The 144179-nt window shown below is 33.8% G+C and overlaps 10 protein-coding genes, 2 long non-coding RNA genes and 1 pseudogene across 14 annotated transcripts; 6 read left to right on the top strand and 7 right to left on the bottom strand.

Moving 5' to 3' along the window:
• Positions 1–362: 362 nt before the first annotated feature.
• LOC105778191 (monothiol glutaredoxin-S15, mitochondrial) lies at positions 363–3227 on the bottom strand. 2 transcript variants are annotated; one of them, XM_012601843.2, is made up of 7 exons: positions 3064–3227; positions 2895–2982; positions 2498–2632; positions 2266–2365; positions 1862–1928; positions 855–933; positions 363–595 (listed from the first exon to the last, which is right to left on the bottom strand). In XM_012601843.2, exons 2-7 carry the CDS (start codon positions 2967–2969, stop codon positions 539–541), a joined length of 513 nt encoding a protein of 170 aa, XP_012457297.1. In that variant the 5' UTR covers positions 2970–2982; positions 3064–3227; the 3' UTR covers positions 363–538. The 2 variants fall into 2 exon arrangements, with proteins under 2 accessions (XP_012457297.1, XP_052477669.1); XM_052621709.1 differs by having other exon boundaries at positions 2895–2999; positions 3064–3170.
• A 5108-nt stretch (positions 3228–8335) lies between these two features.
• On the top strand, positions 8336–13542 carry LOC128033802 (uncharacterized). Its single transcript, XR_008189880.1, has 4 exons — positions 8336–8901; positions 9054–9112; positions 9195–9556; positions 13045–13542. It is a non-coding gene; the product is annotated as an uncharacterized LOC128033802 (long non-coding RNA).
• Positions 13543–24259: 10717 nt separating this feature from the next.
• LOC105777063 (probable aspartic proteinase GIP2) lies at positions 24260–25795 on the top strand. Its single transcript, XM_012600117.2, has one exon. It carries the CDS (start codon positions 24311–24313, stop codon positions 25613–25615), a length of 1305 nt encoding a protein of 434 aa, XP_012455571.1. The 5' UTR covers positions 24260–24310; the 3' UTR covers positions 25616–25795.
• A 10141-nt stretch (positions 25796–35936) lies between these two features.
• LOC105775234 (uncharacterized) lies at positions 35937–36620 on the bottom strand. The gene has a single exon (XM_012597765.1). The coding sequence runs from the start codon at positions 36618–36620 to the stop codon at positions 35937–35939; it is 684 nt and encodes a 227-aa protein (XP_012453219.1).
• A 5808-nt stretch (positions 36621–42428) lies between these two features.
• On the bottom strand, positions 42429–44030 carry LOC128033871 (uncharacterized). Its single transcript, XM_052622359.1, has 4 exons — positions 43839–44030; positions 43084–43781; positions 42636–42972; positions 42429–42602 (listed from the first exon to the last, which is right to left on the bottom strand). The coding sequence occupies exons 1-4, from the start codon at positions 44028–44030 to the stop codon at positions 42429–42431; spliced, it is 1401 nt and encodes a 466-aa protein (XP_052478319.1).
• A 10600-nt stretch (positions 44031–54630) lies between these two features.
• Positions 54631–57638, top strand: LOC105776691 (uncharacterized). Its single transcript, XM_012599536.2, is given in 8 exon segments — positions 54631–55831; positions 56157–56216; positions 56362–56424; positions 56426–56596; positions 56666–56728; positions 56977–57045; positions 57220–57265; positions 57369–57638. Coding segments are annotated over 8 exon segments (585 nt in total). The 5' UTR covers positions 54631–55789; the 3' UTR covers positions 57440–57638.
• Positions 57639–61142: 3504 nt separating this feature from the next.
• LOC105776692 (uncharacterized) lies at positions 61143–63731 on the top strand. Its single transcript, XR_008189810.1, has 4 exons — positions 61143–61373; positions 61654–61809; positions 63180–63286; positions 63385–63731. It is a non-coding gene; the product is annotated as an uncharacterized LOC105776692 (long non-coding RNA).
• A 21784-nt stretch (positions 63732–85515) lies between these two features.
• On the bottom strand, positions 85516–86681 carry LOC105775840 (abscisic acid receptor PYL3). Its single transcript, XM_012598354.2, has one exon. It carries the CDS (start codon positions 86477–86479, stop codon positions 85901–85903), a length of 579 nt encoding a protein of 192 aa, XP_012453808.1. The 5' UTR covers positions 86480–86681; the 3' UTR covers positions 85516–85900.
• Positions 86682–89510: 2829 nt separating this feature from the next.
• On the top strand, positions 89511–93145 carry LOC128033931 (disease resistance protein SUMM2-like; annotated as a pseudogene).
• On the bottom strand, positions 91680–95380 carry LOC105777540 (uncharacterized). The gene is made up of 3 exons (XM_012600877.2): positions 94029–95380; positions 93152–93428; positions 91680–92100 (listed from the first exon to the last, which is right to left on the bottom strand). The coding sequence occupies exons 1-3, from the start codon at positions 94737–94739 to the stop codon at positions 92075–92077; spliced, it is 1014 nt and encodes a 337-aa protein (XP_012456331.2). The 5' UTR covers positions 94740–95380; the 3' UTR covers positions 91680–92074.
• Positions 95381–95950: 570 nt separating this feature from the next.
• LOC105775081 (uncharacterized) lies at positions 95951–97697 on the bottom strand. Its single transcript, XM_012597620.2, has 3 exons — positions 97514–97697; positions 96719–96950; positions 95951–96618 (listed from the first exon to the last, which is right to left on the bottom strand). The coding sequence occupies exons 1-3, from the start codon at positions 97603–97605 to the stop codon at positions 96352–96354; spliced, it is 591 nt and encodes a 196-aa protein (XP_012453074.1). The 5' UTR covers positions 97606–97697; the 3' UTR covers positions 95951–96351.
• An 838-nt stretch (positions 97698–98535) lies between these two features.
• On the bottom strand, positions 98536–101588 carry LOC105778665 (uncharacterized). Of its 2 annotated transcripts, XM_012602417.2 has the most exons (8): positions 101433–101588; positions 101137–101231; positions 100423–100490; positions 99762–99875; positions 99506–99674; positions 99035–99184; positions 98902–98939; positions 98536–98777 (listed from the first exon to the last, which is right to left on the bottom strand). In XM_012602417.2, exons 2-7 carry the CDS (start codon positions 101209–101211, stop codon positions 98913–98915), a joined length of 603 nt encoding a protein of 200 aa, XP_012457871.1. In that variant the 5' UTR covers positions 101212–101231; positions 101433–101588; the 3' UTR covers positions 98536–98777; positions 98902–98912. The 2 variants fall into 2 exon arrangements, with proteins under 2 accessions (XP_012457871.1, XP_012457870.1); XM_012602416.2 differs by lacking the exon at positions 101433–101588 and having other exon boundaries at positions 101137–101402.
• A 31627-nt stretch (positions 101589–133215) lies between these two features.
• LOC105778245 (uncharacterized protein At1g15400) lies at positions 133216–133983 on the top strand. Its single transcript, XM_012601905.2, has one exon. The coding sequence runs from the start codon at positions 133379–133381 to the stop codon at positions 133766–133768; it is 390 nt and encodes a 129-aa protein (XP_012457359.1). The 5' UTR covers positions 133216–133378; the 3' UTR covers positions 133769–133983.
• The last annotated feature ends 10196 nt before the right edge of the window (positions 133984–144179 follow it).

Below are 144179 nucleotides of genomic sequence, written 5' to 3' on the forward strand. Positions count from 1 at the left end.
ACTTTTGGCAGTCACATAGTTGGTATTCCTTGTGGTGTAACGTCAACCATTGGAAAGTGTAGGAACCTCGTCTTCCATCCAGAGAGGTTACATAACATCCATGTAAACAACTGATTTGCTTGTTGCAGGAGATGGGTTAGTTTTAACGCAATTGCAGCCTCATCATATTACCATTTCATTCATTGCAGGTATCAATCAACTTTGTATCAATAGGAATTTAGGAGGAAAACTGGATGTTTATACTTCCAATTTGAAGCTTAAGGGGTGATGCAATTGCAAACTGACAATGGTAATGGAGTGATAACTCAGATACAATCTATTTTCACGAAGCAGAGGTTTTAATATGGCACACAGACAATAAATAAATAAAGTAGAACAAATATGATTATTATTTGAAAGTTTTTAACAAGTCAAGGTCATCATACATTAGTAACATGGAACCTTTTTATCTTTATCATCTTCCGGAGAAGAAAAGGGGCAAACAAAAATACTCCAAATAAAGCAAAAACCTACTACAATCTTGAGATTCAACAGTGATTTATTCGAGCTTCGGACTGCCTACAATATCCTTCAGCTTTTCTTTCAGTTCTCCATTCTACACAAGTACATATCAAATGCATCAGCTATGAGCTATGTTATCAAGGGTTGAGTGTCCTATACAGATGTGTTTAATTTTTTAAAAGGTTATTTCATTTATTTGGAGGATCATATTCTTCATGTTCATGTCTAAATCTATGTTAAAACACAATTGTCAGACACAAATGCCTTAATTAAAATGAACCGTTCAGGTAACATAGTTGATAAATGGTCCTGTATAACTTGTGCAAAGGGAGACAAAAGAAACAAGACTTAACCTGGTGCATGTTGAGAATTATATCTGAACCCCCAATGAACTCTCCCTTAATAAATATCTGCGGAAATGTGGGCCAATGGCTGCAAGAAAGAAAATGTGATGAGCGGAAATAAGCACATTATAAAAAAATCATCTATGGCTGTTAATTAACCATTTCTGAGGTGAAAAATCTATCAACTTCATCACAATAATAAAATCTATTGACCTGTATAAAACTAACATCATGTAACTACTCTGAGCTAAAAATAAATAAGAAATCAATTAGAAAAGAAAGATTAGGCATAAAGCTGAAACACTGAATGCGAGTAAGCCTAACCCTCAATGTGGAATTTGACCTTTTAATTATAACCACCTCTAATAAGAACACCTGAATGTAGCTATTCAGCTGTAGAACTACGGAGTGACATATCTGTGTCCTTTTCAGTTATAGGAAAACTTATTTGGATCTACCTAAGAAGAAGTCATATAACATGCTCATGTTTAAATAAGAGGATGTAGAAGAAAAAAAAGAAGCATTTCAGTTGTTTCTGTGAATCGAATACCATATAAAATAGTTTCCTTTTTATATTTACGACCTTCTGCTTCAACCAAACACAAACTAAGTCATAGAATAGAACCATCATAAGAAATAGTTCTCAAAATCAACAGAAAGATTAGGTTTAAGAAAAAAAGGAAAATCTTGGCATAGCATCAATTTGTTCAGTGAAACCCATCGGAAATCTATAGGTCTAAAGAGATACTTGACTTTTCCACAAGATCCATTAGACATTGATGGAACAAATATTGACAGCCCACCCAAGCCCCAGGACAAAGGCTTCATTGACTGACAAGTGTCAGCTCTCGGCAAGTTATTTTATTATGAAAACATAAATAAAAAGGAATATCATGTTCAAACCATGAAAAAGAGAGAACCCTAGACTAAAAAAGAGAGTTTGAATGTCCACTTTCTTTTACCAAAACTATAATTAGGTTAGCCTTTGGAGTAAATACTAGAAAGAGTCAACTTACCTGAAGGCTTTAACAGCACTTTTCAGCTCAGCATCTTCCAGAATATTTCTTGCACTTAAAGGAACATCTGCATCAGCCAGAAAGTTGATAAGAATACAAAGCTACTAATGCATTAGCTATAACAACCCAAAAAAATTACACCAAGATAAAACAAACATGCATAGAGCAATCGGCAAACACAACAGGCATAAATCCTTTTGGTCGTGCAGCTCATAAGTTAACACTTGTACTAATTTTCTTCTAAAGGAGCATAACTCAAAAAGACATTAGTATATGATTCGTACACAGAGAGACACACAAACAATGTATAGCAGAAGCAGACTTACCCATAGACAGATTAATTACCAAACAAAAGCTGAATAAAGAAGTGGGTGAAATATTCATGTCATTCTATTAATACTTACTGTAGTGTTTCAACACTCTTACTGCCAATGAACTGAATCCACATTGAGGAAAATCAGGTACCCCTTTCATGTAAATCATCACAGGATTTTCCTTGACATCCTAGAATAGCAGTTAATCACAATCAATAATACCATAGCCTACGTGATAAAGAACATTTCTGAGCTACAAAGGAGACAAAAGTTCCAATCAACTTGTCTATACAACATGTAACATATCAAAGGGCATACCTACCTGTTCAACAACATCCTTCAAAGAAACATCAGAACTCTGAATCTTATTTGTTGGTCTAAAATCTTCATGTGTATCAGGGTCACCGGGAACAGATGTTGAGTATTTCAACCCACTCGGGTAGAAGGATCCAATTACCTAGTAACACAAGAACAAAACTAAGACCTTTTGAAATTAAAACAAGATAATTCACGAGGGGCACCATCGAATCAAAACACTAAACTTCAGTCACAGATTTAGCAAAGGAACCACATTTTGAAGCAGTGAACTCCGCGAATATTTAAAAAGGCTAGAGCTGAACTATCTAAAACCCTAAACCCTAAAACCAAAACTAACATGAATTGATATCACTACATCATGAAAGCAATGAATAATAATAGTAATAATAACTAGTACATACGTTTCTACTAGAAAGAGCAGCTGGGAGAGTAGCGATAGCCTTCAACACCGCGTTTGACGATAATAATCTAGCCATGACCTCCCAAATTCTGATTATTCAAAATAACTAAAAATTTCAATAGATAAAATCAATCAACTGCAACTAAAAGTTGAACATGAAATTTGTTTACCTTCGTAAAAAGAAAATAAAAAACCAGATGGGGAACGCTTAGGGCTCTGCAAAGAAAGGAGGGGGAGCGAGCAAAGTGTTTATTCCGGAATAGTCTGAAGAAAAGAGAGATTTGCAATCAAGTCCAAAAGTTTAAGTTAATGTTGTTTTGATCTAAATCTTTTGCAGTATATTAATCTAGATCTTATAATTTTCAACTCATAATTTATATCCTTCCCTTTATAAATAGTATGAATACATGGATGTAATTGTAATTTGACAACTATGCAAACAGAGTCGTCAGTCGAGGGTCGGGATAAAAAGTATTAATTATCAATTGCATTTTCTTTAATATAACTCTTTCTTTTTTAGTCAAATGAAAATTTCAATTAACACATTAATTTTTTAACGATAATGATATAACAACTTGCATGACTGCCTATTACAAGTGTCCATGGGCTAGGCTGGGTTCGGTCTGAGCCCAACAAAAATCTTAGGCCCGAGTTCGACCCGGCTAAAAATAGATTTAAATTTTTGTCTAAACTCGACCCGAATTATATATACTAAACTTGGGCCCAACCCGATCCTTTTTTATACAATATTTAGAATTAATACATGCTATTTATTATTTTTTTAAAATATAGAAATTTTTTAAACAAATTTTACAAATAAATTTAATATTTTGAAGAGCAAACTACTAAAATAGTCACTTTTATTTTCCTTAGGTTACATTTTAGTCACTTATGTTTGAAATGTTACGTTTTAATCACTTACGTAATCGTGTTGTAACATTTTAATCACTGAGTCATTAATTGTCGTCAATAATGTAACGACAAGTTGACGTGACAAGTTAAATCATAATTTCAAACAAAAATTTTAAGTTAATTTGTACAATCGTTCCCTATATTTTTTTCATTTTGAGCAATTAATTTTTTTTTCTTTTATGTTCTTTTCACTTTCCTTTTTTCTTTATTTCTTTTAACAAAGTTTTTCTATATTTTCCATTTGTTAAAATTAGTCCCTATACTTTTATTTTTTGAACAATTTATTTTTTTTCGAGTGAGGTGAGCTTGTGGATTAGTTTTAACAAATGGAAAACAAAGAAAAACTACGTTAAAGGAAATGAAGAAGGGAGAAAAACAGAGGGACAAGCAGAAGAGAATGGAAAAAAAAGTTAAAAGAATAAAAAAGTTAAATTGCTCAAAATAAAAAAAATATAAGGACTAATTGTAGAATTTAACCTAAAATTTTCATTTGAAATGATAATTTAACGTGCTACATTAGTTTACCGTTGCACCGTTGACAATAATTAACGGCTCAATGACTAAAATGTTATAACACTATAACGTAAGTGACTAAAACGTAACATTTCAGACATAAGGTGACTAAAATGTTACATGAGGCAAACAAAAATAACTATTTTAATTGTTTACCCTATATTGAAATTAATACATACAACTAATTGAATTGAAATAGAAATGTACTGGAAGAAGAAAAAATTTAAACAAACTTCTGAGGATCTTTGCTGTTTAATTAACTGGCGGTCCTTATGTGTACAGAGTTTAATATATTAAATTTTGTCTTGTTATTATTATTACTTATAAGTTTGGTATTAAATTTCAGCCTAATTTAATCTTGATATAACAAATAAGGCTTTTATTATGGAACAGGATATTAAAATGTAAAAAAAAAAATCAATTCTATGAAGAAGTTATTATAAGCGAAATCTCAAAACAATAATACATACCACCAACTATGGGTTTGCCTACGAGAATAAAGACCACGTTACCTGAGGGAATAACGATAGAGGAAGTAGGAAGCAGCAGTGGCGATAGAAGAAGCAGGAAGATGGATGTCATGTGCTCATTTACACTATTGACATGTTGTTGTTATTTCTTTATGTTTTAAGAATAATACAGTGAGTTTTGGGAAGTCAAAGCATATGGTTTTGGTGGCTCCGATCTTACTGGCTGTAAATGCTTAGGCAGTTCCGATTATCTGGGTTGTAACGACACCAAGACTCCGTTAAATAGACAGAGATGGGGTGTTGGTGGAATATCTGCTTGAAAATAAACAAGTATCTCTTTTCTTAATTGTCATTTTTATTTCTTCTCTTGTCTGCTTCTTCTTTCTTTTCTTTCTTGTGATATTGTTTCTTTGTTGTTAGTGTGCTGTAATTCTCAAGCAAAACTCGACCCGAGCTCAGCACGCAACAAGGTATTAGAGCTGATGATCTACAATGTCCCGCGACGGCGTTTCTACTCGACTTCAAAAGGATGTGGGCTGTCTGCAGCAAGCGGTGGCAAAGTTGCATGAGGACGTTTCACAGTGGAGTTCAAAATTGAATGATGGGTTGAAGGAATTAAAGATGGAGTTCAAAAGGGAACTTAAGCTGGAGTTGAGGGACTTGAAAGATTGGTTATGGGGAGAGATCAAGTCCGAAATGCTGAGTTTGTTGGAACTGTATTTGGGCCGACCATCTGCTTCCGTTGCGGGTGGACAATCATCTGTTCCTTTTCCTGCTGGACAGTCGAGTGATAAAGGGAAGGGGATTTTAGGCGTGCTACCAACCGAGTTCTTATAACAGCTCATTTTTTAGTGAGATCTGAAATAGTGGTTTCAGGATTACAATTCTGACGTGTTAATTTATAAATATTAAATCATTAATATTTACGAAGTTATCGTGTTGTATTAATTTTTGGTTAAAAAATTTTAACATTTAGATAGTTAATTAAACAAAAAGGATTAAATCGTAAAAAGTTAAATGTTAGTTTCTAATAGATAAAAGAAATTGGATTGATAAATAATAATGAAGGGATGAAATATTTTAGTAAATGGACTATTTTAGTTATAGTGGTTGGTGTTGACTTGGTTATTTTTGAAATTGTTATTATTTTAAAGTTTATTTTAGGAATTAGCTAATAAACTAAATAAAACAAAAGATGAAAATCTATCATCTTTTTCATCTTTTTCTTTGTTTCGTCGAATGCCATTGTTGGGGAACTCCAAGTTTTGCTTTGGGTTTAAGTCTTTGTATGTAAGCTATTTCTTACCCGTTTTTTTTTTTTTTTTTTTTTATGTTTTTGTGATCGTTGTATTGATATCTAGTTAGTTTAGGTACTAATTTGTGAAGTTTTTAAAGTTTAGAAAAATTACCATTGATATTCTTAAAGTATTATTGATGTTTGTTCTTGAGCATGAAGCTTGATGATAATTTTGATCTAATTTGTAAAGTGATTTTAGTAAATCTCATGATTAGGGATTAAATTGAAAATAAATTAAAATGGATAGTTTCTCTTGATAAATTCATAATTATAGGTGTAATATCCCGAAAATTATTACAATAAGAAAGTAAGATAATATCCTTGGTATAGTAAAATAAGGAAATAAAGTAACAAGAAGGAAATTTTGAGTTATGGCAACATTGGGAAGTATATTAAGACATATTAATGCAAGAAATGATTAAATTGTAAAAGTGAGAAAAATTTTGTTGCCCAAGGGTAAATACTCAAAATTTGAGGGGTTAAAGTGTAAATATGAAAAAGCTGAATGGCCAATAGTGCAAATATTTTAAGTGTGGGATAATCTAGAAACTAAGGAAAATGGATGAATTAGGACCAAATTCAATAGATGAAGAATTATGAGGGACTAAATTGTAATTTTACCAAATTAAGTAATGACTCAAGGATGAAATTTTAAAAAGTTATAAAGGGAAAATGGTCATTTAGAAGAGAGAGAAATCTAGAAGATAACGATGATGTTGGAGATATTTTAGATTAATTAAATAAATAAATATTAGTTTATTAATATTTTAATTTGATTTTTAAATGATATTTTATTATTTTATTATTTTATTATTTAGTATATATATGTGGAAAGAAAGATAAAAAATCATCATCCCACCATTTTTTCCCATGCACCAACGTGAGAAGAAGAGAGAAAGAAAGAAAGTTTTACTTTCTTTACAATTTGGTCCTTCCACAAAAAATTTATCATTTTCACCTAGAAATCAAAAGAATTTCTCCATCAAGAGAGAAAGATAACAAGGAGACAATGGAGAGCTAGAATATCAAGTTAGATTCAAGAAAGAGAAGTTCGAGGAGAGAGAAAATCAAGTTAAAGGTTGAAACTAATAGGACAAGGTAAGAACATCAAGATTTCAATATATTTTTAAGTCTGATATTATTGAAAAAGCATAGAAATGATGTTATAGTAGAGTTTTCTTATATAAGATCTTATGTTCTTGATATATTAGTGAAGGGAAATAAGTGAAAGTGATGAGAAATATTATAGAGAAAGGGAATAAGAGAGTTATAAACTTAGTAATCAACATCTTGCACTAAAACAGCTTTTGGACAAAGCAGAGAGAGGTTAAATTTGAAAAATCACCATAAATTTTGGATATCTAATTAGATAATTAAAAAATATGGAATTAAATCTTATTGAGTCTAGTTTTTCATAGAAGAAACGGTTTAAGTAATGAAATTGTAAATCATGAGATATAATAAATTTTGTGAGACAAGGTCAGAATGATTTCGAGTTCCCTTGTTCTGACTTTGGAAAATCATAAAAAATTGAATAAAAATAATTAGGAGCTTAAATTTATATTTTTAAAATACTGAATGAGTCCATTTTCAATAGAAGAAAATGGTAACATCATCTGAATCCCGTACGAGGAGATAATTAATTTTTAGTGAAGAAACGTCGGAATTGTCAGACAGCAGAATAGAGGTGAATTTAAAGAATAAACTGTACTTATTGGCTAAACCAAAAATTCTTAAAATTTTATGGTAAGAATATTTATGAGTCTAGTTTCATATAAAATTTTCATATCTCAATTCGTAGTTCTATAGCTTAAAATATAATTAATTTAGTGACTATGACTCAAGTGAACAGCTTGTTATGAGTAAACAAGTAAATAATGGTATTATATATATCAAGGATGTGGAATGGAGTGGAGGAGGAGGAAAAATATATGTAAATATTCAGCTAATATTAGTTTTTTTTTTGAGACTTTCTCGATTGGGCTTTAATTAATAGAATAGAATAATAAAACACAGCAGTCCATAAAACCTAAGAGCAAAGAAACGACCCAAAACCATAAAACCCGAAATAAAACTAAACAATAATTGGCCTCAACAGATGGCCATATTCAAGTAAAAAAATATCTAGATATTTAAGTAGAACACTCTAGAAACAGCACTAAATGCGCCGCTTCAACGCCCAATCAGAGTTGCTGAAATCTGTCATCCTTACTATCTGTCAATTCATTAACTTTTGACGATTTCATTTTCAAAAAGCAAACCATATGCATCTTTTCATTTTCTTAATGGTCTGAAAAAACTTCCTCTCTTACCTTTTCATCATCTGAAACTTCTAGTTTGGCTCTCTCATCCTGTCTTGCCTTTCCTGATCTTCAGCATATTCAGGGACTCCCATCTCCAGGTAACCTTCCTCTCCACTTCTTAGCGTTGCCGTTGCTAAAATATGAGCAAGGTTGTTCGCAGATCTTAATGTATGTTGAAAACTGATATTTTTAAGCCGAAAATTTTCTTCTGAATATCATAGATGTATGTTCCTACCATTGATCGATCTTGTTCTTTTGTGTTGCATCTTTTGATGATTGCGAGGGAATCGCCTTCAAAAATGAGTGATTGCCAGCCCTTGTCAATACCTATTTTGACTGCTGTCCAGCATGCTATGGCTTCAGCAGCAAAAGGAGACGAAACACCATCGTGAATTTTTGAGTAAGATAAAAGAACATGTCCTTCGAATCTCGAACCACAATGCCTGAAGCTGACCGATTCTGGGTTTCTTTATATGCACCGTCAAAGTTTATCTTGACAAACTCTCTCTGTGGGTACATCTATTTTCTGATTTCTTTTCCTTTTTTCAGATCTCTGTTTTCAAAGCCAGTTAACTCTTTGATGTAGCTATATATGAAACTTACAGTATATTTTCCATTGCTAACTTTCCCTTCGTGTACTCTTTTGTTCCTGTCTCCCCATACAGCCCAAAGAGTGCAGTAGAAGATCTGACCTTGACGAGAGTTGAGCTGCTCTACCGCCCATGTAAGCCACTGTATAAAGTCCTCGCATTGATTCGTCAAAATATTCTGAAATGATAATGCTCTCCATATATCAACTGTGACAGGACATTCCCGAAAGACATGATTCATTGTTTCAGCTCGTTGGCCACATCGAGGACAACTTGTATTGGCAGTTAGTTTCCTGTGTTGTAAATTTACCTTTGTAGGCAGATAGTTCCATGACAGTCTCCATATAGTAACCTTCACTTTAGATGGTAGATTTAGGCTCCATAGTTGCTTATAAAAATTTTTGTAGATGGTTTGTAAAGCATAAGCTCTAGGATTTTCATCCATTCTCTGTAATAGTTTATAAGCACTTCGGACTGTGAAATCACCCGACGGCTCGCCTCCCCAAATAATAAAATCTTCATGAGGTGTCCGTGCTAGAGGAATTCGGAGAATTCGTGCTGCATCAACTTCTGCGAAGGTATTCATAATCAGCTCTTTTTTCCATCGTCTTTCATTACTGTCGATTAGCTTACTTACTTTTGACACGCTCATAGAAGTTAACTCTGATGAAATTTTAAAATCAACTGAATCTGGAATCCAAGCATCGTTAATGGATATACTGTTACCTGTACCCACCCTCCAACATTGACCTTTACTCAATAAGGCTTTAGCTGCCCAGATACTTTTCCATGCATAAGAACAAGAGTTTTTTAACTGGGAATTTAAAAAATGACCATCTGGGAAATATTTGGCTTTAAAAACTTGAGTAACAAGAGCATTTTGATTATTAATGATCCTCCATCCTTGCTTAGCAAGTAGAGAAATGTTAAATTGCGCCATATTCCTGAAGCCCATGCCTCCCTCCTCTTTAGGACTACACATATCACTCCATTTGCACCAGTGAATGCCTTTCCTGCCTTTACCTTTTTGCCACCAGAATCTAGCAAACAGATTTTCAAGCTCCCCACAAAACGATCTTGGTAGCAAAAAACATGTCATAGCGTAGCTTGGGATTGATTGAAGTACTGCCTTTATGAACACCTCTTTTCCCCCTTGAGATAAAAAACGTGTACTCAAATTCTCAATCCTCTGTTTAATTCTATCCTTAATATTCTGAAAAGAATCCTTCTTTTCCTTCCTATCATATTAGGTAGTCCCAAATATTTCTCTATATTTGTCGATTGCCTTATTCCCATTTCAGCTGAGATGCTCTCTTTTTCCACTTTCTCTGTATTAGTACTGAAAAAAATCGTGGATTTATCAAAATTTACACATTGGCCAGAGCAACTCTCATATTCCTTCAATATATCTTTTAAAATCCCAGTTTTACTCTTTATCGCTTCTCCAAACAAAATGCAGTCATCCGCGAATAGTAGGTGTGAAGTTGTCGGTCCCCTTCTACTAGCTTTTACCCCTTTAATCAGACCCTCCCTTGTAGCAATCCTGAGTAAGGCCGAGAGTCCTTCGCTACAAATGAGAAAAAGAAATGGGCTAAGTGGATCACCTTGTCGAAGTCCTCTGGTAGGTTGAAAATCACTGCCTCTTCTCCCATTAGTAGTTACTGCATACGAGACCGTAGAAATACACCTCATGATTAATGACACCCATTCTCTGTAAAGCCTATTCGGATCATAACTTCCTTTAAGAATGCCCATTCAACTCTGTCGTAAGCTTTACTCAAGTCCAATTTTATTGCCATGAGTCCTTTTTTCCCTGTTCTTTTTTGGCGAAGAGTATGTAGAAGTTCATAGGCTATCAATACATTATCTGATATTAATCTCCCTGGGACGAAAGCACTCTGGGCATTATCAATACATCTGCCAATAAACTCTTGAAGACGATTCGCAATTGTTTTGGCTATAATTTTGTATATAACTGTGCATAGGCTGATAGGTCTGAAATTACCAAGATTTGTAGGTTTGGACGTCTTCGGTATAAGTATGATCTCAGTTAGATTTAAACCTTCAAAATCCTTTCCATTATTCAAAACTCCCAAACAAAAGTCGCCAATATCTTTACCAACTATATGCCAATATTTCTGAAAGAATAATGCCGGAAAACCATCAAATCCTGGTGCTTTAGTAGATCCCATTCCTTTAAGTGCTGCAAAAATTTCTTCTGACGTATATTATGACAGTAGAGCTAGGTTGATTTCAAGATATACTGTTATTGATACCTGTTAAAAGATGAGATAGATCTCCTACTCCATGCGTCGAAAAAAGGTTCTGGAAATAGCTCGTTGCAGTCTTATTAATTTCTGATTCCTCGTGAATTCCAATTCCATCATCTGTGTCCAACCTGCTTATTGTATTAATTCTTTTCCGCATTGAGGCATATTTATGAAAAAATACTGTATTCTTATCCCCTAACTTAAGCCAATTAGCCCGTGCTCTCTGTTCCCAATACCTTTCCTCTTTATCAATCTCCATATTCAAGTGAATTTTCGTATCAATTATTTTTGCCAGTATATCATCATCTCGTTCTTCCTCCATTAAGTCCTCAAGCTCCTTTGAAAGCTTAGCCGTCAATACCTTCCGTTTCTTCTTTATTGATTTCGCCCATTTTGAAAGACTGATCTGTAGTGTTTCCATCTTTTCAAGAATTGATCCATTTGAAGACTCCCATGACTTCTTAATTTCCTCCTCAAGTGATTCTTCTGTGGTCCACCATGCTTCGAATTTGAAAATTGAAGTTCCTTTGAATCTACTTTCGTTAGATGTGCTTATTAAAAGGGGACAGTGATCCGAAAGTGTAGACGTCAAATGATGTATAATGCCTTCAGGAAAGAGCTCCAACCATTTCTCATTCGCAACACCCCTGTCAATTCTCTCTTTGATATTCGTTTCCATTAAATTTCCTCTCTCCCATGTGTACCATGCTCCGAGTATCCCACATCTATAAGTTGGCATTCATTTAAAACCTTACGAAACTCTGCCATTCTTTTTTCCTCCCTTAGCAGACCTCCCTTTTTTTCAAAAGAATATGTTATTTCATTAAAGTCTCCACTAACAAGCCAAGGGTAATTTTGTTCTGTCCCAACAGTCTTAATAGATCCCATGAGGCAATTTTATTTTGTGGATAAGGTGATCCATAAAACCCTGTGAATCTCCATTCTTCATTAACACCTTCTTCTTTAATCAGCACGTCCATATGACTCGTTGAGAGAGTTTTGAGTTTTACCTGAACCTCTTTACGCCATGCTAGGCAAATTCCCCCACGTGAACCTGTTGCTCCTACCTCCAGCCCATTCATAAAGCCACACCTCCTCCTAATTTCCTCCATTCGCTTCTCACTAACTTTAGTCTCCATAAGGAAGACCAGCTGAGGATTATTTTACTTCAGTAAAAACCGAAGTTTTCTTACTGCCCGTGGACTCCCCAATCCACGGACATTCCAGCATATGATTTTCATTGTGTCCGGTCGGCTTGCCTTTTGGTAGCCGCCGATATATTCTGTTCGGGAACTTCTGTCAACAAACTGGTTTCATCCTCATTAAGCAGAGTTTGGCAATCATATTTCATACTTTTAGTTGTATCTTCATAATCATCATCTACGATTTCTACCAATTTCCTCTTCTGCAGTTTACTTCCTTCCTCATATTGTCTCATTCCTTCTACTGGTTCTAATCTTCTCTAAGTGGCTTTCCGATCGTTCTTATTCCTTCTCCATATGCTTTACTGCTCACGATTTCTTTCTCATTAATTTCTCCTTCCTTTTGAATCTCTATCTCTTCTCCTGGTAATTTTTCCAAAGAGTCTGCTTGTGTTACTTTCATCATATTACTTCTCTTTTCATTATAAAAGTGCTCCCTCTGGTTTTCTTCAGTATTTTCTATATATGAGCATTGTGATTGTAATTTTTTTGATAGAGCATTCAATTTTAGACTCTCCCTGCCAACCAAATTTGACTCTGCTTTTAAAGCTAAGGAGAAAGGTGGACTCTCTCTAATTCTGTCTTTTTTTTCAGGAATAATATCTGTGCATTCATGGAGACCATGTCCCACTCTGCCACACCCGAAGCAAAAAGTCGGTAACTTCTCGTACTTGAATGGGATCCAACATTTATGACCTGTACCAGTTGAAACAAATATACCCCTGCGGAGGGGTTTCTGCACATTTAATTTTATCCTAAGGCGACAGAATTCACCCATAATTTCAGATCTAAGTACTCCTATAGCATGCAACAGATCTTTTTTATCAAACTCTGGTAAACATGGCCCAATTCTAACCCAAAACGGGGATGAGACAAGTCTGATTTGATCTCTTTCCATTGGTTTTATCAATCTTTCAAAAAGAACTAAATGTTTTCTAAACAACCATGGTTGGCCTTCCAGAACAGCTTCTAAGTCTTCCTCTAATTCAAAACTTATTAGAAAGAGATTTTGCCCTGCTGATTGAATCTCAAATTTTTCCTTTGTTTTCCATATGCTTTTCATCTGTGCTTTAAAACTGTCTTGATTATAAGGTTTCTTTGTCCAAACAGAACAAATCAGAGATGTTTACCTTTTGGTTCCACCATCGAGCTTTTGACCGATAACTGAATGAGTTCCTCTGCTAACAGGGAGATCTCGTCTCCCCCAAACCCATCGTTGCCACCACTTTCCTTCATCCCAAGCCGCAGCAGCCACTGTTTTCGCTAGGATACCAAGGATAACACTCTTGGCTTCTAGGGTTTTTTTAATATGAGTTTATTTTAAAATAGCTAATTTACATGTTATAAGTTCAGAGACTAAATTGAATAAAGGTAAATTTTTAGGGTAATTTTGTAAAAATGCCAAAAATGACTAAATTACATGAAATGAACTGTTTAATTATTTCAATTAATAAATTGAATGAAATATTAATTTAGATCAAGATTGGGTAGAAAATCAAGGGAAATGGAAAATTACCAAAATGTCATTGTATCTTGGTATTTCTGCAAATTAGCCTGGTAAGTTCGTATGAACTATATTCTGTACAATTTTGATTAAAGTGAATGTTATTTGGTGATGAATAATTGTACTAAAAAGTGAATTAAATACCCTATTAACTAGTCGGATATAGTTGGCATGCCATAGGATATGGAAGAGTACTGATTACTGATCAGGTACTATGTACCGTTTAGGCACAATGTACCGTATTGATGTGTTTGGTTGGATCCGTGTATTTGCCAAAGCCCGAGTCTGTTAATAGGGGTAATTAAATGAAAAGTTAAATCAAACGAAATGAAACAGTTGAGCCATAGAAAAGGAAACGTGATTGTAGAATATAATTTGAAAATATGAATTGAATATGAAAATGTGAATAGAAAGCATGAACTAATTGTTCATGAGATAAATAAAGGCTCAATGTAATAGTATATGATGTTAACAAATGAAAACCAAATTGAATTATAAATATTGAAAAATGAATTATTATTGGAAATATATTATCTAATTTAATACTCAATTTGGCTTGAACGCGGGATTGAATACAATCGTTCTGTGGCAGAGGATGAATTGACGGATAAGACCATAACTGGGTTATGGCACTATGAACGTAAGACCATGGTCGGACCATGGCAGTGTTTGTATGTACAAGACCATAGTTGGACTATGGCACAAAGAATGATGTACTCATATTCGTAAGTCGTTCTTCGATTCAGAAAGAAACGGTAAAAGACTTATGTAATTGAATTGAAAGATTTATAGATTATTATTGGTATTGATCTGAAATAAATATAACCATTGATATTTAAATGATATAACGGGTAAAGGTCTGAAGTGAAATAACATGAGTTTGAAATGAACTATTACCAGTATGTACGCGAAATTCATGAAAATGATGGTACATGTAATATCGAAATAATGAAATAAATGATATATGCCTATGAAGAAACAATAAGAGAATGATATGTATCATGACATGTAAATGTATGATTATCTTTAATATGTTGATACAAGAAAATTATGCATGATGAGTTTATATGTAATGTGTGCAAGTACACTAACCAGTGTTGTTGCTTGATGCTTAGGCTAGTGCCAAAGCTATTGGTTGAATAGTAATATGATTATTTAATCGAAGCATTGAATTGATAAGTATTTGAGGGAAAATATGCTAGTGCTCATGAAAAAGTGGTATGGTTTAAATTGTACAATTTTTTATGAAATGACTTATCATGTGATCAATTTGGAAAAGGCTTTAGTTAAATGCACTAGCTTGTGACTATGGTTAAATGATATGTTTATGACCTGTTTGTCACGCATATGGAATAAGTATGGAAAGTAAAGAAATGCAAATGAAAATAAAGAAATTAGGAAGAGTTAAATTTATATAAAATCCTACTAAGCTTGGGATAATATGTAAGTGATACTGTAAATTTATTCACCTTGTGAGTCGATGAATATAGCTTCATGAGTACTATGGTATTAATATTGGATTATTCTTGATATGTATAGATTTCATATTTTAAATGAACTAATATGATTAAAGACTATACGAGCTTACTAAGCATTCATTGCTTACGTATTTGTTTTTTTTATTTACCCTACAGATTATCGGAAGCTCGATTGGGTTGGAAGCTTGTCAGAGATATATCACACTATCCATTGGATCTATCGGTAATTTTGGATGATTTGATTCTGGTTATAATGCATGTATAAGTTAATTTGGCCAACGTTGGCTCATTAATGTTTTAATTTTGATTGGTTTCAAATATGAATGCTAAATGAAATGAAATGTCTGATAATTAATTTGTAAACTCCGGTAATGCTCCGTAACCCTGTTCCGGTGACGAATTCAGGTTAGGGTGTTACAATAGGGATTTTTTAGAATGGTTAAAAATTGGGTTCAATGGGTTTAAAATTTAATTATGTGAAATAAGCTTGTTTTGGTCTTAAGGACCAAATTGAATAAAATGTAAATGTTTGGGGTGGTAAATAGGAAGTTATATGTATTAAGTTGAATAGTATATGAAATTGAGGCTAATAACTGAAATAAATTATATCATAGATCAAGAACAAGTAGATAACCGAGGAAAATGGAAAGTAGCTGAATAGTCTCTAAATCTTTATTGTTACTGCAGTTTAGCCCTGGTAAGTTAATTCGGTTTGTTTTGATATATTTTACAATATGGATTGAGTGAGAATTTATTTGTTAATTGTTAAATTAAATATTTCGATGTTAAATTAGTATGAATGGAAATAATAAACTGTTGGACCTTGATTTAGTAATAATATCTCCTGAGCCGATGAACATAAGATAGAGTATGATTGGCATGCCGATAGGTTTTAGTGTGTGCGGTATGGGATTAATTTGAGATGAAACGATGATTCCTGACCTTTGATTTTACACTTAATATACCGAAGTCCAGCATTTGTTGCAGATGATCACAATATATTACAGTAATTCTGGCGTGTTACCAGGGGCGGATGTAAAGCCTTCGGGCTTGGCACTTAGTGCTGAGGCATATTTTCGGAGGAATGTTAGCCTACGGGCTAGGCACTTGGTGCCGAGGTGTATTATCAGTGGGATTGGCTCGTTTGAGCGTTTGACGTGTTTCAGATGGATAATTGTGTCCTCATATCCATATATCGTTTATCGGGCAATGTTTCTTGTGTTAAATGCCTTGTTATTGAATTGTTGAAAGATTATTCATGAATCTTCTGATAGCATTGTGGCTTGATAGTGAATGATCTCGTACTTGTTTATGTATAAACTCACATGTTGTGGATTGTAGTTGATAGGAGACCCTGACTTTTAATCTTGTTATTAAAATTGTTATATTTAATTCAGTAAGCTTTATCGTTTTAACCGTTGAACTTACTAAGCTCTAGTGAAGCTTACTCGTGTTATTTTTTGCTTCTTATAGATAACGTTTTGTGGAGTTGGACAATTGGATCAACTTGAAGATCACACGATCTAGATATATTTTGGTAGATTTTGATATGTTTATTTTAGGTTATATGGCATGCAATAGGTGTTTTTGTATATGTTTATATACTTATTACAAATGTTATGTTTTAAACTTGGTATAAGCTTACTTGTGTATGTGTCTTTAATCTTGGTTTGAATATGTTCATATAAAGTTGTTTTGGTCATGTGATATAAACCTTATTTAAGTGTTTAAATCATTGTATGAATGAATGTGAATGATTAAGAAGAAATGATAAGTTTGGCATGAGTTTTATATATGAACTTATGAATTTGAATACAAATTTGCTGATATGTCATGTGAATTGAGGTTGATAATTGAATTTTGGTGTTAATGAGAAAACATTGGTTAGACACTTAGGTCGATTTTTTTGACATGCTTTAGGCTTGTTTAAATTTGTTTTTGAAGTATGGAAATGGTTGATTTTGATTTGGCTTGGAACCTAAATGTTGGATGAAAGTTTTGCCTTGTTTTGAAAGCTTTTTAAGATGCACACGACCATGTGTCTTATTAATTTTTAGGTGCAGGATTTTTCCCACGGTCATAGTTAGTTACACGGCCTAAGCTATTCCACACAGTTGTGTGACCCATGTTTCTAAAATTTTTAAATTTTTGCATGTTTTTCTGTTTTGATTCAAATTAGTCCTTGATTGTTCCCAAACCATTTTTAAGGCCTCGTAAGCTCAATTTAAGTCTCGTAAGTGTATTTTTACCCTGATTTTTATAAGTTGTTGAATGTTATCATTTATTTTATATTTTTGTTTCTATTTGATGATATATGTCCTAATATATATTGTAATGCTCCATAACGCCAATTCGATGATGGAGACGGGTTAAGGGTGTTACAGTTTTCGCCTAGGGAATGCCCACGTTTGGGGTCTTATGTCAATTAACATTTCCCTAAGTCACACAAGTTAGAATGTCTACGTTTTGGCAGGTTCGATTTCAGGGGTTGGTGGGCTAAACTCGAACAATATTTTGAGGCTGAGGGGATCCCTTCCAATGCTAGAGCCCAAACAGTAATGCTACACTTGGAGGAAAAGGCTCTTGATTGACACCATTTTTATACAGAGAGGCAAGGAGGCTTCCGCATGTTGGTTTGAGAGACGTGTGCTCAGAGCCTGTGGGAACGCTTTACGTCGAGTTATTTTCAGGATTCCATGTCCGACTTGGTGTCATTGAAGCAGCATGGGTCAATGGACTAATATCATTACATTTTTGTTAGTTTGTTGAATCAATTGCAGCTACCCGAATCATATGCCTTGAACATATTTACCAACAACTTGAAAACTGAAATCGGGCAATACCTACAATTGTTCAAGCCAAAAACTTTGGTGGAAGGATTTTGAATGGCACGTTAAGTGGTATATTACAACAATCTCTTAGGAGGTCGTTCTTGACATCGGGTCCCACAACTGTAAAATCCTCGAATCATACATCTATCGTTTCTCAGACTTTAAAGCTACAAACTACCCCAAATGGGGAACTCATAGTAGTAGTAACTCTACGAGCGCAACTCATAAATCAATCATGGCTACAGGTTCATCAAGAGGTTTAATAGAACTTTAAGAGCCACAGATATTGATTATAAGAGTAAGAAAAGGGATGTGTTTTTAGTGTTGTTCCAAATATATTGTGGACCATAAGTGTGTTAGGTCTCAGCTATATTAGTTACTATTGGAATCAGAATTGGATGGGGAAGAGGAGGAGTTCCAGATGATTTAGATCAATCGGAGGGTTCTCTAATCGAAACGATAGTCCAGTATCTTATACGTTCGCTCCATGCTATCCAAGGAACCCATACGATGAAGGTGGCAACATCTTTGGGAACTGCTCACATTATTATTCTGGTTGACTCAGGAAGTACGCACAATTTCATAAGTGCAAGGCTGGCGAGAAATCTTGCCACATCCTTTAGTCAATAACATAAATTGAAGGTCATGGTGGCTAATTGGGGTAGTGTGTTCACCCAATGGCTGTGCCGGGAAGTGCATTAGGAGGCCTAAGGATTGAGTTTCTTAACAGATTTTTTTGTTCTACCAGTTAAGGGGTGTGATATAGTTTTGGGAGCACATTAGCTCCTATCATTGAGAAGCATTACTTAGAACTTCAAGGCTTTGACCATGTGATTTAACTATAACGGGAACATATACTTGTTACGAGGCATTCAGTTGGAGGCTGTACAAGTTTTGCGTGATCGTGAGACTGCAATGAGTTTTTCCATCATGGAGAATCCTTAGGGCTCCTATACACTCCTAATGGCTACTGCTGATCAGGCATCACTACAATTATCACCTGAATCAATCTCTAAAAATTTGATTAATCTCTTAGATGTATTCCATGACGTGTTTCAAACACCAACTGGGTTACCTCTATCACGCTTACAAGATCATCACATTCCACTCAATGATGAATTCATGATAGTCAAGATGAAACCTTACTACTACCCAGCCATCTAAATGAACGAGATGGAACGATTGGTTCAAGGGATGCTACACAATGGAATTATCAGAGACAGTAACAATGCGTTCACTTTTCCAATTGTAATGGTAAAAAAAGGGTGAAAGTTGGCGTGTATGTATGGATTATCGACAGTTAAATCAGCTAACTATCAGAGAAAACTTCTTGATTCCAGTAATAAAAGAACTATTAGACGAGCTTGGTCAGGCAATGGTTTTCTCTAAACTTGACTTTCGATCAAGTTATCATCAAATTCGCATACATGAAGAGGACATCCACAAGACAACTTTCCGGGCACATGAAGGCCATTACGAGTTTTTAGTAATGCCTTTCGGACTCACTAATGCTCAATCCACCTTCCAAGCTCTAATGAATTCAATTTTTAAGCCATTGTTGAGTAAATTAGTGCTTATCTTTTTTAACGACATATTGGTATATTTTAGCTCATGAACTAAGCATTTGTTACAACTAAAAAGGGTGTTAAACTTGTTGCGATTCCACTAACTGTTTGCCAATAAAGATAAATGACGGTTTGAGGCCACCAGCATCGAGTACCTAGACCATTTTATCTCTTGTGGCATCGTGGCTATGGATCAGTCGAATGTCAATAACGTGTTAAATTGGCCTAAATCACGATCAGTCAAGGAGCTTAGATCAATTCTGAGATTATCGGGGTACTATAGGTGGTTTATAAAGGGGTATGATACCATTGCTAAACCACTTACCAAACTTTTGAAAAAGAATGAATGGGCATGAACATTGTCAACCAATGAAGCTTTCTGAGCATTAAAAATGGCCATCAGTTCAACCCTTATTATTGTGCTACCCGATTTTAATAAGGAATTTTGTGTTGACACAAATGCCAACGATATTGGAGTCGGGGCCGTCCTTCATTAGTAGGGTCATTTGGTGGTGTTTTTCAGCAATACCTTAGGGTTGAGATATAAGGCACTATCTATTTACTAAAAAGAGATGCTAGCAACATTATTAGCTGTTAAGAAATAACATCACTATTTGGTAGGTCGACATTTCAATATTTGAATTGACCATTAGAGTCTCTGATTCCTTTCCAACCAGTAGGCCATCACGCCATTCCAACAAAGATGGGTCACCAAAATACTAGGATATAGTTTTGATATTACGTACAAGAAAGAGAGTAAGAATATGGTGGTCGATGCTCTTTCTCGAGAACCCGATTGTTTCTTGGAACAACTTTTCCAAATGGTGAAAAGTTTCATTGTTTCGGAGTTGTGGCCCCACATGCAGCAATCATGGAAACACGACCCAAAGCTAAGTAAGTTGTGTGTTGAATTGCAACATAATTCAAATTCACATCCAAATTACTTGTGGGATGGTACATGTCTCAAGAGAAAAGAGATGTTGGTAATTGAATCTGATCTGGAAATACAAATGGAGCTTTTTAACTTTTTTCCATAACAGTGCCATAGGGGGCCACTCGGGCACTACGACCACACGTCATCGAATGACAGGTTGAGTCTATTAGAAAAGGATGTCCAAAGAGATTAATAGATGGGTGAGGGGATGTGATATTTGTCAAAAGAATAAATATGATTTATCGGCTTCACCGGGATTCTTGCAATCATTGTCAGTACCTATTAGAGCATGGGCAGATATAAGCATAGATTTTATAGACGGGCTGCCAGTTTCGAAAGGGAAGGAAACCATATGGGTTGTGGTAGACCGTTTGATGAAATATGGCCACTTCGTAGCTTTGGCTCATTCTTACTCGGCTTTAATAGTAGCTTAGGCTTGTTTATATAATATTTTCAAACTTCATGGCTTATTTGACAATATTGTTTCTGACAAAGACAATGTCTATGTCAGTATTTTTTGGCAAGAGTTTTTCACAAAGCTTGGGACAAAACTTCACCGTTTGACTGTTTACTACTCGCAAATGGATAGACAAATAGAAGCCTTAAACAAGTGCCTCAAAAATTACTTGCGATGCATGACGGGGGAATGATTAAATGAATGGAACTGCTGGTTACCACTAACCAAATGGTGGTATAATACCACCGTCTATTTTGCTATCAAGGAGACGCCTTATGAAGGTTTGATACGAGCAGCTCAGTTTAATTCAAATGCCATAATAGAGTTGAAATTAGTTTTAACTCTGGGAGTTTGTTTCTTGTGCAAGATTTCTTTCTTGTGATTTTTAGAAGTAGCTTTCTTCTTGAGTCGTGAGAATTTATTTTTCACCCTTCAATTTACCAATGATTATTTCTTGAAGGGTTGATTAGAGCCATTAATTGAGTTTGTTGGAATTTATATCTTAAATGGTTCAATTGGACATTTGTCCTTCTATTCATCATATCCATCGGTTTTATTCAATCCATCTTCCACTTTTAAATTTTGTCTATTTTTTATTTTTATATTATTATTATTTGTTATTTGTTCTCAAATTTCTTCTTTTACTGTTTTCGACTTCTTTATTACTAAATTTGATTATTTCTTTTTTTCAGATTAGACCCAAATCTTTCCTTCCTGGTCAAACAACCTGAATTTGATCCTTGATCTGCTTCCTCCGCCTCATTTCGTATCAAGATTTATATGGGTAGGCACTTCCATAATATTTTCCATATTTAACTGGATCGTTGAGTGTAGCCTGTGCAGACCGAAGCCTCTAATAGAGAGAGGTTGCTAGGAAAATGCTGCAGTTCCACCTCTAACACGCGTAGGAGAGAATGAAATACTTTGCAGATAAGAAAAGGAGCGATCGACATTTTCAAGTGAGAGACTAGGTCTATCTGAAACTCCAACATTACCGAAAACATACCATTCAAAGGGCCTTCAGTCAGAAGTTAGCTCCTCGATATTTTGGGTCGTTTAAAGTGGAAGCCAAAATAGGGGAAGTAGCCTATCGCCTCCAACTACCACTGGACTTACGAGTGCATCGAACTTTTCATGTATCACAGCTTAAGCGTCATATTGGCCAGCAACAAGTACATCCTGTACTACCGGTAATAGTCTTGGATGGGACCTTTCCGAAAGAACCAGTTTGGGTTATAGACAGATGAATGGTAAAGAGGGGAAACCAAGCAGTGATCGAGGTGTTGATTGAATGGACAAATGCATTTCCAAAAGATGCTACTTGGGAGAAATTGGCTGACCTGCGGCATCATTTTCCAACCTTCGATCCTTGATGTCAAAGATCATGTCTACAAGGGGAGTAGTTGTCACGTGCTCATTTACACTATTGACATGTTGTTGTTACTTCTTTATGTTTTAAGAATAATACGATGAGTTTTGGGAAGTCAAAGTATATGGCTTTGGTGGCTCCGATCTTACTAGTTGTAAATACTTAGGTAGTTCCGATTATTTGGGTTGTAACGTCACCAAGACTCCGTTAAATAGGTAGAGATCTTGAAAATAAACAAGTGTCGCTTTTCTTAATTGTCATTTTTGTTTATTCTCTTGTCTACTTCTTCTTTATTTTCTTTCTTGTGATGTTGTTTCTCTACTGTTAGTGTGATGTAATTCTCAAGCAAAACTCGACCAAAGCTTAGCACGCAACAATGGATGATGCAAAAAGCAACGCTGACAGGCAAACGGATGCCCGGACATTGGTGGAAGTGGTGAGTGACACTTCGATAGGAAGCAACAATTTTCTTTTTTACAAACTGATAGGGAAGGGGAATTAGGGATTGGGTCTGCTGGGAATAGGGGTAAAAAAATTAAGTTAATAAAATCGGGTAGGGTTCGAGCTGAAAAAATCCTATTCGAAACTCGACCCGTTTTTTAAACTGATATTATTTTTAAGCTCAAACCTATTTTTCGAACTTATATTTTTATCTAAATTCTCTCATATTTTATTAATAGTTTATGTGTATGTATTAATATAATATAACTATTTAAATATATAATAATTATATCAACATGATACAATTATGTCATCTTTCTTTGCTTTTATTTTCACATAGCTTTCTCTTTTCTTTTCTTTTTTACTTTAACTTTCTTCTCTCTTTATTTCTTTCCCTTTTTAAACTCTTCACTCAATTAAAGAATAAAAATGATAAAAATATTTGCTACAAATGAAAAGCAATTGGCCAATGAGTTGGCCATTGTATACCACTTGCCTCTGCTTGGAGACAACTTTCCTTACTTTAATGGCATAATCAATTTTTTTTCCTACAGTTCAAAAAAGAGAGAGTATATTTTAATTTTTTATATTTTTAGTCTTTAAATTTAATTTATATTTTTATCAAATAATTTCAAAATCAATAATAAAAAGTTAGGTGGATGAAATGTTAACATTTAATTAATTTTTTAAATTTAAAATTATTAATAAATATTTTTAACAATTTTTAAAACTTTATTTTAATTTTTTTAAAAATTAATTAAATACTAACATCTTATCCACATAATAAGTTAGTAAAGTTAAAAAAAAATTAACCTTTTCATTGAAATAAGAAACAAAAATGAGAAGCTCCTTTTGAAAGAAAGGCGGGAAAGGAAAATGGTCATATGGGATTTGTTTAAAGGAGAATTGTATGGATTTTGCTCAGCCTTCTGATGCAGTCCTTATCTTTTCTATATTTAAATATCTTTAATTTGCAACATGCATGGGTACATATAAAAACACTACAACTAGATTTGAATTTCAATGTAGTGATTAATTTATTTTGAGCTGTGAAAAAAAAATACACGCTGCAATTTCTTTTACTTGGGATCTCATCTTACTAGTTTGAGAAATAATAGGGAGTTAAAAATTAAATAAATGAAATAAGACCAGAGTCCATGGTCAAAATTGGCATCTGGATAAACCTAGCTAGATTTGCCACCCACCATTTACAGCTATAAATAGACCTCTTCTTTCACTAGCTCTTCACACCTATCTCTACTTCTCTACCCAAAGACAACAATGGTTGCCTCAAGTAACTTCCTCCTTTTTTCAGCTTCTCTTTTCTTCTTCATAGTCTCTCCTTCAATTCAAGCTTCTTTTAGGCCTAAAGCACTACTCCTTCCAGTCTCAAAAGATGCTTCAACTCTCCAATATCTCACTCAAATCAAGCAAAGAACCCCTTTAGTGCCTATCAAGTTGACCCTTGATCTTGGTGGTGAATATCTCTGGGTCGATTGTGACCAAGGCTATGTCTCATCTTCCTACAAGCCTGCCCGTTGTAACTCGGCTCAATGCAACCTGGCTAGGTCTAAGGCTTGCGGAAGTTGCTTCGATGGTCCCAAGCCAGGCTGCAACAATAATACTTGTAGTCTCCTCCCATCCAACAGCGTCAAAAACAGTGGCACCATTGGCGAGGTTGCCCAAGATGTTGTATCCATCCAATCTACCAATGGAAAGAATCCTGGGAAAGAAGTTACAGTGTCTAAGTTTCTCTTCACTTGCGGTTCTTCTTTTCTCTTGGACGGTCTTGCCGGTGGTGTTAAAGGCATGGCTGGTCTAGGTAGAACAAAGATTTCAATGCCTTCCCAATTCGCTGCTGCTTTTAGTTTCCCTAGAAAATTTGCAGTTTGTTTGAGTTCATCTTCAGGCTCCAATGGTGTCGTCATCTTTGGCGATGGGCCTTACAATCTCCTTCCCGATATCGACGTCTCAAAGTCTCTCATGTACACCCCACTCATTCTCAATCGCGTCAGCACCTCAAGTGCTTCCTTTCAAGGTGATCCATCTGCAGACTACTTCATTGGAGTCAATGGCATCACCATTAATACTAAACCAGTGTCATTCAACAAAACTTTGCTTTCCATCAACAAAGAAGGCCAAGGCGGAACCAAGATCAGCACTGTCACTCCCTACACTGTGATGCAAACATCAATCTACAGAGCAGTAGTTAATGCTTTTATCAAGCAAACTTCCAAGGTTGCCAGGGTTCCAGCAGTGGCTCCTTTCAGTGCATGTTACAATGCTAAAAGCCTTGGCAGCACTCGCGTTGGGCCAGCAGTGCCACAAATCGATCTCTTGCTACCAAACAAAGTGGTGTGGAGAATATTTGGAGCAAACTCAATGGTGCAAGTCAACAAGGACGTATTGTGTTTAGGGTTTGTAGATGGAGGACTGGAACCCACAACGTCGATAGTGATCGGAGGGCATCAAATAGAGGACAACCTTCTGCAGATCGATCTAGCTGCATCCAAGCTTGGGTTCAGTTCTTCCCTCCTCTTCCGTCGAACAACATGTTCCAACTTCAACTTTACATCAACTGCTTAAGGGGGTCCCACCAGTTCCAGAATTCCTTTCCCATTATTATTATCGGTGTGTTAATTAGATCGTGTGTGAGAATATTGCACATGGCCTTGTATTAAAACCCGTGCTTTTTGCTTGCCAATGGGTTCGTCTTATGTACTTTGGAGTTCAAGTTGCAATAAACTAATGACATATTTATCAAAACCTGATTAAAAAATAGCAGTGCACAACTGGTTCTGTCTTGATAAGATTCAAAGTTTTAGATTAAAATATTTGGATTTCCGCATGCTTGAATAAGATTATATATCCAGGGGTCCGATTGTTTCCCAGCTAGCATCGACTGAGTTGGGAGAGTTAGTAAATACGAAAACGACAACCAAGGGTAGGGGGTTTAGGGATAATTGAGTATGCATGAAGGACTCAGGGTTTTAAGTTTCGGCTGTCTCTATCTAATTATAGCTTTACCAAGCATACTGCCTATTATTTCTTAGCGAAGAAAAGAGAATGCTATGTTATTTTATATGTTCTTATCATTTTGGGAAGATGGGAGACTTGACTTTTGGATTTCAGTAAAGGACGTCGATGTTATTGGATTTGATTCGAAACTTCGTTGCTGCTGGAATCACCGATCGTAGTCACGATTAATCTTTTCGTTATCATATACAACAGTAATACATAATATAAATGAGGAATAAAACATTATACCATTATCTGAAAAAAAAATTCTATATTTAAACATAAAAAATTATAGTAACAGTAACATGAAAAATTTAAAAACTTATAATTCATCTTTGGTCAATTTAGTCTTTATTTTTTTAATTATATTTGACCATCAACCTCTTAAAAAGAATTGAATAAACGTTAAATTTTTAAACATGGTAGCTCTCATGGAATCCACATGTGCTTTATGCTCTTTTTTTTGAATTTTGAGTCTTTTTTAATATTATATAATTATTAAATTATTTGTTATGTGACATGTAGGACAAATATTGTCATGTCAACATGAAGCACACATTGATTGCCACATCAGTAGCCACACCAACATAGTCAAAAAAATTAATGTTTTAACGTTTTCGTTAAAAAAAGCGATTTGACTACTTTTTAAAAGTTTAATGGCCAAATTTAGTTTAAAAAAATGAGGGTCAAACTGACAAAAGATGTAAACAATGGGGGCTAAATTTATTATTACTAACAAAAAATACATCATTTTGACCAATCGTGTTATTAATTGCATCCTAACCCACATTGTCAAATTAATCCAACGGCAAACTCTGATCAATCAAAAAAATTTGGGATCAAAATAAATCTAGTTGTTAAGTTCAAGTGCCAAAGTGAACCAAAAAAGGTGTAGATACCAAAGTGAACCTAGTTGTCAAGTTCAAGAGTCAATGTGGACCTACTTGCCAAGTTTAGGGGCCAAAAGTTACATTATCCCCCTTTTTTTCACGGTCATTAACACTACGTTTGGTTCGCTGTAATGGAATAGAATTGTAATGTAATAGAGTTGTAGTCAGTAATTCAAATGTTTGGTTAAATGAAATAAAATAGAACTGTAATAATATTCTTGTGTTTGGTTGAATGGAATGAAGTTGTAATAGCATAAGGAAAAAAACTGAAATGATCAGAGTACCCTTAGCAGAATTTTTTTTAAGTAAATGATTATTGTTATTGTTATTAAATTTTAATAGAATGATTATTAAAATAATTTAATAATAAATAATAAATAATTTAATCATATTTTTATATAATTTAACAATATTTTTAATATAATTATTTTTATATTATATTATGTTAAAATATTTTATTTTAAATTATATTAAAGTATTCAAATATTTTATTTTTATATTTTCTAGGTCTAAGTTTTAAAGGACTAATATGGAAAAAAATTTGTTATTCGATGTTACATGGAATAGTCATTCTTTGGTATCACCAAAGAATAGCTATTACGGGAAGACAAGTATCGGGAAGTAATATTCATTCTATTAAATGAATATTATGTTCAACCAAACAAAAGAATGATTTACCATTCAATGAATAACATTCCCCTCAACTAAACATGATGTAAGAGAATGGACTTAAAAGAATAATGATTTTCAAGGGTCAAAATGGATCAATAAAAATTGAGCCCAAAAGCTACATTATTTTAAAATTATAAAACTATAAAACTTAAAATAATAAAATAATATTAAAATTATAACAAAAATAAAGGAGAGAATATTTTTACAAACAACAATTACTCATAATACATTAGTTAGAGTAAACTATTATGTTTCATATGATCTGAAAAGACATCTGACAATGCAAAAATAGTCAAACATATTGATAAAAAGGAGGCGTCATGGACCTCTCTATTGCTATGACATTCGTTGAGTCAAATTATTTTTCTTCACTGATTTTCTAGGTTATATTTTAGTTTATAATAGTTCGTAGTGTAATACTAATTATTCCTTTCGAGAGTAGGCAATATGATAAAATTAATATATATTTTTTATCATTTTGTTTCTAAGAAAGTTTACTAATATGGATTTTTTTCTTTTTAAGGTATTCACTGGATTGAACTCAGAATTAATTTTTTGCGTTTTGTAGACCTATTGAGGATAAACATTAATCATAAATTTTAAAGCTACTCCATACCAGGTAAAAATTAAACCTTTGAGCATTTGTTAATATAGAAAACTCTTATCATCTCATTTTACTAATTACTGGCACGGGTTGCTTTTAAGCTTATAAAGATTGCATGAAATTATTTAATATTTTTGCATACCATTTTACAACTATAATCCCAAAACAATAAACATAACTTTTGGTTCGTCGAATATAATATTACATTTCGAAATAAGATTATGGTGTTTGGATTGTCAATTTTCTAGTCATCCCGTAATTTCACATTCCAAAATAGTGTCAAGATGTCATAATATAGTGTATAATCCCGTTATGACCCATCCCTTAGATTATCTTAGATTACTAACGTAATCTTAAATTTTAGATCAATTTGCCATTTGTTTTAATATTTAATCAATTTAATCTTTTTTCTTAAATAAAATTTAAGACTAATTAAAAATAAAAAATATTTTTTAATAGTAAACCTATAGATATCATGACAATTATAATTATTTTATTTTATTTATTAATATATTAATTATGGTTATAATTATAATTATGGCCGTTGTTGTAATTACTTTTCATAAATTATTATGATTATGATTTATAAATCTATTTCAACATCATATATTCATCACAATTTTATTTCAAAATGTCACACTTATAAATTTAACAAAAAAAGAATTTAAACAGTGTTAAGAATTAAACTTAAATTTTGAAATTTGAAAGGTAGAGAAATTAAATTCCTAGAAATAAGAGTACATGGATTAGATTCCAAATTTGTGAAGAGTGCAATAGTTACGCATATTTTAACCTTAAACTTAATGCATCTTTCAGGACATGTGGGTTTGGAGTTATAAGTGATGTGAATAAAGCTAATAAAGCATAACTACAAAACAAGAAAGGCCTCCACACTTTATTACTAGATTTTACTATTTCCAAATTATCAATGTTGGAATGATGGCCGAGAACAAATGATAGGGAACTTTTTGAAGCTTTGGAACCACCTCCTTGCTTGGAAAAGCTAGAGATCATGGTGCTACGGTAGCCGCTCCATTTCCCCCAACTGGATGATAGGCTTGACCAGGTTAAGCCATTTTTCTTTAGGTTATTGCTTGCACTTGAAATCTTTGCCTCCCTTGGGGAAATTGTCGTTCCTTGAATCACTATTGTGTAGAAAGACGAGAGGTATTAGCACTATCATCAGCTGTTATTGCCTTCCCTAGTTTAAACCATCCCGATTTCTTTGATTTCAAAGTGGGATTATTGGATGCCATTAACAAGCAGAAGAGTAGAGCATAGTAGTATCATGCCAAGAGTTTGCTCCCTAATTATTAAATCTTGCCCAAAGTTAAGGGCACTGCCCTGCTACATTCTTTAGAATACAAGTCTAAAGCAATTGGACACCAGTCAAAGTACTATTCTTTCCTAACATTGCGGAGAGGAGAGAGGAGAGGATTGGGTCAACATTTCTCACATCCCTAGTGTTATGAGTATTAAACAACTAAAGTTAGTTGGTTAAGGTAGTTATCTAGTTGTTAGACTAGATTGTTATTTCTGGTATTTTTGGTATGTAAGCATGGCTACATAAATAGCCAATGAGTGTTCATTTGTTTAGTGTGTTTTTGAATCAGAAATCAAGTCTTTCTTCTTCATTTGTTGCTATTCTAACATGGTATCAAGAGCCAACATTTTCTTGGTGTAATGAAGGTCTACACTTGTGGGTTTATGGCTACGGAGGAGGTTCCAGGGATTGATACTCCACATCATTCCTCTAACACAGGGGAGTAGGTTCATTCACAAGATAATGGTGGTATGGTTTTGCAGTAGATTCAATATTTTCCAAAACATGGCACGATAAAACTTGGTGAAAATAATTTTCTTTTATGGAAACATTAAGTTCTTTTGATTCTTGAAGGGTATGACCTTGAGGGATCTGTTTTAGGCACAGTTAATATTCCTTCACAATTTGTAGTTGGCAATGAGGGTCAGTTAGTTGAAAATCCAACGTTTCTTCTTCATAAAAATTAGGATAAATTTTTAGCTTCTTGGCTATTATCTACAGCCACATATGATGTTTTCGTGTATCTCACAAAGGCTAGTACTAGTTTTGAAGTTTGGATGACTATCCAAAGAAGGTTTGGTGCAAAGCCAAGCATCAAGATTTTCATTATGTGTCATTCATTATATTCTTTAAAGAAAGGCGCTCTTATTTTTAAATAATACTTGTCTAAGGTGAGAAGTATGTCTGATAGTTTGATTGCAGTTGGTAGTATGGTGACAGATCAAGAGCAAGTAAGCATAATTTTGGCAGGACTTTCAATGGATTACGAATCTGTCGAAACCGTTTTTTTGAAAACAAAAATTTTAGTTGTCGACTTAAAAAACAAAAACTGGAGTCGCCATCGATCCTTTATTAAGGTGTGATCGGCCCACCATAAAAATAATTTTGGTCTGCGAAATTTGAGAAAACAGTTCGGAGTCGATTCATACGAGGAAGGATTAGCACCCTCGTAACGCCCAAAATTGGTACCAAATTGATTTTTTTAATGCCTTGGTGTCGAAAATTTGAAAAGATTTTAAAAGGAAACTTTTATTTCATGAATGGATTAAAGTAAAAAGACATTCGTATTTCAAAGAAATAAAACACCAGACCTAGTGAGTTAGGGCACAATGTTTTTAAATCTTCAAAATACCCGAATATTGCCTTTTGCTTTTGAAAATTCTTATTTCGAGAAGAAAATGTCATGACCAGTAAGTTAGGACCCAACATTCTGAATTCCCGAGAATAAGCTTTTATTAAAAATTTGTGAATTTGTTGCAAAACAAATACTTGGCTTCCTAAATTCATCGAAAAATAATCGCGATCCAGTAAGTTAGGACACAATCTTTCCCGAGAATCATGAATGCCAAATATTTTGGAAATTTATAAAAATATGATGATTTTAATGCTTCGATAAAACCAAAATATATTTCCGAAAGGTATGTTAAAAGTTAATATATAATATGAATCACAACTTTAATTTCAAACATATATGAATAAATATTTACAAATATATGTACAAGTATAATATACAAGGAATTCACAAATACGTGCATGCATATATTTGACACACATACAAGGGTACATATAAAAGATAGAATAGAATATATCAATAAAAAACTAAAACAATGCATGTATATGTATTTGAAAATCGTGGAAAAAGGATAAAATACAAAGATAAGAATATGTGTATATATTTACAAAAGTAAAAAGTTTGAAATTTAAATATAACAAGATATATATATAGAAGTTTTTAAAAAAGGAAAAAAGAAAAAAATATATGTATAAAGTATAGGTAGATGTGTAACCTAAAACATGCACATATATATTATATAAGAAAATATTATGTGTATACTATAAATATATATTTTACATATTAAAAACCATGCAAGTATACTAAAAATGTGCATATGTATATGTATTATATAAAACAATGCATGAATGTTATAAAATAATAATAATAATAATAATAAACAGTTAAAAAAAGGGTTAAATTGAGCTAAAATGAAAAAAAAGGTAAATTCAAGTAAATTTTAAAAATAGGATCACATTGAAGCAGCATGGACCTGGAGGACCAAAGGAGCAATTTACCCAGCCTCCAAACGCGCTGCAGAAGGGGACTGAATTGAAACGTGAATTAAATATGTGGCCCAATTTTAAAACAAATAAAAAGGATTTAATTGATATGCGCTGCAAAAGGAGGGCCGTTATGTAAATTCCCCTCGGCGTCGAGCAGCGGATCCTCCTCCTCCGGTCAGTCCGCATGGTCAAGACTTGGACAAAACGATGCCGCTTTTGCCTTATTATTTTAAACCATTTCCTTCCTCTGAAAACATTTGAGAACCGAGTGAAAAGAGAAAAAAATAAAAAAAGAATCAAAGGCCTCTGCTAGGGTTTTGCCCGATCGCCAACGCCGCCGTTCTCGGCATTCGGCCAGTTCAAATCCCAGCCCGACTAGCTCCAATTCAAGCGGAGTAGGCTTGGGTTTCGACGACGAGGCCGCAGGTAAGCAACCCCCCTTTTATATTATTTATTTAAAAAAAACCAAAATAAAAGAAAAGAGAGAAAAAAAAAGTAGAAAGAAAAACAGAAATCTAATTTCACCTTTTAAAATCTTTGAATACTCAGTGTTTCCTTTCAATTTCTTGTGTATTTTTTCCTCTCCCTTTACAGGTTACAAAAGGGCCTTTTATAGGCCGAAAAGAAACGAAAAAAAGAACAAATGTTAATTATTTTTGCTATTTCTTCTCTGTTGGACTCTGTTTTGCAGGTGTGTGGCGAGAAACGTGTGCGTGGAGGGGAGATCGGCCCCGAGACATGCGCCGGTCGAAGTCTTACTAGCGGCGCTGGAGGTAGTGGCTGGTGGGGCGTTTGAAGAGCGGCTAGGGTTTTGTTCTTTTTGTTTTTTGTTTTGCTGTATTGGCTATTGGGTTTGGGCCAATTGACTGGGCCTGAACTGTTTTCTTTTTGTGTTTGGACCCAGGCCGATTGGGCCTTATTACAGCTGCCCCTCTTTGCTCATTGTCGTGTAACGGGAATAGAGCAAAGACTACAAGGCCCAATTATGCCTGGTCTTACTGAGCTTTAAACTTTTTCGGTGCTTTTCTTCTTTGAGTAGCTTCATTCCCTCCTACTGCATCTTCAGCGGTATAGAAAGTAGCGCTCCAATCTACTCCACTGGAATGTCGAGGAGATAGGATTCATCTGTTGTAGCTTCTTAAAAGAACAAAATTTGCTATCTTTAATCTGCTCCACTGCAACTTCAGGGAGATAAGATTTAGCTTCAACTTGTTCTGTTACAACTTAAGGGTAAATCTGATGTGATCTGCTCTACTGCAACTTCAGAGAGATGAGATCTGTGGTTTTAATCCATTCCATTGCAACTTCAAGGAGATAGGATTGGTATACTTCTGTTTGCTCCACTGCAACTTCAGGGAGATAAGACTGTGGTCTTCGATTTGCTCCACTACTGCTTAGGGAGATAAGAATATTGGCTTCAATGTACTCCACTGTAACCATAGGGAAGTAAAATTCACCATCTTTGATCTGCTCCACTACTGCTTAGGGAGATAAGATCTGTAATATTCGATCTACTTCACGCCAGTACATGAAGACAAGATCTGTTTTCTTCGATCTGCTTTGCCACCAGTATGGGAAGGCAAGATCTGGTATATCTGATCTACTTCACGCCAGTACATGAAGACAAGATCTGCTTTCTTTGATCTGCTTCGCCACCAGTATGGGAAGATAAGATCTGTATATTTGATCCACTTCGCTACCGATATAGGAAGACAGGACCTACTATCTTTGATCTGTTTCACGCCGGTACATGAAAACAAGATCTGCTTTCTTTGATCTGCTTCGCCACCAGTATGAGAAGGCAAGATCTGGTATCTAAGATCTACTTCACGCCAGTACATGAAGGCAGGATCTGTTTTCTTCGATCTACTTCACCACCAGTATGGGAAGATAAGATCTGTATATTCGATCCACTTCGCTACCGATATAGGAAGACAGGATCTGCTGCTTTTCAACCTGCTCCACTATTGCTCAGGGAGATAAGGCTCTATGATTTCACCAATCTGCTCTCTGTGAAACATGACCTGTATGATTCACTTTATGAGCCTAATTATGCCTAATGATTAGGATGTTATGATCAGAATGAATCAAATGCTCCTAACTCGGCATGTATGAATGACATTTGGATGTTATGTCATGAAAAATGAATATTGAATGTTTAAAGTCATTATTGCTCATTAAGGCTTCCTTTGTGACAACAACGCTTCGTCAAAACTTGAAAATTTTAATCTTGTCTCTTGACTCCTAGATATCTCCGACCTTTTAACCCGGTGAAGGTCTAAACAATGGTCCTGTTTCAGGTTCCTGAGCTATTTAAAGATTTCTAGAGTAATATGAAAAACTTCCCTTGTGAAAGTTTTACTAGTCCATTAATCGTCATTCTAATGCAACATGCTTGAAGAATAAAACAAAATTAATTTGGGAGCATAGCTCGCAATGGATTGTGAATGATAGAGGAATTGTCTGGAGACATTTATATTGAAGAAGAATGAAATATTCTAAAACAACGAATTCAATACAAATACTATGATCAGGTGCCCCAGATATCTCTACTTTGAATTTCTCTATACAACTTTTTGAAAACCCTTCTGAATTCAACATGTGTTTAGAAGATTCACAGTAGTTTGTTGATGCCCCAAGATGTCGTCTATTCCTTTCTGCCGATTTAGGTACAGCAAGACTACCATGTGCCAATCAAAATTTGAGCCGCCCTTTTCGGGTTTTCGACTCAAATCCCCTTTGGTCTTAAGGTGCCCTTTGCGGGTTTTCACCTTAGCCTCTCCATTTTATTTATTTATTTATTTTGGAATCAAAGCGCCCTTTGCGGGTTTTCACCTTGGTTCCTTCCCCTCTTCAAGTAAAGTATCTCTTGACCGAATCTGAATTTACCGGATTAGGCAAGTTTTTTCCATCCATTTCAGCCAGGATCAGGGCTCCTCCAGAAAAGGCCTTTTTTACAACATAACGACCCTCCCAATTTGGCATCCATTTCCCCCTAAAATCCTTTTGTAGAGGAAGCATTTTTCTTAACACCAGGTCCCCCTTGTGAAATTCTCTGGGTCAGACTTTCTTGTTGTAGGCTCGCATCATTCTTTTCTGGTACATCTGACCATGCTGAATAGCATTTAGCCTCTTTCCCTCTATCAAGTTTAACTGATCGTATCGAGATTGAACCCATTTCGCTTCATCCAATTGTAGCTCAGACAAAACCCGGAGAGAAGGGATTTCAACTTCGATGGGCAAGACTGCCTCCATGCCATAAACTAAGGAAAAAGGCGTTGCCCCGGTGGAGGTCCTGATTGACGTTCGATAAGCAAGGAGGGCAAACGGCAATTTCTCATGCCAGTCCCTGTAAGTCTCAGTTATCTTCCCTACAATCTTCTTTATATTTTTATTGGCCGCTTCTACTGCACCATTCATTTTCGAGCGTACTACGATTTAATTGTGATGTCTGATCTTGAATTGACTGCAGACCTCTGCTATTGAGCTGTTATTCAAATTCAACGCATTGTTGGATATGATTCTTTCAGGCATTCCATACCGACATATGATCTCTCTCTTCAAGAACTTACCGACTGATGACTTTGTAACACTAGCATACGAAGCAGCTTCTACCCATTTGGTGAAATAGTCAATAACCACGAATATGAAACGATGCCCATTTGAAGCCTTCGGCGATATTGGCCCGATAACATCCATACCCCACATGGAGAAAGGCCATGGAGAAGTCATGACATGAAGAGGTGAAGGAGGTGCATGCATTTTATCACCATAGATTTGACATTTATGGAACTTTTTAGAATAATTAATGCAATCCCCTTCCATGGTGGACCAGTAGTACCCGGATCTCATAATCTGTCTGGCCATTGTGAAACCACTAGCATGCGTTCCACAGATGCCCTCATGGACTTCCTCCAAGATTTTCTTTGCTTCCACGGCGTCCACACATCTTAGTAGAACTTGATCCTTTCCCCTCTTGTATAAGATCTCCCCATCTAAGACGTAATCGATGGCTAGTCTTCTTAGAGTTCTCTTTTCATTCTCCGTTGCCTGGCCAGGATACTCACGATTTTTTACGTATCGTAGTATATCCTGATACCAAGGACTATCATCGATTTCTCCTTATTCAATATTGTAACAATGAGCCGTGTCTTCATAGGTACTCATTTGGATAGGCTTCATATCCTCATGTCTGTTCAACTTGATCATGGAGGCTAAAGTAGCTAGTGCATCTGCCATCTGGTTCTCATCTCGTGGAAGATAGAAAAAAGTGATGTCCTCAAACTCCTTAATCAATTCGAGGACCAACTTTCGATAACTGATTAATTTGGGATCTCTCGTTTCCCATTCACCCCTGAGCTGATATATCACCAATGCTGAATCTCCATAGACCTCTAGCACTTTGATTTTCCGCTCTATAGCTGCACGAATACCCATGATGCACGCTTCGTATTCTGCCATGTTGTTTGTACAATCAAAATCCAATTTGCAAGTAAAAGGATAATGATCACCATTCGGGGACATTAGGACTGCCCCAATTCCATTACCCACAGCATTCGAGGCTCCATCAAAGTTTAACCTCCAACCGTGACCTTCTTGGGGATTTTCCTCAATAGCCGCTATACATATCAGGTCTTCATTTGGAAAATCAAAACTCAACGGCTCGTAGTCCTCCAGAGCTCTACTAGCTAGAAAGTCAGCAATTGCACTCCCTTTCACAGCCTTCTGGCTCACATAAACAATATCAAATTCAGACAGTAAGATCTGCCATTGGGCCATTCTCCCATTCAAAGCAGTTGACTCCATCATATACTTTAACGGGTCTAACTTTGAGATTAGCCAAGTCGTATGGTATAACATGTACTGCATTAATCTTCGGGTTGTCCAAATCAAGGCACAACATAACTTCTCAATAGGCGAATATCTCATTTCACAGTCAGTGAATTTCTTGCTGAGATAATAAATCGCCCTTTCTTTTCTCCTTGTTTCATCATGTTGGCCTAGCACACACCCCATGGAATTATCAAATACTGTCAGATACAATATCAGGGGCCTATCTGGGCTAGGCGGTGACAGAACTGGAGTATTAGACAAATACTGCTTCACCTTGTTAAAAGCTTCTTCGCATTCTTTATCCCAAGTACCAGGATTATGTTTCTTCAGAAGACGAAATATGGGGTCACATTTCTCGGTTAGTTGTGAAATGAAGCTAGCAATGTAATTCAGTCTTCCGAGGAATCCTCGAACTTCTTTCTGAGTGCGTGGTGGAGGTAAATCTCGTATTGCCTTCACTTTGTCTGGGTCAATCTCGATTCCCCTCTCACTGACTATGAAGCCTAGTAACTTTCCTGACCTGGCCCCGAAAGTGCACTTCGCTGGATTAAGCTTGAGCTGGAACTTCCTTAATCTTAAGAATAATTTTCTCAAGACCCGCACATGTTCGCCCTCCGTTCTAGATTTCGCGATCATATCATCAACGTAAACCTCGATTTCCTTGTGCATCATGTCATGGAACAAGGCTACCATGGCTCTTTGGTATGTCGCTCCTGCATTCTTCAATCCAAATGGCATCACTTTATAACAAAACGTCCCCTATAACGTAATGAACGTAGTCTTTCTCATGTCCTCGGGATGCATCTTTATCTGATTATACCCAGAAAAACCATCCATGAAGGAAAACAATGAAAAGCCCGAGGTATTGTCTACCAATGTGTCGATGTGGGGCAATGAGAAGTTATCTTTTGGACTAGCCTTGTTCAAATCCCGATAATCCACACACATTCGTACTTTTCCATCTTTCTTTGGAACTGGTACGATGTTAGCCACCCACTCAGAATACTTGACTTCTTGCAGAAATCCGGCATCAAACTGCTTTTGGACCTCCTCTTTTATCTTCAACACGATATCAGGCCTCATCCTTCTGAGCTTTTACTGCACTGGCTTGCAATCTTCTCTTATAGGGAGACGATGGACTACAATGTCGGTACTCAACCCCGGCATATCCTGATATGACCATGCAAACACGTCCTTGAACTCTCGGAGTAATTCGATGAGGTCTTGTCTTGTCTTTGCAGAGATATCCGATCCGATCTTCACCTCTTTACCCTCTTCTAAGCTCACAATTTCTATTGATTCCTTGTGAGGTAGGATTTGCTTCTCGGCCCTTTCTACCATCTTCAACAAGTCAGGAGACAAACCACAGTCTTCGTTGTCTTCAAAATCATGCGATCCCTCTAAACACATGTTTCGTTCAAAAGGAGACTCTAAATTTGTAAGAGTGACATTCGCATCATTGATATCGTGGGACCTGTTATAGGTATGAAAAACAATATGGATTCAGGAATTTGTTTGGTGCAATATGGTCATGAATGAAATGCAAGTGTAGTTTAAGAGAAACTTAAAATAACTGCTCTTATGGAAAGAAAAATTTGCTCCAAAAATGACTGCAAACATGAACTTTATTAAAGTAACGATCTTCTGGACATGAGCCTATTTCACAAAGGAATCCTTATCACTTCTAGGCTAAAAAGTAATAAGGGTGTTCTGGACATTACTCTGAGGAAATCCTAAAAACTACAGGTATTTCTTCTGCAGTCCAGTTGTTTAGCTCCCTTTCCGACTCGTAAGGACGAATATCTGGCAAAGCTCTTCCTCGCGTCGCTTCTTCATACACGGCATGAATGCACCCTAGCTCCATGTTAATACTTCTGACCCCTAGCATTCCTGGATGGACAAATCCTCCCGATACAAAAGTCTTGGATAAGTGAGGAAAGGTCATGGATTCCCATTCAACTTCACCCCCTGTCAAACGAGCCCTTCTTCTCATTTGTTTCTTCTCTCGCTCCATCCTCATTTGCTTAAAATCTGGCTTATAACCTAAGCCAAAACGATCTTGCTTGCCCTTCAATACTGGGACCTTGACTCGACCCTGAAGATATCTCCCCAATCCTTTCCCTAGCAAAGCTCCTTTTCCCACTGTCAATTGCAGCCCCATCTTTGTGGTCTTTGATATTCTCAACATCAGGATCTTGTTTCCCTCAAAGATGAATGTTGCATTTACGAACTCTAAGGAACGAAAAGAGCACTCGATTGCATCGTCACTCGTCTCCAAATAAGGTGCATCGCTAGTCACAGATGCAATGATATCCTCCTCAGCATCTATCGTCACTACCCGACCTTCTGACACCAGCTTCAATTTTGATGTAACGATGGCGCATCAAGCTTTTCTTGAATGAATCCACGGCCTTCCTAATAGGCAACTATAAGAAGGTTTGATATCCATAACCAAGAAGTCTACCTCATAGACAGTTGGGCCGATTAACAAGGGTATGTCAATTCTTCCCACGACTTCCCTCTCGGTGCCATCAAATGCTCTCACCACATCCTGACACGATTTCATATGTGAACTATCCATAGGTAGCCTGTTGAGCGTGGATAGAGGCAATACGTTCAGTGCCGACCCGTTGTCTACCAGAACTCCCGGTAATATACACCCTTTACACCTTGCAGTGATGTGTAAAGCTCTAGTAGATCCCATACCCCCAGGTGGTATTTCGTCATCGCTGAAAGAGATGAAGTTATCAGCGCTTATACTACCGACCAATCGATCCAACCTGTTAACAGAGATATCGTCGGCCACATAAGTTTCATTTAGCACATTCAGTAGTGCATTTTGATGTCCCTCCGAGTTTAGGAGTAAAGCTAGCACAGATATGCGAGCTGGTTGTTTGTGCAGCTGCTCCACAACGCTGTACTCGCTATGTTTTATGAACTTCAAGAACTCTCTAGCTTCCTCCTCCTTGATTGGTTCATTGACCACCAATTCAGGTTCGACCGCCTTCTTCTTCTTTCCAATCGAAGTTTCTTCTCTTATTGGCTCTACTCGAGCCTTCACCTGTTCGTCATGCCCTCCTTTATCATGGTCCTCTTTATTAATTACATCCTCCTTCCCTGGGATTGTCACATTACAATTGTAATTCCAAGGAACCCTCTTGTTATCCTTGTAAGTAAACACGGTCGGTTTTTGAATGATAACTTTTGGTGCTACTCGCGCTCCAGCCTCACTATTCTTAGGTCGTGAGATGATGACCACAGGATGGTTAGCCTTTGGAACTCCCAATGCCAACTCTGACGTACATACATGACTCTCCTTCTGAATTCCTTCACAAAATTCCATCTCCTTATTATCTATCATACCCTGTACCACGGCTCTGAACTCCGTACACTCTTGGATTTCATGCCCCATTTCATAGTGGAACTCACAGTAGTTCCTCCTCTTCTCACAACTTTCTTCTGAAGTAATTAGCCCCCTTTTCACCATCCCTTTCCAGACCCATCTCAAAGGAGTCTTCACGTCCGTAATGTCTGCCTTAATTTTTCTGTCCTCGCCCATCATATTTATTCCACTGTCAGTATGGTTTGGTAATGGATTTTCTGCTTTGGTGGCTTCATCAAATTTAACGACACCCATACAAACGAGCCTTTCAACCAACTTCTTGAAGGCTGTACAGTTTTCTATGGAATGGCCCATGATTCCCGCATGATAGTCGCACTGTGCATTTGCGTCGTACCATTTGGGGTACTGGGTGTAAGGGCTTCAGATAGAAAGGGGAAACTACATGTGCGTCGAATAAGTTTCGGTATAATTCCCTGTACAACATGGGAATTGGCGTGAATTGGGGCCTCTCCGTATTTCGCCTTGTACGATCTCCTGTCTCGACGAGCTTTGCTGATTGGCAGCCACCTTTCCTAACTGACTCACTGTTACTGACTTCGAGTAACCCTTGTTGTACATACTCACGTTGTTCACCTCGTTTTCCTTCTTCTTCGAAGCTGATCTTCTGTTACTCTCTCCAGCATCAATCTTCCCACTCCTGATGGCATTCTCAATCATCTCGCCATTCATGATCATGTCAGGAAAGCTTTTTGTGGCACTTCCTAACATATGTGTAATGAACGGTGCCTTCAGGGTGTTAATGAACAACATGGTCATTTCCTTTTCCAGGAGCGGTGGCTGAACTTGGACTGTGACCTCCCTCCATCTCTGCGCGTACTGCCTAAAGCTTTCGTTCGGCTTCTTCTCCATATTCTGAAGGGTGATCCTATCTGGAGCCATGTCTGTCACATGACTATATTGCTTCATGAACGATTGCGCCAAGTCCCTCCATGAACCAATCGTGGCACGACTCAACTGATTGTACCATTTGGATGCCGCCCCTACAAGGCTGACTTGAAAACAATGTATCAAGAGTTGGTTGTTGTTAACATATCCCGCCATTCGCCTGCAGAACATGGTGATGTGAGCTTCTGGGCAGCTTGTCCTATTGTACTTTTCAAATTCAGGCATCTTAAACTTATGTGGAAGTACCAGATCTGGCACTAAACTCAGCTCTTTAGCGTCAATGCCCCGATAACTTTCAGCGACCTCCATCGCTTTGAACTTCTCCTCGAGCCACTTGCATCGATCCTCTAACTGTTTTGGTAATTCCACCTTTATTCTTTCTTTTTCAGCCACTTCGTCAAAGTCCGGAATGGCAGGGTTCACGGAGTTGTTTTCGGGATTAAAACCCGGCCCAGTTTGGAGGTTCGAAATTCCAGCTCGAAATTGCTGAGGCATGATGGTAACAGTAGATTTGCGCGGGTATTCAGCTTGAGCTCGCTCATGTGGAGGGGTGAAACCTGGAGGATAGAAAAGTTCATCATCATTTCCCTCATCGACATCTGCCATGGGGCCCTTTCCTTTGTCACCTCCTTTAGTTATCAGTCGGGTTAACTTTGCCACTATATCCTCTTGAGATTCCCGCATCTTCTCAGACATTTCTTGCTTCATCTTGTCTAACCGCTCCTGCATTTGTAGTTGAAGCCGGTCTTGCATCTCCTTCTGGTACTGTTCGAGCTTTTCTAATCTCTGATCCATATCTCTTGTCTTTGCTCGAGTGCCGTATCGGTGTTGGATTGGTTGGTTGGTTTCCAGGTTAACTGAGCAATAATTTTAATTAATTAGGATCAATTCAAAGTTTTGAATGCATATGATGCGATGCCTGATATGAATGCAAGAAATGCGTTAATTATGATTCAATTCCACTTGGAAAACTTTATTAGAAAACAAATCTCTTTACATAGAATAGACTACAAATACGACTTTACCCTAATACTTAAGACCTTGATTTTTTGAAGCAACGAGGCTAACTCCCGTCCCCGGTCTGACTCCAATTCATACTTTACGCTCAACGTGTCAGCTTGTACTGCCAGAGTTTGTAAGTGATCAGCTACTTCTCAAATCTGAACCAAGGCTTGTCCCATAACACGATCCCTGCTTCTGACCTGATTCTAGAGATAGTGAAGCTGTTCGTTTTGATGATCTTTGTTTGCCCCCAAATACTCAATCCTGGCTTCACAGTTCTGCAATGCCACCTCTAGTTCTTCTATAGTTTTCTTCATTTGCTCGATTCTGCTTAAACTTGCTTGCAGTTCCACCACTGAATTACGATTTCGGTATTGATGAACAATCTTCTCAAGTTCGGCCACTCTAGCCCTTAGTTTATCCCTTTCATCTTGATTTTCTAACAAACTCTTCTCAAGCGATCTATTTTGCATCTGGGCTTCTTGGAATCTTTATTCCCATCTGCCAGCCTTGGCTTTTTCTTCTTGAACCTCTTGACGCCACTGCTCTGAGGTTTTTCCCAACCCAGCAGTTCTTACTGACTGACGTAGTCTCTTATAATCCGTCTTCAAGCTGTTTAGATCTTCCTCGACTTTGCGCTTCCCTTTTCTCAGGCATTCGGTTTCCTGCTTTTGAACATCTATGTCCAACTAATTCACCTTTTCTTCCTCCATTTGTTCTAGTTTTTTCTCTAATTCTGCATTCTTTCTTTCCAGGTCTTGCTTTATGATTTCCAGCTCAGAAGGGACGACGCGCAAATGCTCCTCTATCGACTGACCATTTTCTGGACTTGGCCCAGGAATGTTGTCATTAATCCTCCTAACACGCCATTCGTTGTACTCAGAAGTTGTCACTGGACCCACGGCTAATCTCTTCATTCGGTGAGTCTGATTCCATGCATTGGCCATCTCACGAGCCTTCCTCTTGTATCCATCATCCTTATACGAAAATTCACACCCAGCTAGTCCTTGAGTGGCAGGCACAAACTGTCTTGACCTGTATTGTCTTAATACTAGCAATGGAGCATAACCAACAGCTCCCCAAATCTCGAGCAATGGGACCCAGTCAAAATCCCCACATCAATATAGGATATCATCTGGAAGCAACCACGGAGCTCTCCACTCGACGTTCTCCTCTTGCAGATTCTGAAAGATTGTCATCCATTTCTCTTCTGTAATATCATCTATCCTTGACGTAGCCACTATCTCTTTCAACGGTGAATAACTTTCAGAGAAAACCTGATATGAAACTCTATCAACCTTCCAAAAGTGGCTATGGAACCACCCAAGTAGTAGCTGCGCACATCCAATAAATCTGCCCTCTCTTGTTCTTCGACATGCATTCAATGACCTAAAAGTTTCTGCCAAAATCACCGGAACTGGCGTAACTCCCTTATCAAGCCGATCAAATAAATCAGTGACCACCTCGTCAATATGTCCCAAAACCTTAGGAAACACAATTAAGCCATATATACTCAAAGCAAAGACGTCTACTTTCTTCCTCGCATCTGGGTGTGCTAAAATGAGGTCCTTCAAACTTTTCCAAGGAATACACCTACTATCCCATTTTTGCTTAATCCGAGCTGTAACCCACTGCTCACTCATCCCTGTTATATTTATCAGCTTCTTCAAGAAGGTCGGTATATTTACCGCTTTCGAATAAATTCTATCTACCTGAACCTTCGAACACCGAAGTAAAGCTGTGTACTCTTCTATCGTAGGCACCAAATCAACCTTCCCGAATGTGAAGCAACTGTAGGCCGGATTCCAAAACTGGGCAAGAGCTCGAAACAGACGCTTGTTTACCTTCATGTCAAGTAAATAAGGCAAATCCCCATAATTTAAATAGAATAACTACCTAACCTCATTATCCCATTGATCCCAAATCTCCTTCAATTCTTGCAAGTTGTTCTGAGCTACGCTAACACGAGTGAAGTCCCATAACTCTGATACGTATCCCACAGCCAAACTATCACCTTTTTCGTGCTGTATCTTCTCAGACCAAGTCCGGACGGCCGCATTGTCTTCCACTCTATCAAGAAACCCATTTCCCATGATAAACTTTCTATATGGAAACCGAATATGAACCAACGCCTTTATAATGAAATGTCATGCAATTATGATGTCAGGCAATCAAAACAAAAGAAACCCAAGTCAGTATCACATATAAAAATATAATCCAATATAAAATAACAAGAACACTTATTTAGGAATCTACTGGGGTTCGGTATAGTTCTACCTAGGGCAAGTTCCTAAAGCTCACTATATGAGGTTTAGTTTCTAGAGTAAGGGTACCCGAACCAGCAGATTCCTCGATCCTCACCCATTATAGGCTCATATGGATCGAGTTCAGTTCGAGGGGACACATTTCCCTATGGTCGCACGGAGATGAAAATCTCACGAAGACATAGGTACGGATGTATCCTAAGCGGTCCACTATCCGCACGGAGGTGAAAACCTCACGAAGGACTAGTTTTCGCTCCCACTTAAGGGTAAAATGCAAAATGCAAATGCAAAGTTGCCAAAGTTCCATGATAAAACATCAATGAGTGCAAAGGAAAATTTTTAAAACTTTTGATTTTCGACACAAAAACAAATATGATCAGTTTATGGCTCGACTCTCTAAGGTCCCCAGCAGAGTCGCCAAGCTGTCGAAACCGTTTTTTTGAAAACAAAAATTTTAGTTGTCGACTTAAAAACAAAAACTGAGTCGCCACCGATCCTTTATTAAGGTGTGATCGCCCACCTTAAAAATAATTTTGGTCTGCGAAATTTGAGAAAACAGTTCGGAGTCGATTCACATACGAGGAAGGATTAGCACCTCGTAACGCCCAAAATTGGTACCAAATTGATTTTTAATGCCTTGGTGTCGAAAATTTGAAAAGATTTTAAAAGGAAACTTTTATTTCATGAATGGATTAAAGTAAAAGACATTCAGTATTTCAAAGAAATAAAACACTGCACCAGTGAGTTAGGGCACAATGTTTTAAATCTTCAAAATACCGAATATTGCCTTTTGCTTTTGAAAATTCTTATTTCGAGAAGAAAATGTCATGACCAGTAAGTTAGGACCCAACATTCTGAATTCCCAAGAATAAGCTTTTATTAAAAATTTGTGAATTTGTTGCAAAACAAATACTTGGCTTCCTAAATTCATCGAAAAATAATCGCGATCCAGTAAGTTAGGACACAATCTTTCCCGAGAATCATGAATGCCAAATATTTTGGAAATTTATAAAAATATGATGATTTAATGCTTCGATAAAACCAAAACATATTTCCCGAAAGGTATGTTAAAAGTTAATATATAATATGAATCACAACTTTAATTTCAAACATATATGAATAAATATTTACAAATATATGTACAAGTATAATATACAAGGAATTCACAAATACGTGCATGCATATATTTGACACACATACAAGGGTACATATAAAAGATAGAATAGAATATATCAATAAAAAACTAAAACAATGCATGTATATGTATTTGAAAATCGTGGAAAAGGATAAAATACAAAGATAAGAATATGTGTATATATTTACAAAAGTAAAAAGTTTGAAATTTAAATATAACAAGATATATATATAGAAGTTTTAAAAAAGGAAAAAAAGAAAAAATATGTATAAAGTATAGGTAGATGTGTAACCTAAAACATGCACATATATATATATATATATTATATAAGAAAATATTATGTGTATACTATAAATATATATTTTATATATTAAAAACCATGCAAGTATACTAAAAAGGATTTAATTGATATGCGCTGCAAAAGGGAGGGGCCGTTTGCGTAAATTCCCCTTCTGGAGTCAGAACGGGCGGATCCTCCCCTCCGGGTCGGGTCACCGCTCGGGTCAAGACTTGGACAAAACGACGCCGTTTTGCCCTATTATTTTAAACCATTTCCTTCCTCTGAAAACATTTGAAAACCGAGTGAAAAAAGAAAAAAAATAAAAAAAAGAATCAAAAGCCCTCTGCTAGAGTTTGCCCAGTCGCCAACGCCGCCGCCGTTCTCGGCATTCGGCCGATTCAAATCCCAGCCCGACTAGCTCCGATTCAAGCGGAGTAGGCTTGGGTTTCGACGACGAGGCCGCAGGTAAGCAACCCCCCCTTTTATATTATTTATTTTTAAAAAAAAAACCAAAATAAAAGAAAAGAGAGAAAAAAAAGTAGAAAGAAAAACAGAAATCTAATTTCACCTTTTAAAATCTTTGAATACTCAGTGTTTCCTTTCAATTTCTTGTGTATTTTTTCCTCTCCCTTTACAGGTTACAAAAGGGCATTTTATAGGCCGAAAAAAAACGAAAAAAAGAACAAATGTTAATTATTTTTGCTATTTCTTCTCTGTTGGACTCTGTTTTGCAGGTGTGTGGCGAGAAACGTGTGCGTGGAGGGGAGATCGGCCCCGAGACGTGCGCCGATCGGAGTCTTACTGGCGGCGCTGGAGGTAGTGGTTGGTGGGGCGTTTGAAGAGCGGCTAGGGTTTTGTTCTTTTTGTTTCTTGTTTTGCTGTATTGGCTATTGGGTTTGGGCCAATTGACTGGGCCTGAACTGTTTTCTTTTTTTGTTTGGACCCAGGCCGATTGGGCCTTATTACAGAATCTATTCGTGTATTTGCATCAACAACTCTGGTGTCACTTGATCTGCTAACTAAAATGCTTCTTGATTGTGAAGCAAGACAGTTAGCATTACTTGCTGAGGTTCCTAAGCAAGCTAATTTGACATCTCACTGGAAAGAAGATGGGGGCATCAAACAAGACAAACTGGTTACTCTAGGAGTTATAGTTTGAAGTTTAAGCAAGGACACGGAGGAAATGGAAGAAGTTGGTCTTGTGGCAGAGGTCACGGTTGGTCTCATTCTTGGCCAGAATATCAGTTGTGTGGTAAGGTCGGTCATGTGGTTCAGACTTGTTATTATAGGTGAGTGATCAGTTTGATCAATTTCTTTAACGACGATGACCAAATTAACAATTTTTTTTGAGGTGACCAAAACAGGAACAACCTAATTTTAAAATGATTAATGAGATAATTTACCCTTAAATATATCAAGAACCCTGGTATTTGGTTTATTAACTATGGATATTTACCTTACTAATCACATCATTGATTAACTTCAAAAAAATATTTAATATGCCTAATATATTTAATCATAAATAACACAACATAAAAATTAACTAAAAAACAATTAAAATGTAACCTAAAAATAGCATGATAAAATTTATATATAAGCACAATAAAATAAGAAAAAGTTTTAAACTCGAAAAATAAAATTAGGGCTATTAAATATAGCATATAGTACAATATTAAAAATAAATATTTAAAAAAGAGAGATTGTTCATGAAATAAAAAAAGTACATTACCAATATACCAAATATTACTCATATAAGTAAATGCACACAAATTATTTTCATTTCTTTTCTTTATCCACCTCAAACTAAAAATGTTAAAATATGTCATAAGTTATTGTACTATTATCAAATTTGAAATTTAATTTCTATACTTTTATTTTAGGAATTCAATTTCTTTAAAATTCAAATCCAATTACTTTTAAAATTATTTTATTACATTCATATTCATTATAACCTTATATTTTAGTTATACAACTGCTAAATAAGTATTTTTAATTGTGCAACGGTGATGATGTTAAGATGACTAGGATTTCCAAGTGGTTGTGTTTGTACCAATTTTCCTTTAATGGATTAAACTTTCAATTGATAAAAAATTTTAATGATAAATTTGACCACTAATATTTATATGTTTGGTCAAAATAGTTTTGATTGTATTTTTACATTTCTTTTGCCATCAATTTTTTTTTCAATTTATTTTTAATAAATTTAATGAAAATACCGTTAAAAAAGTTAACGGGGATGATGTGAAATTTCATATGTATTCGGGCCATAATTCGTTCCTGTTACACGACAACAAGCAAAGAGGGGCAGCTGTAATACCCAATTTTAGCCCGGGCTCACATATGAAAACATAATTTTTGAGGATATGCAATCTTAGATATGATTGCAATCCTAGATATGATATATGCAATCTTAGATATGATATGTAATCTTAGAGGATATGATTTTGTAATCTTAGAGATTTAATTTGTAGATACCATTTAATCTCAGCCGTTGATGTAATTGATCTGTACCGTTGGATTTGGGGATGCTCAACTATAAATAGAGGCCTCTCCCTTCATTGTAAAAAAAAAAAAAGAGAAAAGAGGAGGAGGAATAAAAAAAGAACGATTAGCAGTTTTTTAAAGGTGGCTTACTATTTTTTTCTTTCGATTATTTTTTTTTACTTATTTACGATTTTAAAAAAGGGAGAAGGTGATACCACTACGAATTTTATTTATTTATTTTATTTAGCCCCTCCGCCTTTTAATGTTTTTGTAATTAAGTTTTCTTTATTTTTTTAATTTACCCTTTTATTTATTTTAAATTCCAATTTAATCCTTTTGAACGACACCGTTTTAGAGGAAAAGGGAAAATTTCCCTTCCAGCCCCTCTATGTAATTTGCTCGTTCAATTTAGTCCTCCAGATTTTATTTATTTACAGATTTACCCCAGATTTGTTTACTTGTAGTTCAATTTAATCCTTTTTATATTTTTCTCAAAATTAGTTAATTTTGTTAATGTAATTATTATTATTATTATTATTTTCATATGTAATTATTATTATTTTAGCTATATATATATGTATACTTGTTTCTATGTGCGTATTTATATTTTTTAAAAAACTAATATTTTTCATATATTTTTTTAATATGAGGTAATTATTTTTATTTTATTTTATTTATATATAATTATTTTTTATAATCTATATTTGTTATATTTATCTTTGTATATATATGTATGTATACATATTAATATTTTAACAGTTTTTATATACTTGTATATATATATGAATATATTTATTTTTTTAAATGCTCAAATATATGTATATTTTAGCACTTACTTTATAATTTATATTTTATTTTCACAAATGCATTATATATTCTGCTTTTATAAATTTTAATCCAAAGTTACATATGTAAATTATGTGTATGGCTTTTAATTTCAATGTATATATTATGTGCCTTTTATTCTTTATATTTTGTTTATTTTCTTCATTCGATTATTAATTCAGTTTTCGTTTATATGTTAAAAAGAATTGTTTTTATGATTTATTTGATATTTTGTATGTGATTATTTTTATTATGTATATTAATTTTATTTATTCATTTATTTATATTATTTCTAGGCCATTGTAATATTTATTATTGCATTGTATATTTAATATAGCATCACATCATTCTTTACTCGATTTCAAACTTTTCAAAATTGAGAGAATGCTTGAATTTAGGATTTTCAAGGAAATTGAGCTCTAACGTATTGGGTTCCGATTTTCTTCGTTAAGTCTAACAATCGAGTATTTCTCTTTAATCAAAAAATAAGAATTCATTATTGGGAATTCAACACGTTGTGTCCTAACGTATTGGATGTGACGCATTGATTTCTCGAAATGAAATTTTTTTCTAAAAACAATAAAGGAAATATTCCGAGTTTGGGATTCTAAAGGAATTGTGCCCTAACGTATTGGGCCGCGATTTCTTAAATCTTAGATAAATGGATATTCTTTTAATTTTTTTCATTATACGAGTATTCTGACCTAATTCATTTTGGAGGAAATTAGAATGTTGTGCCCTAATGCATTGGGTGTGGTATTTTTGCTTCTCTGAATTGAGAAGGGTCTTAATACGTAACGTTTTAAGTGTTTTAAAGATTATATTTTTTCGACCTTAAGACACTAATTAATTAATTAGGTACCAATTTTGGGCGTTACAAGGGTGCTAATCCTTCCTTGTACGTAACTGACTCCCGGACCCGTTTTTTTTAAAAAACTCGTAGACCAAAGCCGTTTTTTAGGTGATCCAATCACACTTCAATAAAAGATTGGTGGCGACTCCCAATTTTAATTTTTTTGAAGTCGACAACTTAAAGTTTTTGTTTTTCAAAAGAAGGTTTCGACAAAACCTGTTAGAAAATATAGTTTGAAAAAAAAAATTCAAAAGTTGATGGTGAAAAAGAACTCAAAAATACAATTAGGGCGTTTTGACAAAACATACAAATATTAATGGTCAAATTTATCATTAAACCTAGAAAATAGATAGTTTTAAAAAAATCAGAGTTATTATTTACCAGTGTGACGATTTTCTATCAAATAAATAAAATTGAAAATTAATGGTTTATTTCATAATTGTTATATTAAAATATTTAACTCAAGTTTAATTTTGACAATGTATATTTACTAAAAATGTATAAAATAATATAATATTCCATAAGCTTAGCGATTATTTTGGTAGTTAATTTTATTCATATTTTCAAAATAACAGGAAAATATAAAAAGTAAAATTTTCATCAAAATCTGTAATTTAGTCTGAAGATTCTATTTTCAAAAACTATATTTGATTGATTTATTTATTATAATATAACATTTATATAGTTACTACAAAAATAAAAAACAATAAAAAAACACTCTACATTAAAAGAAAAGAAATGACAAAACATCCAGTTGGATAATTATGTACTTGGCCTTTTTCACTTTCTTTGGCTGAGTGGTCTCTGCAGAGCTCTATTTTGGTTACTCTGTTAATGAGCAGCTGAAATTTCTTTCATGGGTGTAACGCTTGACTACACATTCCATTTCACCCACACGTTTTTCATTGTTGCTTTTCTCTCTGGGTATTTCCCTGGCTGTTTTTCTTCTTCAAACTTCTTGTATTTGGTCCCTTGTAAACGATAGAGAAATTCGTTGCTTTTTCCATGGCCACATGTGAATTTCTCTTTTTCTCTTTCTATGTGAACTTTTTAGGTTAAGCCGACCAAGATTTTAATTGGGTTTTGGTTGTTTTTCAAGTTTGGATGCGTAAAGGTTTTTTCTTTTAAGTTTTGTTCTTCTGTGTCTTGGTTCTTGGATTAGCTGTTTTTTTTTTTTGGTAATCTCTTGAATTAGCTTTTGCGTATAAGGGAAAGGGTATTTGGTTTTTGTTTTGTTAAGAGACTGCGATTTTTTGGAATTGGAATTTGTTACTTGAATTGTAAACATTGTTCTTGTTGGTTCCGAATATTGTCAAAATTCAAGACTGATTGCCATTTTGGGTTATTATTTAGCATATATATATATCGGAAATTATTCACTTTGCTCTTTGTTTAACAAGATTGTTCTCATAAAATATTTTTAATGCATTGTTTTCTGGATGGAACAGAGTTAACTTTGCTATTCTTTGTTACGAGTTGATCTAAGAATTGAAGAAGAAGAAGAAATCCAGAGAGAATAGAATCGAGAGAGAGAGAGGAAGGAACTGAAAACAGTTATCAGTATTTTCTGTGTGTATTCTTTTCTATTACAGCCATATAATCCTCTATGAGCAGCCATTCTTCTAACGAGGTAAAACGTTCCCGTTTTAGAGTAAATGAAACTCACCGTTTCATTAACCCCCATAAACACAAAACGCAGCGTCTAACAATTATTCATAACAAAAGTATAACTAAAATATGAAGAAAATAAAGGATCATTATTCTTCCCGTAACAATTTCCCGCCTTGGAAGAGAATCCTTGTCCTCAAGGATCAAAAGCCGGATAACGGTGCTGAAAATCCAGTAATTTTTCCCAAGATGCGTCTTCAGGGAACGTGTCTGCCCATTCCACTAATACTTCCACTGCAGCTTGGTTGCCCTGCTTGACCAACCGTCTGTCCAAAATTCGAACTGGGGACTTGAGCAAAGCTTCATCAGACCCAATGGGAGGTAATGTGGGTGTACTCACCGCCGTCCCAATATGTTTCTTCAACTGCGACACATGGAAAGTAGGATGTATCCGAGCTGACGAAGGCAAGGATAATTTATAAGCCACCTTTCCCACACATGCTGCCACCGGAAATGGTCCAAAATATCGGGGCGATAATTTTTGATTTCTGAACTTGCGCAAGGAGTGTTGGCGATAAGGTTGTAGCTTCAAGTAGACTAGATCCCCAACCTGAAATTCCCGCCATCTGCTTCATTCGGTCCTGTGCTCGACTCAAATGGAACTTGAGGACCCGACACATAGCCTCACGTTGTTGCAGTGTACGGTTCACAGACGCAACCGGAGTAGCGCCAGTTATGTAAGGCAAATGCAATGGAGGCGTTTGCCCATACAGAGCCTCATATGGTGTTGTTTGGATAGCTGAGTGATAGGTGGTATTGTACCACCACTCCGCCAAAGGTAACCAAGAAGCCCATGCTGACGGTTTCTCCCCCACCATGCATCGCAAATAACCTTCCAAGCATTTGTTCAAAATCTCAGCCTGTCCGTCCGTTTGAGGATGGTAAGCAGTGGACTTCTTCAACTTAGTGCCCATATGCTTGAATAATTCTTGCCAAAATTGGCTCAAGAAAATTTTATCGCGATCAGTCACAATGGATTCGGTGATGCCATGGAGCTTGTAAACGTGTGTGAGATATTCCTGAGCCACAGTGGAGGCAGTATAAGGGTGCCCCAAAGCCAGAAATTGGCCATATTTGGTGAGACGATCCACTACCACAAGAATAGTTGACTTCCCTTGTTAGAGCGGTAGGCCTTCCACAAAATCCATACTGATATCTGCCCAAACTCGCTCAGGAATCGGTAGTGGTTGCAAAAGTCCAGGTGAAGCCGCATTATCATATTTGCAACGTTGACACGTTACACACTCCCGTACCCACTGTTTAATATCCTTAGTGAGCCCTTTCCAATATAACAAAGCAGATATTCTATGACGAGTGGCATGGACTCCCGAATGACAGCCGATAGGAGTATCATGAAAAAGGCCAAAAATACGCTTCCGGAGAGAGGTATCATTGCCAACTACCACCTTGCCTTTACGACGCAAGCAATTATTTTGCCAAGAATATTTTGGATGTCGGTGTGGTTGAGTGCGTACCTAATCAATCAATCGAGACAGCTTCATATCCTGCTCATATAACGCTATGATTTGCTCCCATACGGCAGACCAATCCCCCTCAGTGCTTCCCTCACATTGGAGTAACTGAATACTAGAGTCAAAGGGCCGCCTTGAGAGTGCATCGGCAATAATATTCTGAGTGCCTTTGTGATAAACGATCGAATAGTCATACCCCAACATTTTTGCCACCCATTTTTGCTGATATGGAGTGACAGCTTGTTGTTCGGACAAGAACTTCAAACTTTGATGGTCCGTCTTGATGATGAAGTGTCGGCCTACCAAATATGCATGCCACTTCTTGACCGCCAACAGTACCGCCATCATTTCTTTGTCATAAATGGACAGAGCCTGGTTTTTAACCCCCAATGCCTTGCTAAAATAAGCTATCGGCTTCCTATTCTGCTGAAGCACAGCACCGATTCCTTGACCACTGGCGTCGGTTTCTACACAAAATAACTCCTGAAAGTTGGGTAGAGACAAGACAGGAGCCTGACAAATAGCAGACTTGAGTTGCGCAAAAGCTGCTTGCTCATGTGCTGCCCATTTCCAAGGAATATCCTTTCGTAATAACGCCGTAAGAGGTTGAGCCAACAATCCATAACCCTGTATAAACCTTCTGTAGTAACCAGATAACCCTAAAAACCCACGCAATTCTTTGAGGGAATGAGGGGAGGGCCAATCCAATATACTCTCAACCTTTGATCGGTCCATGCAAACAGTGCCCTGAGAGATCACGTGTCCCAAATACTCGATATGTGTAGCTCCAAAAACACACTTGGATTATTTAGCATACAACTGGTGAGCTCGCAAGAGTTGCAAAACTTCCCGTAGATGGATCAAATGGTCACTCCACCCACTAGAGTACACAAGGATGTCATCGAAAAACACAAGGACTGATTTCCTCAACAAGGGCCGAAAAACGGAGTTCATTAAGGATTGAAACGTCGAAGGGGCATTGGTTAAGCCAAATGGCATGACCAAAAATTCGTAGTGCCCTTCATGAGTTTTGAAGGCCGTTTTAAAAATGTCCTGCTCGCACATACGAATTTGATGATATCCTGAACGTAAATCCAACTTAGAGAAATACTGAGCTTGTCCCAACTCGTCCAAGAGCTCTTCGATAATAGGAATAGGGAGCCTATCCTTAATTGTGAACTGATTAAGCTGTCTATAATCAATGCGGAGGCGCCAACTTCCATCTTTTTTCTTGACCATAACCACAGGAGAGGCAAAAGGGCTGTTACTGTCACGAATAACTCCCGCTTGTAACATCTCGCGTATCAACTTTTCTATTTCAGACTTCTGAACCGCAGGATATCTGTAGGGTCATACCTTAACTATCTGAGATTCGTCCGTCAATGGTATTTTGTGGTCATGTAAGCGAGCAGGAGGCAAACGAGTGGGAATCTGAAATACATCATCAAAATCGTTCAGAAGGCTTTGCAACTCTGGTGGAAGATCCTTTGATGGTAATGTAAGAACAGTCTGCTCACACGAAGCTAAAAGCATTGGACTCGGGCCATTGCCCACCAAACTGAGGCACTTCGAAAACTTCCCACTAGGAACAATTTGGACCGAACCTGGTGTTGTACCTCTCAAAACACAAGTCTGCTTTACTAACTAATATTTCCTTAAAAGCCTTTCATGAGTATTTGGTAGATAATTCATATATGCGGAGTTGTGTTTATATGTATAATGAAAGAAATACACACACTACTTGTGCAGTCGTTTATAAATAGAAAAGTAGTTTTTAGTTTGTTTACATTGGAGGAGAATATGATAGTTTCTATGGTGCAACTTGACAACATCAGTTTCTTCTCTTGTTTCAGTTCCATTGTCTACTTAAAGTTTGTCCAAATAGGAATCTATAGTTCCTTTACAATTTGAGGTCATTTTGACTTCATTATAGATGTCAGAAATCTTTCGTCTGTAATTGTGCTGTAAGGCTTTGGGAGAAAAAGGAAAAAGGTAGGAAAAGAAATACAAAGGCAACGCTTAAAAAGCCGGATGGAGGTCACACTGGTGAGACCTCTGGTTACTGATTGAACAGGTTCAACCAGTGGGACCTTCCAGTTTATTAAAAAATAATTCAAAATATTAAATATAATAGATATTTAGTTGAAATATGAATTTTTCTTAATAGTATAGTGCAGATTCAAGGGGTTAAAGATCCAAATCTCATAGCATACAATAAATTTAAAAATTAAGTTTAAAACCAGTTTAAATGTTCTTTTACTGGTACAACTGGTTTTTGTCTGAATTGAAAATCCCTGGTTTAATGATATATATTGGATCAGATATACCACCTGTTTCCGTCAATTGATTTGACTAGCTGACCCAGGTCTGTTAACACTGGTGTAAGGAGGGAAAGAAAAGAACCCTGTAACTATTGAAGCTTGTTTGCATTGTAATAATTTCATGAAATGGTGCAATCCATTTGTGTCTCAACTGCTCAGTCTTTCTTTATTCAAGGTTGTTGGACATGCTACTGCTTGGGGAAAGAAATATTCTTCCAGATTATTGTTGGTTATTTTATTGACTGACTTGCAGTAACCTCTGTCAAACTTGGAAATGAAGTACCCACTGATTCAAGTTTGTAATTTTGAATATTTTGAAGTTTCTCCATTATCTCTGTTCTCTTTTGAGCTTCCTAAACTGCAATGATTTGTGGAAAGGGCCATATTTTATGATATTTCTTTCTTTCTTATTTTATATATAATGCTTGAAAATCGAATGTTAGGGTGAGAATCTTATTCATTTCTGTCAATTCATGGCTTATATCTACGTCCCTTTGGTTGCTGAATTGCAGCTACTACAAATTTAGGAGATGATTCTAAAGAAACTAAAATGTCTGGTTCGACTAGCCAGCTTATTCCAAATTCATCTGGGGTGAGTTCATGATTTTTTTCTGTAAACCATTAATGCAAGCAATGTATGTTATGCAAAAATCATTATTGCTATTCTTTTTTCACCTTTAAATTAAAAATGTTTTGACTAGTGGATTTTGAAGTTTACTGCATAGTAGCTGTGAAGACACTATATATGGAAATTGGGGAAAATGAAGTACTTGATTTTTCATTTTTGTGTACTCATCATTTAGAAATTTGGAATAAATATGTAAATATTTCATATTTAGGGACTTCTATAAATGAATTGAATATCGTACTTTTAGCTTATATTTTAGAACTTTGTAGTTTACAATTTCTAACTGCAGGTGGAATCTTTGGTCAGAGATATATGCAGTACAACTTCCATTGCAGAGTTCGAACTAAAAGTAAGTGGATTTTTTTTTCTTGTGCCATAAATAGCTTGATAATGTGAATGGCTTTTCTACATGAACTGTTTTGTTTTGTATCGAAGCATTGCAGATGTTATAATTGATATACTATCAGATTCTTTATCTTTCTGTCTCCATTTAGCTTGGTGGATTTCGGCTATACATGGTGTGGAACTTGGCTGGAAAAAGTGAACCTCCACCTCCAACCTCCTCCTGTCAGTGTCAGCACCAATAAAACTGTTGAAGCACCTAAGTCAAATGAGACCGTTTCAACACCTTCATTAGTTATCACCAGACCGCTATCTTCTTCAGGGAGAATTGAATCATTCCTTGATAAAGCTGCAGATGAAGGTTTGGTGATTCTTCAGTCTCCAAAGGTAAAATCCGAAATTTAGATTCTCCTCTTTCTTTTAACTAATAGAGAGCTAAGATGATAAATTGTGCAGGTAGGTTTCTTCATGATATCACGAACCATTAAGGGGAAGCGTGCTCCACCATCGTGTAAAGAGGTAAATACTTCAATAGATTTTGGTAGCAGTATTTGTTTATTTTAGGGGCTCATATTTCTTTGTTCTTTTCCTTCAATTTTGGTCATAGCTATCAAAGTGAATTTACTCTTTATTCCTTGTTTTTCAAAGTGTTATCTTCAACAGACAAAACATACATGAAACCATTGGCTTGGAAGCTATCTCTAGTGTGTTCCATTGGTTCCTTTGTACTCTCAAAGTCTCAATTGTTGCTTTTGTTTATGCAACAGAAGCAAATAGTAAAGGAAGGCCAGGTGCTTTGCTACATCGAACAACTAGGCTGTGAAATTCCGATTGTGGTATAAATCTCAACTTAACAGGAATTACGATGTGGCTTCTGCATGTTAACAAATGGAAATGAGGGTTTATTTCACGGTTCACCCTACTTGTCTTTCTAGTTACTTTTCTTGTATGCTTATGTTTATATGATCAATCAATCTGGATTATCTCTAATTCCGATCACTGTTTTACAGTCTGATGTATCCGGGGAGGTCATAAAAATTCTACAAGAGAATGGTGGTATGTCTTTGCCATATTTCAATACATTTCACCTTGTGGTATTTTACAGTGTCACCCGGTCATTTACTCATTTATTCTTACTTTCTTTGCTTAAATATGATAGATTCTATCGGATATGGTGATGCTCTTATTGCAATTCTCCCTTCTTTTCCTGGGATAAAGAAGCTGCAGTAGGTGATTTCGGTAATTTGCTTGTTATCCATTGGTCTATCGCTGATATAAGGTTTATGTCCTTTATCATCTTTGAAAGAATGAATACACCTGCCTCTAGCATTTCAGTACATAAGGATTCTGTGAAAAGTAATTGTTGCTGATAAAAATGTTTGTAGTCTTGGAATTGAATTTTTCTTGTTAGTAATTGAAATGTGGAACCTGTGAACATCATCGGGAATCTACCATTGAACTTCTTACCTTTTTCATTCATTATATTTGCAATGGTTTGATGTTCAACTTAGGAGTCTTGGCAATCCGTGTTGTGTTTCATATATTGGTATGCCTTTTGACAAGTTAAATTATTTGTTTTTATATGGATTTTGGCATGTTTGAGTATTCATGTTGTGTGGGTGTCTTCTTCATGTTTTTTTCTTGGTGTCTCATGTTTTACATCATGTTGTTGTAGACATCACACTATTTAGATGCTACACTGCCACTGCAATGCAGTTGCTGTCATTTGGTGTCCTCGTTTCAACAAAAGAAATTTTAAAATTGCCAATCAGAACTAATAATGGACTACTGTGGAAAGAAATATATATATAAAAAAAGTATAAAGAATTTTTTTAATTAATTAATAAATATTATTTAGGAAAAAATAAATTTGGGTAGAAAAAGGAGGTTACTGAGTTGCAGTATGCATTACATGAGACAGCTCAGAGTAAAAGGCAGTACATCAGGTGGAGGAGAATAAAAACTGGAATCCATATTGGCCATGTAGTCTGTGGAGAAACCGGCTTCACTGTAGATATGAAAGAGCCATTCATTCCATGTACTCCTACTAACACCGCACAGATTACATTCCAGATCAATCTCCTTGAAATCTCTCCCATGTTACATTGAGTACATCAGGGATTCACTACAACTCAGCTTGTATTACTCACTCTATCTGTGCATTCAATCTGTTCCATTTTTACTTTTCAAGAATCAAATAAACCGTAAATTTCCTATTCGGGTAGGTCAGGTTTTCTTTAAAGATGAATTTATTAAATAATCAAATTTTACATTCGGGTTGGGCTATTTATTATTTTATATCTAATCATTTAATTCTATATTTAGAATTGATTAATTAATTAATTAATTCGGTGGGTAATTTAATTGGGTTAAGTTAATTTATATACTGAGTAACTGGGTTAGGTATTGATTTAATTTATTTGGTTTGAATATTAAAAATAGATAATTTAACCAAATAACTCATTTAGAATCGAATAAATTAAATTATTTCTATTTAATTGATTTGCTTTATTCTGTATTTAGTACATCCCTACCAGCAATCTTAGCGTAACCAACCAACCAATTCTCACTATTATCTCCAAGAAAACCTCTAGAAATAGCACACATTGATGCTATGTATTTCCTAGCTCAACTCTTCCAAGTGAATGTAGCTACAACCCAATTTGCATTGTTGAATATTGTGATTTAGGACTTGACCAAACTAAAGCTCCTCTCACATGTCTCGTCAAGCTTCGGCTTTGTATGGTAACATCCATAGCACCCTGCCCTTGTCCTCCAAAGATTTCAGTATTGCAATATTTCCAAATTCCTCTAATAGATAATCCCAAATAAAGTTTTGCGATCCAAATCATCATATTAAAATTGGATTTCTTTCTTTAAATTAGGTAGCAACCAATTGTGCACAGGAAATTGGAAAAACTTATTAAAGGCTGATGAAGGGATAATCCTTTGTCGTGTTACTTTCTCCCCCTGAGTCTTAAGAGCACATGCAATGCAATCTCATTGCAACACCCACAAAATTTTGCAAGTTACATAATCCGTCATTCCCTTCTGACTTCTTTCGAAATTAGTTAATAATCCACAGGAACTGAACTACCAAACATGTTATAGCCTTTGTACTTCCACACCAAACCCCTTATGGCATCCACGAAAGGTCATGAATCACTAGCCAGAAACGAATGTGCTTCAAATATTGAGAAATCTCCCTTTTCTACCACATACATATACACACGTCACGCCTTGTTCAATCATATATTGATCAACCTTGCTTTCATACTTTCTCCAATCCTAATTACCAATGGAATCTAGCCTATCTTTCACACAAGCTTCAATCACAACTCCATCTCCATCTCCATCTCCATCATGGGACTGACTCTGATACTGTAAAGGCCCAATTTATTATATCCACGTATCCAATCGAGCAACCTATGCCTTCCTTCAAGCTCTCCCATATCCTCGACAAAGATTGCAGGCATAAGAACAATTCGATCTATCTATGCTTTTCGGAATCATCTCCGACCCAACATTCACTCCTCAAAACTTTAACCCAAAAGCCCCCTTGTTAGTTACAATATTGTAGCCAAGCTTTAATAAGAAGCACTTGCCTTAATGTCCTAGTTTTCGTATTCCAACCCCACCATTTTTGATAGGTTGACAACAATCATTCCATTTAACCATTGTAGGCTTATTCATGTTATTTGATCCACCTCAAATGAATTTGCGAATCATCTTCCCAATTTCTTTGCATATCCCCACAAAAATTAGGTCTCATAAAGTAGTTAGGAATGAACATCAAAACGAATTTGGCTAAAGTGACTTTGTCAGCTATAAATAAAAATTTTGCATCTTACCCATTCAAACATTCCGTATCCAACAAAAAAAAAATTAAAAAGTGCTTCTTGTAACATGCTTATGAAATAAATACATACCAAGATACATACCTAGATTTGTCTGAAATTCAAGATTATTGCTAGTTGTCGAGGCAAGTTTTGGAAGAAGTAACTTGAGAAGTGACCACTACACTTGGTATTGTGCCATGCATAAAACTTCCTTATTTGTTGGTATGTTTAACCAAAATATTTTGATTATTTGCTTGCATCTTTTCAAGAATTTTCGGCAGCTAATCTCATGTGGAAGAAGAGCTTGGATTAAGCAAGATTATTTTTCAAGAATTCTTATATGTTCTACTTACATTATATATTGAGATATACGATTCATGATGATATGGGTTGGCTTTATGTTCTTCTGTATCTTTATACAAAGGGTAATTAATTTGATGAGATTTGGACAAATCAAGATGAACTAAAGATTACTTTGTGAAGATGGATTCATGCTCTAAATATAAAAAGCTTGATCAACCTTGATATATGTTTTATTGTTGGCGGAAGTTTTTTAAAGTGGTTGTCGAAGTGCCCACTACCTAGCAATGCAATAGACAACATAACTTGTCATTTTTGGAGTTGAAAATATTTTCAACAAAATTGGTTGGGCAATGACTTAGATGAGCTTGTAGATGTGTGCTAGCTCATATTTGAGGATCCATCTTGCGGAGCAACAAATTTTGAAGATTGAATCAATCTGAATCAAGCAAATTGAATCCCTTGTTTTGTGTAGATTAGTTTAATTAATTTAAAGATTATCTTAGAGATCTTTGATTTATTCTAGACTCTATGAGGATATTTATAAAGTTATGAGGCTATTTTAGTGAGATCATAGTTGCAACTTTATCTTAACTAGTCTTAAATTTTTATAAATTATAAACTTGTATAAGTTAGAAGGCTGTAGTTTACATAGCACTTATTTATTCATTGAGAAACTAGTATTGAAAGTGCAAAATAAGTTTGTTGCTTGGTTTTACAGCTAACAGCATGTTTAGTTGGGTGTAATTTGTGGGCCCATCTAGTCATCCGTTTGATTCAATGGAATGCCCTGTTACCTATTAGGTGTATGCCAAAAATTGGCTGATTTATGGGGATTTCTATTCGGGAAGACCACCTTTTGGGTATTCCATTCCATTTTTTACCCTCCCAACCCAAAAGCCCCAAAAACAAGAGCAAACAGCAGCTGCCAGCAAAGTCACCCAAGGCTCCACTCGTTCTCGGTTCACTGTTTCGGCAAGTGCTTCTTCACTTTATCGGCGGCTATTTTCGGCAAGTGGTTGAAGGTTATATGCTCTATCTATATATATTTTTTTGTATTTTCTTTGTATCTTCGGCAACTGTTTCGACAAGAGATTATTGAAATGTTTCGGCAACTGTATTTTCTTTGTATTTTATTTTCACTCTTTTGTTGAATGGGATTTTTGTTTCATCAACTCTATAAATACATTTCAGATTTTGAGTTTCTATATTAAGCATGTATCTTTGATATTCTCAAGGGGTTTATGCTTTGTTTTTGTCCAAAAAAGTTGGGTTCTAATCCTTTGTTTGTTTCTTGAACTGTAGATCGCTTCCTCTGAAACTGGTTTTTGTTGATTGAAGAGAAATAAATGGATGGGGCTAAAGAGACGGGACTTAGAAATGTGAGCTCAACTTGCTCAATCTCGGAGTCAGATGATTATGATCTGTGCTGATGGATGCTCTATGATTGATCGAAGAATGGTAAGCTATCTGTCTATTCTTAATGTTTCTTTCTTTTGTGCTTGTTTGTGTGCGTTCCTGTTCATATGTTTAATGTTCCTTACCAATCTTATGGGTGAGACGTGCAGTGCATGTGAGGAAATAAAGGTAGCAAAAGATTATGAAAATTGAAATTTTGATATAATACATATTATTCATGGAAAAAAATAGTGTAGTAGATAGTTCTTTTATTGTTATAGCTAAGTGGTGGAGAGAAAGTGGAGTAGCATAACCAATAGATATCTGGTTCCTTGGTTTTAATTTAATAGCATGCTGCTTCTGCCAACATGTTGATGCGGTTTACTGCAATGATCCAACTGCAGTTAATTATTTGTTTGTTTAGGCCAATCTACTCTTGGTTTTGTACCATTATCATATTGATATATGTGATGGAGAAAACGTCATTGCTTACCAATGATATATTTTCTCAAATGCTGTTTTGGCCTTGAGTGACAGTATGGTAATAATATTATCCTGTCTAAATAAAACAGTTACTTAAGATTTGCATTTCAACTTGAGGTATTATTCTTGTTTATGCTGTGGAGACTCGTATCTATATATAAACTAAACTATTGAACCACTTCTGAGTAATTTGCAAAGAATGAATGAATTAGCTTCTCAAGCTAGTATTAAGCTGTGTCACTTTCATCTGCGCATAATGTGATGGTTTGATAGTTGAAATTATGGATGATCTGAATCTAGCTGTAGGAGATTAATATATGATCACCAAAGTAGTGGGATATCATAGATTAAGCAGGATATCTTGGATGATATTGGAGTTCATCTTGAGATAGGCTGCTTTCTTTAATATTTGTACGAGTATATTTGAATGCTTAGCACTTTGGGTTACATTAGGGTACTCAAGTCATCTCTGCATGTGTATGCACTGATAATTACTGCGACCTGGTGAAAGAGTAGTGAAATTGAACATGGTCATTACTTATCCACCCAAGTATTTGGGGACCAAAATAGAAACAGAGAAGCACATTTCCCTCCCTTTTCTTTTGTCATGTGACTGAGGCTATTCTGGAGGGGGAATTGACGTGAGAAATTCTTGAAAAGAAATTTGCTGTGGGGATGGTAAAATCTAGCGGACTGCTTTTGCTAGTCATTATCACACGAATAAATTTTCTAATGACTGAATGATACAATATTGGGATGCCTTTCAAGTAAGGTAAATGAAAAGGCCATAATTTGTTAACATTTCGTTTTTGACTCATGTACCATGGTAGTCTCAAGTTCAACTCTGTTATAATTAATAATAACAAGAAGCATGTACAAATATGAATTCTCTCCTTTAAATGGATTCTGAATTCTTCAAACTCATGGTAATTTTGACATGGTTATGCCAGGGCATTTATGGAGTCAGAGTTACCAACTTTTAAAGAGAAAAACCCTCAGCTGGAGGTGGTTACTGAACTCATTCGTGGGCAGCATCCACATTTGAAAGGCTTTTGCAGTAAGTTACTCTTTATTGGATGAGTTTCAGACATGATGCATTCACGTATGCGATGTTTTTAACCATGTCTCAAAACATGTATCTTGCCAATTTCTCAGAGAACAAAAACGAGCGGGTGGTATGCGTGAAGAATATGACTCCTGAAGATATCCTTCTTTATGCAACCAGGCTAAGAAACGCATTGGAAAGAAAGGTGGTGAAATTGAAGACAAGGCATGTAACTAAACACCCTAGTGTGCAAGGTACATGGACAACTGATGTGAAATTTTGAGACACAGTAGTACCAAGTTCTTCACAATTTTGTGTGTATGTTTCTTTATTGTTCTATGTAGTCATGATGGCAACTTTGCCGAAACATTCACTCTTTGGAGGTGAATGAAACTGTTGTGCAATGAACAAAGGCTAATGATGTCGTAATAGATGATTCGACCCAAATATTTAATAATTTTAGAGCATCTGTACCTCTTCCAAACATCATAGCATCCGACCTTCTCAGGGTTTGAACTTCTAATAATTTGTCTAATGAAACAATATATGAACAAGAGAGGAAACTCTAGGCAAGCTAAAAATTTCCTCTTCAACTAACTCTTTAGGGTTATTATTACATCTATCACTAAATTCAAGATCAAATTCAAGCCTATGATAGGTTTAAGATAACGTCTCAAGAACAACTACCTGTTGCAACAGATGCTTAATAAATTATGACATATGCTTAATAACATATGGTTTATGACATATAAACTAATGAAATCAAGTAACTTTTTGTTAATATGTGAATATTATGTTTGGATTTCAAATATAATTCTCAAGTTATTTATTACTTCTAATATTTTATTTTTATTATAGAATAATTAAATTATTTGTTTCACTAATGATATTTTAGCATATTAAATATGTATTGCAGTTTAAAAATAATAAAATAGATTATATATATTTTATAGTATTATATATTATGATTTTAGTAAATTCATATAATAATAATTATATTAAGAATTTTATTAAATTATATAAAATTTTATTAAATTATATTTAATAATAATTATGTTAAAATATGGTTAAATTATTTATTATTTTATTAAATCATTTTAATAATAATCTTATTAAAATTTAATAACAATAATAATAATCATCTACTTAAAATAATTCTGCTAAGGGTATTCTAGTCATTTTAGTTTTTTTCATTATGCTATTACAACATCCTTCCATTCAACCAAACACAAGAATACTATTACAGCTCTATTCCATTCCATTCAACCAAACAATTGAATTATTATTACAGCTCTATTCCATTACAGTGAACCAAAGGTACTCGCCTAAGTTCTCAAAAACTTAGAGGTGAGTGCAGGGGCATAGCTAGGGAGGCTGGCAGGGGCCCTGCCCTCCTAAAATAGAAAACTTTTCATTTAGGCATTTTAAATTTTTTAAAATTTTAAATTAACAAATAATAAAAACCATATATTTTACTTATGGGAAATACTTAAGTGATTACTAAATCTTGCAGCAGAAAATTATTAGAGTTTTAGTTATTTGAAAATCGAAATCTAATTTGTTAGCTCATGTGATTTGCAGTTTTATCCTCGAAAACATTAAATGCCGATGAATAACACAAAAACCAAAACCAGACCTACAACTAGATTACAATCCAAAAATAACTAAAACATAAACCAACATATATTTTAAATGGTAACCAATCCGAGCTCCCGCATGCTATTCGGTCCTAAGTCGGAAGTTAACCTAAAACGTATTAACAATCGAATGAGCTTTAGCACAGTGTGTGACTCAACCCGCAAACATAATTTTGATTTAACAATCACATATGTAAATGTCATAACAAAATATTACTTTTAATGAATAAATAGCATATCAGGATATTGTATTACCAGAAACATATATCAGATTATATTGTCATGTTTTTAGAACATATTTCAGATCAAAATATCATATTTTCATAAATATATATCAAACCAGAATGTCATGTTTTCAGAAACACATATATCATATTAGCATGTTATATCAGACCAGAACAAATGCAGACACAGATCCTACGTTCATCCGCTACACACCAACTTCGTCCAACCAATTACACAAATTAGGACTTCAAGAGTCCATCCATCCAATCACACTGGGTTGTGGTGGTATGACACCCGTAATAGTGCAGCTGAGCTGCCAAACATGTATTGCGGTTTAACAGACAAAAATGCAGTAATACTACCGGAAAACACTTCCTCCAACAAATCAAAACCCACCCTAATGCATATGTAAAATCATGTTAACTTACATACGTATCACATAAGTTTTATGCATGCATAAATAAATAGATATTATACAGAACGTAACTCACACATAATTTATACAAATCATAGCATATCATATTACATGGTCGGATCAGATAGCTTATTAGAACAAATAACAAAATATGTATAACACACATGGTTTACAAAACAATCATGCTTAACTTACCTACTTATAGTAGATCATATCGCATTATTATACTTATCGGAACTTATCTAACATACTTCCTACACTTATCCATGTTTGTTTTACTAAAATTTACGCTTTTCTAGGCCTAAATAATGCCCCTGGACCTAAATTTTGAGTTCCTTAGTCGGCCCCTAATTGGGCCTCAAAACTGGCCCAAAAGGCCCACACGACCCAAAAAGTTAGCCCGTATGGTCCACACGATTTCACACGGTCGTGTGCCCCACATGGTTTGCATGGTTTCACACGACCTACCCGCATGGGTTACAAAATCATACATGACCGTGTGTCTCACACGGCCAAGCACACGGCCTACCACATTACTGTGTGCCACTGGACAATTTCAAAAAACAACCCTGTTTTGTAGATTTTTCGAATTCTGATGAATTTTTTGGGTTAGATCACACACATGATTGTTGATTTGATTGACTACCTAATTGAGACTCACGAATCCTATAATCAAAATAAAAACATATCAATTACCAACCAAAAATAATCCCAAAATTTCTCATAAACTTCCCCCTTTTTCACAACGAAAAACAACCCCAAAAACCATGTTCAATCACTTACAATAAAATTAATAGTCGCCAAAATCGTTCCTAACTAATCGAGGAATTGTCGAACACCATACGATTATCTCCTAACAATATAAGAACACACAACAAAGAGATTAAATTCGAAAGATTTTCAGAAACATAATGTTTAACTTAATCCAACTTAAAACACTTGAACACCTACCGAGCCCATCATGACTTCACAACGAAGAATGAAAAATAACCCAAACTAATAGCAGGATCACAAGAAAAAGTAAACTTTCAATGCGCAACACCCAAAAAAAAATTGAAAACAAAAGAATAAAAAGAAAAATTGGAGAAGAAGGGAAAGGAAGAAAAAAAAATAGAGAAGTGGGAAGTTGAAGGTGATATGAAGAATGGGGATTTTTGGGAAATAAAATTTTTAATGTTTTTTTTAAAAAAAACTACCCATTATCCCCACTAAATCTAATTAGTTACCATATCAGATTTTCCCAAAGAGTATTACAAAAGACATTTCCCGTTTGCAAGACACAGGATCAAAGAGTAAGCTAACACCTTACCATTGAACCAGTAGGTTCATTCTATCATAACTTGTATAGAAATAAGATATATGAATTGAACTAAAAATTAACAAAATCTCAAAGGAATGGCTCAAACCCAAAACCTCACATGTTCAAGCAACACACTCAACCATTGAACCAGATCAATTCAATTGTCATAATTTTCACAATCAAAACTAAATATCCAGACGAGACCACTCTTGGTTTCACTAACCCAATTTCTTCTAACCTCGTTTTGAGGATGTGACAAGAATAGCTAAGGGGCTGGCAGGGGCCTTGCCCCCTTAAAATAGAAAATTCTTTATTTAGGCCCTTAAAATTTTTTAAAATTTTAAATTAGCAAAGGTAAAATTACACTTTACTCCCCTAAAAATAATAAAAATTTGATTTAATCCTTTAAAAATTATAAAGATATAGGCTATTCAAATGGTGAAATTGCCTTTTTACTATCGTAAAAATTAAAATTTAATTTTGGCCCCCTAAAAAAAATTTTTGCCTTCGCCCTTGGGTGAGTGATCTAGATCTTTAGGTACAAAAATGAGGTTGTTATAATGAGGTGTGATAGGACTTGAACAATTTGTTGTATATGGATTAAAGATAGTGAATTTACTGACTGAGCTAGGCTTTGTTGGAACAGGGAAACTGAACTGCTTAAACAATTTCACGTGCTTTGTTTTTGTTGAGTTTATCCCAATGCCATCTAAAGTGGTCATTGCAACCATTACTTTGATCATCACTTACGCACTATGTTTTTCTTGAACAATTATCGACTCTAGGTTCCATCACTAACCAAAGTTGAAACTTGCTCCATCATATTTGAAAAAAGAGGGGGGAAATTTAAATTTTCTAACCATTAATTTTATGACCTAAATATTGGCTAAATTGTCTTAGAATCCTACTTTCTACCTTTGTTTGCTTAGGATTTACCTTGCAAAATAATATCAGGTTATTTGCAAAGTAAAAATAAGATATTGGTTGTTCGTGTCTGGATAAGATGATAGGTTATACATTTGTTTTCCACCACTATTTTATTTATCTTATGACCCAAATGTTCCATCCCGATACAAATAAATATAGCATAAAAGGATCATATTGTGGAAGGCCTTGAGAAAGTGTGAATTCTTTTCCGAAGCCACCATTCCATGAAATGTGCATCAAGGTCAACGATATGCATCGCATGCTCAACTATATGGTTTGAATAGGTAATTCTTCTTCATGGAGTGTATCTTCTAAAAAATCCTACCTCAGCTTATAATAAATTTTCTAGCCATCCACCTTTTCTTACCACGACAAGTTCAATTATCAAAACATTATCCTAATATTCCTCTTTACTACAAAACTAACTTGGTTAGGTGCAACAAGAACCGATGTACTGCGCTTATTCACAATAGTTTTAGTGATCATTTTCTATAACACAGAGCACAGTTGAAAATGAGTGAATATTTTCGAACCACTCACCTTAGGAACTCAGGCAACCGATGTCTGGATCCAATTCTTGACCTTGAAACACTCTTTGTAATGGCCCAATATTGCCCAGCCCGATAATAAAAATAATAAAATAAAAAATAGTCTAAAAACCACAGTGTCTATTTACAATAACCTAACCACTAGCACCCCAATTACGCCTAGCCCAACTAGCCTAAGCCTAACCCAATAACCCCAAATCATTTAACCTAATTCAGCCCAACCTAGCCCAAAATATGCCCCAAACCCCGAAACCCTAGCCTTTAGCATCACCGCCCTCCAACCGCCGCAACAGTGAACTCATCACACCGCCTTGCACGCCACGTCGGCATTCGTACGCCCCAGCTGGCCCTCGTACGACTGCACTTGCGCAGCAATGCAACAAACGCACACAAGCAGACAAGCAAAAACAAACAAACAGAAAACGACAGCAAAGAAAAAAGAAAAAAGATATTGGTTGTATTTTTGGATTGATTTTGTTTCGGCTATAAAGCCATCTTCCAAATTTTTGTAAAGGATATACACAATCAGCACACAGACGCATATTGTATCAATAACACGAAATCAATAGAGAAGAAAAATGTTTTCTTTTCCTCTTTTCCATTTCATTTTTCCGATTGCTTTTTTTTCTTTTTTGTTTTGTTTACCATTAAATATATATATAAGCATATATATAGAGCAAAAAAAAAGTAAAAAAGGGAGGAGAATGAGTGTCTTACCAGAGTAGGCGCCATTGGAACCTGGTTTGCTCCGTCTGAATCGGAGTCAAATAGGGTTTAGAATTGGAGAACGACGCGGAGTTGAGAGAAGAGAGCTTAGGTTTTTTTATTCAAATAGCAGATTAGGTTTAGTTTTAGGTTTTTATTTTATTTTATTTATTTTACAATAATCATGAAGGAAACGGCGCCGTTTTAAGCATGCTTCAGTAGTTTTAAAAACGACGCCATTCAGAAGCCTCCGACCCGCGCGGTGACCCGACCCTGGGGGAGGATCCGCGTGTTTTCTTCATATGGTATATTTGCGCGCACAGTCCCTCTGACTTCGTAGTGCGTTGCAATTTGGCCCTTTTTTCGTTATTTTCTTTTATTTTAATTTAGCCACGATGTTTTATTTTGTTTTGATTTAGTCCATTGAAGTGTTGCGTTTTGGGGCTTTGGTTTATTTGCAGTTTTGATCCCCCAAGTTATCTGCGCATTATATTTTGGCCCTCCGTTTTGTTTCATTCTCGTTTTTTCCCTTTTAATTTTGCTTAAAACTCAATCTGATCCTCTTCTTTATTTTATTTTATTAATTAGTTTAATCCTTTTTATTATCATTGACGCCACTAGCCTTATTGGTATTGTGATTATGTTATTTATATTTTATTTATCTATTTATATATATATATATATGTATAAATTACTTTATGTACTATACTTTAATTTTTTTATATTACAATCATATATTAGCATTTAATTTCATTATGTATTATTTTTAAATTACAATATATTATTAAAATCATAAATTCTTATGTATTATTAGATTAGATTTGTTATATGTTTATTTTAAATTAGTCATGTATTATTATTTCGGACTTATTAGGCATTTTTTAAAAGAAAAATATTATGTATTGGTATATATATATATATATATATATATATATATATATATATATATATATATATTGTTCATCTTAAGACTTTGGCATGTATAATTTATTGATTGATTTCTCTTGTTGCCATTGCTTTCTTAGTGTACATTTTAAAATCGATTATTAATTCATTCAATGTTTAATTGGTAATATTGATGCTTGCATAATAGGATTAAAATTATTGTGACTATTCTTGTTAACATTTATCTATCGCTTGGTCATTATTTTTTTAGTGTGTGTTCGAATTACCAATTATCTCATACGTTACCATTCAATCGTGCTACATTAGAGATTACGTCCGATATCATTCAAGTATCGCGAACATTTTATTCAAAAGTTTTCAAAATAATGTGACACTCTGAATTGGGGATCCTCGAAAAGATTGTGTCCTAACTTACTGGATTCCAATCTTCCTTGGGATCTAAGAAACCGAATATCCCTTTTAATTAACATACAAATAAAAAACTCATTCTCGGGAATTTGACACGTTGTGTCCTAACGCATTGGATGTGACATGTCGTTTTCTCGAGACGAGGATTCTTCTAACAAATGAAAATAAAGGCAATATTTGATATTTAGGGATTTTGTGAAATCGAACCCTAACTTACTGGGTTTGATTTTCTCATTTAACCCAAATGATCAGATACCCTTATCAAAATGCATAGGTTTTAAAAATCAAGAGATAAACTTAATTTCGAGGATTTGAAATGTTACACTCTAACTTACTGCGTGTGTCAATTTATTTCCTTGAAATAAGTGAGTCTCATCATCCAATTTATTTTATTCAAATTTTCTTTTCCAAGGATCGCATTTTAAAATCTTTTCAAAATTTCGATATTAAGACATTAAACAATTGATTTGGTACCAATTTTGGGATTTACGAGGTGCTAACCCTTCCTCGTGCCTAATCGACTCCCGAACCTGTTTTCTCAAAATTCGCAGACCTAAAATTATTTTCAAGGTGATCTGATCACATCACAATAAAGGACTGGTGGCGACTCCGTTTTCATTTTAAAAGTCGATCTCCAATTTTCAAACTCAAAAAAAGAAATGGTTTCGACAGCTTGGCGACTCCACTGGGGACGATAGAGAGTCAAGCCGTAAATTGATTGTTTTCTGTCTTATTGTCGAAAATTGAAAATTCGATTTGAAAAATTACGATCCTCTCTTTGCATGTGTTTGTAGGTTTATTGTAAATTGTGTTTTATACTTTGGCATCATATTGCACAAAGGTTATTTTGGTCTTACCCCTCTAAGTGGGAGTGAGAAGCTACTCCTTCGTGAGGTTTTCACCTCCATGCAGGATAGTGAATCACTTTCGGGATACATCCGTACCTATGTCTTCGTGAGATTTTTATCTCCGTGCAGCCATAGGGATATGTATTCCCCTGAACCGAACTCGGTCTGTGTGAGCCTATAATGGGTGAGGATCGAGGAACCTGCTGGTTCGGGTACCTTGAATTTAGAACCAAACCTCATATAGTGGACTTAGGAACTTAACCTAGGTAGAGCGACTCCAAATCCCTAGTGGTTACCTGATTAGGTACTTTCTGTTTTCCTTCTTTACTTTTGTTTTGTACTAACCCCTTTTGCTGTGTCTTGATTGTCATTGCATTGCATTTGCATCTTAGGAAAGAGATATTGATTCAAGTCCAATTACTAAATTAGAAAGCTTGTCATAGAATACGGATTCCTTGATAAAGTGGAAAACAATATGACTACCTTAATATATTCTGAAAAACACATGGAAAAGTTCGCGACCTTGCTTGCTTGAGGATTCAAGGTGATTGTCTAAGAGCCTTCGACGTTCCAACTCCCTTAAAGAAGCTGACGAGCTTTATGAAGATGGGCAAGTGATGGATTGCGACCAAGATCAAGAAAAGGAGATAGTAATGGCATATATTGGAAATTGGCGAGATTATCTCAAACATGCTGATGAAGAAAAAGATTGATATTGTCTCTTGGAATATAAGGGCGAAGTCGTACATGCCTCCGCTTTATGTAAAGGAATTTGCTTTCTAGAAAAGTTTTCTAAATGTAATTGAATTAGATTCAACGTCTATTTAGGCATGCATTTCATGCATTTGCATTACATGCATTAGAGTCCATTGAAAGAGTCTAATTGAGTAAATTTGTTTCAGCTAATTTGGAAAACCAATCAACCAAACATCCTTACGGTACTCGTCGCAAAGCCAAAGAAATGGATCAAAGATTAGAGAAATTAGAGCAAATGCAAAAAAAAATGCAAGACCAGCTACAGAAACAAATGAAGGAGCAATTGAAAAAAAATTAATAGGACATGACAGAAAGGATGCGGGAGTCTCAAAAGGACATGATGACTGAGCTGACGCAATTACTAAAAGGAATTAATAAGGGGAAATTCCCTATGATTAATGATGAATAAGACAAGACTGGACCCACCTATCTTCCAGGCTTTACGCCTCCGCATGTGCAGGTTCAAACTGAGGCTGGATCAGGTTCTAATCCTAGAGATAACCCAGTGAATCTTGTTATTCCCGATTTCGATGAAATGGCTGAAAAAGGAAAGGCGAATGCAGAATTGTCAAAACAATGGGAGGATAGGTGTAAATGGTTGGAGGAAAAATTCAAAGCCCTAAAAAGCGCCGATAGTCACCATGGAATCGATGCAAAAGATCTGAGCTTGGTTCCAAACTTAGTACTCCCTCACAAGTTTAAGATGCCTGAATTTGAGAAATATAGTGGGACCAGTTACCCAGAAGCCCATATCACCATGTTCTGTAGGAGAATGACTGGGTATATTAACAATGATCAGCTATTAATACATTGTTTTCAGGATAGCCTCATTGGAGCAGCATTGAAATGGTACAATCAGTTGAGCCGTACCGAGATTGGTTCGTAGAGGGACCTAGCACAGACATTCATGAAACAATACGGTCATGTAACGGATATGGTTCCCGACAGAATCACCTTGCAAAATTTGGAAAAAAAATCGAATGAAAGCTTTAAACAGTATGCACAGAGGTGGAGAGAGGTTGCAGTCCAAGTCCAGCCGCCACTCCTAGAGAAAGAAACTACAATGCTCTTTATCAACACTTTGAAGGCACTGTTCATCACTCACATGTTGGGAAGTGCTTCAAAGAGTTTCTCAGGTATAATCATGAATGGTGAAATGATCGAAAAAGCCATCAGAAATGGAAGAATAGAGGTTGGAGAGAGTAACCAAAAATCAGTCTCAAGGGGAAAAGAAGATGAGATGAATAATATAGGTTATTCAAGGTCAGCAAGTCATCCAGGTAAAGGGGTTACTAGTCAATAGGGTTCATTGAGACAATAATCTGTAATGAAATCAAGTACTGAGAAGCTCCAGTTCATACCAATTCTGATGTCATATAAGGAGCTGTATCAAAGCTTATTCAACGCGCGCATTGTTGCCCCTCTCTACACAAAGCCTCCACAGCCTCCGTACCCCAGATGGCACGACGCAAATGCACAATACGAATATCATGCGGGAAATACAGGGCATTCTATAGAAAACTGCATTGCCTTTAAAAAACGGATTGAAAGGCTTATCAGTATGGGCATCGTTAACTTTGATGATTCCTCCAGTGCGGAAAATCCATTACCCAATCATAATTGATAAGTGGAGTGAATGCAATGCACAAGCAACTGAAGAAGGGACCTTGTTAGATATCCGCCCTTATAAACGTGGAAGTGTTCTAAGCAATTCGACTGCGGAAGAAAACCCTATAGTCTCTAGAGCTTTTTTTAAGTAATGTTCAGAACATTTTGTTGTTTTTAGCCTAAAAATGATAGAAATTTCCTTTGTGAAATAGGCTCATGTCTGAACGTTATTATTCTAATGAAATATATCTTTGTGATCACTTTTGAGCCAATGTTCTTTCATTCCTTTTGAATAATTATTTTTTGATTATTTCATTCTTTTGGATTTTCTTCCACATCATTCATTCATTCACAATCATATTGTACAAATAATTATTCATGAATTTATACTTTCTTTCGTATATTCTTCGGTACTAATTATGGGTCTCCGGATATCAATTACGTGAACGACTCTACTAAAGACTCAGATTTTCCTCTTGAGCGAGGCATGTGTTTAGACGGATCTTATGACTTTGAAAATGACAAAGATTGTAGCTTATCTCAGACTTGTTGAGGATGGTAGGACAAGAGAACCGATAGATCCTACCTCACAAGGAATCATCAGAAATTCAGCGCGATGGCAGAAATTTGCAGTATGAACGATGCAACTCTTTGTAGGGGCAATGCCTTTCTCGTTGGCTCAGTATAGTTTGGCCCATTTGAAGTCGAGTTTTCATCTCTTCAAGTTTTGTTGGTCTCATCCTGATGAAAGAGGAAGGTCAAAAGTTTTCAGTCGTAGTGTTACCCCAAAAGGCTCTATAAAGGAAATCCGATATCAAAGAAGATTTTTCGAGAGGGATAACATGGACTTGCCTAATCCTATGGGTTCAGATCTAATTTCAAAAAAAATCAAAAACAAAAAATAAGAAAGAGAAAAATCAAAATCAAAGTCAAAATGATAATAAAAAAGAGAGAAAGAAAAAAGGAAAAAAAAAGAAAAGGAGAAGCCGAGGTGAAAACCCGCAAAGGGCGCTTTGTGACCAAATGTGGTTTTGAGTTGAAAACCCGAAAAGGGCGACTCAAATTTTGAGCAAAATGGGGCATGGACATCACCATTATCGAAGACTTCTAATGGGTATTGCTTCACTATTGAGATCATTAATTACTTCATCAAATGGATAGAGGCTACTGCATGCGTCAATGTCATCATATGCTGATGGTATTGAACTTGAATGACAATGCGATAGCTGAGAGCTGTAATCAATTCAAAATCAGACACCATGGTTTGTCACTGTATTGCAAGACAATGAATTACAAAAATGACTGATATTTACAAGGACCGGCATGAGAAATTACCATTTGCTCTCCTTGCTTGCCAAACATCTATCAAGATTTCTACCAGAGCAACGTTGTTCTCTTTAGTTTATGGGATTGAGGTAGTTTTACCTATTGAAATCCCCTCTCTCCGGGTATTAGAGTTGGAAGGATCCAATCGTGATGTGATCAATTGGACCTAGGAAAAGGGTTAAAAGCTATTCATCAGGGTCGGATGTACCAGAAACAAATGATATGAGCCCATAATAAACAGGGTCGTCTTTGAGAATTCCACGAGAGAGCTAGATGTTGAAAAAGATCCTTCCTCAACGAAAGGATTATAAAAGTAAATGAATGCCAAACCGGGAATGTCCCTGTGTTGTAAAGAAGACCTTTCTCAAAGGAGCATGATCCTGAGTGAGAATTGTTAATCCTGTAAACTCAGATCTAGTTAAGAAATATTTCGTTTAAAGAAGAAGAAAGAACCAAGGTGAAAACTCGTAAAAGGCACCTGGAGTAAAAAAAAGTGATGAAAATGAAAAATGATGATCAAAAAGTAAAAATCGAGAGGCTAAGAGGAAAACCCGCAAAGGGCACCTGAGGCCAAAGGGCATTTGAATTGAAAACCCGAAAAGGGCGGCTCAAATATTGATCAGAATGGGGTATGAGGTGATCAGAACAATTCAAATTTTGATCAGATTGGGGCATGTGGTGATCTTGCTATGCCTGAATCAACAGGAAAGGATATGCGACATCTTGGGGCATCGACAGAGCACTGTAGATCTCCTAAACACATGTCCAACTCAAAATGGTCTTCAGAAAGTTTGTACAGAGAAGTTCAAGCTGCGATATCTGGGGCACCCAATTCTCATATTATTTGTTGTTCTTGGAATACTTTTTTTTCTTTTCCAAGATATACATTCCCAATTAATTTCTTTGTCATCCTTCTTTACTATTTTTGATAATTTGTTCTTTCGAGCTATGCTCAGAACCAACTTTATTCTTATCCATTGTTATGTCATTTTTGCAAACATGTTGCATTGGAATAATGATTAATGGACTAATAAAAGTTTCACAAAGGAAGTTTTGCATATTACTCTGAAAAGTTTCTAAATAATATAGGAGCCTGAAACAGGACTATTGTTTAGAACACACCAAATTTAAAGGTTGGAAATTGGGGAAGGAATAGTCTAAATTTAGACTTTCCCTTTGGATTTTTTTTGCCAAATGCGTTGATTGACAAGACGCCATGTTGGTGACAAAGCTTGAATAAACAAAAAAGCAATGATCATCAGGAAAGAGGAAGAGGTTACCTCAGAGAAGAGAGCCTTCATTTGCGCTTGAGTTTTTGGTACGACACCCTGAGAATGGTGTAAGAAACCAGAATGCTTCAGATCCTATATCATTGAATTATGATAAGAGAGGTTTGAGGAAAAGCCACATATTTCTACCCTGAGATTGCAGTGGGAGATTGATGGCACAAATTGTGCGCCCTAATGGATTAAACTTTAAGGTTTACAGTGGGGCAATCTCACTAAGTGATTCTTTGAAGAAGCCGGTCAAGCGAGAAGGCGTTGTAACACGTCAGTCACAAAGCCTTAATAAACTTCGAGTAATGACAACCTAAGCGGGATCATTCTCGGAAAAATAAAATTCTGCATTCATGCAAAAACCATCCACACATGTCTAGTAAGGAGCATTTGATACATTTTGATCATGCCATCCTAATCATTAGGCATAATTAAGTTCATAAACGAATTATACAGGTCATGTTCCCCAGAAAACAGATTGGTGAAATCACAAGTCCTATGTACCTGACCAGCAGTGGAATAGGTTAGAAATTACAGATCTTATCTCCCTAAGCAGTAGCGGAGCAGATCGAAGACAGCGAATCTTATCTTCCCCAAGAGTAGGGAAACAGATTTAAGCCACAAGTCCTATGTCCCTGACCAGCAGAGGAATAGATTGGAAATTACAAATCTTGTCTCTCTAAGCAGTAGCGGAGCAGATCGAAGACGGCGAATCTTATCTTCCCCAGGAGTAGGGAAACAGATTTAAGCCACACGTCCTATGTCCCTGACCAGCAGTGGAATAGGTTGAAAATTGCAGATCTTGTCTCCCTAAGCAATAGCGGAGCAGATCGAAGACGGTAAATCTTATCTTCAAGTGAAATGAAGCAGATTTAAGCCACAGGTCTTATCTCCCTAAGATTACAGTGGATTAGACCGAAGAATTCCTAATCGGAAATGGTGAATCTTATCTCCCTGATGTTACAGTGGAGTAGATTAAAGCCAAAAATCTCATCTCCCTGATGTTACAGTGGAGCAGATTAAAGCTAGAAATCTCATCTCCCTGATATTACAGCGGAGCAGATTGAAGCTCGTAATCCTATCTCCCTGAGATTACAGTGGAGCGGATTAAAATAAAGGATTTTATCTCTCTGAAGTTACAGTAGAGTAGATCGTATCAGATTGAAGCCAGAAATCTTATCTCCCTGAGATTACAGTGGAGCAGATTGAAGCTAATAATCCCTTCTCCCTGATATTACAGTGGAGCGGATTAAAGGATCTTATCTCTCTGAAGTTACAGTAGAGTAGATCGCATCAGATTGAAGCCAGAAATCTTATCTCCCTGAGATTACAGTGGAATAGACCGAAAATTTTTAGATCTTATCTCCCTGAGATTACAGCGAAGCAGATTGAAGCTGATAATCCTATCTCCCTGAGATTATAGTGGAGCGGATTAAAATAAAGGATCTTATCTCTCTGGAGTTACAGTAGAGTAGATCGCATCAGGTGTTATCTCCCGAAGATTACAGTGGAATAGACCGAAGAATTACAGATCTTACATTACCAGGCAGTGCAGTAAAGTAGATTAAAGCCACAACGGTGAATCTTGCTTCCCTGACATTGCAGTTAAAAAGATTAAAGCCACAATGATGAATCTTACTTTCCAAAGTTACGAGTTACAAATCCTATCTCCCTGATATTACAGTGGAGTGGATCGAAGCACTAATTCCTATACCTTTGAAGATGCAGTAGGAAGGAATGAGGCAACTCGAAGAAGAAGAGCACCAAGGTCTAGCACGACCGGGCAAAATTGGCCTTATCAAAGGCTTTGATGCATTCCCGTTACATGACAATGAGCAAAGAGGGGCAGCTGTAATAACCCAAATTTACCCGGCCCAAATTAAATATTAAATTAAAAAATAAAAATAAAAATAATAGTCCAATTTTTAGTGTCCATTTACAAGCAACGGGCTCGATGACCCAAATGGTCCAAATCCACTACCCAAAATACAGTCCTAGGCCCGATTAGCCTAAACAGCTTTAACCCAAACCCAACTAGTCTAAACCTAAAACCAAGCCCAAATACTCGCAGCCCAAAACAGAGAAAATCAACAGCAAACCCTAGAGACCAAAACCTTAAACTCAGCCGCAGCTCCTGCCTTTAGCACGCATCAAGCCTCCGCGCCACGTCACCGTACAGCTCTGTACACCAGCTGGCCTCCGTACCTACAAAGAAGACGAAAACAACACAGCAAAACAACAACAACAATAGGCAGCAGAGAAAAAACGGAAGAAATAATAGAAAAAAAAGAAGAAGAAGCGAAATGGATTTTCTTTGGTAATTTTCTTTTTTATTTTTGGCGATAAAAAGCCATTTTTTCGGCATTTTGTAAAGAGGAGACACGAAATCAATGCAAAAAACACAAAAGAATTGAGAAACAGAAAAGAATACATCGTTTAGGTGATCGTTCGACTTGGTTTTATTTTTTTTATTTTTTATTTTCTTATTTTCTTGCGTTTTCTTCGATTTGTTCTGATTTTTATATTCGAAAAATATAAAGAAGGGAGAGAATCTTACCTTGTCGTCGGTGCCGTTGAAGCTCGCGTCCTCCTCTGGTAATCGGAGTTGAGGCAAAGGGCGACGCTTGGAAAGGGAACGAAACCTTTAGGTTTTTTATCCTTTTTTTCTTTTCCTTTTTATTCTGAAATAGTGAATGGTTTAACAGTTTTTTTCTGTCTTTTAATACGCCTGTAGAACGACGCCGTTTGTGGCCGGTTTTAGCGGCCTCAAAACGACGTCGTATAGCCCTGTGACCTGATGATCCGATTTGACCCGGGGAGGATCCGCGCGTTCTGACATTTTGGTTTATTTGCACTATGAGCCCTTCTTCATTTGGGAGTTGTTCGATTCAGTTTTCTTACCATTTTCTTAATTTGTACCGCATATTTAACTTTATTTTCATTTGGATCCAATTTTAAACGGTGTTGTTTCACGTGATTGGCATTGAATATTCAATTTTATGTTTAATTACTGATTTGGTCCTACAATATTGAATTTGGTTTCGATTTAGTTTAATTTTGGTTTCCTTTTTCTGTTTTCTTATTTAATAACAATTTTTTTAAATATAATTAATTTTACATTAACATATTATCAATCTCTTTTAGTATTACTTCCATATTTAACTTTAGGTAGCTTTTAAAATTCATTATTATTATAATTTTAAAACATAAAAATGTATTATTTAGTTTGTATTTTATATTTTAATTTCATTCTATACCAATATTTTGAAATCTATTTGATATTTGTTTAATTTTGTTTTCTCTGTATTATTATTCTAATTTTATTTAAGTTTTGGAACTTTGGCTTTAAAATTTGTAGATTATTATTTTCAATTCCAAAAACGTTTCCTTCGTATTTTGTTTTGTCTTCAAAGTTTTTGGATAAATCTATTTTATATTCATATGTTTTTAAACATTTTTTTCTTTACTATTGGCTTAATATTGTTTACAAACCCCTTTTTATACTTTTATTTTCCAATTTGATACATTATTATTTATTTTATCACACTTAATATATTTTTAGAATTTGATATATTACTTTATATTTCTCAATAATGTATTTTAGAAGATAGTCCTAAATTTTATTTTCACCATGATATTTCGTGATTGCCATATCTACATGCATAATTTATAATGGAATTATTTTAATATATATCCATATTTATAAAATGTGTTATAATTTGAAATTTATATTGTTTTATGTTTTAAAATTTTATTCATTTTTTTATTATTTCAATTGGTTTACTTGCGATTAAATTATTTTTATACTTATTTTGGCTATTTGTAAGATGGATTATTAGTTTATTTGATTATCATTGTTAATGCATTATACGTTTGGATGCTCCAAATTGTAGAATTAATTTGTTGTTCATCATTTGCTTTGTATATTGTTAATCAATCATATTGTTTGTAAGAATTTCATTTCATTAAGATATTATAATCGTTTCATTTCAAAATTCAAAAAAGGGCTTGGTGTTAAATGATTCTCGAGAGAATTGTGCCCTAACTTACTAGGCTTCAATTCTTCTCGATGAATTTATATCATCAAGTATCTATTTTTTTTTTTGGTAAAACCATACAATAGTTAAAATAAAGCTCCTAAGATTACAAAATGTTGGATCCTAACTTACTGGATGTGGCGTTTTGTCGTCTCGTTTTTAAAATAAAGGCAATACCCGAAATTTGGAATCCTCGAGAGAATTGAGCCCTAACGTATTGGGTTTTAATTTTTCTCGTTGAATCTAAATAATCGAGGATGTGCTTTAATCGAAATAAATAAATAGCTCGTTCTCGAGAATTCGATACGTGGTGTCCTAACGCATTGGGTATGGCGTATTGTTTTATTGAGACGAGGATTTTTCTAACAAATAAAAATAAAGGCAATATTCAATATTTGAGAATTTGGTGAAATCGAACCCTAACTTACTGGGTTTTGATCTTCTCTTTTGACCCAAATAATCAGATATCCTTCTCAAAATGCATAGTTTTTAAAAGTCAAATTTAACTTCAAAATAAAAGGATTGTATTTTAAAATCTTTTCAAAATCTCGACATTAAGACATTAGACAATTGATTTGGTACCAATTTTGGGCGTTACGAGGGTGCTAACCCTTCCTCGTGCGTAACCGACTCCCGAACCTGTTTTCTCAAAATTCGCAGACCTAAAATTATTTTCAAGGTGATCTAATCACATCACAATAAATGATCGGTGGCGACTCCGTTTTCATTTTAAAAGTCGATCCCCGTTTTTCAAACTCAAAAAAAAATGGTTTCGACACTCTTCTAATCATATTTCAAATCGACTTTCCCACTATGCTTCATTGCCTTTAGAAGAACTGTATACTGAGAGCATCAATACACGATGCTTTAAGTGGTGACATATCAAATAGGATGAACAATATTTTTTCGTCGGATATGTCATTCTGTAACACCCTCATATCTGTAGTATCAATAGAAGGAAAATAGCCTCATATTGAAAAGTCCCCTGGATTTAACCCTTCATGTATAAAGTCCTTGGAAGTAAGAAACAACTTTTGATTCATCATAGCTCCACTCATCCCCATTCCGCTTGAGGGCACTAATCCTATTATGACTTTTCTTAACCAAAGTACGACTGGTAGTATTTTGTATTTTGATCTCCATATGCTAGCCAATCACATCTTAATTTTTGCTTCCATAATAATTCCTCCTATATTCCAAAATCTCCTCCCATTCCATCTGCAGTTATTCTCTTCCACCCTTTGTACCCATTTGATTTTTGCTATTACATTTCCCTTTTGTTTGTTTGTTAATGTCCCCTTAATGAACTTCGCTACCATATTTCCGAAGATGATCAGACTTCTTTTCGGGAGATGATACACCTCTGTGTTTCGAAACTTCTTAACCAATTCCATATTTGCGATTCCAAGAACACGACTCTTTGAAATCCATGTCACGCAAGGAATTATCAAAAAGAAATTGTTTGGAAAAGGACATCCAACACAATGCCCCACCTTTCTTCTTAGTCGAGGATAAAAACATTTTAATAGCCCGTCAACAGCAACCACCTTGCATGCATTCCTACAAATTTATCCTTTTTATTTTGCGTTAAGGACTTTCGTAAAATCTTGGCATGACTATAAATTACCTAACTCTATGTTGACTCATTCCAACATAGTCGAATCCTTCTAGAGAAACCAATTGCCTCAATTTGATGAGAAAAATGGAATCCCACTCTCTCATTTCTAACAATGCAACATGATTAGACTTATGCTCTTTCAAATATTATTTTAGAATTCTATCAAAATGAGGGTGTCACACCTGCACTAGTCGAAATTAGAGCTGAAAAAATAAGTTTACACTCAAAAATTTATCCGTGTGGATCTAAGTTCAAGAAAGTTCGAACTCGTAACAGATCCGAGCCCGAGATCGATCTGACCGGAACCCGAGATAAATTTAACTAAAAATTCGAAAAAGTCCGATTTTATAGCTGAACAATCATAATAGACATTAATAATTAATATAATTTTATGTTATCATGTTTAAAATATAAATAATTGATAGTTCGTTTTTTTGAAAATATATTCATAAGTACTGTATATTTATATTAAAATTTTATTAATAGACAAAGTAATTAATAATAGTTTTTATGTTAAATTATAAAGTGAAATAAAATTTTAAAACATTAATTTAATATAAAATATTTTTAATACTATAATTATATATGTATAATAAATATATAAAATTAGTAATTATTAAAATCTATAAAATTAAAATTTAATGGTAATATAATAATATATTATTAATGTATTAGTGTTACTAATACATAAAATAATATTATTATATATAACTATTACTAAAAATATTAATACATATATAAATAATATTACATGATATTATAATGCTTAATCATCAATGCATATTATATGATATGATGTAACATTCTATAATATAGTAGGAGGGCTAAGTTTTAAATGTACAAAAGTATAGGGACTTAGAGTATATTTTAACTAGTATAATAATAAACAATAATATATAATAATAAGTAATATATAATGTACTACTATTATGTATAACTCTTATTATAATATAGATTATAATATGACATTACAATGTTTAATCATTTATGCATATATATATAAACTATTAATATATAATATTATATAACATTATATAGTATAGTAGGATGACTAACTTTCTAATATACAAGAAGTATAGGGACTTAGTACATATTTAAACTTGTATAATAACAAACAAAAATATATAAGAATTAATATATAATGTGCTGCTATTATTATATTATATATAAAATATAATAAAAGAAATAGTAATTACATGATATTATAATGTTTAATCATTAATGCATATATAAACTATTAATATATTATATACTACATGATATGATATAATATTATATAATAAAGTAAGAGAGCTAACTTTCAAATGTATGAAAAGTATAGAGACTTAGAACATATTTCAACCAGTATAATAATAAACAATAATAATTGATATATAATGTACTAATATTTTATATAACTATTATTATATTATAGATTACAATAAAAGATATAGTATTACATGATATTATAATGTTTAATCATTTATGCATATATATAAACTATTAATATATTATATACTATATGATATGATATGATATAACATTATAATAGAAGGGCTAACTTTCAAATTTACGAAAGTATAGGGCTTGAGCATATTTCAACTATAGTATAATAATTAATATATAATGCACGACTATTATATTATAGAATATTATAAAACATATAGTATTACATGATATTCTAAACTTTAATCATTGATGCATGTATATAAACTGTTAGTATATGATATGATATAGCATTAGGAGGCTAATTTTCAAATGTAAGAAAAGTATAGTAACTTAGAGCATATTTCAACCAATATAATAAATGATAATAATTAATATATTATGTATTATTCTACTATTATAGTATGTGATATAGTATTAATAATGAAATAATATATTTTATAAGTATTAATATAATAACTATTATTATGTTATAGATTATAATAAAAGATATAACATCAATAATTACGTGTAATTTAGTATATTAAAATACATGTTTATAATTATAACTAATAATACATAAAATACTGTTATTTTTAAATTAGATTTTGAATTGGGCTTTAACTTTTACAAATTATATTTGGGTATTTGGTTTAATTTCTTTTTATTTTGGACTTGAGATTTGGGTTGTAATTAGTTTATTTTGAATTTGAGTTTGAGTAATAATGAGTATATCATTTGGATTTGGGCTTAGTATAATTTATTCGAGTTTTGGAATAAATATTTTAGAATATGAGTATTAGGTTTATAAATTTAATTAGAAAAATAAAATTTATTCAGCTTTCAATATAATATAATAATGAACAATAAAATATATTTTCATAAAATAATAAAATTTACCTAAAATAAGCACTTTAATTATTTTATATAAAATAAATTTATTAAATATATATAATTTGTGCTTTTTATAAGACAAATTTGAATTGTGTTGTTATTGTATAAAAGTAAAATGAATTATTACATTCAAAATTTAAATATTTATAACTTATAAAATTCAAGTTATCTGAATCCATCAGAGCCTGCCCAACTCAATCTGAGTCTAAATTTGAAAAAATCTCAGTCCGACAGGGCATGAGTTCGAGAAAATCCGAGCTTGTAACAAATCTGAGCCCGGGAAAATCCAAGGTCAAGAAAGCCCGAGTTGATCCGAGCTTGAAAAGATCTAGGTCCAAAGTAAGCCCGATTTGAGCCTGCTCGTTTGCTAGCTCTAGTCCTACTATAAAAATATATAAAATTACTAGAGAAATAAATGTTTGGAATCAACCTAGACGCATGGTTGTCTTGATTCATTTGTATCTAGAAATAAATTTGTCCAAATTCATTGTGCACGTGAAATAAAAGAAATAAAATTTTAAAATTCAAGAAATATTCTAAAATTTTAAAAATAATTTTTTATAAAATGGAGTTTATTTTAAAAGAAAATTGTATTGTTAGTTTTGAAATTATAAAATATAAAATTATTAAAAAATTTCAGAGTAAATCTAGACAAATGATTGTCTAGATTCATTATGAATGAAAAATAAAAATAAATACAAATAAATTTCCTATTTTTAAATTTTTTATTTTAAAAAAATATTATTATTATTATTATGACAAGTGTCACCATTCTATTGACCGCTAGCTTAAAATCTAACTGTGCTAATAAAGGACAAATAAAAAAATACCAACTTGACTTACGGTTTCCAAGTTTATGTACTAGTTAGGTTAAAAAGAAAGCTTAAGTACTAAGTAGGTAGAAGTTGTCAAGTTCAAATACTTTCGTATATATTAACCCTTTTCATTAACATGATTTATTAATTCTAATTATTTGGACATTTATGATATTCCTAAGTACGTATAGTATACTTGAGGGACCAATTCCTTTAAAAAAAAGCCTTTGAAATGTCAGTTTAAAAAAATAACTACGTAATCATCTGCGTACGAGGAACTCAATCCACCAACTTAATTAATACATATAACTCGTATACTTACAAGTATGGTACCACTTAAAAAATGTATCTATGCAAGTATTAGTTGAAATATAAAATAAAAAATCGAACTGTTCTTTTCGAAAGAACATAAATAAATTTAGATTTGTAGGATTGGAAAAGAAGCATATAAGTATATACTTAATTATTCGAGGATAGGAAATGTATATGTACATATAACGAGTGAAAGTAGAAATTGAAAGGCTAAACATATGCTACCACACATTAATTTATATAAATCTATTTATTTCTGAAAAGAGAACTCATAACTAACATCCAATATGGGTAGAGAGCATGACACAGATGCGACGATACGGATATTTGTAGAAAATTAGAACATGGGTGCAATAATATGTAATAAAAACATAAAAATACATTCTATATCACTGATGTCAAATAGTCATATTTGAGAGAAAAAAATTATCAGGACGACATATCATTATTTGTTTGATATAATTTTGTGAATTTAATACGTATTTTGTCTGATATTTTGTTTCTGTTATGTTTGAGATTGCCTTCAATACTTTCAAAAAGCTGACATATTGAATGGAATTAATAGGGAGAGAGAGCAAGTAAAATTTTCATTACCATCACACCACATTTATCACAATCTCTTTCTCCATGCTATAGCTTATCTACCAATGGACCTTTATTTCATGTAGGCGTTTTCAAAGCTGCTGCCATGGCTACTTCTGCAAGCTTTTGTAAGTTCAACTTCACAACAGTATCCACAAACATCTTAGTATCCTCTTCAGTGTTCCCTTGAGGTATCTCCACCGAATAAGACTCCAAAACAATACTATATACCTCTCCTCCTCCTCCTTCCTTAAACTCATGAACCGATGTCACAGCTCTATAATTATTCAGCCTATGATCTCCCCCCACAACCCTAAAGCTCAAAACATGCTCATCGTCATTTAATACCTCTAGTACTTCGGTGCTTGTCGACGCCGGTAAGCCCGAAATAACCGTAACATCTCTCACACTTCCAACTCTTCCGTCTCCTTTCATCGTGCAACTCTTGATAAAGTGCTTGTACTTATTAGGGTTTTCGAAATCGCGAACGAATAGCCATATAAAACTTAGGGGAACGTTGATACGTTGTGTAAGTAAAGATGTGCATGTGTTTGAGGATGAAGGAAAGGTATGGTAGGTTCGGATGATGGACTCGAGCTTGGAGATTTCTTCTTCAGTTAGATTATTATTGGAAGAGGTGATAAGACTAGGGTTCATGGCATGGGGTTGTGTTGGTTTGGGTGCTGAGCTTGGTTTGGGTTTTTTCTTGGAGAAGAAATTGTCGGTGATGAGGGATGATGGAAAAGAGTGAATTTCGGAGGATTTATTCTAATTCTTGTATGGTACAATCTCCCATTTCATCATGTATATATATATTATAATGTATCAGAACATTTTTTTGGAATGTTAAAAGATTAAGTTATATATTTTATGGAAGTTAAAATATAATTTTAGGATTAAATAAAAAATTATCATTTTTGAAGGCTAAACTATAATTTTACCATTATTTACTCAGAATTTTAAAGTTGAAATTTTATATTTTAAGGAGGTCAAAGGCCCCTTTGCCTTCGTCCCTACCTATACTTCCCTATTCTTACATAATTTATTGGTTGCATATGAATTTATACATAGTCAGAATCTTAAATACAAACTCATAAATTGTTTTATTTTTAATTATTCAATACATTAACAAAATTGGTTTAAAAGATGAATCCGATATGTTTAGACTTCAAATCTTAATATTTACAATATTTTTTATATTTTATGGGAAAAAAAAGTAAAAAATTGTTGCTAAAAAAAAATTCAAGAAAATCTTTAGGGTGAATGACAGCCACGAATTTCAAGTATATAAGGTTTTTCCATTTCTTCATTGAACAAATTGAAATGGGTGTTGAAAGAACATGGTATAGATTACATGAATTTGAGAAAGGTATTTCGGTTACTTCAAGTATTTTCCTAAAATTTCCATACCAACTTGGTTGTATTGTTTACATGATTTTTTTCTTGAAATGGTATGTAAACTTTAAGCAAAAATGTATAATGGAGAGTGACCAAGTTCATCTATTAGTATAATCCCATTATTAAGAACTAATCAATGACGTATCTCCGTCTTTGAAAATGATTATTCCAATTGGTTTGCGAGGTGAGAGCAATTACAACTAAAAATAGCTTCAACTTGGGGAAGCAATTAAGCAAGTGGGCATTTCATAAATGTAGAGTTGGGGGTTAGAACAATTTTGTCTCTCTTTATGTGACTCTCGTACATGGGAAAAATCTATTAAATCAAGTTGACTAAATGTATGTCACAAGTTTATTTAATGGTCTTGATGCCCCATAGCATCTTTGAATAATGGTGTGGACTTTCATTTCCTTTAATTATATATATTTATGTACTAGTAATAAAGTTATATGCAGATGATTTGCCAAAAAAATATACACATACTAAGTTGTGCTTTGTCAGACAAACCACTTTCTCACCTCTTTTTTCTTTCTTTCTTTCTTTCAGCCCTATATAGATGTATATTATATATGCATCTCATGAGCTTATTTCGCATCCCACTACTCTCGCAGGTCAACGTCTTTTACTAAGAAAGATTATCGCACAAGCTACAAAAACATCTGCGAACTCAAGATCTCTTAATTTAAAGATTTCTTTGTTTCATACCATCGCCTTTCACATAGTATGTATGTCTTGAGATATGGAGGACAAAATCTCGAGACATGATCCTGTATCTGAAGATATTTGAATTCAATAATTCAAGTTTAGCTTTAGGGGAGATAAGTCTCGAGACAACAAGGCCTCTATCGATTCATTGGCCCAATTATCAGGGGGTTGATTCCTAATTTTTGTATTTTGGTCACTCAAATGTTGTTCTAAGGGCTTGACTGAGCTTGATATTTTTTGAAATGATCCATAGATGTTTGAATTGAATATTTTTATGCTATTAACTCGTTAAATTTGTTTTGATTGTTTGATTGAACATTTGAGTCAATTTAACGACAGAAGTGACATTCGTTATGTGACCGTGCTTTCAAACCGAGTAAGGAGTGTTGCAAGGGGGCCAAGACCCTCACTCACTCTCTCTCTCTCTCAAGTCCTTGTAGGTAACTCACACTCTGACCATCTTACCATCTCTACGGCTGAGTGAAGCGTCATGATGAGCCACCACAACCTCCACCTCTTTATATATTATAAATAATTACTTGTTTATTTTGAATATATATTATACATATGCAAAAGTTGAGGATGTAAAATACCTTCTCCTTTGTAAAAACCATATTTTGGTCATAATCTTGAAGTTTCACATGTACGGTAATGTTAGCCTTTGATCAATTTGCTAAATTTCAACATCAAATTTTAATATTTATATTTAGAGAAGTACTATAGTTAACATATTAGAGGTGTTGAAGTCTACTTGTGACAGGCTATTAGATTGGGGTAGAACAACGCTTTAGGTGGGCTGCAAGATAAAGAAACAAGTTAGCAGGTATCAGAGTTGTTACTCCGAAGCATCCTCTGAAGTCTGGTGTCTTAAGTTAGTTAAAGTCTTGAAGAAAATGGAAAACAAGAATTATGTTAAGAATTGGGATTAGTCATACTTTGGTCGATTCCATGGCTTTTGGTATTTATAAGTTTTTGTGAAGCTACTCAAGCTTCTGCCTACATCTAACTATCAATTTTTATTTGCCCATTTGTTTAGTCCGTATGTTTAGTGGTGTTAACCCTTATTCATTTTGCGGAGTAGTTGAGCTAGCGATGCTCTGTATAAGCTTCAAGACGCAAGCTTGAGACAGAGAACCCATATAAAGCTTTTATGCCTTATCCCAATTTGTCTAGGTCAAGTATTTTGGGCCGAATTGCTCCTTGTTAAGCAACATTGTATTTGGACTTAAACCCATTTTATTTATAATTTAACATTTGTCTAGCTTAAGTTGTTTTGCTCCTTGATTATCAACATTATATATGGGGACTTGAGTTAGCTCTACCATATATTTCATAAGGTGGGTTCGAATCCCCAAGGTTTTGTAAGTGTTCACATTGTCTCGTGGTGAGTGATTGTACATTCATATACAGTGCGCTCCCTCCGTAAATCATATATAATTCTCCATGGAGGGAAATAAAACTTTCTATTATTGAGGGATTAGGTCGACATTCTAGAGGATGACACTTCAAAGACTTCTCCAAGAGGAGTCAATCCGCTCAACAAATCTCTTCAAACTTACGGGTTTGGGTATACTTTCATCTAGAAATATTGAAATTTCGATCCTATGCGAGTGATCATCTAACAGTGGCTTTCACCACCAAGTTTTTAAAAGAAGTTTGAATGGTCAACGAAGAAAAAATGAGACCAAAACACAAATGCAACTTGCATTGTTGCATTTAGACTCGACCCTCCACCCGATTAAGTCACTCAGACATGTACAATTCAATTCCAGGGCATTTAAAAATGAAAACACCCAATGGAGTTGAAACCTCAGAGTAGAAAATTTGGACTATTTATAGCAAGTAGTCATAAACATGGCTTAAACTAATCAAAACGCGTTTGACGAGAATAAACAAAAGGTTTATGATTAATCGAGCTTTTAACCAATAACGAATTCATTTAAGTAGATGTATTTAAATCAAATATACCCACCACGCTCCTCGTCTCCATTTCCAATTATGATGTCTATAAAGTAGACTCATCCTTGTTCTTCATCCCTTTCATTAATCACTCTTCTTCTCTTTCGATGCAATTTTCCTTAGATCAATCTACTATAAACTATGGGTAATATTTTCTCTTTTGAATTAATGTGTTGTGATAAAATAACCAGCGGCTGCTGGGATTGTGTTGCCGGCCAAGCAATCTACACATACCAGCTTGAAGAAAGCCTTTCTGAGTTGAAGACAGCTTTGGACGAATTAAAGGAGCAAAGGGCCGATGTGATTAGGAAGGTTAACATTGCTGAACAGCAATGTCTGAAGCCACTAAACCAAGTTCAAGGATAGCTTTCAAGAACTGCAACTATGATAAACGAAGTTGATCAACGAATTATAGATGGTAAAAAAGAAATGAAGAACCTATGTATGGGAGGCTGTTGCTCCATGAATTACAGGTCTACCCTCAAATTTAGCAAAACGGCGGTCAAAAGACTCCACGATGTTAAGGTTTTAAAGAGAAAAGGAGCTTTTGAGGTGGTTGCTATGGAGGTACCCGCAGCTCTGGCGGTTGAAAGACCGTGCAACTCTTCCGTAGGCATGGAATCTATGTTGAATAAGGTGTGGAGCATCCTTGAAGAAAAACATGCGAGGATTGTTGGTATATATGGGGTTGGCGGGGTTGGTAAGACCAGCATCTTGACTGAAATCAATAACAAGATTAGTGTTCCATCCAATGGATTTGATATGGTGATATGGGTAGTGGTGTCTAAAGGGTTTAGGATTGCAAAGGTTCAAGACGACATTGCAAAGAGGATAGGCCTTTTTGGTGGAATGTGGGGAGAAAAATCTGCTGAAGAGAAAGCTATGGATATCTTCAGAGTTCTAAGAGAGAAGAAATTTGTAGTGCTGATGGATGATGTATGGGAACGAGTTGATGTATTAAAGGTAGGGAAACCTCTCCCAACCTATGAAAATCGTTCCAAAATAATCTTTACAACTCGTTCTAATGAGGTGCGTGGCCAAATGAGGGCCCATAAGAAGATTGAAGTTCAATGTTTGACAGAAGAACAGGCTTGGGAATTGTTTGAACATGATGTTGGCAATGATATCCTTGATGGTCATCCAAACATTCGAGACCTAGCTCATGAAGTGGCCAGAGAATGTGGAGGATTGCCTCTTGCACTCATCACCATCGGTCGAGCCATGGCTTGCAAGAGAACACCTGAAGAATGGGAATATGCAATTCAAGTCTTGAAGAGATCAACTAATTCCGTTTTTCCAGATATGGATGAAGAGGTATATCCACTTCTAAAATTCATTTTCGATTGTTTACCAAATGACTCGGTTCGTTGTTGCCTTTTATATTGTAGTTTATTCCCAGAAGATTATCGAATTCCGAAAGAAATTTTCATAGATTGCTGCATAGTAGAAGGGTTTATGGATGAATATGAAAGCATTAGTCAAGCTCGAAAGCAAGGCCATCAAATCATTGGTTCTCTTATTCATTCATGTTTATTGGAAGAAGCAAGTGACTCGACAGTGAAAATGCATGATGTAATTCGTGATATGTGTTTGTGGATAGCATGTAGGCTTTATGCACACAAGTGGAAGTTTTTTGTTCGAGCCGGATATGAATTGACTCAAGTGCCTGAGGTTGGAAAATCGAGAGGTATAAAAAGAATGTCATTGATGCAAAATAAGATTGAAGCTCTAAACGAACCACCTTACTGTCCTGATCTTCAAACTTTGTTTCTCAATCAAAACCAGTTAAAGGTGATCCACAATGACTTCTTCCAATTTATGTCTGGTCTAAAAATTCTATGTTTTAGAGCTAATAGAGGTATAAGAGAATTGCCGGTGGGAATCTCAAAACTTGTATCTCTAGAGTATTTGGATCTATCATATACAGGTATAAGACAGCTACCAACTGAATTGAAGGCTTTAGAAAAGCTGAAATGTTTGAAATTGGAGTACTTACTTGATGGCATCAGAATCCCAAGAGGTTGATATCTGGGTTCTCGAAGCTGCAAATGTTGAAGATGATGGGTTCTTTTCTTTTCGACAAATCGGCTGCCAAAGATAACAATGAGTGCTTAGTAGAAGAAATGCAGAGCTTGAACCACCTGAATGAGTTGAGCATGTCAGTGACAAGTGCTTTTGCTCTTGAGAGATTAATGAGTGCTGAAATGTTGCATACCTGCACCGAACAGATTGGTCTTCACTTGTTCAGGGACTCAAAGCAACTGAATATTCTATCATTAGCAAACTTCAAGTGTCTAAATTACATACAGATTAGTAAATGTGAGAGTTTGGAAGAAGTGAAGACTGAGATGGACATAACAAGGGCAAAAGCACCTAACCAGACTCAAATCCCTGTGGTTGAACCTCAAATGTGCTTTCAAAGCCTTGTCAAGGTACACATACCAGGATGTTCAACATTGAGGGACATAACATGGTTGATTCTAGCTCAAAATCTGAGGCATTTTATAGTAATAGATTGCCATAAAATGGAAGAAATAATCAATGAGATAAAACTGAGTCAGATAGCAGAGATGGTATGAACTTTAAGCCCATTTGCAAAACTCAAATCTCTTTATTTACAGTATCTACCAGAATTGAAAAGCATTTACAAGGATGCTCTGCCATTCCCATGCATGAAAGACATTCATGTGTATGCATGCCCAAAGCTGACGAGACTTCCACTCAACTCCGACAGTGCAAAGAGAAACAAAATCAGAATTCATGGAAAGGAAAAGTGGTGGAAAGAGATGCATTGGGAGGATGAATCCACACGAAATGCTTTTCTTCCCTGTTTCATTGCAGAAGTAATCTTACTTTCACCCTTGTTGTTGTTCTTCGATTTGCTGCATGTTTGCTTTCAGAAAGTAACTTTCTTATCATTTTGTTTTGTTCTTGAAAAACATGTAGATTTGAAGCATGGCAATCATTCATGCAGCTATCCTCTGACATGCTTAATATGGCTGACTGAAGACGAAGAACCCTCAGAAAGAACAATCACCTATTGTTCTAAGTCAGCAGATCGTGGAAGACTTTAGGCACTTCTTCTCACTAATAATTTTCTTTGCAGTTTCTGTTCTTATACACTTTATTAATTGACAAATGAACAGAACAATATGGGGCATTTTTTCAGAACATATTCCCCAGAATCTTAGGAAAGCCTGTAATAATTTTAAAAAAAAGTCGCAATAAGAATGCATAAAACTACTAATTTAGCAGCCTTTATGTACCTTCCTTCACAGCTTGTTGTGCCCACTTGATAGTTGACATGGCCAATGCATCCATTGGGTCAATACATTTCTTAAGAAGCGGATCATCTCGTGGCAAAAGATCACACATATCATTGGACGCAAGGATAACAGTGTTAACTGCCCTCACCAAGAGGACTTGGAGAGCGATTCTCAGCAGATTTTGTGCCCCTTCCATGTCTTTTCTATTTATAGCATCAATTGCAGGGATTACAGTGTGCTCCATGGTTGCTTTATCTGGCAGCACAACCTCAAATCCCTGTATGCGTACATAAGGTTTAAAAACAGTGATACTGAAGATCTCCATGGTAAGTGAGAGAACACCTTACAAAGGTTTCGAAAACACTGATATTGAACCTTTTTGCGAGATTATTTATGATCAAAAACATAAAATGCGCTCATATCATGCCAAACATATAATCTAAACTAGTTAAGAGATACCTACAAGCTATGAAGGATAATATATATGTGTATACATACGTGTGTATATATATATATATATATATATATATCTACATCCACTTAGACTTTCCCTCTTCCACACCCTGGCAGCGGCCAAATTGCCTCAATCATGAAAACCAATAATAGATTGATCATTATTTAAAATCTTACAGGTGTTATGTTCTTATCTGCATTTCTTAATATTTTGAAACTTTTAGTTGGCAAATTTATTACCTAAACTTTAGTCGGTGCCTTCAAAAGCATTCCAAGCATATGAAGGTCGACCATAAAGGATCTCCTTAACAGACAAAATGTATTCTATTTTTTTTGAATATATATATATATATATATATATATATTTGCATTTACCTAAATGCATGTACTATTTCTCAGGGCAAACAATCAGGAATGAATTTACCTCATTCTGCAGTTTCTCTTGGTAAAAACCTGCTTTTAAAGTCGCATCAGTGGCAAGTACCCCTATCCGCAAAGGGCTTCCAGCTTCTAGTGGCTTCAACTTGGATTCCTTAAGCTCCCTGGAAACACACTCAGCCATGTGAAGGGAAGGAATAGAACATCCCTTAAACACTTCATCGTGCCATGAGTGTGAAATATGACAAGGCACTACAATGCACTGAGCTCCTGATTTCTCAAGGAAAACTCTTTTACTTAGTAAACTTTCAACAATCGGGCTATGATCAAATTGCGAACGTGCATTTCTACTGCAGAGAGAAGAAGAATTCCTCTCCAGGGATAAAAGCTCCCTATTCAACACTGGATCAGAGCAAAGAACAAAGGGCATGCAAGTCTCTTCATTTTCTTTACTCCAATGAACAAGTTTTCTAACGAAACTGAGAGTAGAATCAACAGATCCTCCTCCCATTATTCCCACAGTATTAGGATGACAAAGCAAGGACCCAGCACAGCTGCTTAAAGAAGCATTACTTGAACTAGAACTGTTCCTAGATTCAGGAAATTCCCCACTTTCATCAGTGTGTAAGATCACTGAGGACGGGGGCATAGCTAGAACCGGATTCAACACTCTCTTACAAACATTTCTCTGCCTAGTTACAGACACTGATAAGTGAGATGGGCAATTCAGTGACATTTGCAAGCTTGTATTAAACATCTCTACAGGTAAGGTATCAAATGAAACCTATATACAAGTATAAAATTCTAAATTCCAAAGGCAATATCAGCTTCTGGAAACTAAAACCCACATCTAAAATCTATTGAAATTTAGCAAAATATGCATACTTCACTTGAGAAGGCCATATAGAAACCATCACAGCTTCTGGTTCTCAAAACAAAATTCCCAGCTTTCAGAAACTGGTAAGCTGAAAAATATTGAAAAGATCACTTGTAGAATCTTATCCCACGATTTCTACCCTCTACAACCAAAACCCACTTACAGAACTAACCAAAAGTCCACCGTTGATCAACCTTTATCATAAACTATAATCCCAACAAAGCAAAACAAGTTCCCAGTGACAGAAACTACACTAACAATGCAAATTCCAGACACAGAAGTAAAACCCAATTCCAAACTCAGTAAGGCTTCTCTGAATAAGCTTGAAGAGTTTATAAATAAAGCAAACAAAGAAAAGCAAAAAACAACAAGGGTAAAAATGAAGACAGAAAAGCTTTCGAATTCTGAAGAATTTCTCGATATGCAGCAGTGGGTAGTGGGAAAGAATGTTGGTGCTTTTGAGAATATGGATCTGACTATCTCACATTTATTCTCAAAGTAGTGTTAATTTGTGGTTAAATATAAGGTGGGAATTTTTCTAGAGAAGAAGACAAAGTAATTAAGGATAAACATACGTTAGTCTTTGTCTGTTACCTGGTGTTTGTAGAAACCATTGTTATGGAAGGATGCGTCTCAAACTTACTCTTCTTAATTTTCCAACTCAAGACCTTGGATTCCATATTTCAAAGTGATTGAACCAAAATATTGAGTTTCATCATCTTGTTTTTTCTTTTATAGAAAAATGGAACAGTTCCTAATACAATATAATTACAAGTATAGTGTTGATACAAACATGTTGGACAAATTATATTTTAGAATCAACAAGGGTAAAATAGTAATATATTGCATAAATTATATTTTACACTCACCGCAGGTCGGGTACAATAGTAATATATATTGTATTTTTAAGGAAGATGTAGATTGAAGTTTTAGACATCACATTATTAAAAAGAACAATCACGAATCCCGAACATAAATCGTAAAACGAATATAAATAATAATAATTGCAATGCAGAATCAACCTATACAAAACACACCTGACACAGGTACAAATGATTAAATAGTTGATTACTAGGTCAACAATTTAACACTAAAGTGGAACAATGTTACTTCAATTTAATAAAGGCATACCAATCGGTACACTAGCTCGAACACAGGGTTGATTCTATTGATGATGTGTGTGACATGTTATTTTCTCAGCTGCAACTTTTTGACAGAAACGCTGCAATTTTAGAGAACAAATGTTGATGAAGTTATCAAATACAACAATGAACATTAAATATAATAAATCCTTTTTGCTTTAATACAGAAAAGGAAAGAAGCTAATAAAAAATTGTACTAGGTCTCAAAGCTGCTCTGAAAATACATCTCTGATGTTCTTCTTTCCCTTTTCCAATGGTGGGCTCATTGTTTGCTTTTGGTTTCAAAACAGTATACCACCAAATTTTGCAATATCGCAGTATCATACTCCACCGATGATTCCATCTACCTTTCACGACAATTTGACTCGCCTTGCTCTGGGACTATGGATTAGTTTTCTTACATCCTTTTTAATTGACAAAAAAGCACAAACAACAGCAAGTATCAAGGTTGGGTACATTTGAATAGATTTTGTGGGGAACATGTTATGAAATTGTCCCAGAACGATATCTCTGACAAGACTCCATATTATAAGCATTGTCCCAAACAGGCTCATTCTTGCACGCCTTGAGAGACCTATAAAAGCTCCCACCACAGACAAGTAGCTTCCGGCAAGAATCTGCAAAAAGAAGTTGGGATATTTCTGAAATCATTGAATCACCAAAAAGTTTCTATCTAATCACAGATGGATATGAGTCCTTTTGTGAGTAAATGTTTACCTCTAGGCGCTGGAGATCAGATACAGCAGTAGATTTCCTCAAAGCACTGATGTTATATAATTTCAGCAATTTGCTATACCTTGGAAGAGTCCTTCTTTTGATGATAGTATTGGCAACAGCCCCTGGATATAGAAGGACCTTAACTACATATGTAGGGAAGAGTTCACTGGCCATCAACTGAGAGGTTGTTACCTCAATGGGTGTTTTGCACATTCCAAATCTACATGGTACCCTGCACATCAGACCAAATCAATAATTTGGGTATATTCTGATTTCGATTTTGGGGATTTTGGCATATATTTAAGAAAGTGTTTAGCATTGCTTTTAATTATTAAAAAAAACACTTTTTTACCGTAAAAGCAAATCTTAAACAAGGGGATTTTGCCATTTGAGGCCAAACCCATAAAATAGTGCTGGAATGCTAAAAATGGTGTTTTTATCAGCTGGAGGAGAGTTTAGTGGAACCATTGGTGCATTATTTTGTTCATGCACATAACTCATTTTGTCTTCCCTTCCCTCAAACATGTAGGAGTTAGCAAAGCAAGAAGAGCAACAAAATATATGAAAAAGAACAAAGGAAGTTAAAATGACACAGTTCCTAGCAATAATGTTTAAGCAAAATAACACAATTGTTGTGCTAAACTTTCCAGTTTATGAAATGTGGTGACTAGAAGAAAAGAGAGAAGCAACAGATGGCATGGAATATTCAGTTTCTTTGAAATACTATAAAAGACAAAAAGGAAGGCCATACAAACTGGAGAAGAAAGCAGGGGGGAGGTGAAATGTAATAAGTACCTGAAAAGAGGGATTTGGAAGATAATAAGAAGGAAATACATTAAAGAAGCAATGGAGGAGATGAAGTTTGCCCATTCCTTTGAAGAAGCCATTGGAGAATGGAAACTTTAGAAGGTCCCCCACGCAATGGGAAGGAAAAAGAAGAGGAGCTGCAGAGAGGAAATAGGAGATCTTGAAAATGGAAGAAAGCAAATGAATATTACTGTGGTAAAACTTTCTATTTTGAGGGGTTAGAAATCATGAGGTCATTTTGTTCACACGTTTACATTCTAATTTTGTTCTACTTTGGTCTTAATTTCAGCTTCATAATATCCAACAAGTGTTTTTTTCTTGACTTAATTATTTTGGAGTCTGAAGGAATTTAGAATCAAACCAATATTTTACTTGAAAATATCAAACACTCAATTACATTGATAAAAATTACAACTTAAAATAAAATATAAACATAAAAGATAATATAAATACGATGTAAATACAAAAACACATGAATTATTAAAATTTTAATTTATTTGTTTTTATTTTTACTTTATTAGTAAATTTGTAAATGTGCATTATTTTTATTTAATATGACTTAAATTTCATCTCACGAGCAAACAACTCTTTAATTGAACTACATAAAATAAAATTCTATAAAAACAAATATTTATTAGAGGCTTTTTTCATTTTAAATTAAAACAATATATTTTAAAAATTGTTCCTTTTTAAAAAATCACCCCAAAGAAAAACCCTATTCCCTTCTGTATATATATTTCTTTTCCACCTAGACAAATGTGTCAATTCAAATAATATCTATACCACCTAATCTCACAATTATAATAATGTATAAATGTGTCAATTTTAACGCCTGGCTATTAGTTTTAGTGTTGCCCCTCAAAATCATCATTTATGAATACAAGTTGCAGAGTTATGGCAAATGAGATTGGCACAATGGCTGGTGGCCATCCAGAATTAATTCCAGCTTGCTTAAAAAGTTTCGTAACCATGAATTATTGATCCACCTTAAGAAGAGAGTAACCCGGGAATGAGAATGGTGAAAGTAATATTAATTAAAAAAACTTAATAAGCTATTTGAGTCGAGCAATAAATATCAGATAACTCACAGTCCTATCACCTTGTCTTGGATGTTATGCAGCCTTCCAAATCCCTTACATTGATCCTCTCTAGTTACTATTTAAACCAATTACCAGAAAATAATCTAGATACAATATAACCTAAAACTTTCTTCTCTTTCTTCTTGTTCAAGGTACATCAGTCTTGCCAAGAGCTAGAGTGCACATACAAAGAATGAAGAAACAGGTCTGGTATTAGGGTGCTGTAGTGGCTGCTGAATTAATATTAGTATGAAACATCTTTATCCTAAGAAGAGGGAGAATGCATCATAGATATACCTCTTTCAGGTTCAGCCTGTCAGCTCCTCCATTAAGCCCTATTGATACAAGGAAAATAATTAGAAATCAATAAGGATATACGGTCCCTTCTCCTGATACAAGTAAAGCTAACTAACTGGAAAATGCCACCCACCCGTGCAACGTATTGCTCGGCATCAGTTCGTTTGAGAAAGTGCATTGAGTGACGAGCAAAATTGGCAGATTTATCACTGAGAATTATTCCACTACCCAAATCTTCAAGCACCCTTACCTTGATGTAGGGATCTTTTGGAGGCACCATATCCTAACAAACCAAGCAGTTTAGCCATTGCAATCTAATTAACAGTGACAGATGCTTTATAATGCTTTCTGAGAGAATAAAATCTGTATGGTGGAAGACAGTCCGTTTCCTGTTTAACTACATTGCAATTACTTGCTTAAATACAGTTTAGACTTACCAGAATCTTTCATTATTGGAACAGTATCTTTGTTAGTTGTAACATCAATAACTAAATAATATTCTAAAGGGTTCCCTTTGTAAATTTTAATCAAAGGTTTGCATTGAGATACCCCAGAGCTGTAAGTTCTTACATGTAAAGTGTTTAATTCATAAGAGAGACCTTACCACATTCACATCAAGGCTCAGTTGTGACATGTATGATTTCAAAGACTTAGAATGATCTTTGAAATACTGTTCTTCTGAGTCACTGAACTTTTCTTGAATTTCACCTGGAAGTTCATGAAGCAAACCTACTTTCCATGCCAACTCTCTTATAATTTCTGCTCGGTTGTACCTGTGTAAAAAAATAGTAGGTTATGGTAAGAAACCGCATCTCAACATGTAAACTAGGGAATGACATCATAAAGTGTGAGAAACTTACACATATGCCATTAGGCAACGCTTGTTGCGAATTAGAGAAAGGTGGTGAATGAGTGCTCCATAGTGGTCTGCATTTCTAGCCGTTTGGACTTCCAGTCCCTCCTCTTGCATTTTCCTATCATAACATAAATCATGTTAAGGAGCTGAATATTTAGGCAACGGAAATTTGCTACTAAACTCTAAACCCAACCAATCTCCCCAAAATAAAAATAAGAGGCATCTCAAAGAGTGCATTGTACGTTCTGCAGTGTCAGCGTAACCAAAAACTTTAGACAGAATATCTCATTGCAATCACTTTTCAACCTCAAGAGCTGGTAAAAGTTCATATATACAACCTACTGGAATTAGTATGCATAGAATCGAGAATAAAGATAAAAGTCCACTAGTTAACACGAATGCTACATTAAAGTTTTAACTCCCATCATATCCAAGATTATTTTCTTTTTTATTTAAAGAAATTTCCAGAATATACAGAATTAAATCTATAGAAGGTGCTATGAGACACTTGGAGCATAGAGGTTAAATCAGATGCTGGTCGGTTGACTAAAGAATGGACAAGGCAGTACCACCTAAGTTCAGCGGATGTAATTACAAACTGAGGGGATTAGGAAGGACCAACAAAAACAAAAGGATAAAGAAGCAAAGTAGCAAAAGGGAATTACCTTATCAATGACTGAAGTGCATTATGATGTTCATTGCATTCTTCAATCACTCGTTCAAACAGCTCATTCTGCATGATCACATCCCATACAACAATATATAGGAAGAAAACACTCAGCATGAATAGAACTTTGACACAAACGTTAATTAAGAAAAAAAAAAGAATCCCTCTAGCTGAAGGTTCAAGAACAGCGAGTATAATGAGTTAGTGCTTGAATACCAATAAAACTGGGGGCTGGCCGGCCCAGGGAAAGGCGGACAGGCAAATCAGGAAAAGAAAAGATGGATGCATTCCAACAAAAATTGACACTTTTCAAGGAAAATTGTCTTGAAAATTGATGAATACAAGAATTCTCTCACCATTTCACGCAGCAAAAAGAAAATGTTCTCAAAATTATGCTGTTATTGACGTGCTAAAATCTTGGAATCTATACCGATCATGTGAAGAATATATCTAAAACTAAACTACTAAGAATTTTAAAGATCCAAAAACTTGATCCTCCAGAGTTAACGTCACTTTGAGAAATAAACAGCCGATTTTCAGAAATATTGTAATTTAGCCTATAACTTAAGCAAATAGTGCTATGAAAGACACCCAAATTCATGCCCATCAAGCACATTTTCTATTCAACTTTGTTCGTTCAACCCTGAAGCATTTTAAATGTACAATTAAAACTAATTTCAACAAAATAAAATGAGCAAGCCAAGAGCCTTACATTGAAAATCTTGAGATGCCCTTTTTCACCATCGGCAAACTCTTTCACCAGCTCGTACGCCTTTCTTCCGTGCATCTTTCAATTATATATTTTACCTTCAAAACCCAATTTTCTTTGAGACATTTCTCCGAACATGTAGCATAATTATTATTTTTTAATTTATATATAATAATAATAATAATAATAATAATAATAATAAAGCAAATGATTATGATTTAAGAACTACGCGAACAGAGAGAACAAAGAAACAGTAAAAAATGGGTTTATGTGAAACTGAAAAATGAAGTTTTAAATACCTATTTTGGGTGTTTGGGAGAAGAGAAAGTGAAAATAAAAATACTAAGTTTTGTTTTGTTTGGATCTGAAAGCAGGGTGGAGAATTTGGCGGGTGATGTTTTAATTTTTAAATTTAGCGCCATTGAAGGGTTTTGGGCCAAGTATTCATACTTGGATCACTGTCCCTATAGTAGGCTTTATTCTGTATAAGACTGATATAAAGTTAATTTGTTCTTTATTAAAATAAATAAATCATAAAATTGCACTTAATTTAAATGTTAATCCATAGTGTAATACTGTAATAGTAAAGGTAATGTTTTATTATCTTTATAATATTTAATTTCTTGGATATAAAGTGAACAAATATTAAACCATCATGATGAGAAAAGATAAAGTTATCACTGTAAATTAATAATTGTACAAACAATATCCTTGATAGCATTCTTTAGCTAAAGAATGGATAATTGAACATGGTGGGAGTGTTGGCCTTATGAAATTTCAAGACACAAATAAATATGAAGTTTCACCACGTGATATACATTATTAGCATGGCTATGTGATTGCTAGCATCTCATGAAAAGAGGTTACAAACAGATGGCTATGATAGTGTTCCGAGATAATGTGCACTGTTTGGTGTTAAAATCATTGTGTGAGATGTGTTTAGTTAATCAAATAAAATAGCTGGTTCAGAACATAGTTTGTCATGCAACTTTGATTAACTTTAATATGTTTTCATTAAGTTCAATCGTGATCAGGCACCTTCATTTATGCAATTGATTTCTAAGATTATCAAAATCTAAAATATTTTGGAAATTGAGGGAGATCGTTAGAACATTTTCAAGATATATATTTGTATAGTATTCCAATAGCTCCAAATGAAAGGTTATAAGTAACCAAATCAAGAGTTATTACTATTCAAAAGTGATGAGTTATGTCTTTTGTTATTGTACTTGATTATTAACAAATAGTTATATGGTTATTCAAATAATATCTAATGAATAATTATGGTGTGGATGTGGATAGTTATGTCTCTAAAAAGAGACATTAGAATTTCTATAAATAGGAGACAAATGTCATTTGCAACACATGCTAAGACACATCCAAAAAAACTCCCCATCTCCTAATATTAAAAGATTATTTTATGAAGAATTGTTACAGAAATTCTTTATAGAATTTGATACTCTTGCCTTCGCTCAATGCTCGATGGATTATTTTTGTCAGTACAAAATACAGACAGTTATTAGACTTCATATCCCTCAGATTCATTTCTCAACCATTTTTGTTAAAGTAAAAAAAACTTTAAAAAATATCAATTATTTTTATTATCGCGCACCAATAACTTCTCATATAATTCAATCATGTGACCAATGGCTTCAAGAATAACATGCCCACTAAGTAAAGAAGTTTCAACACTGGAATAATTTGGTTAGAAGCCAAATTTCAACGAATTACTCAAGCTAAGTAAAAGGACAAAAGGCCAACAAGGTCTAGTTTGTTGTCATTATCAATGAGCCCTTTCCTTTTTCCTTTTGATTATTTGATCAATCATGCACCACATATCATTAATTTTATTACAAAACATGCCTTCATTTTAATAGATAAGGAATCGCATTTTATAAAAATTTAAACTTTTGAGATTTATAATTATTTTTCAATAATATTATTTTTATGGTTTAATCGTCACATCCTACACTTTTATATTTGATTTTATATGTTTAAATTTTTAAATTTATTTCATATCATATTTTTATGTAACATCATTCAAAATATATCATTATTTTACAAATTAAATCATATTTAAATTATTTATATAATATTTTAAAACTATGTATTGTAAATTAAAACTTCTTGCTTGTCAATTTTAATTTTTTTATTCTTAATGGTCAATAAATCTAGCACAATAAGTCTGGGATGAAGACAAAAAAAATTATGCAAAGACCAAATAAAATTAAAAAGGGTTAAATATAAAATTAGTACCCAAATTTGTCCACTTCTCTCATATTGATACATATGATTTTTTTTGTCCCAGATTGGTATCTGAACTGTTTTCCATCCACTAATTTGGTACCGGAGCCTAACGGCGTTAAGATATTGCTGGCCACTCACGCACCACCACGTGTCACACTCCCAATACCCTTTTGACCCGTGTTGACCCGACTCATTTGAAAAAAAAAAGAATTAAAAACATCATTTATTAAAATAACAAAAAAAACAACTAAATGTTTTCCATCAGTTACTGAATCAATTGGAACAAAAATCTTTTCGATTGTTTAAGAAACCTTTTGGATTATCCTTGAACATAAAAAAGCCATATTTGATTTTATTTTATTGACATTGAATCCTTTCACTAGTCCCGTTTCCGTCCTTTAATATTTGTGCGAGAAAGCTTTTCGGTTCCATCTTTCAGTTATCTAAGAAACCCTTTCGATTACCCAACCATCTGAAAAATTCTTCACCATCTCACTGAAAGAAACATTGTTTCATCACCGATTAGTCAGCCTTTTCGATTAAGATTGTCCTATTTTCATCATTGATTACAGGTATTTGACTTAACCTTTCTGGATTTTTTTTGGATTACTTTTTTACCCATATAGAACGCATTTTTCATCATCGATGTGCTTTTTATTGTGTGTTTTTTTTAAAATAGAAACTTTTTGTTTTTGACTTATTCTCAGAAAGTGGCAATTTTTTTATTGGGAATGTTCGGTTTTCTGGTTTAAAGAATATTTAACATTTTTTTCTTATTATAACTGTTTTAGATATTTTATTGACAACTTTTTGTTTTTGTTTTTGTTTAGATGTTTTATTCGTATTATAACTAATTTCTAATTTTTGTTTTCCGTTGGCATTCATGTGTATGCAAAGAAGTCCATACTGAAGCAAATTTTTTTTGAAGGTTAAACCGATTGAGGCTGAAAGGTCAGTCTGTTATGTATGTATATTATGTATGTTATGCATATTACTTTTTATGTATGTTTGTTATGTATGTATATTATGTATGATATGCATATTACTGTCTATGTATGTCAGTTATGTATGTATATTATCATGTATGTATATTACAGTTTATATTATGTATGTGCAGTGTTTTATTATATCTTGGGATAAATTTGTGGTGCATATACACTTGGTTGGAACTTTTGTCACAAACCCTTGTGTAGCCTATGTAGGAGGGGAAGCGCTGCAATGGGATTTTGACCTAGGTTTCTTGTGTTCTTACACTTTGTGTGAGATGGTATTGGAAGCTAGGTATAGAGCTATGAGGAAATTTGTATATTATGAGGGCGGGATAGATTTTAGTAAGGGACTTAGTGTTTGTTATGATAATTCATCATTCATAGCAATGATTAGTCATAGTAGAAAAATAGGGTCATCATTCATAGCAATGATTAGTCATAGTAGAAAAATAGGGTCCATACATGTATATGTTGAACACGAGGTAGATACACCTAATGTTGTTGATGATACCATGTTGCTGCCTACCTCTAGAGAAAGAGAAGTAAATATTAGGGTTGGGAAACCAAATTGTAATGATGAATTAAGTTTTAATGAGAGAGTTAATGATGGGGCTGGGGAACCATTTACCGAGTTAAGTGGGGAATTTAATATGGGGCCAGAGTTGGGTGAAAGTATTGATGCATGTGCTGAAAGTGGGGAAAGTTCTAAAAGTAGTGGGACCATTGATGCAGACAACTTATTGGGCAGTGAAGGGGTTTTAGGGGCAGAATCCGAGGATTAAGGTTTAGTATAGAAAATATAAACGCAAGAAAAAGAACCAAAGAGAATGAGCAAATAGGGTTAACAGTGAGGATCCGAATGCAGGTGAAGGTAGTGAAAAGGGAGAGAAAAATGGTGAGGTTTCAGATCCATTATGTGGGGGAAATGATTATGTCGATTCATCGAATTTGGGGTCTTATGGAAGTGATTCAGATGGTGAGGTAGCTTGTAGAAGAAACTGACATGTATGTTTCGATCCTAATAACTCAATCCCACATTTAGAGCTCGGTATGATGTTTAAAAGATTAGAAGAATTCAAAAGATTAGAAGAATTCAAGACTGCTTTAGCAAAGTATGTAGTAAAAAAAAAGGTTTGATATTATTTATCTTAGGAATGAAAATGAGAGGACTATTATCTACAGTAACATATATTCTAAAAGGGCGCCCATCTTCCCTACAACTAGCCTTAGTCCTCTCATTTTCAAAGATAAAAACTTTTATAGAAACCCATGGGTGCTCAATAACTTTTAAGAGCACCCGTGGGTTTCTATAAAAGTTTTTAAGTAAAATCAAAGTAATTCCAAAGCTGAAGTTAACTGAGATGCAGAAACTAGCCAAGGAAGAGTTGAAAGTCAATCTGAGTAGGGGACATGTAGCAGATCAATGGAAGGGTAAGCTATGATATCTGGATATGACTATACAAATGCACTTAGAAAGGCAGATTGGTGTATGAAATCTGGATAGTCCAAACCAAAATCAGGGACATTGGTCCTATCTATCAACCAATGTGCCAAACAATGAGAAACACTAGTGGCTAATTTATGGTCCTATCTATCAACCAATGTGCCAAACAATGAGAAACACTAGTGGCTAATTTATAGGTAGAAGAGAAACTAACATCAACAAACGACTCACAAAAACCTAAGGCATCCATAACAATACAACCATAGAAAGATAAATCTAAAGCACGATCATTAAACTTGTTTATAATAAAAGTTCAATTTGACTTTATAACATCTCTAGAAAAACTTTTTTCAATGGCCTTTTGAGCAACACAAGACAAAGTAAGAGCCTAGCCAAAGGAGCATCAAAAGCATTACCAATCATGCTAGTGAAGCTGACAAGCACTATCCCCTCATGGTTGCAAAAAATGGCACCACAAGTAGCAATTCTCGACTCCACATTCATGCCAAGTCAACATTGATTTTGACAACATCTTCACAAGCTAGAATCCATCAAGCAACGATCGAATGTTTAGGTAACATCAGTGCGAACAAAAGGTTATGCACCATAAAGTTATGGTGAAATGGTTTAAGCACGTAAAACCACATCAGACATCACGTCCCTGGATCACAGTCATATTCCTAGCCTCCCACAGTTGCCAAAAGAGCACTAGAAAGCTAGTAAACGCTTTTACATCCTCATCATAGTCAACTCTATCCAATTGATCACACTGCAAAGGACAATGAAAGCAAATCATTATTAATACTACAAAGGGTCAGAGCATCTCTCAATACAGAACAATCTCTAGAGCATGCAAAACATCCTCCTTGGGCACCCCACACCTAGAGCACCTAAGGCCTGCTCCAATAATAAACATGACACATCTTTCAGCCGTATGGTGAATTCTATGGCCAAGTCTCCATCCAAAAAGTCGAATCTTGGAAAGAGTTCCCAACCTCCAAATTTCCTTCCAAAAAACCTTATGGAGGGCCATCCCTAGGGAATTTAGGAGCAATCAATTATAGCCCAGTTTAGTGGAATAGACATTATTCAGTGCATGTCCCCATGCCAAAACATCACCAGTTAAGGCATCTCTTGTAGGAAGCTAGGCAATCTGGTTGGCTATATCATCATCCTATAGAGACTAAATCAAAGGAAAATTCAATTGATAGGGTAATAAGAGGAATTTTCGAACCCACTAAGATTGGTGACATCCTCAGAGATCACAATGGTTCGTGGTTAATTATCTTCTCAAAATATATTAGTGTATCAAATCTAGCTTATGCAGAGGTGCTTGCTAAAAAGGAAGTCTACTTTACATTATTTATTTAAAAGTGGGTTGCCTTTCACAAGTTGTTGAGAATTAGTCTTCCCCAGCTAGAGCGTCTAACACATTCAAAGATATGACTATGGCATGCCATAGATTTGGTGAAGGCAACTAGTGGATGATAAAACTGACTCCAAGAGAAGACAATGATGTTTTTAGTAGACTAGCTAAGGTTGGGATTAAAAGAGGTTCGAATATGTTAAGTGTATGTGGTTAATGTGTGTTTCTTTTCTTATGTTGTTGGTTTTATGATATTGATATAATATTGCCTGGGGCTTTTGTATTGAAAGTCAATTATGGGATGCAAATGACAATACGTTTGTATGTTTGTACCTCTACTTTAGTTTGTCTTAATGAAATTTTACCTTTTAAAAAAAAGGAAAAGCATATAAACTAAAATTATCAAATTGAAGAATAAATACAAAATTTATAAATTAAGTATTGTATGAGACTAATAGTAGAACTAGACCTAACGAAATTAATTACTATTGTTTAGGTCAAAATAGAAATTTAAAATTTAAAAAAGTATAGAAAGTAAAATTGGCCAAATTAGATTATAGGAAATAAATTTACAATTTACACATAAAACATGGACTAATAACAAAATCATCTTCCCTTTTTATTTTTGTATTTTTGTCCCGTTTATAAAAATATATATTGATTTTAGAGGATGGATGAAAGTGTGGCCTATAAAATTAGGTATTTTTGTAACACCCTTTACTCGATCTTGTAATATATCCGAATAAGGAATGTTACATTAAAAGTTTTCACAACATTCAGGCATTTAATTTACTATTATTGAACTCGATTTCAACATTTGAAATTCAATTTTGTCTTTGATATCAAATTTTATACATATATCTACCATCCATGCTTATTTCATAGCCTTAAGATTTAATTTAAATTATTCTTACTAATTCATCACAAATTTATATACACAACTCAAACAAATATTCCAAATCACATACAAATCATAATCATTCTAACTTACAAATTTCAATAATTTGTTATCGTGTTTGATGGGACAGGTTATGTCCCTTGTTTTGTGTTCACTTGGGTATTAATGGAGGCCAACTGTTTTATTAAAAAATAATAATAAACTTACCAATTTCAAATTTCTATTATTTAATTTAGTGTATATTTATTTACCAAATATTTCATGGAATCAAGTATATAAGTATTATATCCATATTTATACTTAAATGTTTCAAAATTTACAAAACGATCCCAATGCTTAAGATTTTACAATCTTTTACAAAATAGTCCCTAAAATTCAAATTTTGTAATTTTTATGATTTAGTCTCTAAAATCCCAAATTTAAAAATTTTATGATTCTATCCCTAAAAATCCTATTTCTTATTTTACAATTCAATCTTTCAAACTCAAGCTTTGTCAAAATTGAGCACTTTATTCATGAAATTTGCAATTCTTTACATATATCAATCCTCTCAAATCTATTTAATATAATTAATCAAACTTCAAATCATCCTTGATTTACTAAATATTCTATTTAAGTTCCAATTTTCCTTATTCCAAATAATCATAATATATTCTTTTCATACAATAATAATTTCTCTGAATAATATAACCATTCGTGATACTTAATAAATTTAACAACCATGCTTATTCTAAATTACTAACATAAAATCATCCATCATTCTTTCCATACTTTTAACACAGTATTTCCATTAATAATAACGTACAAATTAAATCCACAAATATACATCAAATTATACACTTGAGCTGTTACATAATAATAATTTAAACAACTTACCTTAATTTCTTCACGTACCCATGCTTTTTCCACTTCTAACATCCATCCATAGTTGATTTCCAATTATAAATAGCACTTGCTTTTTTTTTGGATTTAAAATCTTACTTTATTTTCATAGAATTTTTAAAAAAATTTAGGATAAAAATATTTTTAATAAGAAAGGACCAAATTGAATAAAATAAAATAATGATCTCTTCTTTTATATAAGGAAGAGAATGATTTTCTTCTATCTCCTAGATATTTATTTTATTTTATTTATTTATCACTTATCATTTAATCAATTAAACTAATAGTTATGATATAATAATTAAACTTTAATTCAATGACTCGTATTTGTCTTTCATTTTAATTAAATATTCAAAACAGTTTTTATAGTAAAAGATCAAAATGCACTTTTAACTATTTTAAATTTTAAACATAAGGGTAAATTCGTCATCTCACCTTTTTATAAAAATAATTTTTTTGTAACATAACCTACAATTTTTTCTTTTTCTTTCAATTTCATCCATTTATTTTGTCAACCAATAAAAATTCAACAAATTTCAGTCTAACCACTACTCCTTTTCACCATGCATGGAGGCCTAGCAGAGTTAACATTATGTCCTTTGATAATATCTAACCATGGTAAAATTGCAAATTAGGTCTCTTTTCTATAAATTTATAAAATTACACTTTAATCCTTAAACTTTTCATTTTATTTAATTTAGTCCATGCCTCGATTTTCCAATTCCACATATCAATATATTTCCTTGTCACATCCATAAAAACATTTATTCAATCACACCTTTTCTTCATATGATAATTTTACACTTTTAGTCCTCAAATTTTCACAGTGCTCGGTTTAATCCTTACTCAAAATTTTAATTTATTAATAACTCTTACTTTCTCATAAATTTTATTATTAATGACATCGAGATTTTTGGGTGTTACAATTTTCTTCACTTATAGTTTAGTTCATACAATGATCTTTAAGTAATAGCTTTAATAGATATCAAATTTTGCCAATGAAACATTAGCTTAATAGCAAAGTTGAGGCCATAAAAATTTTAAAGTTTTAGGTTCAAGTCTTACATGATGTAAATGAGTGAATTTTCTTAATTAGTAACAATTAGTTAATCAATGTAAAAACATAATAGATATCTACAATGTATATTCAAATTTGGACTTCATTTAAAAAAAGAAAAAGAAAAAAGAGGAGGCTTTTATTGAGCTTGACCATGATACAAGTGTTGGAAGAAAGGTAAGCAAATGAACTGGCTGGACATGGACCCCCTCTTATTCATCCCCCCACCCTCCCAAGGTCAATCCATTCCCACCTCTTTTCTAACTTGCTTATTTTTGTTACCACCTTATTTATTTCTACTTCTATCTCCTTCAATATTTTCAACATGGCAGTTGCTGACTTTTGACCATCTATAATGTATGATAAAATAACACTGATATTCTTCTAGTTAAAAAATGTATTTTTTTTATAAGAATGTAAATGGGACATTGATCTCAGCAAAAATTTTCATACTTTTCTCCTCCCTTAAAGCAGCTTAAAAGATTTGTAAAACATAAACTATTGGTGGCCTAACACCTCCATCACCTTCAAACGTCATTGCCTCTTTTTATCTTTTACTTCTCTCATTTACAACTTTGGTTATACAAAAAAAGGTTGTGGATTTTTTAGATCCAACTGCGGGGTGTCGGCGGTAGGAAGAGGCAAGAGTAGCCATAGTTTTGTAGTTTATACTTTAGATGAGGTTTAGTGTTTTCTTTAACAATCATCACTAAATTTATTGTTATCAGAATTGAAAAAAGAAGAAGAAGAAGAAGAAGGCGGTGTGGTGGAGTCATCCAAAAAATTGAAACATAATTGGTTGATTTGTTGTTTACTTTACCCAATATTTTAAAATTATTTTTGGATAAATTATTTAAATAAAATAAATACTTTTATATAGTACATATAATAATTTGTATTAAAATATTTAAAATGAAATTTTCAAGTAAAAATTATCCCTTTTTTCCCAAAATAAATTACCTACACATAAATTTTAATTATTTATGTAAAACAACATACTAAATTTTTGGTTAAAATATGCTATAAATTTTGTATTTTTAAGAAATTAGAATTCAATCCCTATACTATTATTTTATGAAATTTAGTCCTCTAGTTTTAAAATTTTAAAATTCAGTCCAACTGTTAAAATTTTACTATATATATATATATATATATATATATATATATATATATATATATATATATATCATTTGATATTTTCTTAAATATTGAATAAATACATGAAAGTTAATAGTAAAAAAAATATGTAGTCGACAATGCTAATATAAGTTTGTCTCCTTAAGTCGTATTTCGGATCCGCCATTACTTCATAGCCATGTAATTAAAAAATGATTTGTACTTAACTTGAATTTTACAAAAAAAATAGTGTTAATAGTTAGACCCAATTTTGAAATTTGAAAAGTAGAAGGACTAAATTACATGTAATACAAGTACATGGACTAAATTCCTAATTTTAAAAAGTATAAGGACTTGTGGCACATTTTAACCTAAATTTTAGAATCAGTATAAAATTATGTTACTTGTGGCAATGTACTTTTTTATTGTACAAACATTTTAAAAATTGTCATGTGTCTCTTATTTTTAAAATATTTATTTATTTTAATATTTTATTATATCCTTATAGGACACTTGTCAACCCCTAACCCTATTTGTGGAATTTAAAACTCCATTAACAGTGTACATTATCCTACAAATTAAATTAAAATTTAAAACTTAATTAAGAAGTAAAAAGTAATTTAAATTTAAAATCAAAATACATTATTCCCACGTAACATTTATCACTACCAAATTAAATATTTATTTAAATAAAGGGAAATTATTTGGTACACTATCAGTAGAGTTTTTAAACTTTGCAAGTAGGGTTAAGGGATTAACAAATGTCCTATAGAAGTATAGTAAAATATTTAAAAAAATATTTAAAATAAAGACACACATATCTTTTTTTTAAGGTTGATTGTGGAATAAAAAAGTACACTCTGAGTTAAGGATGACAATGGAGCGAGGCAGGGGTGGATGTGGCAAAATCCACCACCGCTCCATAATTGGTACACTTTGCTCCACCATTTGTCCTGTTCCACTGTGGATGTATAATTTTGAAATTCACTACCACCTCCATAGATGTGGGATGCATCCATCTTGGTTCGCTTCAATTTAATTTTTACTATTTTTTAACATTTTTAAAGTCAAATAAATATTTAAACATAATTCTTCCAAAAAATTTGAACATAAAACATATGATTTTTTTATAATACATTATTACCCTTTTAATACTCATATATATATATAAGAATAAAATGGTAATTTTATATAATGAAGTGGGGCAAGGTGGGGTAAGCAATTACCATAACTAGGGGTGTAGCTAAGGGGGGTTAGTAGGGTCTGGCCTCACTAAAATGAAAAATTTTTATTTAGGCCCTTTAAAATTTATAAAATTTTAAATTAGTAAAAGTAAAATTACACTTTGGCTGCCCTAAAAATGATAAAAATTTGATTTAGTCCTGTAAAAATTATAAAGATATAGGCTATTAAAATGGTAAAATTACATTTTTATTATCGTAAAAATTATATTAATTTTGCCCCCAATAAAATTTTTTTTTGGCTTCGCCCCTAACCATAACCATTCTATCCCACCACATCTACTTTTCAAAAAAAAAAAAAAAACATTCATTCCATAGGAAGCGAACCGATTTAAAAACCGGGAGATAATTTAAGTTTGATCATCCTTAGCATGACCTTAAACTCAAATATAGAAAAACCAATAATCATCATAAGTCACTTGTTTTATTTTCTTTTCGTTTGAAATTATTAATAAAAACAATAATCAAAATTATGAGGTAATGATAATTTTGGTTTCATTTTTTACTACAGAAGTTAACAACAACAACAACAACAACAATCAAGTGATATGAGCCTTATCCACATCTAAATTATTAAATATATAATAAAATTGATTTGCACAATCCATTCTGACAGCCTTTAAAATCATTATCCACATTTGGTTCCTCTTTATTTTCTACAAATGCATTCTTTCACTCTTTTTTAATCCTTTTAATTTTATGGTATTATTAAGATTATTTCAATACCCAAGCTAATTTCAAATTATATACTAAAGAGTTTTAAATCATTTTATAGCCCATGATTTCTTCTATTTTAGTTCCTGATCTGTACTTACTACTTTTTGAAAAAATATTTTTAATTTAAATATTGTATTTCTAGAACAAACAAGTAAATAAATAAATGTAAAGGAGAAATTTATATTTCTTTCATATAATTGAATAAATAAATTTAGGGTAAACTACACTGTTCCTAAATTTTGTTTAAAATTACGTTCGATCATACAACTTTCAAAAATTACATAATAGTCATTAATATTATCAAATTATTATATTTTTTCACTTGACTATTAACTTCCATTAAAAAATATATCATTGCACCGTTAATAGCTAATTTGGCCTCTAAGCTATAGTTAAAAAACATTCTGATATTTTTAAAATTTCTTAATAATAATTGTAAACAAATAAATATACATCTTTAAAATAAATAAAATCTAGTATAAAAATCAATTGCAGCAAGGAAAAAACTAAGAATTTTGTAGTTAATTTTTCCACATCCAATGCCACAAAAATAAGAGTCTTTGATTCTTGAGACAAAATCAATCTATTAACTAGACTTACAAAAAAGAAATGATTGGTTCAGAAAAGAAGTAGGGTACTTTGTATTATAAATTAAAAGAAAAAATCTCAAATTTCAAAAAATTTAAACTTACCAAAAAAAACCCCAAACAATGTCATAGAACATTTTCCCACTTGCCCTATTCTTTTTTAATCTTTTCTTCTTTTTTTTTTTCATAATTATTAGGAAAATTAGACAGGCAGGCCATTGGCGGTAGAAGTTTTTACGATTCTTATAACACTCCAAACCCGACCTAGACATTATGGTCAGATTATAAATGTTACAATACTATCCAAAAATTTGATCATTCAATTTCAAACAAATTCTTCTTTAAAACTTTTCAACTTTGATAAAAAGTGTTTATCACAATAACGTATAGGTGTGTTTTGAAATATCAGCTTATAAAATTAGTTTATTGAAACCATTTTGCCTTAATTCCTTATTTTGTAAAACACCATGTTCCCATTAAATATTTCCAGCGGAAAATCTCCTAGAGCTATTATTTTGGAAAATCATTTAATTTAATAATTTGTCCAATTGATTAGGTTATCATTAATCATGCCAACTTTGGTAAAAACGATCAACTAATAAATTTTTAGCAAAACCCAAAGTAAACGTCCGGAAAAACAAATAGTTAAAAGTCCGTAATCTCTGAAATAAAGTTTCAAAACAAAATTAAAGTTCAAATGACCAAATCGAGATCCGAGATCACTGCCAAATCTTAAGTCTAAGGGTTACCTAAAAAATTGTAAATTAACAGAGTGAGCTAAGGTGCCCAGTGTGTGCCTTAGCCCACAACAAAATTCATATGAGATCAGGCTTATAGCAATTATCAGAATAACATATCAGAATGTCCATATACTCATAATTATATGACAAAACAGAACATAATAATCCTACCCCCATCCGCTACACACCAACTCCATCCAACCAATCACACCAAATAAGACTATATGAGCCCATCCATCCGTCACACCATATTGTGGTCATATGCTACTTAGAAAATTTGTAGTTGAGCTGCCAGATAGATATTACGGATATACCGCCAAAAATGCAGTAATTATGCTAGAATCACATCCTCCACCACATATCATATCCCACCCCAATGCACATGCATTAATAAGCTAACATATATTCATATCGTAACAGAAAATATGACATGCTCATTAGTGTCATTAATACAGATTTAACACAAAACTTAAACGGAGTTACTAATCATGACCATGCTTACTAACATACAATTACATAAAATTACGATCTTATATACTTATAGAGTATCTAAAGATCCAATTTCAAAATCTTATTCTCAGCCCAAAATGGGCCCTATAATCAGACCAAATGGGCCCACACGAACCAACAAGCCAACCCTTGCGGCCTACAAACCTGACCTGATTTGCTCGTGTATTCGCACACGCCCGTGTGGTGCACACGGCCAGCCACACGGTCGTGTGACACAGACTACAATTTTAAACAACTTAATTTTCCAGATTTCTTGAGTTTTAAACAATGTTTTCGAGTTAGAAACACACACCTGATGTTTTCCTAATTATCCACACAACAGAGTACTCTTGAATCCTACATACGACATTAAATCACACTAAATAACAATAAAAAATTGAACCGGCACTTAACTTCGGTAATTTCTTTTTACTAAAATCAATCCCCAAAACTAATATTCAAACACTTACCCCGCAAAAAAAAGTGGCCAAATAACAACTAAATCATCAGAGGATCACAAATCTCGCACCCTTCGCCTAATCAAAGATCACAGAAATGTTCAAAACAACAAAGAGTGAGAATTAAACACCATTCACAACTCCCACCTTGCTCAAAGAACAAATTAAAACTTAATATCAGAAATTGATACAACGATACTTACACTACGTAACGATCACAAAAGAAAAAGGCAGTACCAACAACAATGGCAAAAAGGAAGACCGGAAGAAAGAAGAAGGAAAGTAGAAGAACAAACAAAAGAGAAGAGAAATGAAGAAAGCAAAAGGAGAGGGGGAAAACATGAAGAGAGAGTGAGGGTATTGGATGACAAATGTGGATAGAAAATTAGGAGAATAATATAAAAAATCTCTTGGTCGACATAGTAAGAAAGAACAAAAGTTACTTCGATTTTGGCAACAATGAGATTCAAACATGAAACATAAAAGTAACCTAAAGCCTTACCACTGAACCGACAGACTCATTCTTATCAGCAATTAACGAAATTAAAAGTAAGCCCTATGACCCAAGTCTGACATAACTCAAAATTAATGGAAAATTCTAAAAAAAAAAAACAAAACAAAAGAATCAAACTCAGGATCTAACATAGACAGTCAAGGCACTTAAACACTGAAACAAATTAAATCACTTAATATAATTTAACAATTCAAATTTTAAAAATTTGGGGTGTTACAATTCTCCACATTTTGTATTAAGAATCAAAACTATGATATTTTATGAGATTGGATGTAGAAAATTAGTTGTGAAAATCTTGATTTTCCTTGTTGCAAATAATTTTATATGAATTTTTTTATTTCAAAGATTTTTTTGTTATGAATATTTTATTATTAGGTGGATATTCATCATGATTAAGATAAGTTTGATAAGCATTAGGGCTCTAATGTTCATTAGAAGTAGAGTTTTATATCATTTATACTTCTTATATCTATAAATATAGACTTTGAAGAACCATTATAGACACCCTTTTGCTTTTCTTTCTTTTCTTTGTTCTTTACTCTCTGCCTCCTTATTTCATTCCTTTTAATTTCTCTTCTAAATTTTTTCTTGATTTTGAAAAATTTTCCAAAAAGTTCGTCCCATTCAGGCACCCTGCAAATATTTGAAACTATTCTTTCTCTAGAAGAAAAACAAAGCAAGAACCACCAGGAATCAAACTTAGGACTTGCTGTCCTCTCACCTTTTCTTAACTTCTCAGCCACCAAAGGTTCACAATAATTTGAGCCAAGAACATTATAAATCTTATAGACTCTAGAGATGAATAGAAAAACAAAACAAGCACAAGAAAGGTTTGAACCCACCTCCATTCAACAATTAACCAAGTCACTCACCACTCACTTACCCTCCAATTACTTGAAAATTTTCATCCGATAACACCACAGAAGAAAAGAAAGAAGGGATACTTCCTTTGAAGCAATGATATTGCTCAAAAGTATAATTCCTTTGAATAAACTTTAAACATACGGCTGAAGAGAATCAAACTAGCAACCTCATCACCCAACAAGACCTCCCCAATCACTAATCTAATTAAAGATTTTGGATAATGTACACGAGAAAAATATATAAAAAGAAATTACATCTGGATTCAAAATAAAATTTGATGTCAATGTAAAAGCTCGAATCTATGTTCTAAAGACACTAGTACAGCCTTTAGAAATATATAATATATTTTCTCCATTGTTTTATTTTTGTGAAAGAAAAATATTATTTTAATGTTTCCTTTAAATAAAGAATTTATTAAGACGTTTAGAAGTCTGTCTAATTAGATTTATTGCATTCTCCAAAATGAATGCAAGTATATATTAAAATTTGATTAGAGAAACATAAGATTTTATATCATATATGTGATATTGAAATTTGGTACAATATGTATCGAGATAATTTTCAAGCATCTTAAGCTAATATTTTGATAGTTTTATAAATGGTTTTACTATTAATTTATAAATGACATTATGAAAGTAAAGTTGTTTTAGTACTTGTAATAGTGCTTGTGATAATAGTCAAGGTGATGACGATCATGTTCAATATATTCGGTATATTTTAATATGGTTTATTTTATTATAGCATGTTTATTATAATTTAAGATTAATCATATGACAAAAACATGAACAAATAGATTTTGAATTGAATTGAAATTCATGCAAGTTTGCAATCGCAGTTATGAAAAAAATTATGTCAGATACTTATATTTGAATGTGAGCTTCTTTCCATTCAAATGTTTAACTATGAAAGATCCACCTAATTTGTGCATCGAAATATGATAAGCATCTAAAGCTCGTTATGATCGAATACATCTGAAGTCGCAAGACTTTAAAATGGTGAGAGTTTTAAAAAATATTTTGAGTTGATGTCATTTTTACTTGTGATGAAATAAAATATTGAGCTTTTAATGAAAAATCATGAAGCCTATCTTGTTGGATCTACTCCATTCCCTAAAGTCAATGCATACATAATAAATTCGAAAAATGTAATTGTGGACATGAATGTGATATGTAAAACTATTATAATTTTCAAAGAGGTGGTCATAATAATTCTTTTCTCCACCAAAAGTGAAAAAATGAAGTTAAGCAAGAGAAGAACAAAAATTCTTAAGAATTCTCAAGAGAACCCTTTAAGGAGTTAAGATAACTGATGTTATCGATGTGGTTTGAAAGGCCATTTGTTGCGTACATGTCATATGCCTAAACATTTAGTTAAACTTGATCAAGATTCTATCAAATGGAAGAGAAACAATGTAGAAACAAATAATAAGAATGATGCTGAGTCAAAATTGACATACTAGATTGATAATCATGATGAATATAAATAATAAAGGGATATTGGCGTTGTCTTTATGATAATGTTGATCATTTGTATGCAATCTTGTGATCATGTCTTCTAGGGTTGTATGTATTTTGTTAAGATGAAATTTCTAGTAGTGTGAATAGTATCCTTTTATGGACTATGTCACTAAGTATTTGATTCTTGAATATCTTACTAGTAATACTTTTCTCACCACTAGAAGTGGAAACATAGAGATACATAATAGAACAACAAGATTTCTCAATATAACCCTTCAAAGAAAAAAGTCAACTTTTGTATGAAAAGTCATTGGTTATGTATCTATCGTACACTTGAGAATTTTATTATTCAATTAATATTTTTAAAGGAAGGAAACACATGTCTTGTAGACAATATGACAATGCATACTATCTTTAGGGATAAAATAACATTCTTCTTGTTTGGTAATGAATGAACCAATGTTTGGTGGTAAAAATAATTCAATACTCCAAAAGAGCTAATATATTATTGCCCTATGTTTAATGTGTTAATGGAACATATTAATCTTTTGTAGTACATGATTCAACGCTCGGAAGAGCTAATACATTGTTATTTGAAGAAATAAAGCGATAACTAATGCATTATCTTCTAGTCAGTCTCAAAGAAATTATTATGCTCTAGAAAGATATGTAACGAAAATCACATTGAGACTATGGATGAGGAGATGAATAATTTCTATATATTAAATATATTATATTGGGTAAGAATTTTGTATTGAAAAACTAATGTCTTTTCCTCTAGTTTGTAGTAAGCATGTATTAGTATGGTTAAATCACATATAATGGCAAAAAAAAAGTTTACATTAGTATTGTAATAAGCCCAATTGGCCCGGGCCCGCATAAAACAAAGTAGGCAGTCTGTTTTTTGTAATAACAGGCCTAAACCCATCTAAGGCCCAATTTTTTACAAGCCCAACAAGTAGCCTATAACATTTTCAGCAGAAAAAACAAAAAAACCAAGTGCAGCAAGCTTGACGCCGCAACGTCGCTCCCACGCGCAGCAAGTCCCCACCTTCGGAAGTCCCAGCGCCGCGACGCCTCGAGACCGACTCTCCCACGCCGTGCGTCTCTCTGTGAACTAACTCGCAAACACGAATTCAAAGAATCCGAAAGAGGAAAAATAGCAAAGAATAACAAAATAGACAGTTTTTATTTTGTACATTTCGGCTATAAAAGGGTCGATTTTAATCTGTAAAAGGGGGATTTTTGAACAGAAAAAAAGATAAAGAGAAAAAGATTGAAAAATCAGTGTAAAGAGATACGAAAGAGAGGAAAAAACTCTTTGTATCAAAAGATTGAAGAAAGCAAAAACAGAGAATAAAAAGTTTTGAAGGTATTGAGATTGGTTACCTTTTTCCTTTCTCTTTACTGTTTTGTTCATTTTCTATTTTCTTCCTTGTTTTTAAAAATAGATAAACGAAATAACGAGGGAAAAGGAGAAGTTTCTTACCGGCAGAGGTGCGCCGTCGGCATTCTTGCTGACTTCGGCCTGAGGAGCAGGAAGGGGGTTGGACCTTGCGGCTGTTGTGGTTGCAAATTTAATAGGGTTTTCATTTAGGGTTTGAAAAAGGGGATTTTATCTGGTTTGAAAAACAGCGCCGTTTTAATGTAACCCAATAACTCGTGTGACCCGACCCAGAACCCGACCAAATCCGCGTTTTCTACTGCAGCGGGGATATTTGTTTCTTTGGTCCTTCCCCTTTCGTGTTCAATTTGATTTAGCCTCTTTTTAGATTTTGACCCTAAAATTATTGTTTAAATTTGATTTAGCCCCCGTTTATTACTACTGTTATTTCATTTATTAGCATTATTATTATTATTATTATTATTATTATTATTATTATTATTATTATTGCCATATTTATACACATGCATTTTTCATTTAGTACATACGCATATTTTCCATATATAATATGCATATTTTTAATATATATATCTGCTTTAAGTTTTTATAAATATGTGCATATGCTTTATTCATACGTTTTCTAATTTATTATTATTATTTTTTACTTTTATAAATATATATATACGTATGTTTTATATCATTTTCATTTTCTTTACAAATATATTTACATATATATATATATGTATTTGAATATATACGTATGCTAATTTTCACGATTTACCTATACTTATACATTTTATTTTTCTATTTTGTAGTTATATATACATATGATTTAAATTAAAATAATGATTTCATGTTATGCATTAACATTTATCACACTTTGAAAAACATATATTTTGGTTTTTTCAAAATTTTGTTTTAAATCATCATATTTTATAAACTTCCAAAATATTTGGCATTCATGATTCTCGAGAAAGATCGTGTCCTAACTTACTGGATTGTGATTATTTTTCGATGAATTTAGAAAGCCAAGTATTTGTTTTGCAATAAATTCGCAAATTTTAAATAAAAGCTTATTCTCGGGAATTCAAAATGTTGGGTCCTAACTTACTGGTCATGACATTTTCTTCTCGAAATAAGAATTTTCAAAAGCAAAAGGCAATATTTGGGTATTTTGAAGATTTAAAAACATTGTGCCCTAACTCACTGGTGTGGTGTTTTATTTCTTTGAAATAAGAATGCCTTATTATTTTTTCGTTCATGAAATAAAAGTTTCCTTTTAAAATCTTTTCAAATTTTCGACACCAAGGCATTAAAAAATATCAATTTGGTACCAATTTTGGGCGTTACGCGGGTGCTAATCCTTTCTCGTGCGTAACTGACTCCCGAACCTATTTTCTTAAATTTCGTAGACCAAAATTATTTTTAAGGTGAGCCGATCACACCTTAATTAAGGATCGGTGGCGACTCCAATTTTTGTGTTTTAAAAAAGTCGACACTAAACTTTTGTTTTCAAAAAAGCAGTTGCGACAGCTTGGCGACTCCACTGGGGATTTTAGAGAGTCAAGCCATAAACTGATTATATTTGTCTTTGTGTCGAAAATCAAAAGTTTTTTAAAAAATTCATGAGTTCCCTTCACACTCATTGATGTTTTATCATGGTATTTTGGCAACATTGCATTTGCATTTACATTACATGGTCAGTTTTACCCTTTAAGTGGGAGCGAGAAACTAGTCCTTCGTGAGGTTTTCACCTCCGTGTAGGGTAGTGGACCGCTTCCGGGATACATCCGTACCTATGTCTTCGTGAGATTTTCATCTCTGTGCAGCCATAGGAAAATGTATTCCCCTAAACTGAACTCAATCCATATGAGCCTATAATGGGTGAAGATCAAGGAATCTGCTGGTTCGGGTACCCTTACTCTAGAAACTAAGCCTCATATAGTGAACTTTAGGAACTTGCCCTAGGTAGAGCTATACCAAACCCTAGTGGATTCCTGAATAAATGTTCTTGCTATTTCATATTTGTGTTGGATTATATATTTTTGGTGTGATACTGACTTGGGTTTATTTTGTTTTGATTGCATGACATCATGATTGTATTGCATTTGCATTTTAGAAAAGAGATGTTGATTTGAGTTCGATTACTAGATTAGAAAGCTTGTTATAGAATACGGGTTTCTTGATAAGGTGGAAGATAATACGGTGGTCCGAAGAAAACATGGCACGAAAAGCCTAACAAGAGGAGTATACGACTTTCCTGCATGACCTGAGGATCCAAATTGTCAAAGTTATTCAAAAGTTATCAAAGGTCTCAATCTTTTAAAGAAGCTAATGAACGTGAGTGAGCAAGGAGTTGCGACCTAGATCGAACAAAAAGGAGCTCAAATTCTCGAGATGTATCTTAATATCTGAAGGGTCGATGTCTTCACTTGAAGCATGAGGGTAAAGCCGTAGATATATGTCCGCTTTATATAAAGAGATTTGTTTTCTAGTAAAGTTTTCTAGTAAAAAATTGAACATGAATCAACGTCTCTTTTCGCATTCATTTCATGCATTTGGATTACATTACATCATGTGCATCAAAGATTATTAGAAGATCCTAATTAACTAAAATCATTGCTCAGTTAACCTGGAAACCAACCACCCAACCAAACACCGTTACGGTACTCGAGCAAAGATTAAGGACATGGATCAGAGATTGGAAAGACTCGAACAAAGGTCGAAGGAGATGCAAGACCGACTTCACCACAAAAAGTGGAGCGGTTAGACAAGATGAAACAAGAGATGTCTGAGAAGATGCGAGAATCCCAAGAAGATATAGTGGCAAAGTTAAACCCAACTGATAACTAAGGGAAGTGATAAAGGAAAGGGCTCCATGGCAAATGCTGATGAGGGAAATGATGATGAACCTCTCTATCCTCCAAGTTTCACCCCTCCACATATGCGAGCTCAAGCTGAATACTCGCAGAATTCATCGTCACTATCATGCCTCGCCAGCTTGCATCGGTATTTGAACTTCCAAGTCGGGCGGGCTCTAATCCCGGAAATAACCCTATCAACCTGGTCATTCCTGACTTTGATGAAGTGGCAGAGAAGGAAAGAATAAAGGAGGAGTTGTCGAAACAGTTAGAGGAAAGATACAAGTGGCTCGAGGAGAAGTTCAAGGCAATAGAGGTCGCTGAAAGTTATCAAGGTATTGACGCCAAAGAGCTGAGTTTAGTGTCGGATTTGGTACTCCCTCATAAATTTAAGATGCCAGAATTCGAGAAATACAATGGGACAACTTGCCCAGAGGCTTATATCACCATGCTCTGTAGACGAATGACAGGATATGTTAACAATGACCAGCTCTTGATACATTGTTTCCAAGACAGCCTTGCAGGGGCGGCATCCAAATGGTACAATCAGTTGAGTCGTGCCACGATTGGTTCATGGAGGGACTTGGCGCAAGCATTCATGAAATAATATAGTCATGTGACAGACATTGCTCCTGATAGAATCACCCTTCAAAATATGGAGAAGAAGCCGAACGAAAGTTTTAGGCAGTACGCACAAAGATGGAGGGAAGTCGCAGTCTAAGTTCAGCCACTACTCTTGGAGAAAGAAATGACCATGCTGTTTATTAACACACTGAAGGCACCGTTCATTGCGCATATGCTAGGGAGTGCTACAAAAAGCTTTCCTGATATAGTTATGAATGGAGAGATGATCGAAAATGCCATAAGAAATGGAAAGATCGAGGCTGGAGAGAGTAACAGAATGTCAGTCTCAAGGAGAAGAGAGAATGAGGTGAACAACACGGGTTACTCTAAATCAGTTACCGTGAGTCAGCCAAGAGAGGTGGCTACTAACCAACAAGGTTCATTAAGACAAGAATCTAGAGTAAAACCAGGTACCGAGAAGCTCCAGTTCACACCAATTCCGATGTCATATAAGGATCTGTATCAAAGCTTATTTGATGCGCACGTTGTTTCTCCTTCCTACATAAAACCCTCACAACCTCTGTATCCCAAGTGGTATGATGCGAACGCATAATGTGACTATTATGTGGGAATTACAGGGCACTCGATCGAGAATTGCATTACCTTCAAAAAGCTAGTTGAAAAACTCATCAACATGGGTGTTGTCAAGCTTGATGACTCATCAAGTGCAAAAAATCCGCTTCCCAATCATGATTGACAATAGGGTGGATGCAATATATGAAGAGGTGCTGGGGGTGTTCACATCAGTGACATATACGAAGAAACAACTAAAGAAGGGACCTTGTCAGATATTCGCCCTTGTAAACCTGGGAGTGTTCTAAATAATTGGACCGCAGAAGAAACCCTGTAGTATTTAGAGTTTGTTAGAGTAATGTTCAGAACACACTTGTTGCTTTCAGCCTAGAAGCAATAAGAATTTCTTTGTGAGATAGGCTCACGTCTAAATATTATTATTTTAATGAATACATTATTGCAATCATCTTTGAGCAAATATTCTTTCAGTCTTTACGTTTTCGTCGTTCTTTTGGATTTTTTCTGCCAAACCATTCATTCGTTCATTCATATTATTCATACATTCTTTTGTATATTCTTTGGTACCCACTATGGGTCCCCAAATATCAATGACATGAGTGACACTGTTACAGACCCATAATCTCCTTTTGAGTGAGACATGTGTTTAAAGGGATCTCATAACTTTGAAGATGACATGGATTGTAGCTTATTTCTGGACTTATTAAGGATGGTAGGGCAGGAAGGAAATTTTACCTCATGAGGAGACAATAGAGACTGTGACCTTGAGGGAACATGCATGACCGGAAAAAACAAAGCAAGACGTTGTTGAGTTACTTCAAGCATTCAAAGGTGTCTTCGTGTAGTCATACTAGGATGTGCCCGGTTTAAGCGCTGTCATTACAATCTGAACGACAGCACGATGTCAGAAATTTAAAGTATGTTCAAGGTGAATATCATGAATGGTGCAGTGAAAACTCTACTGGGGCAATGCCAGTCTTTTCAGTTTATCACGATTTTTTCATTGAAGTTGAAATTCTTTCTCTCCGGGTATTGGCTGAGCAAGTTGGATGAAGCATAATAGATCCGATCACAATGTGATCAATTGAACTTGATAGAAGGAAGAAGATTAAAAGCTATTCATCAGGGTCAGATATACCAAGAAATGAATGATGTGAGCCTATAACAAAAGGTTCATCCTAGAGAATTCCACGAGGGTGACCAAATGTTGAAGATCCTCCATATACAAAAAATATTATGGAGGGAAACATATGCCAAATTGGGAGGAACCTTATGATTATAGAGAAGGTTTTTTTCCAAATGAGCTTTGATTTTGAGCGAGATGGACGATAAACCTGTAAAGTCCTGTAAACTCAGATTCAGTCAGGAAATTCTCCGCTTAAAGAAGGAGAGGACCAAGGTAAAAACCCGCAAAAGGAAGTTTGAGTCCAAAAAAAAAAGTGATGTGAAAAATGAAAAGATGAAAATGAAAAATGAAAAAAGAAAATGGAGAGGCTAAGGTGAAAACCCGCAAAGGGCGCGCCTTAGACCAAAGGGGATTTGAGTTGAAAACCCAAAAAGGGCGGCTCAAATGTTGACCAAAATGGCGTTTGAAATTTTCAGAGCAGCTCAAATACTGATCAGAATGGGGGCATGCAGTGGTCTTGCTATACCTGAATCAACAGGAAAGGGTAGGCGACATCTTGGGGCATCGACAAAGTACTCCTAAACACATGTTAAACTTAGAATGGTCTTTAAAAAATCTGTACAGAGAAGTTCAAGCTGCGATATCCGGGATACCTAATCCTTATACTATTTTTTTTGTTATTCTTGGAACACTTTATTCATTTTCAAGATATGCATTCCTAAATCAATTTCTTTGTTATCCAGCTTTATTATCCTTGGCAATTTATTCATTTCGAGCTGTGCTCAGAACCAACTCTATTCTTATCCATGATCTTTTTGGCGAGCATGTTGCATTAGAATAATGGTTAATAGACTAATAAAACTTTCACAAAGGAAGTTTTGCATATTACTCTAGAAATTTCTAAATAATACGGTAATCTGAAACATGACTATTGTTTAGAACGCATCAGGTTGGAAATCTGATAAGGAAAAGTCTAAATCCAGACTATCTCTTTGAGTTTTTGCTATCTAAAACATCGATTGAACAATACGGCAAGATGTCGTGTTGGTGACAAAGCTTCAATGAACAAGCAAGCAATGATTACCGAATAATAATAAGAAGTTGTTCTTGGAAAAGATTTCTTCATTTGTGCATGAGCATTTGGTACAACACCCTGGGAATGGTGTAAGAGACCAAAAAGTTTCACATCCTGTATCCTTGAATTGTGATAACGGAGGATTGAGAAAATGCCAAATCTTTTACTCTTGGGTTACAACGGAGGAAGATGGTACAAATTTTTGCATCCCAATAGATCAAACTTAGAAGTTTACAGTGGGGGCAATCCAGTCAAGTGTTTCTTTAGAGACACCAGCCGAGCAAAATGTGTTATAGCACATTAGTGATGAAACCTTAATAAACTTGGAGTAATAATAACTCAAGCGTTAAAATATCATTTTCATGACATTCTGCATTCATTCAAATGTCATTCATACATGCCTAGTTAGGAGCATTTGATTCATTTTGATCATGCCATCCTAATCATTAGGCATAATTAGGTTCATTATACAGGTCATGTCCTCCAGAGAACAGATCGGTGAAAATAGCAAATCTTGTCTTCCTGCATTGACAGCGAAGCAGATCGAAGATACCAGCCTTGCGTCCCTCGGTTGTAGTGGAGCAGATCAAAGATGGCAGATTTTACCTCTCTGTGGTTACAGTAGAGTACATTGAAGCCAGTAATTCTACTTCCCTAGACAGCAGTGGAATAGATTGAAGATTTCAGATCTTGTCTCCCTAAGCGGTAGTGGAGCAGATCAAAGATGGCGGATTTTACCTCCCTGTGGTTACAGTAGAGTACATTGAAGCCAGTAATTCTACTTCCTTGGGCAGCAGCGGAATAGATTGAATATTTCAGATCTTGTCTCCCTAAGCAGAAGTGGAGCAGATCAAAGATGGCAGATTTTACCTCCCTATGGTTACAGTGGAGTACATTGAAGCCAGTAATTCTACTTCCCAGGCGCAATGAATAGATTGAAGATTTCAGATCTTGTCTCCTAGCAAGAGTGGAGCAGATCAAAGATGGCGATTTTACCTTCCCGTGGTTACAAGTGGAGTACATTGAAGCGATAATTCTACTTCCACCGGCAAGCAGCAGAATAGATTGAAGATTTCAGATCTTGTCTCCCTAGCGAGTGGAGCAGATCAAAGATGATGATTTTACTCTCTCGTGGTTACAATGGAGTACATTGAAGCGATAATTCTACTTCCACGGCAGCAGCGGAATAGATTGAAGATTTCAGATCTTGTCTCCCTAAGCAGTAGTAGAGCAGATCAAAGATGGCGGATTTTACTTCCCTGTGGTTACAGTGGAGTATATTGAAGCCAGTAATTCTACTTCCCTGGGCAGCAGTGGAATAGATTAAAGATACCAGATCTTGTCTTCCCATACTGGTGGCGAAGTAGATCGAAGAAAACAGTTCTTGTCTTCATGTCTTGGCGTGAAGTAGATCAAAGATGGCGGATTTTACCTCCCTGAGGTTATAGTGGAGTAGATTGAAGCCAGTAATTCTATCTCCCTGGGTAGCAGTGGAATAGATTGAAGATTACAGATATTATCTCCCTAAGCAATAGTGGAGCAGATCAAAGATGGTGGATTTTACCTCCCTGAGGTTGCAGTGGAGTATATTGAAGCCAGTAATTCTATTCCCCCGGTCGGTAGTGGAATCAATCGAAGAAAGCAGATCTTGTCTTCATGTATTGGCATAAAGTAGAGCGAAAAAAGTAGATCTTGTCTTCCCACACTGGTGGTGAAGTAGATCGAAGATACAAGTCTTATCTTCCTGAAGTTGCAGTGGAGCAGACAAAAGTATCCAATCCTATTTCCTTGAAGTTGCAATGGAGTGGATTAAAACCGCAGATCTCATACCTCTGAAGATGCAGTAGGAAGGAATAAGGCTACTTGAAGAACAGAAGCACTGAAGAAATCAAGGCTTAGCAAGACTAGGCACAATTAGGTTTTTTAGTCTTTGCTTTGTTCCCTTTACACGACAACAAGCAAAAAGGGGCAGTTGTAATAAGCCCAATTGGCCCGGGCCCGCACAAAACAAAGTAGACAGTCTGTTTTTTGTAATAACAGGCCTAAACCCATCTAAGGCCCAATTTTTTACAAGCCCAACAAGTAGCCCATAACATTTTCAGCAGAAAAAACAAAAAAACCAAGTGCAGCGAGCTTGACGCCGCAGCGTCGCTCCTACGCGCAGCAAGTCCCCACCTTCGGCAGTCCCAAGCGCCGCACGTCTCGGAGACCGACTCCCCACGCGCGCCGTGCTTTCTGCAACGAACCTGTAAACACGGATTCAAAGAATCCGAAAGAGGAAAAATAGCAAAGAATAACAAAATAGACAGTTTTTGTTTTGTACATTTCGGCTATAAAAGGGTCGATTTTAATCTGTAAAAGGGGGATTTTTGAACAGAAAAAAAGATACAGAGAAAAAGATTGAAAAATCAGTGTAAAGAGATACGAAAGAGAGGAAAAAACTCTTTGTATCAAAAGATTGAAGAAAGCAAAAACAGAGAATAAAAAGTTTTGAAGGTATTGAGATTGGTTACGTTTTTCCTTTCTCTTTACTGTTTTGTTCATTTTCTATTTTCTTCCTTGTTTTTAAAAACAGATAAACGAAATAACAAGGGAAAAGGAGAAGTTTCTTACCGGCAGAGGCGCGCCGTCGGCATTCTTGCTGACTTCGGCGTGAGGAGCAGGAGGGGGGTTGGACCTTGCGGCTGTTGTGGTTGCAAATTGAATAGGGTTTTCATTTAGGGTTTGAAAAAGGGGATTTTATCTGGTTTGAAAAACGGCGCCGTTTTAATGTAACCCAATAACTGCGTGACTCGACCGTAACCCGACCAAACCGCTTTTCTCAGAAGCGGGATATTTGTTTCTTTGGTCCTTCCCCTTTCGTGTTCAATTTGATTTAGCCTCGTTTTAGATTTTGACCCTAAAATTATTGTTTAAATTTGATTTAGCCCCCGTTTATTACTACTGTTATTTCATTTATTAGCATTATTATTATTATTATTATTATTATTATTATTATTATTATTATTATTATTATTATTGCCATATTTATACACATGCATTTTTCATTTAGTACATACGCATATTTTCCATATATAATATGCATATTTTTAATATATATATACAGATTTAAGTTTTTATAAATACGTGCATATGCTTTATTCATACGTTTTTCTAATTTTTTTCTAATTTATTATTATTATTTTTTACTTTTATAAATATATATATACGTATGTTTTATATCATTTTTCATTTTCTTTACAAATATATTTACATATATATATGTGTATTTGAATATATACGTATGCAAATTTTCACGATTTACCTATGTATATATACTTATACATTTTATTTTTCTATTTTGTAGTTATATATACATATGATTTAAATTAAAATAATGATTTCATGTTATGCATTAACATTTATCACAATGTGAAAAACATATATTTTGGTTTTTTCAAAATTTTTGTTTTAAATCATCATATTTTATAAACTTCCAAAATATTTGGCATTCATGATTCTCGAGAAAGATCGTGTCCTAACTTATTGGATTGCGATTATTTTTCGATGAATTTAGAAAGCCAAGTATTTGTTTTGCAATAAATTCGCAAATTTTAAATAAAAGCTTATTTTCGGGAATTCAAAATGTTGGGTCCTAACTTACTGGTCATGACATTTTCTTCTCGAAATAAGAATTTTCAAAAGCAAAAGGCAATATTTGGGTATTTTGAAGATTTAAAAACATTGTGCCCTAACTCACTGGGTGTGGTGTTTTATTTCTTTGAAATAAGAATGCCTTATTATTTTTTCGTTCATGAAATAAAAAGTTTCATTTTAAAATCTTTTCAAATTTTCGACACCAATGCATTAAAAAAATCAATTTGGTACCAATTTTGGGCGTTACGAGGGTGCTAATCCTTCCTCGTGCGTAACTGACTCCCGAACCTATTTTCTCAAATTTCGTAGACCAAAATTGTTTTTAAGGTGAGCCGATCACACCTCAATTAAGGATCGGTGGCGACTTCAATTTTTGTATTTTAAAAAAGTCGACACTAAACTTTTGTTTTCAAAAAAGCGGTTTCGACAAGTATAATTGAATCACATGAGACAATAAACCAAAAGTTTACTAGTCCAAATATATTAATTAGTTGATATGATTAGTTAGACCACCCCGGTAAATAATGATGTGACAAGACAATAATTTACATGGATATTTATTAAAGAAATTGAATATTCTTTATTTATCAAGTGTTGCTTGTTCTCAAAGAAGATTTATTAAACCTCATTAGTAAAAGTCGAGAATGAATCTCTTGCATTTCTCAAAGAAATATGAGTCCATTTTATCGAGCAAGTGGATGTTTTGATATGATTTTAGTAGATGCATCTATAAGATAATCATATGTGAGTTATCAATGTGCAACTTGTAGTTTGCGAGATTACTTGTTTAACGATTAGTGTAAGAATAAAACTTTTAGATTATACAATCGAGACAATTCTTACTAATGTTGGTGAATTTATTTCTCAGGTTTTAAATGATTATTGTATGCTAGATTGTTAGTACAAATAATTATCGACAAGCATGTTACTTATACGTATAAAATAGTTTAGCAGAATTAATGATTAAAATGTCTCTAGTTAGTAACTAAACCATTACTTTTGAGAACAATTTTTTTTTTGTATATGTACAAGGATATTATATTTTACATGAATTGAGACTTGTATGCATCATGTCAATAAGTTGTAATAAATACTCCCCATAACAATTGACTTTTGGTCAGGAGCTAAATTCAACCCGTTTTAGAATTTTTGAATGTGCGATATATGTTCAAGTTCCTCCACCACAATGTACAAAATGAGTATTCAAATAAAGTTGAGAATATATATTAATTACGAGTCTCTTTATATTATTAGATGTTTTAAATGAATTGGAGATTCAATTATGATATGATTAGTATTTTGATTTAATAGTTTTCTCAACATTAAATGAGAGAAATTATAGGTGGATGAAATAATTACTTCACTGAAATATCATTATCTAGATCTTCATCAAAAGTAATTTGAACTCGAAGTTCAAAAAAATAATTCACTTTATTGCAAGTTAACTGTGAGATGTATTGGTCTAATGAGAATACCAACTGACATGTTGAAGTAGGGGTGTGCAAAACTCGATTCGACTCGAAAAAATCGAAAAAAATTCGAATTTCGAGTTAAACGAATCGAGTTATTCGAGTTAATCGAGTTATTCGAATCAACTCGAATTTTTTTTTCAAATTTCGAGTTCGAATCGAGTTGAGTTTTCAAATTCGAATAACTCGAATAACTCGAATAATTCGAATAATTCGAATATCAAACTATAATATTTTACATTTTTACCCCAAACTCTCAAACCTTTTTACTTTTCCCTCAAAACTTTTACTCCTTCCCACTTTCCCCCTAAAACTTTTACTCCCCTCCCCTCCCAACCCCCCAATCTACCCAAAATCCATTTCCCACCAAAATTTTACTCTCCTATTTATTTTTTCTCAAAATTTTACTCCCAAAAACCCTCAAAACCTTTTATTTTCCCCCAAAATTTTTACTCCCTCCCACTTTTCCCCTAAAACTTTTATTCCCTTCCCATCTCACCTCTCATCTATCCCCAACCCTCCCCCCTCCAATTTTTTTTTTAATATTTTCCCTCCAAAATTTTACTCCCCCTATTTACTTTCCCTTAAACTTTTATTCCCAAAACTTTTTTATTTTTCCCCTAAACTTTTACTTCTCACCCTTTACTCTCAAATAAAAAATCAAAATTATCCAAAAAAAATCACTAAACATAAATAGTAATAATTTTATTTATATCTACTATTTATATTATTAAATTAAATTTCACATTTTATATTGTTTATATTATTGAATTGTTTAGTCATATTGAATATTTATATTAAAATTGAATTATTAATTATGCCATAAAATATTCGTGTTAAAATTTTATATTGGTATCAATTTCACATTTTATTTTTAAAATAACTTTTATTAAAAAATCATATTTTACATTTAATATATTTTTAATTCTAAAATACATAGTGACAAGAATCAAGATAATTGAAACAACTAAGCAAGCAAAGACACTAACCAATATATAAAAAATTAATAAATAAATTATGAAGTGATGAAAGTTAATAAAGAATTTGATTAAGGTGGACAAATTTTATTACGATGGGTGACAATGGTTACAAGGACCCAAAATTATTTTTTAAAATTTAACTCGAACAAATATATTCGATTTGATTCGATTCGAATTCCATCTCACTCGACTCGATTCGAGAAAACTTCAAATAAAGTTAGGATGATAAAATGAGATTCGAAAACTCGATTAACTCGAAAATTTTCGATTCGATTCGATCGAATGCTCACCCCTATGTTGAAGTCCTAGTAGGATAACTTGTTAGAATAAATTGAAAGTAATGCGTGCCTGAAAGCATGATAGATCTATTGGTTTCAAAGATGAAAATTCATGTAAAAGAAAAGAATAAATCTGGATGGTCATATAGTGGAGGCGGGTGTTTCTGAAAAGACCCAAGACATAACTAGCCATTAAAACTCTAGAAGAGATTCAAGTATCTGAAGATAAAAATAATGAAAATAAAGAGATATCGATAAGTTACATAAATATAAGAAAATATGGAATGCGGAGAATAGAAAGTTGTCAACAACAGTTTTGCATGCAATAGTATTATTGAGATCATAATGAAAGAAAATAAGGATCTTGAATAAATTTGTTGAGAAATATAGACATGAAATAGATTGGCCAAAAAAAAGTCAGTGAGGTACAAATTAGTAATTATGCAAAAATGAGATAAGAAATGAAAGTTTTTTGTTAAGTCTTGGCATTGATTATAAGAAAATATAATATTATTTTGTGGTTTAAATATATTATTAGTCTAGTAGTTCATGAAAGATTTAACACTATACGTTTTACTAAACTATTGTTAATTAGCAAAAGAAAAGCTTTATAAAATGAATTATTAGCCTTTAGTGATAATTAGTGGGTCATTTACCTTTGTACTTTTTAGAAGGTTTGATGATTAAAGACAGGTCATCAATGCTAGAAGATGGAATTACAATTTAGATCCGCCTATTAAATTTAATTATTGTACATAGTACAACTCAACAAAAATATTAAATAAGGGTTTGCATCATTAACTTCGTACTATCAAATTTTACAATTAGATTAAACTGTTATTTCTTTTTGGCATAAAACATTGGTTCAAGAGGACAACAAATTGGAATTTTAAATATTATTTTTAAGGTGTAGGATCACAAACATTACATATGTTAAATTAAAAATCATGAAATATACCCAATATTTAAACTACAAATTAATCCGTAAAATAAAAAATATATATATACATATATATTGGAAATGTTGACTGAGTTGCCTTAGTATGACTTTCCCTTAGCCAAATCTTCACCATTTCTCTTTTTATCGCGATATCCACACACATATAAGAAAGAGTTATTTACAACAAATTGGGATTCATTGCTTTTTAGTTTTCGATTCAAGAGAGAGAAAAAATAAAAAGAAAAGATCAAGTGAGAGGTGGCATCAACCATACCATGGCTGGTTTGCAAAGATCTGCAGTGTCGTTTAGGAGGCAAGGATCTTCAGGGATTGTTTGGGATGACAGGTTTTTGTCCGAGTTAACCCAAGCAAATCAAGAACAACAAGACACCAAGCAAGAAGAACAAGCCCAGGTTGCGCAAGACAACAATAACCCTGAAAAACTCGATGCTAGTAAGGATGTTAAGCCCACAAGAAACCTCCCACCCATCAACACCATCGAAAGGAGCCGATCTAATGGTGAAAGGCGAGGTTACCGTACCGGTAAGGTATCCCCTGCTATTGAGCCGCCATCTCCCAAGGTTTCAGCTTGTGGTTTTTGCAGTGCTTTTGGGAAACAACCCAAGAATCATAGGAAAAAGCCTGGTAAGCGTAGATCAAGATAGGCCCTTTTTTATTATCTATTCTTTCTCTTCTTCTTTTTTTAACTCTCTTGTATTTTCCGGTACCGGAGTTGGAAAACTCCGGCGAACTTGTTGGATAGTACTGGGTACATTGATTTCTGCCTTGTTAGGTTCTTTTAGAAAGATTTAAGTATAAATTAAAGTCCATCTATATGAACAGAGATGTGGAGAATATCTATATTTTTTTTCTTTCTTTCTGTTGGGTGTTTAAAGTTTTGATCTTTCCTTCATCGTGTTAATGGTTCTTGTTTCTGTTTATAATTTGTGGATTTAGTGGATATGTAAATCAAATTTAATCTGTAAATGTTCTATTTGGATGTTGTTTAAGACAATTCTCACATGTACAAATAGGGACAAAATCTAGATTTAAAACTCTTTCCTTCTTTTCTTTCCCTCTTGATATGCAATTGTTTTTTGTGTTTTCCAGAGTAAGAACAAAAGTTTAATTTGTTATTCGCTGAAGATTCTTTTATGTTTTCTTCCAATGGGAAAATGTAGAGGTGCTAAAATTAGGTTTCAGAACTCTGGGATCTCTGATTCTGTGTCTGAATTAGTGGAAAAAAGTGAGTTTGGAAGGGAATCTTTTCCTGTTATGTGTGTTGTGTAGTAAATTTCATTTTGGCAGAGAATTTCAGGAAATGTAGGGATCATGAAACAGTGTGTTTGGTTATGGATTCTTGTTGGCATCCATTGAAGTTAGTTCTTAGGTGTTTTCGTTCCCTTTCTATTGAACCCAATTATACGGCATGTGTCTCCACTGATTAGCAAGGGGTTAGGGTTAAGGGAAAACCGACTCCAATGAAAGGGTTTGAATGACTTATAAAATGCAACTATTTTTTTATTTAATTTTAATTTTTATTATATATTTGAAATAGTGAAAACATTTTATAAAAATCTTTGAAATTTTGTCAAATATTTGAGGAATCAAATGTAAACTGGTAACAAATTACGATTAATTATTTGTGTTTTGTGCTGATAATTTATTAAAAATAATTCATATTGAAATTCATAAAATTTCTGAAAAGTTTCAATTAAATATTACATATTTCTAACCTAAATTTTATCCGCTGTTTAAATTAAGATTTTCAGAATTAGATCGATGATCAAATTGATTAAATTGTTAACCTTTTATTTGATTGATCCTATTGATTTTCGGTTCAATCAACTCAACCGATTAACTTGTTTCGATTCGATTTAAATTAGTTTCAACATATATTTATCATGGTTAAAAGCTAATACAATAATTATAGGAAAAATATTTAGTAACAAATTAACAACATTTGGAAAAATGGTTTTTAAAGAAAATGGATATTATTTTTATTTCTATATAAATTTTTATTTTTAAATTTATAATGCTTTATTTAATTATTATAATCACCTGATATGAAAATAGATAAATAGGTTTTTAGTTTTAAATAATAGATAAGTTGGTTTTTGCACTAGATAGAGAGAAGCAAAATAGTCATTTTGTTAAAATTTTGTTATTATGCATATTTTTGTTTTTATATATATAAGACATAATAATGAATTTACATTTATTCAATTTGACTTCTATTTTTTATTTCAAGCAAATTGGCCCTCATTTTTTCATTGTTAATATGACACTATTTGTCTTATATTCCATGACAGCAAATAATTTCTGTTCAAAATTTTAAAATTAAAAAAACGTAAAAGTTTTTAAAAGTTTAATAAAAATCCCAATTTTGAAAAAAGAAATTTAGAATTTATAGATTTAATTTTACCTTAAAACAAAAATCTTACTAGTGAGAGTGTTGGATGAATATTTTGACAGTTTGGTGGAAGGAGGGAGTTGAGTTTGTGATTTTTAGTGCAAGTAAAAACATTATTGATATGAGGGTGAGAGAAGGGGAAAGAGGTGATTGGGTTAGAATATGCTGGGTGTATGAACCGATAGATTTTAAGGATAAATCTGTAGTATGCGAAGAAATTGTTGAAAAATCTGAAGGGAATGGGGATTTCAATGTTTATTTGCTTCATTTCGAGAGTGAGGAGTGAAAGGATGATTGTGCCTCCACTCCAGGTGTGTGCAACGAGATAGAGAATCAACACAACACAACACTATTAGAATTAGGGCTGTTATTTGCAAAGGTGACATGTTGACTGTAATATTTGTATTATAACGGAACACAGAGTATTCTGAGAATCAAACCCAAACTATCAAAGTGTTTGACGGATAGTGTGATAAAACTCCGATAAGATTCCAATCCATCGAGCTTTTCGAATATCTACAAGATAGAAAAAAACAACTAGTGCTTCGTAAGTTCATATAAAAGAAATTCGAACTTACCAAATAAATAATTTCATGATTAAACCATTCAAGCATTGTTTATTCCCTATATGCACATTTCTTCCTAACCACACCACTTCACAAGTTAGTAACTATATACATAATATAAGAACATGTTATTCATAATATGTAACATATCATATCACATAAAAACCTTTACTAAATAGTTCATTCCATGATATCCTTTTCAAATACATCATTTTCACTTGTTATCCAGTCATCCTTTTCAACCTTTTCATTTGTTATCCTTTCCAGATAACATTCTTTTCAACCTTTTCATTGATTCAAAAATGGCGAATGTAATGTCATGATATCTTTCAACCATGGTCTTTTCCTTTTCAAGTATAATACCATGATGTATTTCAATCACGGTTCTTTCCTTTTCTCAAATCAAAACAATCTTAAACATCAAGACATATATATATATATATATATATATATATATATATATATAAAGATATGAATCAATATTATAAATTCAAATGTAATATTTTAAAATGAAATACGAACTTACCTTGACAAAACGATTGTAAAAACGAAGTCGATGACTACTTTATATCTTCAATGAATAAGCTTTTCCTCGGTTTAAATTGGTTGATTCGTTTCTTGATTTAAATAATAATTTAACTCAATTAAATAATTCAAATAGCTAAACTTTATAGATTCTAACTTATAACCCATTTTAATGTAAAATTATGAATTTACCCCTAACATTTTAACTTTTATACAAATTAGTCCCTAAATCCAAACTCACAATTAATGAAATATCATGATAGTTGATTTTCTAAGGTCCTTTACAGTCCATGTCTTTCATTATTTCATAAAATTTTCATTGAATTTTACCATTTTCTCAATTAAGTCCTTAAGCTCAAATTCATTAAAAATCTCTTAACAAAATGTGTATATTTAACAACCAAGCTTAATAACCTATCAATTAAATTCACTAACACTACAAAATCATTCATGAAAAGTCCCTAAATTTTAATAGTTTTACAAATTAACCATCAGGCTAACTAGATTAAGCTAATACGAGATAAAAAACGTAAAAATCATTAAAAACGAGCATCAAGTACATACCATGCGCAACGCTTGGTCGAAACTTTTGCTTCTCAACTACAGTGGAATCGGTTTTCAATAGCAAATAAGGAAGATGATACAAATTTTTACCTTTTGTTTTGTTTAACATGTCTTTTAATTAATTACATGATTAACCTTTAAAAACTACTATAATTACACTAAAACCTATTCATAAACATCCACTAACTTAGAATATGGTATAATTACCATCCAAGTCCATTAAATTACCTTTTCAAAGCTATTTGACCCTATTGGCTAGTGGGAATAAAATTTTTCACCTTTTTCAATTTAGTCCTTTTTACTTAATTAACTATTAATACTTTAAAATTTTTTAATGAAAATTTAATAAGACCCTCATATAACCCTATAAACATTAAATAAATAATAAAATAATGACCTACTTATCAATATCGTGGTCTTGAAACTACTGAAAATGGGTTGTTACAGTATTGGCTCTTTAAATCGGTTTAAACCAAGGTTTTCAGAATTAAATTGATGGTCAAATCGATTAAATCATCAATTTTTTATTTGAGCGATCCAATTGATTTTTAGTTTAATCAATTCAAGTGGTCGATTCAATTTAAATAATTGGTTTAAACATAGATTTATATGGTTAAAAGTTAATATAAAATTTATATAGGAAAAACATTTAATAACAAATTAAGCAAATTAGGAAAATGGATATTATTTTATTTCTATATAACTTGTTCTAAAATATACAATGCTTTGTTTAATTATTATAATCACCTAATATAAAAATAATTATGTTTTCATGTTTTATTTTTATAGTCCAATAAATCAAACTCTATATTATAGCAATAATCCGGATAAACTTATCATACTATACCTGTATTTTTGGTTTTTTTTATTAAAAAATCATTTTTCACTGAGATAAAGGAGTAAAACAATTTTTTGTTAAAATTTTTCTATTAAATGTATATTTTTTTATCTTTATTATAAGATATAATAATAAATTTAACTCTTGAACTTTACTTATTTATTCAATTTGACCTCTTTTTTTATTTGAAGTAAATTGTTCCTCACTTTTCATTACTGAAATGATATTATTTGTTTTATATAACATAACAATAAATAATTTAAATGTAAAGGTTTTAATAAAAAATTCAATTTTTAAAAGAATATAAATAAAATTTATTTTTCAAAATTTTGAAAAAAGAAGAGAATTTTTCAAAAATTTTGGGTATATATATAAAGCTAAAATATAAAGCTATTGAGTATATATATATATATGTTGTTTATTGGGGACATGACGTCGACCTCTAATAATTGAAATGATAAAATAAAAGAAATTAAGAAGAAGATAAGAGTTGGGGGCCAAGACTCCAATGTCTCATCTCTCACGTGCACCCACCTTTAAAATCACAGAATTCTCTTATCTATCTATTTATGAGCCATATATATCCTCAAACTCTAATCAACTCATAAATAATGCTATATTAATTATAACTTAATTTTATTTATTCATTTTATAATAAATATTGGAGATAGGGCCGGGCAAAATCTAATTCGATAAAAAATTTAAATTTTGAATTAAATAGTTGGAGTTAATCGAGTTATTCGGATCAACTCGAATAAAAAATTAAAATTTTCAACTCGAATATGAATTACACAATTTGAGTTATTCGAAAATCCGAATAAGAAAAATCAAAACTACGATTTAAATTTTTTTTACTCGATTCAAGAAAATTTCAAATTCAGTTCGATTGCTAAAATAGGATTTGTCAACTCGACTAACTTAAAATTCTTTTACTCGATTCGACTCGTCGCGATCGAATACTTACCCCTAATTAGATATATTTGATAAATATTGAAGAATTTTAATGCATAAAAAAAGTTTCGCATTTATTATTTTTAAAGCATAATAATTAATTTGACTATTCAATTTTATAAAAGAAATTGCTATTCTAGCCCTCATTTAATTTTCACTTCTTTTAATTTTTAAATTTACAATTTTTGTTAAATCATTTCAAAATCAATAAAAAATTATTTTACGTGAATTACCTTGCTCAGCTCTGCCACGTGCTTTTCATAAAGGTAACCATCGACTCCCTAGTCTGGTTAATGGATTCATGGACTAATTTATTTCTAGAGGTCCACAATGCCCACATTGAAACACAGAGATACTGTTTAATATTGGGCTCCTCACCTGTAAAAGATAGTTGAACTAGTCAACTAACTCGCTATCATCCATCTTTGCAAGCCAACAAATACCCTGTCCCTCCCATACGCTATGAGCAAAATAGCAATTCTTCACAACATGCACACATGATTGCGGATGTAGATGGCATCTTGGACATAGCGGACTTGAAGTCATCCATCGGTTATAGAAATTAGCCATAGTCGGAATAAAATTCCTAAGAAATCTCGGGCAAGTAATCTTTATTTTTGGTGGGATTTGTAGTGCCCATAAGGCCTTATAATAGAAATTCATGTTCCGATCCTGTTGAGTAGTAGCATTAGGATCAAAACTATCTGATGTAAGCAGCTTGTAGCCGCTCTAGACCGTGTATATTCCCCTGTTATCCTCCCTCCATACTTGCACATCTTCCTGACATGATGAAGTGGGATGCATAATACTTTCTAGGCTTCCTCTTCCAAAAACAAGCTTCTCACCAACAGTACATTCGAGCTCCCCTTATTATGTAATATCAAATCAGAAATCTTATCAATTCAATTTCTAATTTGATTAGATTGAATTCTATAGTTGCCTTCTCCCGACAGCCAAAAACCATTCCAAATTGATATGGATCATCCATCACCAATGTTCCATCTAATCCCCACCTCCAGTACTCTCTGAGCGCTCCAAATACTTCGCCAGGTATATAAAGGGTTTGCACCCAGCTCTGCCCTTAAAAAGTCAGTAGAAGGGAGTATTTGCCTTTCAAAATACGTGCCACTAATGAATCAGGAATAGTCAATAGCCTCCACCCTTGCTTAGCCAACATGACAATATTAAATTTCCCCAAATCTCGAACCCCATACCTCTTATTTCTTTGGAAACACAAAGCTGAGTCCATGAGCACCAATGCATACCTCATTTATGACTACATTTAGCACACCAAAAGCTGCTCAAAATTCCTTCCATCTCTTGGCAGAGTGAAACCAGTAACAAAAAATATGTCATAGCCAGCCTGAAAATTGTAGAAAAAATCCGGTTCGAAAACAGTTTTCCTGCATTGTGGAAAAACAAAATTTTGAAAGCTGGGTTGGTTTATGATATTTATAGCATTTAACTTTTCTCGAAATCACACCTATGTTTTGGACTAGATGGATTCTTCTTGTTCACGACTTTTAACTGAATGGTCTTTTTTACTATTCTCATACCCTGAATTGCTTCGAGTATGAGCTCGAAAAATTCGAATCAAATACAAAACCAGAAATTATTTATTTTGTGGGAAAGTAAAACTCTTTCTCTAATAGAAACCGATAAAACTGTTATTCCCAAAAAATAAAATTTATATTTAGAAATAAATTATCACTATTTTCGGGTAGAATAACAATATTTTAAAGTTGTGTATAACTTTTTTTTTACTTACCGATATCATTTATTTATAGGGAAAAAATGAAACTCTTGTTTAATTAGTAGATAGTAGTATTAATACACAAACAAACATGGAAACACTTGAGCTACTAATAATTAATGAAGTAGGTTTCATTCTTTTAAGGGCTGGATTTGCTCACCTATATGGCTATATATTCTCATATCCAAAATTTAACTCTAATTTCTCCTTTTATTTCAAATTCTTATTTTATTTATATATAGAAAAGTAGCCATCCTTTGGCCACCACCAATATTTGTTTTGAATGTAATGAGATGGTGGGTGTTGCATATTGAATGATAGTTGACAAAACAAAGTTAGTGGCCCCCCAAACCCAGTTCTAAATGTGAACACATTTACCCATCAAGGTGTAATGTCTACACAACTTCAAAGCTTATATCATAACACTTATGTTTTGGGGGGTTTATTGCTATTAGGTTTGAATTGAATGTTGATAATTTATTTTGTAGTTTTATCAAATCATTTTCTAGGTATTTTTATTATTTTAATTTACTTACAATTGCCCCAATAGTGTCATTAGGAAATTTCATTTTTTCTTTTTAAGATTGTTGTTTGGAGGTCATATCATATTTCTTGGCAATGGATTCCATTATTCACATTACATTTTAATCAAAACTTGTGTTTTATTGTACTTTTATGGCGAAGATTAAGATTGGTTGAATTATTAATCTAATTAAATTATCAAAATTTTAAATTTTAAATTTTTAAAATAATTAATTGAATGTTGCCAATTTTCAATTTAATAGAAATTTGAAATATGTTTTTTTTCTTTTGATATAATGAGAATATTTTTTATTTGTTTCTAGATGCATAAACATGGCAAAAGCAACCAATAAAACAATGCTAAATTAAAAACATTACAAGAAAATCATAATAACAAGCATTCATGGTGAAAACAATAAATTAATATTTTTAATTTTATTTAAATTCATAATATATATTTCTTTTGCTTTAGCCCAATAGATCATATGCCACTGAGTCATTTGGTTAATATATATTGGCATATTGGGCCTATATAATATTTATTATTATTATTTTTTATCAATCGATTAATTAATTATTTTTGAGCATAATTAACTGATAATCGATAATTCACAAAATTTTTAAGTAACTCTCAATTAAACTAATTTGAATCATTACCGATCAATCAATTTAATTTAATTTGGCCGAAAACTATGCACATTCATTAAAAAAAAACGTTGAGGGAATGAATCATGGACAAATCAAAGGGACAGGAATCCAAAACACAATGTCATAGGAGGCAAAGATCCAAACATGATCTCAATCCTTCTTGGTTAGAAGAGTTCATGCATAAGAATCTTTGATTGAAAAGCCAGAGATTATACTTAAATCCATGATCATAATCAATCTCAATCACCAGAAACTTCTTGATGCATTGACAGTGACATGGCTTGTTCTCATAATGGGAAGAAAACATGGATAAACTTCATTTTTATTAAAACATTAGGGTGAACAAAATTTGATTTGATCCAAATCTATAACCATTATTAAAAGCAATGCTGGCAAATTCTGATGCTACAAAAAAAAAAAAGACTGATGCAATTGGAAGTATAATGTATGACATGCATTGTACTAGACTATATATAGCATTTGTAGTTTGCAAATTATGCAAGTACACAAATAAACCTAGTATGGTACATTGGAGAGCTATTGAAAGAGTTCTTTGGTATCTTAAAAGAACTACAAACTTTGGCTTGTACTGTTCAGATTATCATATGGTATTGGAAGGATATTTTGATGCAAGTTGGATTATTAGCTCAAACGATAACAAATCTACATCAGGTTGGATATTTACATTAAGAGGAGGAAGTGTTAGTTAGGTTTCTAAGAAACAGACTTACATCTCTTGTGCTGTCATGGAATCTGAATTCATAACTTTAACTACAATAAACAAGGACAATGAATGACTAAGAAAATTGTTATTATATATAGAGTTGTGGCCATAACCAATGCTAGCCATTTCCCTATTTTGTGATACCGCACCGACCATATTTAGAGCATGCAATGATGTATACAATGAAAAGTTTAGACATATTAGCATCAAGTATGACTATGTTAGAGAATTAATCTCTAATGAGATAATTATCATTACATATATCAGATTAGCTAATAAAAACAATGCCGTCCGTTGTTTTTCGAGGTTTCCATTACACATCTGGTCAGTTTTCAATGCAAATCCAACAACAAGAATTCCATAACCTAAAATCAACATTGAAATGACCAATTTTAGTAACAAAACACTAAATCTGAATCACTAATTCGGCCACAACTGCTAACCTTAGGCCTTAACAAAGCCGAAAATCAGCCTTTTGACATTCGATCACTCACCTAAACAGAGATGACATTCCTACGAATCTCCTAATTTGCCAGAAGGATGTCATGCAATTCACGAACTTTTACTAGCAGCACACCAAAACCTTTAACTAGATCAAATCTTACACACATTTCCACGCCTACCACATGAAACGAAAAGAACAACATCCTCTAAGCGTAAATAGAAACTATTATCGGAGAAATTACCGTATTAAGCAGAAGCACCTTAATCTCAAACGTCCAGCAACAAAAAATCAAGAAAATGGAACAAGAAATGAAAGAAAATAGGCAATAGAAAGAAAAACGACAAGGAAAGAAGGAGAACACATGGATTTGAATACAAGACCTCTAAGTAAGCTAAAGCCTTATTACCGAACCAATAAACCTATTCTTATTATTAATTGAACGGAAATAATATATAAACTTAACATCATAAGTTAGGGGTTGGGACAAAAATTAATAAAAAAATTTAAACAAAACGATTCAAACCCAAAACCTCACACACCCTACTCACAACACCTAACCACTGAACCATATTAAATACTTTGACACAATTTTGCAATGCTTATCCTAAAAATGAAACGTGACCACTCTTGGCTTATCGACCCAATTTCTACTAATCCGATTTTTGGGATGTGACAGGTTTATACTTCGATTTATCCGACGATGCATTTGTGTGTCAGTATATTTGATTCGGTTCATCCAATGATGCACCCATGTGCCAGTATAATTGCTTCGACTTATTCGATGATGCTCTATGTATGCCAGTATGTTTCCTTCGACTTATCCGATGATGCACTACAAGTGCCAATATATTTCATTTGATTTATCCGGTGATGCACTACAATGTCAGATTGGGATGCAAGTTGGTTAATCCGTGTATCCATCTTGAATCCGAGTCAGGATAATAGGCTTATAAAATGTGAATAGGTTAAATGAGATATGAATTGGATTGATATCATGATTTGATGATTCAAATGTAAATTGTGGCATATGAATATCGGTAGCATATGAAAGATCATGCGAACCGGTTATACAAGCGTTGAGGGTCAATATGGAAAGATAATAAATGAATTGATTCGATTTGGAAATG

This window comes from Gossypium raimondii, chromosome 10 (assembly GCF_025698545.1).
Source record: "Gossypium raimondii isolate GPD5lz chromosome 10, ASM2569854v1, whole genome shotgun sequence".
Taxonomy (NCBI): domain Eukaryota; kingdom Viridiplantae; phylum Streptophyta; class Magnoliopsida; order Malvales; family Malvaceae; genus Gossypium; species Gossypium raimondii.

Coding starts and splice junctions, on each gene's coding strand:
- LOC105778191 (XM_012601843.2), bottom strand. CDS start 2,969: ATGGCTAGATTATTATCGTCAAACGCGGTGTTGAAGGCTATCGCTACT. Junction 2,633..2,894: donor CTGCTCTTTCTAGTAGAAAC/GTATGTACTAGT, acceptor TTGTGTTACTAG/GTAATTGGATCCTTCTACCC. Junction 2,366..2,497: donor TGAAGGATGTTGTTGAACAG/GTAGGTATGCCC, acceptor CTGCTATTCTAG/GATGTCAAGGAAAATCCTGT.
- LOC105777063 (XM_012600117.2), top strand. CDS start 24,311: ATGGTTGCCTCAAGTAACTTCCTCCTTTTTTCAGCTTCTCTTTTCTTC.
- LOC105775234 (XM_012597765.1), bottom strand. CDS start 36,620: ATGGAGTCAACTGCTTTGAATGGGAGAATGGCCCAATGGCAGATCTTA.
- LOC128033871 (XM_052622359.1), bottom strand. CDS start 44,030: ATGGGAAATGGGTTTCTTGATAGAGTGGAAGACAATGCGGCCGTCCGG. Junction 43,782..43,838: donor GGGATCAATGGGATAATGAG/GTTAGGTAGTTA, acceptor CTTGACATGAAG/GTAAACAAGCGTCTGTTTCG. Junction 42,603..42,635: donor AACAAATGGAGGAAGAAAAG/GTGAATTAGTTG, acceptor GTTCAAAAGCAG/GAAACCGAATGCCTGAGAAA.
- LOC105775840 (XM_012598354.2), bottom strand. CDS start 86,479: ATGAACCCTAGTCTTATCACCTCTTCCAATAATAATCTAACTGAAGAA.
- LOC105777540 (XM_012600877.2), bottom strand. CDS start 94,739: ATGTTTAATACAAGCTTGCAAATGTCACTGAATTGCCCATCTCACTTA. Junction 93,429..94,028: donor AAGAGAAACTGCAGAATGAG/GTAAATTCATTC, acceptor GTACGCATACAG/GGATTTGAGGTTGTGCTGCC. Junction 92,101..93,151: donor ACAACAAGCTGTGAAGGAAG/GTACATAAAGGC, acceptor TGTTCGGTGCAG/GTATGCAACATTTCAGCACT.
- LOC105775081 (XM_012597620.2), bottom strand. CDS start 97,605: ATGGCTTCTTCAAAGGAATGGGCAAACTTCATCTCCTCCATTGCTTCT. Junction 96,951..97,513: donor TTCCAAATCCCTCTTTTCAG/GTACTTATTACA, acceptor TCTGATGTGCAG/GGTACCATGTAGATTTGGAA. Junction 96,619..96,718: donor CTGATCTCCAGCGCCTAGAG/GTAAACATTTAC, acceptor TTCTTTTTGCAG/ATTCTTGCCGGAAGCTACTT.
- LOC105778665 (XM_012602417.2), bottom strand. CDS start 101,211: ATGCACGGAAGAAAGGCGTACGAGCTGGTGAAAGAGTTTGCCGATGGT. Junction 100,491..101,136: donor GGCATCTCAAGATTTTCAAT/GTAAGGCTCTTG, acceptor GTGATCATGCAG/AATGAGCTGTTTGAACGAGT. Junction 99,876..100,422: donor GCACTTCAGTCATTGATAAG/GTAATTCCCTTT, acceptor ATGTTATGATAG/GAAAATGCAAGAGGAGGGAC.
- LOC105778245 (XM_012601905.2), top strand. CDS start 133,379: ATGGCTGGTTTGCAAAGATCTGCAGTGTCGTTTAGGAGGCAAGGATCT.